This window comes from Malania oleifera, chromosome 9 (assembly GCF_029873635.1).
Source record: "Malania oleifera isolate guangnan ecotype guangnan chromosome 9, ASM2987363v1, whole genome shotgun sequence".
In the NCBI taxonomy this organism is placed as follows: domain Eukaryota; kingdom Viridiplantae; phylum Streptophyta; class Magnoliopsida; order Santalales; family Ximeniaceae; genus Malania; species Malania oleifera.
Window position 1 is genome coordinate 2,127,877 of NC_080425.1, and position 144,179 is coordinate 2,272,055.

The 144,179-nt window shown below is 36.0% G+C and overlaps 1 protein-coding gene and 2 long non-coding RNA genes across 7 annotated transcripts; 1 reads left to right on the plus strand and 2 right to left on the minus strand.

Annotated features, from left to right (window-relative positions):
* Window positions 1–7,290: 7,290 nt before the first annotated feature.
* Window positions 7,291–100,625, plus strand: LOC131163740 (tRNA nucleotidyltransferase cca2). Of its 5 annotated transcripts, XR_009139103.1 has the most exons (17): window positions 7,335–7,675; window positions 8,534–8,664; window positions 32,654–32,771; window positions 43,409–43,461; window positions 43,757–43,806; window positions 43,915–44,013; window positions 44,282–44,391; window positions 44,577–44,704; window positions 53,548–53,614; window positions 68,768–68,851; window positions 75,021–75,083; window positions 75,194–75,338; window positions 84,851–85,018; window positions 96,421–96,518; window positions 96,589–96,758; window positions 97,347–97,418; window positions 100,197–100,625. XR_009139103.1 is itself a non-coding variant. In XM_058120445.1 (15 exons), the coding sequence occupies exons 1-15, from the start codon at window positions 7,367–7,369 to the stop codon at window positions 96,691–96,693; spliced, it is 1,728 nt and encodes a 575-aa protein (XP_057976428.1). In that variant the 5' UTR covers window positions 7,335–7,366; the 3' UTR covers window positions 96,694–97,484. The 5 variants fall into 5 exon arrangements, 1 of the variants encoding a protein (XP_057976428.1); XR_009139105.1 differs by lacking the exon at window positions 100,197–100,625 and having other exon boundaries at window positions 7,291–7,675; window positions 97,134–97,484; XR_009139102.1 differs by lacking the exon at window positions 100,197–100,625 and having other exon boundaries at window positions 7,291–7,675; window positions 97,347–97,484.
* A 29,706-nt stretch (window positions 100,626–130,331) lies between these two features.
* Window positions 130,332–131,080, minus strand: LOC131163741 (uncharacterized). Its single transcript, XR_009139106.1, has 3 exons — window positions 130,955–131,080; window positions 130,553–130,690; window positions 130,332–130,430 (listed from the first exon to the last, which is right to left on the minus strand). It is a non-coding gene; the product is annotated as an uncharacterized LOC131163741 (long non-coding RNA).
* Window positions 131,081–131,978: 898 nt separating this feature from the next.
* LOC131163742 (uncharacterized) lies at window positions 131,979–134,052 on the minus strand. The gene is made up of 4 exons (XR_009139107.1): window positions 133,755–134,052; window positions 133,617–133,662; window positions 133,455–133,517; window positions 131,979–132,327 (listed from the first exon to the last, which is right to left on the minus strand). It is a non-coding gene; the product is annotated as an uncharacterized LOC131163742 (long non-coding RNA).
* Between the last annotated feature and the right edge of the window lie 10,127 nt (window positions 134,053–144,179).

The following is a 144,179-nucleotide window of genomic DNA, read 5'->3' on the forward strand; positions in this document are numbered from 1 at the left end:
TCCCTAAACTTTTACTACATCTTGGCTTTTGCTGATTCAAGTCATAAAAATCATATTGAGCCCTAAGCTTATCCCATCACCGAGTCATTGTATGGATTGAATGTTGTTTGGATCCTAAACCTATAACAAGCCCTAAACTCATATTGCCCTTTATGACAATTTAAGTCATGCACCTGTACAAAGGTCTTAAGGCCATCTTAGTCCTTAGCTATTCTTTTTCCTTCAACCAATTCAACGTAACTTAAACCCATTCCCAAACCCTAAACTCATCCTAACTAGCCCTTAGCCGTCCTTTTGCTTTAAGCGAAGTCGAATCTTAAGACTAGAGCTAATCCTCGCTTCGAGCCATTTTTTTATCATCAACAAAATTTATGAGCTCTGATCTCGTATCAACCTTGACCTTCCTCCAACTGATCTCGTATCAACCTTGACCTTCCTCCAACTCCCAGTTAATTTGGGTCATAAACCTATGTCAAACATTGATACCAAAGTCGAGTTGATTTTGGTTTTGAACCTAGTTCAAAGCCTTAATCTCCTTATAGCATTTGACACCGAGCAAACGTAGCTCCTAGGCTCATTGTGAATCTTTCTATCGACCCACCTTAAGACATCCTTCAAGCTTTATTCAATTTGAATTTTGGAGCCATTCACAAGTCTTTAGCTCATGTTGGGTTCAAGGTTTCTCCTTACTCAATTCAATTTGAGTAAGTCATCTATGAGCCCTGAGCATGTGTTCGTTTTAAGCCATCCTGAAACCCTTAATTGACATAGGTTCCCACCACAAACTTTAAAATCATCCTAACTTTAAGCTTATATATGCCTTTAACATATCCCTGATCCTTGATCTCGTACCATCCACTAGCCTTAGATGATTTGGGTCCAACCTCATTTTGAGGCTTAAGGTAATTTTGGTCATGACCTATGCTCAAACCTTAAGTCGACATAGGTATTGAGCCCATTGTCAAATCTTTTACTCATCTTAATCATAGGTCGTACTCGTTTCTAAACACTTATAAGTCATAAAAACCCATTATTGATCTTCAAGCTTATCCTAGCCTTTACCTATACATTGAACCCGAGCTAATTCAATGCCCAATCCATTCTCAAACATCGAGCCTGTCCTAATATGATGTCAAAATCAAATATTAAATTGAACCACTATTGCCAAGAACATTTTAACTTACAAGTTATGTTATGACCACGACTTGCACCACTCACATCCATTAAAGGCACTTTAGATTTGCACGAGGGAATGTTTGGCAGGAACTTATGGAACATAAAACTAAAGCTACAATAAAATGGATTAAGTAAGCAATCAGTGAGCCAACTCATCTTTTTTCAATGTAGCTACGAGAAAAATAACATGCAATTTAGAGACTACAAACACTATACTTGTGACGCCTCGATTTTCTTCCCAAATTTTTTTCCCCGCATAACCAACACCACATATCGGTCACGTCAACTACTGATACCATATTACATAACCTGACCCGAAAGTGGGTACTAGGTATACACAATCATATACATGTACACAATCCTTACAACAAAAGTCAATTCATATATATATACATACCACAGCGAATGCACATACCAGAGTGCCAACCATCAATAAATACAAGTCAAACACAAAACCTCTAGGGGAATCAAACCTCCCTAGCACAAAATACTCACCCTGACTACTCAGGGTATCTGCTCCCCTTTATCTCGAAGTTCTATCATAGGTCTATCTTTATTTTCATAAATATTTAAATGATTGGGCGAGACACATCTCAGTAAGACGGAATAAATTATCTATATTGTGTGGTAGTATGAGATTCATTATATCATAACATATATTCGTTTTAATAATAATAATAATATTTTATGAGAAAATATACAATTTTCACAATCATAATCTTATAAATGTACAATACAAGCTTTCATAAGCTTTCACTCCCAATTCCAAAATCATTCGTTCATAACCCAAATTTACCGGCAAAGTTCCTGAGAATAGAGAAGCTTACCCGCCTATACAAGTAACTTCCCTCCACCCTTATATCGTTTGCATCTTAGCTCGATTAACTCGGGTTCAACTACAACTGATATTTATCATAGCACTCATCTTACTTAGTAAGCCCCTAGACAGTGTGTTTTACTTCGCTTTAATTATTTATTAACTCACGCTATTTTATTTCTCACATTCTTTCTCGTTTCCATTCACATTTCGTATCATTTTTCATTTCATTTCCATTTCCTTTTCATTTCCATTTCCATTTCCATATAAAGCTCACGAGTGCCACTTGTTACCAATACATCCATGTTTGTACTCATGGTTGCCCTGAGGATATCTTTCCACGTCATGCTTCCCCCCATGAATAGGGTTGTGCGGCTTGAAAGCTGGACCCAACCGCGGTTGGCCGACCCAATTAGGTAAAAAATCATCATATATCTAATGTCTATAGTATAACTGACCGGCCAAAAGCCCTGATCCATACTCATGGGGCATAACAACTCTACTATATAACTCAGTCTACTGTCACGCCACATGCTCCACGAGTCCGTGTGGTTACATTGACACCTCTAGCAATTGTACCATGCTTTCAATATCACAACCCATCATTAGAGTTTCCATATCCATCAATCAGGGTTATCACTGCCACATACTAGCAATCATTATGTGGTATTGACATTTCATCAATCACATGTCTGTATCCACCTTTCGGAATTCCACATTTCATTTTTCACAATTTGATATTCATTTTGCAGAATTAACGGTGCAATATTCACATTTCATATATTCACATTTCCATAATCATATTTCTCATTTTCATATTGCATAATTAACATTGCAATATTTTTATTTCCCATATTCACATTTCCCATTATCATATTTCTCATATTCACATTTATGATTTTCATATTGCATAATTAACATTGCAATATTTTCATTTCATCATTTCAATGATATTTTCTCAATTCATAATTCATCTCATCTCATACTATCATATACATATCTTATTTCACAATTACTCAATATTTCTCAAACACATTATCATATCTCAGAAGAGATATATATATATATATATACATATATATATATATCTTCTGAGATATGATAATGTGTTCCAGTACATTTCACCTCCATCATTTTTCTCACATTTCAAATCCCATATATCAATACACATTTCATCAACTCATATTTCTCAGGGTAATTCATTTAACCCAGTTTAAACATTTCTCAATATAAATCACATGCCACACAAATTTCATATGATATTTATATCACAAATAAATTTCAGGTAAAATATCTTACACCATTTTCACATATTTATCAACCCATAATTTCCATAAAAATACTGTAATTTATTCATTTTACCTAACTTACTGAGATTTCGCTAAAACACCAAATTTCCTACACCCTTTGGTGTTCATAGCCCAAAAACCTACAATACACTTTTTTTTCCAAATTATTCAACACAACTCCCAAAATAATCTCCATTTAACATTTCCTACATTCACATATTCCAAATTAATTTAAAAACCCTAAAATATACCACTTACCCTGGTTTTGGGATGGTGCAATGGAACCCCAAACTGAAAATCTGCTCCGCGTACGTTGTAGATAATCTTCCCAGGATCCTTGTGGTGGTTATTGATCATCAATCTGGACTAAAATGAAGCCGGAATTGAAGTGAGAAGGAAGAGACAATGGTATGTCTTTTAGAGAGAGAGAGGGAGAGAGAGAGAGAAATTTTTTGTTTACTTAAAGAAAATGATCCACGGGATTCCTTATAGAACTCACTGCTGAGAAAATCGTCTCCGGCTCTTAGAAAACCGTCGCCGATTTTCTATTTAACCGACCTAGAAATTACAGTTTACCCTTTACTGACCATCGATAAAACCCTGAAACCGTTGCCGGTTTTCTTCCTCCTTCAAAAAATCGTCGCCGGTTTTCTCCTTCCTTAACCAAAAATCCCCTTTTCCGAATGTCATTTATTATTTTATTTTCCGGGTCTCTACAATGCTAATTGCTAGATAATTGCTAAAAAAGCACCTGTATGTAACAATAGGTGTCATTTCAAAGGCAAATATTGTTTTAGAAGACACCTGGTATAATCTATTAATTGACAATTTTATTAGGTGTTGAATGTTTTTGGAGCATTATTAGACTACAAGCCCAACTCAACTCTATATTTTGATTTTACACATTTTAATGTTAGCAAGTGTTTGTCAACAATTTTCTAGTACTTAAAGTGCACATGCCTCCAGCTAATTATTGGTTTAGGGATCATTTTTTTGCCCTTAATGGTCTCTAAAAAGTGGTTGGGTTCTTAATGGTCTAAAATTCAACAAACCAGTGTTGTCTGGTGCCTTCGAAATAGCTTTATATTGCCTCTATGAGAATCAACAATCTCCCTGGTGCTAATTTGGCAAAAGCACAAATTATAAGTTTTAATTTTTTTATCTTTTTTAATCCTAAAAAATAACACAAATTATGTAACCTCGACTATCTTCCCATGATAACTCAAATAACTCATGGCTTATCTCTCCAAACTCTTACATCTCCAGTTCTCCTTTGCTAGACAAGCATCTTTAGTGTTGTCTAGTTTCTTTTGACATTTTTCTTGCTCCTCCAACACCGATGTGTTCTTTACCCTCTTTTTCCGCTTCCCTCTTCTTTTTTCATTTACATTATGTTTTTTTTTTTTCTTTTTGCTAGTTATGCTTTGGTTTTTTAAGTACTACATAAGATCTCAAAATATGATTTGAGAAGGCTCATCTTGCTTGAATTATCTCTGGATAGTGTGAATTTCAATTTTGAAAAGACTCAACTATTCTTTTGCATATTAAAATGAACTATACTCTCAAGTGAATCCAAGTCCACGACAGAAAGAGGCCATGAATGTAATACATTTTTAACTCTCCCACTTCCTTTGCGGGGATTTACGAAAATTTTTCTTTGTATATAGAAATAATGAAAATGTTAGATTGACGGAAATTATAAAACTTAGATTTTTCCAAAAGAAAGGCGAAAAAAATTGGAGAAAAGGCAAGTATTTAGTTGAAATGTTAATTAGAAAAAAAAAAGTTGCTATGTTTCACAACAAAAATGTTATGTTTTAAAGTATTTACATTAGAAAATATTTTCATTGTCGGATCACTATGATACGAATTTTTACTGAATATTTGTTAGGGTGTCCCCTACAAGCAACGCATTGCACTTGTAGCACCCACGTGTAGCGAAAAGTGGGCGAGGGCGGGCTATGTCGTTGCCTTAAAGCAACGCACCGTGTCAGCAGCCAGGTACGGTGTCAAATATGTGAGGGTTCTCGCATAATTTTGGACGTGGGCAGGTAAAGACATTAATTCAGGAAACTAGGATTAGATTAGCAACTTGAAATATAGGAACACTTCTGGGTAAAAGCAAGGAAATTGTGGATACAATGATTAAAATAATAATTAATATAATTTGCCTTCAAAAACTAAGTGGGTGGGGAGAAAGCTGGACAAATTGATAAATCATGATTTAAACTTTGGTACACTGGAAAATAAAAACATAAGAATGGAGTAGGAATTATTATAGACAAAAACTTAAAAGATGGTGTTGTTGATGTAAATAAAGTAGGGGATAGAATTATAAAAATTAAGATGGTATTAGGACAAAAGATAATAAATATCATTAGTGGTTATGCTCCTCAAGTCGGTTTGACAGAAAATCTTAAGAGACAATTTTGGGAAGATATGGATAGCATTATACAAGGCATACGAAGGACTAAGAAAATATTTATAGGAGGAGATCTGAATGGACATGTTAGAAGAGATAATAAAAATTATGAGAGGATATGGTTATGGATACAAAAATGAGCATGGGAAGATGATCTTAGATTTCGCTATGTCATATGGTTTTAGTATAATGAATACTTGTTTTAAGAAGAGAGAAATTAATAACCTTTAAAAGTGGTCAAAATATAAGTCAAATATATATATATATATATATATATTTAATTAGGAGGATAGATCGTTTATCATGCAAGGTTTGTAAAGTTATTTTAACGCCCCGACCCCCTATGTGGGTCCGGAGTGTTACTAATCTATTCATTTACCTGATAATCTATATTCTAATATCATCTATGTAGCGAAAAATATAATTATAATCTTTCAACAAATATAATACCAGAATTTTCTAAATCTATCTACACACCATAATAAACTATGCATCCACTTGTATTCCCATATATACACATCTCTCCAAAAAATATTCAGTATTCACAATGCCAGCATGTTTCACAACCATTCATAATATCTAGAAGACTTAAAATATAAAATATAAAATATTTGCATTTCCAAAAACATCCCAATACATAGTTGATGCGAGACTGTGATATATTCACTAAGGCACAACTAAATTCAATCTCATAGCCTAAAAAAGATGTTTTCCTAAAATATGACTTTATATCTGCCAACACATTTATTACAAATTATTTGATTGTAAGAATTATCTATAAATACCTGAATATGTCTAAATAAATTTCCATGATTGTGCTCTCATAGGACTCAACTTTTACATCCAAAGAAAAAAAACATCTCTCTTTTTGAGTTTTCAAAACCGTGAACTAAAACTAAAAGCACTATCTCCCCGCTATTCTTTTTACATTCATCTTTTAAATGATATTGTTATATGTTTTTAAAATTTAAAACTCAATCACAAGCACAAGTTGGGGTAGTGACCAATACCATTCGACCCTTGGACTTCTATGCTAAATCTTGTGTTTACCCCTACACAGTGAGAGAGATCTTGTTGTTTGAGAATAGTTTGAATACACTGTGTCGTCATCAGAGTGTGGCAAAATGTGTCCAGTCAATAGGAGTGTCAGTTGGAGTGTTAACTGTGGGAAAGTCAGGACACCCGACGTAGTTATATATCCTGACTTTCCCACAATTAACACTCCAACTGACACTACTATTGATTGGACATATATATATATATATATATATATAATTACGTCGGGTGTCCTGACTTTCCCACAGTTAACACTCCAACTGACACTCCTATTGACTGGACACATTTTGCCACACTCTGATGACATATATATATAATTACGTCGGGCGTCTTGACTTTCCTACAATTAATACTCCAACTGACACTCCTATTAACTGAACACATTTTGCCACACTCTAGGACGACGCAATGTATTCAAACTATTCACACACAACAAGATCCCTCACTGTGTAGGGGTAAATACAAGATTTTTGCTCTGGACGGAATCGAATTTGGGGCTTAAACTAGCAAATGACCAATCCCAAGCACGCCCTGAGCCATTGCCCGGGGGCTTCTATGCTTATATTTAGTTAAAGGAGGACGTGTGTTAAATTTTAAAACCAAGATATGAAAATTGCTTTGAAAGCTCACCGCCTTTTCCCTGTCTGCATTCTTCCCACTCAGCCCCTCCCACTGCCATTTCTTCTTCCTACTGCTCCCAGAAGCATCAAAATTAAAAGCTCAAACCCTCCTAAAACCCCGTCAGCGTCCATTTGCTTCAGAGCCATGGCGTCGTCTCCTCCTCTTGTTGCGGTGAAGGACAAGATTGATCTGACGGACACGGAGAAGCGGATATTCGATCGACTTGTCGGAACGCTCTCCCATTTCAATCTCCAAACTCAGCTCCGTGTTGCCGGCGGATGGGTCCGTGACAAGGTAAGTCACGCGTTTCAGTCGTCCACGAATTATGCTTCTGTTTTGGTTATTGTTTTTGTTTGTGTGTGTGTTTTTGTTTTGTTATGTTTTGTTTTTCGTTTTTCGTTTTTTTTCGGTCTTTTGTTTGGAGGAGGTAACTGTTTTGGTTTTCCGGGAATCAACAGAGTGTGTCAATTAGGTGAATTAGGAGGAAGGCCCTTTTGCGTCGAATAAAAAAATTCCTGGCGTTTTCTTGCTTCATTGTTGTTGTTGTTGTTGTTGCTCTTCTTCTTTAGCCCCCCTCTCAGGTGCACCGTGCACAAGTATGCGTGTAAAATACATGGCAAGGTTAGACCAAATCAGGCGGTAACAGGAGTCTAATAGGCGGTAGGTAGAAGTTCAGGCCTTTACTTGTAGAAAATACTCTAATTTTTTCATTTCTAAATTTTTAATATATTAAAAAATATGACATTGTTTGCTAATTTTTTTTTCCCTGTTTTGCAACTGTTATATGGATAACTTGGAAAACAATAGAAGGATGTTTTTTCAGGTTTCTTATACCAATGTTGGAAAATTGGAAATGAAGGTAGCATTTTTGGGATTTGTTAAAAAGCTGGAAATGAGAAAATATAAACTATTTTCTACACAGACCCTTAAGGTTTTTGGACAACTGGAGTCATTTTTTGCTTTGGCTGTTTTGGATTACTGTATTAAAATGCATTCCTATCCTACAAGAAAAAGAACTGCACCCTACGTCAGGTTGAGCTTTGATGAAGGACGCACATCTACAAATTCCATTGTTTTAGTTTTTTAATAGTTCTTATTTTTGGAATCATCCATTGATTCTATTTTTTTTTTTTTAATAAACTCTGCTTGCAGCTTCTAGGCAAAGAATGTTATGATATTGATATTGCTATTGACAACATGTTGGGCAGAGAGTTTTGTGAGAAGGTTGCCGACTACCTGTCATGTATAGGGGAAGAAAAGAGGGGAGCTGGTGTTGTCCCGCGGTATGTATCTCTTTTGCTGTTCGATTTAAAAGATATGGAAAATTTCTCTTTGTTTCACACAAAGTTGTTGCCTTATTTCTTCCATTTCTTGAAGTTTTCTTTATTGGGATTTCAACTTGGGACAATATCAGATGGCTTTTTGTGTTAATTTTATGGAATGGAGAATTAAAATTTCTCAATTGGGGTAGTTGCACTCTTTTGTGAAGCTTTTTGAGATGGTGAGAGGTAAATGTGGAACATCAAAGAGAGAAATCCAATTTTTCCAAAGCATGAATTGGCTGCTTTCACAAGAAATGGTTGGAACATATGAGGATTTATTTTGTGATGGGAATACATTTTTTCAATTATTAAGTGACGTAGTAGCATATGAGTCAAAAAGGAAGCCAAATAAGTTTGAATTATTATTGCTCCGTTATTTTAGAAATTACTGTTTAAAATGTTGCACTGTTGTTTTGTGGCAGTTCATTGTTTTTAGCGGCCTTTGCATATTTTGGATCTATTGTTTGGGTTATGATGTCCTAGTTTTCACCCCCAACTAGAGAGGGATGAGATTTAAAAAGCTTTCAAGAGGAGATTTAGGGCTTGGATTTTTGATTTTTTTTGTGACATTGCATAAAACGCTCCCTTGGATGCTATGATTTTAATTTTTACTCAGAGTTATTTCTGTAAAATTTCAGATTGAGTTTGCTATTTGGGCTGCAAATATCCTTGTTCCCTCTTCACGTTCTTTTGCTGCTTCCTGTTGCTATTGCTGTTGGAGCTCTGCATTCAGCTGTTGGACAGCAGATTCTGCTGCCTAATGCTGCATCAAGTGGTATCGGAGCTAATGATCTTGAATCCCATGAAGTTGGGTCTGCAGGAGTTGTAGTGAATTGGAAGTCCAGAACAGCAAGCCAAGATGGCTTAGATGCAGCACATAATTGAAGATTTACTGTGGGCGATGCAGTCACTCCAGGATGGATCATGGGAGCGAGTGGAAGCCTCTATGGAGATCCTGGGGGGTTGATAATCAGCCCGTTGATCCATGAAGGAGAGGCTATCTGTTGTGGGTTCTAGACTATTCGTGGAAGTACCCTTGCAGATCTATTTTTGAGTTTTTGATCCTTGAAAATTTGTCTTTCGTGCATCATTGTGTGAAAGACTAAACCTTTAGTTATTCTTGATAGAGTTAAAACTAACAATATGTTTGCAGAGTCCTTTTAAGGCTCAACCTCCAGATGTTAGTTCACTGTGTTTTGTGAGTTCATAAGCTGATTCTTACTTGTTCCTTCATTGTTCGTTTTTTCGGAGATTTGGATCAATCTGTTGGGTTATTTGAGAGACTTTGGGTTGGTCTGCAGTCGGTGAAGGACTTGTTAACTATCTCTGTGGTGTGGATCTTAGCTGTCTAATGGGGTATTCGGTTGGAGAGGAGTGCTCGTATTTGGCTAAAAAATGTCTTGCTCTATGCTATGGGATAGGGTACAATATATGGCATCGTTGTGGGTTTTGCAGCTAGTTGTTTTGAAAGGCTGTTTTTTTTATCTTAAATGTGATTGGATGGTAGTTTTGTTTTGATTTTTTGTGTTCTTTTTTTTTTTTTTTTGGTTCTCTTCTCTTATAAGGAGGATTTCTTATAATCCTTTCTGTATATTCTCTCTTTTGCAGTTATTTTTATTTTTTATTTTTTTTTCTATAGAAGAATCGTGAGCTCTTGGAGACTCAGACACACGTAGAGGTAGTCTTAGGATTAGATTTTGAAAAAAAGTGAAGAGCTAATCCCTTCCACAATCTTGTTTGTTGAGAAACTAGTAGGTGGTTTGGAAGAGAGGTTAGTCCATGACCTGATCTAAATAGTGGCAATCAAGATTGAAGTTTCTAGTTTCTTTGAAAAATGCATGCTCGAGATCATTTGGATTAAGAAGCGACTATGGAACTATTTTGAATGGAAGCCTACAGCATAGGAGACAAAGGTGCTGTTTGTAAAGCTTAATTTGCATCCCAATTGTGGAAGAGAGTGGCAGAAACGAAGTAGCATGAGAAATTTCATAACTTGAAGCAAAGTGGGTTATTAGTGAAAGAGCAAATGGTTGAGTTTTATAATCTCTATTCGGGTTGGTTTGAGAGTAATGAGCCCCTAACAACTTGTTACTTTGAATACTTGAATCATCTATTAGAGATGAGACAATAGTCATTTTGTTGAATCCATAATGCTCAATAAAATGACTTAATGGAGGAAAAACAGGTAATTGTGCTAGTTGGGAAGCTAATGAGATTGAGAAGGGAAAGAAACAGCCATATTTGGGCCACGAAATAGCAATAATGCAAGCCATTCCAAGGTTGGGAGTGGTGTTCAAAGTGGGTGTTTTCCTTGCAAGTTGGGGGGAAAAACATCTTATGTTTGCCCAGAATGAATAGTTAGAAATTGAGGGTCAATATGAGGAGCTATTGGAATGTTGAAGAGGATGTTATTAACGTTTATCTTGTGCAAGAAAAGTCTTTGGTGGTCCAGCACATAATGACAACAGCCAAAGTGGAAGTAAAAGAGGATTGGAGGCATTGCTATATTTTCCACATGCGATGGTTTTTTTTTTTTGGTGGCAATATATGTACCATGTAATGTTATTCTTAGATGAAGGTAGCTGCAAGAACATTATCTCAAAGGAAGTTGGGTAATTGGGAACTAGAGCAATTAAAGTTGCAAATGAAGTAGCATTCTCGTAGATACATAATACAAGGTGTGATGTCAATAAGGAAACTAGGTACCAGTGACTTATCATTGCCTAGTGAAATTTTCTTACGGTGATAAAATTGAAGATGAGAATGGCGTGGTGGTGGCCCGTATGGATGGGAAGGCCTTAAAAAAGGATTTTCTTATTTAGTTATTTGTTAGGTTTTCTTTGTTATTTTGTTTACCTATTTGTTCCACCACCCTGGGGGGTCTTAAAGACCTCTTGTCCTCTCTTGGTCTGTAATTCCTTTTTCTTCTATCTTAATGCATTTATTTTGTTATACAAAAAACAATTATTTCTTTAGATTGGTCAATTTGCATTCTAGTTAGCATAATCAAGATTTAGTTGTGTTTTTTGAAAAATTATTTCTTTGGGTTCACTTGTTAATCTACTCAAGCTTCTATGTGTGTCATTACTTATTAGTCTAACTTTTGAGTTATAGTGCATCAAGATGTACTCAAGTCACCTTTTACTTAAAATAAAAAAGTAGTATTTCCTTTGTAGGATTTAACATTAGACTTTGCTTATAATGATTGATGTTAGATTACCACTTTACCTAAAAGCTTTAGCTGTTAGCCTATTAGGTTGTTAGCCAACAATGTATATCAAGCCTTAACAATCCCCCGCATGAGTAGCTCAATTGCACGTGGAAATATAAAGAATTGATAATTAACACCCATTATCATGGTTGTTAAAATAGTGATCTAGATCCTAGGATCACATGGTCTTGCTTTACTAAAACATCCTGATCCTACATAGAATTGCAAATTAGCAGGATTATAGAAGAATCATAGTAGGATAGGTAGGAATTGATGATGGAAAATAAAACTACATCATCTTAATAAAGCACTCCAAACATGGTGGAGACTACACGAACATGGAAACTCTTCCTTCCAAGCTTCTTTGTAATAATGCGAACATGGCGACCTTCTTATCTCCCTCTCTTTTAAACCTCGATCACTCTCTGAAAACGAATTGTTCAGTCTCGCAGTTACTTTCTTCACCAACATGAAATTGGATTGAACAATTGCGAAACCTAGAAACTTGTCGATGACTTCATCTTGCTTTGTCTGCTGAGCACCTTCGGAACCTTCGAAGAGCACAAGAAGAATTGTGCCTTCAAATTATGAACCTTGAATCCAAAGGCGATCATTGTGTAATATCGAGCACTTAGGTAACCCTTGACTGTCATCAGAACCTCATCACCCACCATATCTTTGACTTCAAACCTTAATGACACCCTTGATTACCATTAGAGCAACCTTGCTCACCTAGTTATGAATCTTGAACTTCGTTCTTTTCACCTTTGTCCTTTCAAAGGCCCTCACAACACTCGTAACCTATATCACAAGCCTCTTCCTATCCAGATCACCTTTATCCTTTTAAAATCACGTCCTGATATTCTCTTAGTGCATGAACCCTGGTTGCCTAACTCGTTATGGCAGCAAAAATAGGAGGTTATGCAACATTCGAAATTGAAAGAAAGGTAGTCTCTTTTGTTATTTTGGCTTCCCCAATGTACCGTATCATGAAATTTGCATGGAAACGTGTATCCTTTGTTGAGATGGAGAAAGAGGAGCTTGTATGGGCTACAAATCTAACAGAGGTGATCTATGAAGCTAGCAAAGGGACCAAAGGAGGTCGAAGGAGACTTATCTTCAGTAAAGAGGGTAGCAAAGTTAGTCTCTAGATTTTAGAAAATGGTGGAGGCAAATATTTTTTGTTTGAGGAAGGAGAATAAAGGAAAAATCAATGTAGTGCGTATCCTTGACAAAGTCTAGAAAAGCGGGTGGAGGGCCTTTCTCGCTGTTTTGCTGGAACTCTCGTTGCCCATGAATGAACCATATGAAATTAACCTTGGCAGTTGGAGATGTGATGATTGTGGCTCATCGAATGTTAGGCCAGAGGGGAGTGTAGAGAGAAAAAGTGTTCTCTAGAGAATTATATCAAATTTAGCCTTTGTTGATGTAACTAGAGGAGTTTAGGTGATGGGGAATGAATCAGGAAAGGCTGTTATTCGAAGTCTTAGGAATTGGGGAGGTTTTTTTCCTTATAGGAATTCCAAATTCATACAAGAAGGTGGCAGGAAAGTAAGGAAACATTCTCATGTGGACAAGGTTGGGATGGCCGTAAAGAGGCCCTATTCAATTGGGCTTAAATAACAAAAGGCAATATGGGTTATCAAAAAATGAAGCACCGGCCCAATTGGGGATGCTGATAAGACTTCTAATTGAGAAATTCAACATTTTGGCCCACGGCTGTGGCTGAGGTCGGAAGAGCCAGTACAGAATCTGCAAGTGGATAATTTGGTTGGGCAGAGGTTAGGGAATCAAGGAAGCTCTGTGGCTAGCGATGACCAAAAGGGCGCTTGCAATGATGTTGAGTTCCTTATAACCAGCAGGGAGCATATTGAAAGCAGCGGGGATTAAACTGAAAATAGCAATCGTTTCTCTCCTTTATTCTCAGTGCCAAGAGAGGAGATGATGATGGGACAATAGAGGGAAGTTGAAATGATTTGTCTTATGACTGGGAAGAAGATTTGGGCAGTGTTGCTGAATCTGAAATGGAATTATTAGTTGATCAGATGAGAGCTGATTTTGAATATGCAGATGAGGAGGGTTTAAAACAACTCTTCAAAGGTAATAACAGAGAGTTTGAGGGGCAAGGGCAGTGTGAAAGCAGTAATTCGGAAACAATTTGATAGGAATCAAAGAGAGATTGCCTTTAGTCGGGTCTTGGGCATGCTCAAGCAGGTATAAAGTTTACTAATCATAATCTTGATCATGTGTTAGCTCTAAATAATGAGGGGCTTTTGCCTTCCGCTTTGGGTTGAATATCTCTTCTACTAGTAATCTAGTTATTCCTTCATTTGATGTTGGGGGGGGGGGGGGATGAGTCTGGGAAGGGTGATTTTCTCATAGAGGATCCTGGTTTATCTTTTGTTAGTAAAGGAGTTCATTCTTTTCCTAATCAACACATTCTTTCTTTTCTTGCATCATTCTGGACGTGGGTAGGTAAAAAAGTTAGTTTAGGTGACTCATATTAGATTAGCAACTTGTAATATAGGGGCACTGATTGGTAAATGTATGGAAATTGTGGACATAATGATTAGAAGAAAAATTAATATAATCTGCCTTCAAGAAACTAAGCAGGTGGGGGGGAAGCTAGAGAAATTGATAAATTGGGATTTAGAAAGCTGGAGAAATTGATAAATTAGGATTTAAACTTTGGTACATTGGAAAAGAAAAACATAAGAATGGTGTAGGAATTATTGTAGACAAAAATTTAAAAGATAGCATTGTAGATGTAAATAGAGTAAGAGATAGAATTATAAAAATCAAGATGGTCTTTGGGCAAGAGATAATAAATATCATTAGTGCTTATGCTCCTCAAGTAGGCTCACCAGGAATTTTAAGAGACAATTTTGGGAAGATATGGGTAGTATTATACAAGGCATATTAGAGATTGAGAAAATATTCTTAGGAGGAGACCAAAATGGACACGTTGGAAGGGATAATAAAGGTTATGAGAGTATACATGGAGGATATGGATATGGAGACAAAAATGAGCTTGGGGAGATGATCTTAGATTTTGCTATGTCATGTGATTTTATTACAATGAATACTTGGAGAGAAGAACACTTAATTAACCTTTAAAATGGACAAAATAAAAGTCAAATAGATTTTTTCTTAACTAGGAGGGTAGCTCGTTTATCATGCAAGGATTGTAAAGCTATTCCAGGCGAAAGCTTAACCATACAACATAGGGTCTTAGTGTTAGATATGTGTATTAAAAAATGGAAGAGAAAGGATCAAATGGAAGAGAAAGGGTAAAATAAACTAGTGTAAGAGAACTAGGTGGTGGAACCAAAACGAGAAAATATAATAAAATTTAAAGGTAAAATGATCCAAGATGGTGATTGGACTATAGAGGATGAGATAGATACAAATTCTCTTCGGAGTAGGATAGCTAGCTTTATTAAAATTAGGTGAATCAAGGGGAAGATTTTTAAATAGTAAAGAAAGTTGGTGGTGGGATGAAGATGTCCAAAAATCTTAAAGATAGAGAATTTGGTATAAAACGTGGCAAAAATGTAGAAACATTGATAACTTTGAAAAGTATAAAAAGTGAGGATGATATTGTCTTGGTTGAAGAAGAAGACATAAAAAAAAAGATGACAAAGTTACTTTAGAAAGCTATTTAATGAAAACCAAATAGAAAGCTTAAACTTAGAATTGAAAAATGAGGAAAAGACTAAAAATATGAGATTTATTCACAAAATTAGTATTAACAGAGTTAAGTTTGCACTAAAAAAGATGAAAAATGAAAAATATATAGGATCGGATAACATCCCCATTGAAGTTTGGAAATGTTTATGTGATAACAGAATTATATGGTTGATTAATTTATTTAACACAATTATTAAAACTAAGAAAATGCCATATGAATGGAGGAAAAGCACTTTAATACCTATATACAAAATAAAGGAGATATTCAAAATTGTAATAGCTATCGTGGAATTAAACTTATGAGTCATATGATGGAACATTGGGAAAGGGTAATTAAACAAAGATTAAGGCTAGAAACGAAGGTTTCAGAAAATCAATTTGGTTTTATGCATGGGAGATCTACTATAGAAGCTATATATCTTTTAAGAAGATTAATGAAAAAGTTTGGGGAAAAGAAGAGGGACTTGCATATGGTATTTGTTGACTTAGAGAAAGCATATGATGGGGTACTTTGGGAAGTTTTATGGTGGGTTTTAGAAAAAAGGGTGTATGTAGTAGGTATACTGATATTATTAAGGATGTGTTAGATGGAGTAGTGACTAGTGTAAGGATTATTGATGGAGTGACTAGAAAATTTCCAATCACAATAGGTGTACATCAAGGATTTGCTTTGAGCCCTTATCTTTTTGCTTTAGTGATGGATCAGTTGACTAAGAGTATACAAAATGAGATTCCATGGCGTATGTTGTTTGCAAATGATATTGTATTGATTGATGAAACTAGGGGCGGACTAGACGTTAAGTTAGAATTATGAAGAGAAGCTTTGGAATCTAGAGGCTTTAAAATAGGTAGAAATAATACAGAATATATGAAATGTAATTTCAGTAATAGTAGGAGGAGTATTGGAGACAAAGTTAAACTTGATGATGAACCAATAAATAACACTCATAGTGTTCGATACCTTGGATTTATTATGCAAGCTGAAGGAGAAATTGAAGAGGATGTAATGCATAGAGTTAAAGTAGGTTGGGTAAAATGGAGAGTGCTTTAAGTGTGCTTTGTGATCGTAAAATACCCTTAAAATTAAAAGGAAAATTTTATAGGACGGTTATAAGGCCAGCTATGCTATATGGATCAGAATGTTGGGCGACGAAAAAACAAATTATCCAAAAAGTAAAAATGGCAGAGATGAGAATGCTTAGATGGATGAGTGGTATGATACTGAAAGATAAATTAAGAAATGAATATATTTGTGGTAAGTTAGGTGTAGCTCCTATACAAGATAAGATAAGTGAGGGACGACCCAGATGGTTTGGGCACTTGCAATGTAGGCCGCATGGTGTGGTAGTGAAGAAGAGTGAGTTAGTTACTCCGAGGGGCAATAGAAGGGGTAGGGGTAGACCTAAAATAATTTGGAATGAGAAAGTAAGGATTTAATAACTTTGAATTTGTCAAAAGAAATAGTCCATGATTGTATAAATTGGCAAAAAAGGATTCATATAGCTTACCCCACCTAGTGGGACTTGAGACTTGGTTTTGTTGCTGTTGTAGATGGAGCTTAAAAACTTGGTCTTCAAAAATTACAAGGGTGGAAAATGGGTAAGGAAATGGGGAAACGTGTTAAATTTATGAAGAGGTTTAGGGGGGATTAGGAAGGGGAACTTGATTAAGGAAGTTTTGGTAAAGTGTACCCCGAACATAATCTTTGTCAAGGAAACTAAGCTAGAATTGGTACACCGGGGGTTTATTAGTAGTATTGGGAGGGGGGGTTTGGCCTCTTGTGGTGCCTCTGGTTGCATCCTTGTCATGTGGGACTCTGGGAATGTATCCAAAGTGGACACATTGGTAGGTTTTGTCCCCTTTCCATGCTTTTCAAAATAAGAGAGGGGGCAGTGGTGGGTTTCCCCTAGATGGATTGCTGGAGGCAATTTTAATGTTGTAAGATTTCCTAGAGAGAAGAAAAGAGGGGTGGAGTTTTTGCTAGTATGCAAAACTTTGACTCTTTGATTAGGAGTTGTGTTTTGAGGGATAACATCCCCTTGGAGAATACCTCTTTAACTTGGTCTGTCGGGGGGGGGGCGGGGGTGGTGGGGCAAAAGTAGCTGGTAGATTGGATAGGTTTCTATTTTGCAGGGAGTGGGAGGAGTTTTGACCCTCAACTTTGTTAGAATCTAATAAGGTGGTGTGAACCTACTCCTTTTAGGTTTGAAAATATGTGGTTGGATCATGTGACTTTCAAATCTATGATTAGGGAGTCGAGGGGAGAGGAAATGGATGAGGGTGGGAAGGTTTCAGATACATGAGAAAAGTTGAAACGTTTGATGGAGAAGCTAAAAGTTTGGAATAAGGAGGAGTTTGGGGATTTTAGAATTAAAAAGTCAAGACTTATGGGTGAGTTGGAATTCTTGGATAGGAAGGAGGAGGAGGTTAGTCTTTTAATTAGCAAGAAGAGTAGGAGTGTTTCCTTGAAGAATGAGTTCGAAGAGGTTACATTCCAGGAATTGAAGAGTTAGAGACAAAAGACCAAATTTAAATGGTAAAAATGGTATTGTAACTTTTTTTTCACAAGTTAGCCAATGGTAAGAGGAGTATGAATTTGATTAGGGAGTTAGACATTAGTGATTAGAGAGTATCTAATGACCTTCATGAATTGCTTCTGTTATTACTAATTTCTTTTATAATTTGTATTTAGAGGACGATAATTGTAGACCAATGTTAGAGGGTCTGGATTGGCACCCTATTACCAGTGATCAGAAGAGTTGGTTAAAGAGATTGTTTATGGGCGAGGAAGTGAGGGGTGACTTTTGGGATGGAAAGGGATAAGGCTCCATGTCTGGATGGCTTCAGTATTGTTTTTCTCCAAGATTGTTGGGAGGTTGTTAAGAGTGATTTATTGAAAGTTTTTATTGAATTCTTTGGGAATGGGACTTTGACCAAAAAGTATTAACTCTTCCTTTATAGCCTTGATGCCTAAAAAATCTAAATCTATTAAGGTTGAGGACTACAGACCTATTGATCTTTTTCTAGTGTGTACAAGATTATTACTAAGGCTTTAGCTAATAGGTTGAGTGTGGTGCTTGCTAACAGAGTAATAGTATATCTAGTGCCTAAAGTGCATTTGTGGGTGGGAAGTACACAACAAGAGAGCAAGGGAGTGGACCACTGAAGCGGGGTGTGGCATTTTGGACTGGCCTTTGACTTATTTAGGGGTTCCTTTAGGGGGCAGTCTTAGTGGAGTTTTGGAATCCAGTGGTGCAGAGAGTGACGAAGTGGTTAGATGGATGGATGGGGGCTCTCTTCTCTTTAGGGATTTGAATTACTCTGATTTAGGCTTGTCTTTCAAGCATCACCCTTTATTTTTTGTCTATTTTTAAGATTTGTGCGAGGGATTGCAGTAAACTTGAGAAAATCATGAGACTTTCTGCGGTATGGTGCGGGGGGTTATAGGGTTTACTTAAATGGGATGAGGTTCGTAAGCCTAAATAGGATGGAGGCTGGGTCTAGGCAAGTTGGTGTCTAAAAACACTGACCTTTAAGCTAAATGGTTATAATCTTCCCTTTGTCATAGAGTTATTAGAAGTAAGTTTGGGTTGGATGAGAACGGGTGGGATACCAACAGTAATTTAAGATGTTCTTTTGGGCATTTGTGTAGGTCCATTTCTCAAATTTATCCTTCCTTTGCCCCTCACACTAAACTTATGGTGGGGAGGGGGTCATGTATCTGCTTATGGAAAGACCCTTGGTTGGGTAATGTAGTTTTGTCCACTTCTTTCCCCCATCTCTTTTGCTTGGGTGCTGAGCAAAATAGAACCATATCTTTTTTTTTTGTTTGGGATTTAAGTAGTCCTTAGGTTTCTTGGAATCTTCTTTGGGAGACCTCTTAATGATATGGAGATGGAGTTGTCTTCTTTGCTATGTTTATTGAACGGAAGAATCTTTCATTGAGGAGGGATGTTCGCACTTGATCCTTTGATCAGTCCGGAGTGTATTCTTGCAAATCTTTTTTTGAATTCTTGATTCGTTCTAATTCTTCATTTCCGCACTTTCCTATAACATGGAAGGCCAAGGCTCCCTCTAAAATTAAGGCTTTCACTTGGTTGGTTGTGCTTAATAAAATAAATACTAACAACTTGTTTCAAACCAGAAGACTTTTGAAGGCTCTTTCTCCTTATGTTTGTGTGCTCTGTTTCGAGGACTCTGAGACAGCTTCTCATCTCCTTTTACACTACGACTTTTGCTTGGAGGATTTGGAATAAGCTGTTTGGTATTATTGGGGAGAGTTGGGTTTGCCTTGTATCAGCGGAAGACTTACTAGCCATTTCTTTTACAAGTTTTGGCAGAAGGAAGGATAGGGCAGCATTATGTAGGTGTGGTTTATTTGCAATTTTATGGGGGTGTGAATGAATGTACTGCATGGATATTCTCAGGGAAAATATTAGTTTTGGAGCTGGTCTAGGATGAGATCTAGTTTTTAGCATCACTGTGGTGTGTTGAGTTTGGTCTTTTCTGAGGAAACAGTTTCTAGGAGATTCAAAGAGATAGGAGGAATGAGCTGGCTTGTTGAGTTTCTCCGCCACTTGACCACAAGAAATCCCTCATTAACTTCTCAAGCTTGCCCGCCTTTCTCACAAGGATTCTAAAAAAAGGGAGTAATACGACCGAATGGAAGATAGACACACATGGATAAGAGTAATCCGACCCCTTAAGGTGAATAGTGCTCCTTTCCATCCATCTAGTCTCCTAGCCATTCTTTCAAAAACAGGATCCCGAAGGAATCAACATTAGGATTACCACTTAAGGGAACACCAATTGATAATCAGGCAATTCAAAACTGCACAAACCATAAACCTAAAAAAAGGGTCAACATACCAAACCACTCTTGGAGAAGTTAACCTTCAAACAAGAAGATCTCTCAAAAACCTGAAAGATAGATAGCAAATTGGAAAAGCAACCCATGTTATCAGTGAGGAAGAGAATAGTATCATCTGCGAATTGGAGATGTGAAATGACACTCCTCATTTCCTACCTTAATCCTTTCCACCAGCCCTCTATCAACTCCTTTCTCAATCATCGCTCAAACCATAAACTGCAATAGTAAAAAGAAATGGGGAGAGGGGTTCCCCTTGTCTAAGACCTTTGGACGCATGAAACCAAGACCTAGCCTCACCATTACCTAAAACAGAAAAAACCATAGAAGATAAGCGTCCTCTAATCCATTTCCTCCACCTCGGACTGAAATCTTTTCTATCCATAACCTTGTCCAAGAAACTCCTGTTCACCCTATCATAGGTTTTTTCAAAATCCAGTTTCAGTACTAGACCCCTCTTTTTCCTATAGGCAGCATCTTCAACTACCTCATTAGCTATCTTCAACTACCTCATTAGCTATCAATGCAGCATTAAGGGTCTGCTATCACCTATAAAAGCGCTTTGGCTAAGAGATAGTATCCTCTGGAACAGTAGCCTATCTCTTAGATAACACCTTAGTCAAAATTTTGTAGACACTTGTTACTAAGCTAATTGGTCTAAAATCTTTGACTTTAGCTACACAATCCTTTTTAGGAACTAGGTTAATAAAAGTAGAATTTATGCTCCTTCCTACTACCCCATTATAAAAAATTCATGAAAAACTTCGAGGTCTCCCTTCAAATTTTCCAACAATCTTGAAAGAAAGCTATATTAAAACCATCTAGCCCAGGGGCATTATCTTCATCCATTTCAAAAACTTAAATTTTAATATCATCTTGCTTAAAAGGGCCTATCTAGCTAGGTTGTTTTATCAGCTGATGTAGGGCACCAGTCCAACCCCTCGACCATAACTCTCTCATATCCTCCCCTAAAAAGAGATTCCTATTAAAATAAGTAATCTGCCCTGCAATTCTGAATCCCTAATAACCTCTCCTTTATCATCCTTAGCTCTTTAATAAAATCCTTTCTTCTTCTGCCATTAGCCACCTCATGGAAGAGTCTAGAATTACAATCCACATTTTTGAACCAATTCATCCTAAATTTTTGTCTCCAGCTCATCTCTTCCCTTAAAACAGCCTTCTCAAACTCATTAGACAACTAGATACGTCTTCTAGCAATGTTCTTAGAAATGAGACCCTTAGTTAGTCAATCAATTGCCCCCAATTTCTCAAGAATATTCTTTTTTCTAGATCAAACATTACCGAATGTCTCAATATTCCAAGCTTTCAACTTCTCTTTCAAATACTTCAATTTTTTCATAAAGCAAAAACCTTCCCACCTTTCTAGAGTGTACCTAACCCACCAATTCCTAATCAAACTTCGAAACTTGGTATAGGTAAGCGGCATGTTTTCAAATTGAAATGGAGTTGGGCCCCATTTAATAGTGTTAGATTCAAGAGCCAAGGGGCAATGGTCAGAAACAATTCTAGGGTGTTCTTCTTGGGTAAGAGTAGGAAAAGCATCTTCCCACTCAATAGTAAATAGGAACCTACCAATCCTGGCAGCTATAGATCTAGAGCCATTAGCGAATGAAGTAAAATGAGCATTAGAAAGAACATTATCCCTCAATTCACAATTCCTAATAAATATATCAAAATCCCTTATCCTTGAAGTAATTTTGGAGCCTCCCAAATTTTCATTTGCAAATCGAATGACATTAAAATTGCTTGCCAAACCCCAACTAGGGGAACACATGCCATTAACCTCAACTAACCCATGCCAAAAAATACCTCTCAACTGAGGATCATAGGGACCATAAATTTAGGTAAACCACCATTGATCGTTACCTATGACCAAGGTCTTATATATCAATTTTAACTGAAATCTTGAAGTTACAGAAGTACTGAAAATTTGATTTTGATGTCAATTTTGATTTTGATTTGAAAAAAGTAACATAAAATTGTAGTAAAGCATAGAATTCTTTTATGAAACTTTAGAAATGGTTAATAGACATGATAATGTAAGTTTTAGGGCTAATATATTACAACTTAAATATATCTATGTCATGTATGAGGTGAAAAAGTTGTAATATGATATTTGTATCAAACATATTTGTAAGATAATGTGCATTAAACATATTTAGTTAATACAAGTGAAATTTAGAAATCATTTAAATATTATTTATTATACAAATAATGATAATTTAGACAAAAATGGTTAAATAAAATGTTGTTGTAAGTTTATTTTTTCATATAAATTCAAAAGCCCTCATAATAATCTTTTAGTTTGATAAAAAAAATGAATTAAATTAGGAGAAATATTTCATTGCACTCATAAATCTCTCATTTGAATTTTGAGGAATTTCATTCTATGGGTAAAATTTTGACAAGTTTCACTAAAATTTTGAGATTTCGATAACTTTGGGATAATTCGTTGAAATTTGATAGAAATTATGCAAGATGGAAATTAACTACTATTTCAATTTCGATGGTGATAGAAACTAGAAATTTTAGTTGAAATTTCGACAATTTCATGGAAATTTCAACAATTTCATGGAAATTTAAGACTATGCCTATAACTTCTAAGTGAACTGACACTGAAAAAGAACCAATGATAACGTCCAATTTGATAGCAAATTTGGTATCCGAAATAATAATTATGCCCCTGAGGAAACAATAGATGCTAAACACACCAAGTCGTTTAATCTAGAATCCCATATGCTCCTAACAAGAAACCATTTGCCCATCTCTAATTTAGATTCTTGGATCATAAGAATGTCAGGAGCAGCCTTGACTATAATATCTTTAATATGATGATGTTTATCATGACAGCCCAAACCTTTAATATTCTAGCTCAGAATCTTCATGTACCAACTTGCTGCCCTCAATCCTCTTTCCCTTCCCCCCTTCATAATTTATACAAGAAGCTAAACTTTGCAATTCTTTTTCCACTCCCCCCTTTTTTGTAGGTTCTAGGGGACACAACCACTTTGAAAAATTGGCCTTATGGGTTAACTGCGGAGCTCCCAATTTATCTAAAAGGTCCTGTGGGTTATGACTATCCCTCTCCCCAGTGGGTCAAGGATTAAAATTCTTCCTACAAAATCTAAAACTCTTTGGCAAGAAATATAATTTGTTTTAATTAAATCAACCAAGGCGTAGATAAGATGCCTTTTTCAAAATTAAATGATTCATATTTTGAACATTAGAAGTTACAAACTTATAATTATGATTAAGAGGAGAAGAAATACAAAGATTTCCTCGAGAGATTATTGTTGAGATTTTGATTGAATGAATGACCTAACCAGAAGATAGGTCTGTCCCTCTATTTATAATACAATCAAATACATTCTAATGACCATAATATCCTTACTAACTCTCACTAACTAACATATTAAATAACAATACTGAAAGACTAAAATAACCTCCTTAAGCCGGAGCATAAATATCATATGCTCCTAGCTTGTTAGAAATCAATTTAACACGAGCACCCCCCAAAGCTTTGGTAAATGAGAACAAGCTACATATCAGACTCACATAAGTGTTAGTAATGAGCTTCTGCACAAGTTTCTCCTCAACAAAATGACAATCAACTTCAATGTGTTTTGTTCGCACATGGAAGATCGGGTTGGAGGCAATATGGAGAGTAGCTTGATTATCACACATCAACTCCGTAGACTGAGAATGTAGAAAATCCAATTCTTTGAAGATGTTCTTCAACCAAACAGGTGCACAAGTAGTGTGAGCCAAAGTGCTATACTTTGATTCAGCATATGACCTGACCACCACGATTTGTTACTTTTTTTCTTACTCTTCCAAGAAACCAAATTACCACCAACCGAGGTATGGTACCCATTTGTAGATCTTTTGTTTGAAGGTGATTCGGCCCATCTGCATCCGTATATCCTTGAATATAAGTGTGATCCTGGTCTTGATATAAAAGACCTCTTGCAGGTGCACTTTTGAGACATCTCAAGATGTGAATTACTGCTTCCCAATGACTTATGCTTGGAGAATCCAGAAATTGACTCACAACACTTGTAGAAAAAGATATGTCTGATCGAGTGATTGTGAGTTAATTCAACTTTCCAACAAGTCTTTGGTATTGTCGAGCATTAGGCATCAAATCACCCATATCCAACACTAACTTCTTGTTAGGATCCATGGGTATATCAATTGGTTTGGATCCCAACAATTTAGTCTCATCCAGCAAATCAAGAACATACTTCCTTTTTGACAAAATAGTTCCCATACTAGATCTAGATACTTTTATGCCCATGAACTATTTTAATGGTCCCAGATCTTTGGTTTGAAACTTAGTCTGTAGAAAATATTTAAGACTTTGAATATCCTTATCATCATCACTTTTAATAACAATATCATCCACATATACAATAAGAAGGATCCTACCTGATGAATTATGACAATAAAAAATATAGAGTGATCCACTACACACCGTCGAAGGCCAAACTCAAGTACCACAATATTGAATCAACCAAACCATGCTCTTAGAGATTGTTTTAAACCATATATTGCCTTCTTGAGCTGACACACTGCGTTTGACTCCTTGTGAGCAACTAGCCCAAGTGGTTGCTTTATATAAACCTCCTCCTCAAGACCACCATGCAAAAAGGCATTCTTCACATTTAACTGATGTAGAGGCTAGTGACAAGTGGTAGCCAAGGAGATGAATGAAAGTACTGATGTAAATTTGGCAATTGGTGAAAAAGTGTCGAAATAATCCAATCCATACACCTGAGTATGTCCCTTAGCAACAAGACGTGCCTTTAGACGAGCCACAAAACCATTAGGGCTGACTTTCACAGTGTATACCCCGTGACAACCAACCACAAATTTGTCAAGAGGAAGAGATACCACGTCCCAAGTATCAATGTCCTATAAAGCATTCATCCCTTCAACCATGGAATTCCTCCACTTGGAGTGGGCTGAGGCTTCCGAAATAGATTTGGGAAGGGCAGCAGATGATAGAGTAGTAGGAAAACAATAGTAGGAGGGTGATAACAAGTCGTAGCAAACATAATTGAAAATGGGATGTTGTGTACATGTGCATTTACCTTTCCGGACAGCAATGGGAGGATCAACATCATGGGAAATATGATCATTGGACGAGGAAACCAAAGCCATGGTAGTAGAAGCTATAGGGGATTAGACTCTCTTCCTTGGAGCCACCGTCATGAATACACCTGCAAATTAGGATGATCGAGACGATGAGAAGGACTCAAACTACATGGAGACACAGGTGGTTGATTGGGTTAGGATGCAAACTAGAATGTGAAAGATTAGGTAGAGGAAGAGACTCATTGAAATCAAAAGCACTTAGGGATTGAGTGTAGTAAGGTGTAGACTCAAAGAAGGCAACATCTATAGAAACAAAGAAGCGATGCAATGTATGACTATAACAACGATATCCCTTTTGAGTATATGAGGCCTAGAAAGACGCATTTTATAGCACGAGGATCCAACTTATATTCACCTTGGGAGTTAGTTGATGAACAAAGGAGACACACTTGAATATACAAAGAGGTAGTGAGAATAGAGGTGAATTAGGATAGAGAATGGAGTAGGGAATTTTACCACTAAGAATAGAGGATGACATCCTGTTGATAACATAGCAAGCAGCAAGTACAACATTACTTCAAAACACTTTAGGTGCATGCATTTGATAAATTAAGGTGCGATTGATTTCAAGTATATGTCTATTTTCCTCTTCGCAACCCCATTGTGTTGAGGAGTGTGGGCATAGGATGATTGATGAACAATACCAAACTGAGTGATCTAAGTAGTGAATTGAGTACTAAAATACTCTTTAGCATTATCAGTTTGAAGTATTCAAATTGGAAAACCAAATTGAGTCTTTATTTCCAAACAAAAGGCACAAAATATATGAAATAACTTAGAATGATTATTTACTAAATGTAGCCAAGTCATCCTTGAATAATCATCCACGAAGGTTATAAAGTATTGGAAACCCAAAACATCATAATAGAACATCATAATAGACTAACATGAAAGGGCTTGCAGCTTGTTTATTGACTTGAGAAGCAAAAGGGAAATGATGATGCTTTCCTAATTGACAAGACTCACAATCGAGACTAGATACAAAACATAAATCAAGAACTAGACATTTCAATTTTTCCATGAATGATGACTGAGGTGACAACGAATTTGGAGAGGTGTGGTAGCAACAGTGCAGGTGGTAGAAGGAGATAGCAGCTCAAAGTGATAAAGTTTACCAGCTTCATGCCCATCACCAATTGTCTTCCTTGTCTTCAAATCCTGAATAACCACAAAATCGGGGATGAATGTTATTGAACAATTCATGTATTTCGTAATATTGCTAACGGATATAAGATTGAAAGGAAACTTGGGAATATACAAAACTGAAGGAAGAGAAATAGAAGAAATGGTATTTATAGTCCTAACTCTCTTAATGTCAGTGGTGGATCCATCAACTAGAGCAACCAAGGTAAAATTTTAGGATATTGAATAGTAGAGAATAAATTAGGTTTACTTGTGATATGATTAGTTGCAGCAGAGTCTATTACCCGAGGACTAGGATGAGAAGTACTGGATGATAGGCATGCTGTGGGATTACCTATTTGGGTAAGAGATACAATGGGATGATAAGCTTGTTGTGACGCTTGATTTTGCTGGAACTTTGGGATATTCCTACTTTGACATAGATACAGTATGTTGCCTTGTACCCCAAAGGTTTGGAGTCGATGATGGCTGCATTGGTAACAGGTGAAGGCCTATTGTGGAGATCCAACATTGCTCAATAGTTTGATTACCTCCTCCACAATGAGCGCACTTGTGAGGAATGCCTCTACTTTGTCCATCTTTACCACCATAACCGCTTAAACCACCTCGATAACTTCTAAGGTTGTTTGGTAGAGAACTAGAATCACCATGTGTGGCAAATGCTGTACTCTCAGAGCTAGATGCAAGAGTAGGAGAATGTGTGCTAGAGGAAGCACAAAGGACATGAGAATAAGCATTGGCAAATGATGGCAACTTTGCACTACTAAGTATTTGGGATCGGATTGCCTCAAACTTGGGTTTCAAGCTCGCTAGAACTGCAAGAACTATCATCTTCTCCCTTTGCTTTTGCATCTCACCGACATCGGCAGTTATAGATTGCACAATGTTAAGCTCCTCATGAATGCATATCATCTCCACAAAAAAATTTGTAGAGCTCATATCTCCGTTTTGTTATTGAAAGTACTTCTAGGATATATCATATATATGTGTAATGTTACTAGAGTACAGAAGCTTGGCATAATCCCAAATATCCTTGGATGTATCTAGATGCATGTACATCCGTGCAATCTGGGGATCCATCGAATTTGATAAGAGTGAAACAACCAGGGCATCTTCTTGAACCCACATTACTTTTCTCTTTTCATTAGAAGGATCATATTAGAGCAAGTGGTCAGATTTTTGTTATCTTGCTAAATAAACCCAAACGGCCTTTGACCGCTAAACATAGAGGAAATATGTTTTTGTGATTCATTGACTCTATCTCAACACTCACAAACTGGCAGCCATACCAATGTCAAACAAGAAGAACAATCAAAACTAATCGGGACAACCATAAACAAGGTGAAGCATTTAAACAACCATGGGCGTGGTGAACCACTTACAAACTGATATAACACTGCCACAACCTCAGAAATCAACTTATGAACCCTGCCACATCTTTAAGAAACTTACAAAAAAGCCTTTTTGAACATCACACAACTGACGTATTACCACAAATGCATGATCGAGAGAGGTTGAATCTTTGAACAAGAAACATCCCCAACAGCTTGATAATTTGGTCTTGAGAAGGAATCTGAACATGTTGGGGGAAAAAATCAGAAAAAAGTGGTTGAAATCTCTCTCACATGCCGGTGCGTGGCGTTGGGACTGCCAGCAGTCGGCCAACCCATGGCAGCGCATGGGGAGGTTTCTGGAAATGGAATTTTTTAGGGTTATGTTCCAGAGAGTTCTATTTTGGGTATTTGGTTGGTTTTGTGAAATAGTGAAGGATTGAGGTGGTTTTGAGAAGGGCGACGATGGGAGTGTGTTTTTCGGTGACGACTAAGTGTGATAGGGTTTAGGTTGGATCATGCTCTGATACCGTGTTGTGATTTTAATAAATGAAAGACCTAACTCAAAGATAGGTTTGTTCTTCTATTTATAATACAATTCAAATACACTCTAATGACCATAATGCCCTTATTCACTAATTAACATCCTAACACACATAATAATAATACTAAAAGACTAGCATAACCATTAATAATTATCAACATAACACTTCCTCATCAACAAGAATTTTTGAACCTATGGAAAAACTTGAAACTTACCAGATTGATCAGGATAAGACGACTTGGCAAGAGTCCCTAGCTCCTTCAAGAGTGCCTTTTGTGTTGAGTTAGCAGTTCAACCCTTGCTCAAGTAGTTCTTTGAATTTTCAGCATCCTCCAAATCAACTATATTTTTCAGCTGAGACAAAGGAAAGCCCACATCCTCATATTCCCGAATTTGTTCCAATAACAGCTATTACCGTCTTCATACTAGTCTTCCACTTCATTATCCCAATAAGATATATGATCTAGCTGTTGGTTATTTCACATCACCCCTTGGCTGTTTCCTTGCTTAAAAGAATCTGTATTATCCATACCCGAAGCCCTGCCCCAATTCCTACTTGTTATTACTTCAGTTTCCATGACATTTTCTGCATATCCAGCCTTCCGTATAATCGTCACGTCAATTTTCATTGTTTTTTGATCCACAGTTTTTGCAAGATGCCTTGATTCTGCTGTGGCTGTTTATCTATTCTACCATCCCCTTCTAACAATGTTTTGCCAAAAGACCAACAACCGACTTAGCCTCTGGAATTCTCAGTGAGAATTTTCCCTTGGAAAAAAATAATCTCTATGCCAATTAGGCATCGAAATTTATTGGTATTAGCCGCCTCTTGGGCTTCTCATTGTTTTTACCCAAGGGTAATGAGAATTTTGTGTCCAGAATTTGCTGAATTGATGTTGAGTGCACTCCTCGTCATTTGCCAACAATGTGCATCTAAAAACTCTAGCAACCCCAACCTTCATCCTATTCTTAGCACATGCAAATTGGATCCTATTCAAAGGAGAGCACTTTCCTATCAATAATGATAGAAAAAACAATGATAGAGGAGACCTCTTATGTCAAAGAAAGCTGAAATGTCAGAGGTTCTTGCGATATGACTTGAGTGTAGTTTGAAGACCAGAGAAACTAGAGTTAATCAAAAGTCTTCCCAAATGCGAAAGGAGGACAAAATCTATAGAAGGTCGACTAGACTTTGATAGACAAGGAAAATTTGCCGAAAGGGGTGTGGGTCCTAAAGAGAAGCAATAATAGAGAAGTGTTACTTTAAGTTTGTAGGATTTTGGTGTGACTACTGACATAGATTATTAGAATGATAGGATTTGGGTTTTAGAGAAAAGGAAAGTCAGAGTCCTGCCATGCTTGCTCCAGTTTTAGATTTTATCTCTTCATTTTGAGGCATTGTATGTCCTATAATAGGTTCCATTCTTCTACCAATTTTAGTCCAGGAAAATATCCCATGTCCATGTTCTCAGTGTTATAACCGAAACTCCGTGTATTGTTTATGTCGTTTGGTATATCTCCCACTAGTCCTTGGGTTATTGGCTCTGTTGCTACTCCCATATGACAATTGCCACCAACTTCTTTTCTATCCTCTAGTTCTCTAAAAATCTACCAAAAATTACCCTTGCTGTTGGGTCCACTACTACAATTAAGGGGATAGAAACAATAAACCCTACTCCCTCCATATCGCTTACTTTTGGTTTTTGCATTTCTAAATCTTCCTTCAACCTCATGTCGCTTAGTAAGATTATGAAGTCATTGAATTGTTCCGTGACCTTATTTTTTGTTGTTATTCAGGTTCTGAACACAAAGGAAAATGATTGGCACGGGACGTGAGGTTCATGGACTTAACTAATGTGAGTTCCTCTCTCCTCCTATAGCCTGCAATGTCATTGCTAAACCACATTAAATCCATTGTCGCCTTTGTCATCCGTCATTGTGCAAGTTAAAACAACTAGTTCCTACTTTGAGTTGAGTGTGAGTCTTGTCAATTAGTAAAGCATCATTGTGTTCCCTTTGCTTCTCCAAGTTAATAAATGGGTGTTAGGCCTCTCAACGATGGGGAGATGGTGGAATTGTCATCTTTGTTATCTTTATTGAGTGGGAGTAACCTTTCTTTGGGAGGGATGCTTGCTCTTGGTCTTTGGACCAGCTAGGAGTGTTTTCTTGCAAATGTTTTTTTGAATTTTTGAATTGTTCCAACTCTTCTTTCTAGTTATACTCTACTACTGGAAGGCTAAGGTTCCCCCTAAAATAAAGGCTTTCACTTGGTTGATTGTGCTTAATAAGATAAATACTATTACCTTTTTGCAAATTAGGAGACCTATGCAGGCTCTCTCTTTTGATGTATCTGCGCTTTGTCACGAGAACTTTGAGATAGCTTCTCATCTTCTTCTGCAATGTGAATTTGCTTGGAGAATATGGAATATGCTTTTTGGTGTTACGAGAGAAGCTGGCTTTGTCCTCCCTTGGAAGTTTTTTAGAAATATCCTTCGCAAGCTTTGGTAGAAGGAAGGATAGGGCAACTTTATGGAAGTGTGGCTTTTTCGCAGTATTATGAGGATCATGGATGGAATGTGATACTCAAATATTTTCAATGAAAAAACTTAACTAGATGCTAGTTTGGGGAAAAAATAAGTACTTGGCCTCTTTGTGGTGTGTTAGTTTTAGATTTTTAAAAGAAGCTTATAGGAGTTTCAAAGAGATTTGAGGAACACACTAATTTGATTATCTTTTTTTCTTGGGTCTTTTTATTTGTTTAATCTTGGAGTGTCTTAGTTTGTCTCGAGAGATATCTCATTCTTCCTCCTGTAAATTCGTTATCTATTAATGATATCTTCTTTTGCTATCAAAAAAATAAATGTTTGTCCATTCTGATGTTTGGGGTTCTAGTCGTATCACATCAAAATGGGGTTTCGGTACTTTGTTGCATTTGTTGATGACTACTCTAGAATGACTTGGCTGTACTCAATGAAATATTGTTTTGAGGCCTTCTATTCTCAAATAGGGGCTTTGTTTGATATGCTAGTCAGGATACTTCATAGTGATGGTGCTATGGGGTTCTTCAGCACTCAATACAGTACCTATATGACTAACTCTGTTATGATCCATGCACCATCTTGTGCTCACACTCAATAAAGTGGAGTTATAGAGTGGACAAACATACATATTCTTGAAGTCACTCAAGCCCTATTATATCAAATGAATGTCCTCAAAGTTTTTTGGAGTGATGCCATGCTCACTTCTTGCTCTCTAATTAATAAAATGCCATCCTTTCTTCTTGGTTTTAAAGTCCTATATTCAGTTATCTTTCCTAAGGTTCCTTTTTCCTCACTTCCTCCTTGTATATTCAGCTGTGTTCTTTGTCAATTAGTTAAGTCCAAGAATGAAAAAAATCTGAATTCTCTATTTGAATTGTTCTTCGTATCTACTTGTTTTAGAATATGCCAGTATACAAATGATTTAATTTGAAATTTTTTGAGAAGCAAAGTTTTCCTATAAATGGGCTTTTGTTCAACAGCGAAAAAATTCTTCTTTACTTTGCAAATAGGGGGGCATTTACCTTCTTATTCTTCTTTTTCCCCTAATGAAGTATTCCTATAATATTCCTGCTCTGTCATTTTGTTTGAGACTATATTATTGGAAATTTGTACCCAAGGCTTTTCTCAGATGGTAAAGGGTTGAGGGTGGGGATGTGGGAAATTCAGGTTCCAATATCACCAACCAAAAAAAATAAAAATAAAAAAGGAACTTTGCATTTCTTGGATGCTTTAATATTTTTCTTTGAGCATGGGCTTTAAATTTGGTGTATGACTCCATGTTTTTATTGGCATTGCAAGCTTGTTAACTCTTAAATTCTGCATACTTATTACTCATTCTAGTTCGACTCTTAATCCTGTGCTGTACACTGCATATTTTAGACATTGACAATTATATCATTGTTGCTTTTTTATTTTTTTATTTTATTTTATTTTATTTTTTTCCAGCAATCCTGAGCAGTCCAAACATTTGGAGACAGCAACAATGCGCATTTGTGATGTATGCATTGATTTTGTGAATTTAAGGTCTGAAGATTACAGTGAGAATAGTCGCATTCCCTCAATGGTATAGAGTTATTTCAGCAGTTATTTATAAAATATACATATATATTCCTGCTAGAGTTATGTAAAGAATATATATTCCTTTTAGAGTTGTGTGCATTAGGAGGGTTATTTATTTATTTATTTTTTATTTTTTTATAAGTAAGATGAAATTGATAAAGAGAAAGATTCATGTACCTGACTATAAATAGTTTTATAAAGGCCAAGTTGCTGTTGACTTGTTTATTGGAATTTGAGCCAATTAAAAGACTCGTGTGTTTGAAAATGATTTAGATGGAGTGTCCCTAGGGCTTTTAAGGAAATTCTATTTTTGTCTTGCTGTCCTGGACTTGGTCCCATTAGCATCTTCGCTCATCTAGTGGAGTGTCATAAGACTTCTCTCTTATTATTTTAGTTAAAATTTTTCTCTGATTGTTTCTTTTTGTGCCCTCGTTGATCACCTGCACAGTGATGGCCCTTTCATGTGGTCAAAATCAAGGGAGGCTCCCCTATATTTAAGGATCAATAGGTTCTCAATGGGAAGAGCATTTTCCTAAGGTTACTCAAATTTTCCTCCCAAGGCCTATCCTGGACTACTTTCATATCCTTCTTCACATAGGAGGAGTTAAGTTAGGGGCCAACTCCTTTCCGGTTTGAGAACATGTGGCTTCTGTATGACAGTTTAAATGAAATGGTTAAACAATGCTGGTCTACTCTTCATTTCAAGGGGAAAGCAAGCTCTGTGGTTGCCTCAAGATTGAAAGGGTTGAATAAAAAATTGAGATGGTGGAACAAGAATATCTTCGGCAATATACACATGATGAAAAATGTGATACTGGCATTTAGGAGCTGGATGCTAAAGAGCTTGGACAAGGCCTCAATGTTGATAGGAAGGCTAGTAGACTTATACTCAGGAAGAGCTTGCTGATGTCATCAACATGGAAGAAATCACTTGGAGACACAAATCCAGGCTCTATGCCATAAGGAGGGGGACTAGAACACTAGTTTCTTCCATCAAAGTGCAAATGCTCGCCATAGGTTCAACATGTTGACAGGAAATGAAGTTGATGGGGATATTCTAGTTGAAGAAGTGGATATCAAAAAGGGCATTTATGGTTTTTACGAGAACTTTTTCACTGAAGCAGAAACATGGAGACCAACAGCTGATGGCATTAATTTTAGCACCCTTGGCCCTCCTACAGCACAAAGGCTTGAAAGGCCCTTTGATGAGGAGGAAATTTATCAAAGCTCTTAAGACAGCAAAGGAGAAAGCGCCCAATATGTATTTCTGATGATTTTTACAGAACAGGCAGATTCCTTACTACTATCAACTCAACCTCTGTCATCCTCATTCCCAAGAAAATCAGAGGGCTTGCAAAACTGCTCAATCAGCTTGGTGGGCGGCATTTATAAGCTTCTTCCCAAAGTCCTCTCGGCGAGGCTTAAAAAAGCAATTTTGGAAGTTTTTAAAAATGCAATTTTGGAAGTTATCATAGGTACCAACACGCCTTTGTGGCTGGCAGGCAGGCAGATCATGAACCCAGCCCTAATTGCAAACAAATTTGTTGATGCCTATAATGAGAAGAGGATTAGAGGAGTGGTTTGTGAGCTGGACATGGAGAAAGCATTTGATCATGTAAATTGTAACTTTATCCTTATTGTTCATCATGATTATGGAAGTTTTGAGCCTTGTGATTAATGAAGCTATTGAAGGAGGCCTTCTCAAAGGTGTTTGTATAATAAAAAGTAGTAGAATCTGAAAGTTTCACTTCTTTTTATGGAGGACACCATCATTTTTTGTGAAGACTACCCTGAGCAAATCCTCAACCTCAGGTGCATTCACCTCTAGTTTGAAGCAGTTCCAAGCTTGAAAGTGGGGATGGTAGTGTGATTTGTAGTATTTGGGAGGGTAGGTTTAAGAGTTGGGGGGGGGGGGCGGGGCTTCTTCCTTCTCGGGGTGTGGCTGGGGGAATCCTCATTTCGTGGGATACTCATTTAGTTGTTAGAGTAGATAGTCCTGTATGGTTTTTTTCTTTGTGTTTTGTTGGAAGTGAAAGGTAGGGTTAGTGCTGGTTCTCGTCAGTTTATGGCCCTCACAAACATGCTTTTTGGCCTTATTTTTTGGGATGAGTTATTCGGTAATTATGGTTTTTGTTATCCTGGATGGGTTTTAGGGGCGTGATTTTAATATGGTGAGATTCCTTAAGGAAATGAAAAGGGGTGGGAGGTTTACTTCTAGTTTGAAAAATTTCATATTTTTATTAGAGAGTGTGGTTTGAGGAATCTTCTTTTGTGGAGGGGGAGTTGGTAGTTGTTTAGATAGGTTCTTGTTTCTAGTGAGTGGAAGGATTAGTTTCGTAATCTTTCTTAGAAAGTCGTATCTAGGCCAGTGTTGGATTGTTTCCTTGTTCTTTTAGAGCCTAGTAAGTTTAAGTGGTGGCTAACTCCATTTAGATTTGAAAATATAACTCGGTCATAAGTCTTTTCAATCTTTGGTTAGGAATGTTTGGAGTGAGAATGTTAAGAAGGGTTGGGAAGGTTTTGGGTTTATGAATAAATTAAACCACCTTAAAGAAGAGTTGAAAATCTAGAATATTGAAGGTTTTGAGGATTTTAGGGTGAAGAAAGACAACATTTTAGGTGAGATTAATTTGTTGAATTCAAAAGAAGAGGAGAGTCTTTTGGAACGTGATAAGGTGAAGAAGGTAAAGCTGATTAATGATTTAGAGGATAGGAAATTGAGGAGTTGGAGGCAAAAGACGTAAGTGGGTTAGGGAAGGTAACTAGAATTCTTTCGTAGTTTGGCTACTGGTAGGAGGAGGAATATGATTACAAAATTGGAATTGAAGGAAGGGGTGCTTACTGCTGACTCTTCTTTGACTACTAAGGAGATTATAGATTTTTTTGCTAATTTGTTTATTGAGGAGGAGGTTTGTTGGCCTATGTGTGAGGGTTTGGATTGGAGTACTATTTGTAGTGATTAGATAGGTGATTGGGGTGGCCTTTTAAGGAAAGTGAGGCTAGAGCAGTTATGTTTAAGAAGGAGAGGGATAAAGCTCTGGGTCTTGATGACTTTAGTATGTATTTTTTCAAAGATTGTTGGGATATTTTTAGAGGGGATTTAATGAAGATCTTCAATGAAATCTTTTTCGTGGAATTTTCGTAAAAGCATTAATTCTACTTTTTTCACTGGAAAAGAAAAAACATAAGAATGGTGTAGGAATTATTATAGACAAAAACTTAAAAAGATAGCGTTGTTGATGTAAACAGAGTAGGAGATAGAATTATAAAAATCAATATGGTATTAGGTCAAGAGATAACAAATATCATTTGTGCTTATGCTCTTCAAGTAGGCTTAGCTGAAATTTTTAAGAGACAATTTTGGGAAGATATGGATGGTATTATACAAGGCATACCAGGGATTGAGAAAATATTTATAGGAGGAGATCTGAATGACGTGTTGGAAGGGATAATAAAAGTTATGAGAGGATACATAGAGGATATGGATATGGAGACAAAAATGAGCCCAGGGAGATGATCTTAGACTTCACTATGTCATATGATTTTAGAATAATGAATACTTGCTTTAAGAAGAGAGAAGGTTACGTAGTAGCCTTTAAAAGTGGACAGAATAGAAGTCAAATAGATTTCTTTTTAACTAGTAGGGTAGATCGTTTATCATGCAAGGATTGTAAAGTTATTCCTGGTGATAGCCTAACCACATAACATAAAGTCTTAGTGTTAGATATATGTATTAAAAAATGGAAGAAAAAGGATAAAATAAACCAGTGTAGAAGAACTAGGTGGTAGAACCTAGAGGAAGAAAATATAATAAAATTTAAAGATAAAATGATCAAAGATGGGGATTGGACTGTAGAGGATGGGATGGATACAAATACTCTTTGGACTAGTGTAGCTAGCTTTATTAAAAAGATAGCAAAAGAGATTTCAGGATAAAATGTAGAAACATGGATAATTTTGAAAAGTATATAGTGGCGAGAAAAGTTGCAAAAAGGGCCGTTAGTGAAGCTAAATACAGATCATTTAATAGTTTGTATGATAGATTAGATACAAAATAAGGGGAAAGAGATATATTTAAACTTGCTAAAGTTAGAGAAAGGAAGAATAAAGACTTAGGAAATGTAAAATGTATAAAAAGTGAGGATGATATTGTCTTGGTCAAGGATGAAGACATAAAAGAAAGATGACGAAATTACTTTAGTAAGTTGTTTAATGAAAACCAAATAGAAGGTTTAAACTTGGATTTGGAAAATGCGGAAAAGACTAAAAATATGAGATTCATTCGCAAAATTAGAGTTAACAAAGTTACGTTTGCACTAAAAAAGATGAAAAATGGGAAAGCTATAGGACCGGATAACATCCCAATTGGAGTTTGGAAATGCTTAGGTGATAACGGAATTAGATGGTTAACTAATTTATTTAATGCAATTATAAAAAACTAAGAAAATGTCAGATGAATGGAGGAAAAATATTTTAATACCTATATATAAAAATAAAGGAAATATTCAAAATTGTAATAACTGTCGTGGGATTAAACTTATGAGTCATACGATGAAACTATGGGAAAGGGTAGTTGAACAAAGATTAAGGCTAGAAATGAAGGTCTCAGAAAATCAATTTGACTTTATGCTTGGGAGATCTACCACAAAAGCTATATATCTTTTAAGAAGATTAATGGAAAAGTTTAGGGAAAAGAAGAGGGACTTGCATATGGTATTTATTGACCTATAGAAAACATATGATAGGGTACCTAGGGAAGTTCTATGGTGGGTTTTAGAAAAAATAGTATATGCAGTAGGTATACTGATGTCATTAAAGATATGTATGATGGAGTAATGACTAGATAATGACCAATGTTTTAAAAGGCGAAGGTGTAAGGCGAGGCGTTTTACCCTCCGCGAGGCGAGGTGTAAGCCTCAAGGCCAGGCGTAAGCATTTTGGGACTGTATTTTTTTAAAATAATTTGTAAATAAAATCAATTTATATATAGTAAAAAATGAGAAAAATTTTAGAATAATGGAGAAAAAAATAAAAGCATAATTTTTAAATATCATATAGACCAATTTTAGCTAACAAACACAAACAATACATGTTAAAAAATAAGCATGAGCCATAACATTACAAAAAGAAGAGAAAAAGCCAAATTAAAGCATCACAATGTCTCATCATCTAAGATTCTTAGCTAATTTCTAAGAATCTAAATCTAAATCAACAAAGTTCAGAGGGAACTATCAAGATCTTCATCAAAGTCCTCATCTTCATCAAACTCATCTATAGTAGGAGTTCTTCCACTTATAAATTCCCCCTCTCCCACTTCAACATCATTGTCTTCCTCAATTGTGACCAATTGTGAATCTACAATTGAGTTTAAGCCATTTAAATTTTTAGATATTAGAAGAAATTTTCAAATTTGAGTGAAACGATAATAACGTGACATTTTAAAGAACTAAGAACCTGCTCAAATGTGCTCCAATTCCTTTGACATCCACTAGCACTACATGTCAGGTTAAGAACATGAATAGCAAACTTCGTCAATTCTAGGGTCTTTGTCCCAAAATGATTCCACCAATCAGCTACAAAAAAAAAAAAACATGTTTAAGTTTCAAGTTATAGGAAGAAACAAGGATAGAGTACTACTAATTAACTAATTTTTATTGAAGTATTATTTTTACTCGGGCTTCTCAACATTCTAGAGTCAATAGCCACTCGAGTCCCAAAATCCCCTCGTGCATTATCAAACAAATTCAATTGGATGTCTGCAGTTAGCCTCGCTTCATATCTCAACATTCTATCCATGCATTCAAATGGTCCTTTCTTCACTTCTTCACAATCTAAGAAGTTCTCCTTATAACGCAATTAGGGATTTAGTTAATATCCATCAGCATGTAAAGGGTGATGAAGTTGTGGAGTCCATCTATTATCTATTTTTCTCCAAATGGGTCCATACTTCTTGGCATTTCTAGAAAAAATTGTAGCAATTTTTTCCTTCGCCGAATCCATCAACTCATAGAGAAACCCCATGGCTTGTCTTTCCTCAGAATCAACTTCCCTTAGAACACGCACAAGAGGGACAACAATCTTGATTACATAAGCCACGTGAGGCCAAAAATGCCGGTCAAATAAAACTATTGAGCGAGTCCTTTTTCCTTCATGCATTTTTGCATATGTAGAGGTGCACCACATCTCCGAGAAGAACATAGATTGAAGGGCTTGATTTTTTTTGTAAATACTTTGAAGTGTAAAAAATGCAATTGCAAAGTGCGTCATTGCAGGGCGGATGAGTTCTTTGTTGTTGGTGAAATTCTTCCTCATCATTGCAAGTACATAGGAATGATTATAAATAAATTTCACAACTTGCTTAGCCTTTATGATTGTGGTTGCATGGATCTTCAATTTTGCAATATCCTCCAACATGAGATCCAAACAATGTGCAGCACATGGAGTCCAATAGAGCTTCTCCCTCTTTTCCATAAGCTTCTTTCCACCATTTATCATGTTCTTCGCATTATTAGTTATGACCTGCACAACATTCTCCTCACCAACTTCCTCAACCACCTCATCCATATACTTGAACATCAAGTCCCCATTTTTTATAGAATTAGAAGCATCAATGGATTTTAAAAATCATGTACCAGCAGGAATAATCACAAGGAAATTAAGCCAGACCCTTGAACACCCATCAGTCCATCCATCAACCATGTTGGAACATCCATATTCCTTCCAAGTTTTTTTGTGCTCTTTCAACATGCCATCGATGTCTTTCACTTCATCTTTAAGGATCCATGTCCTCATAGCTTGCACAGATGGAGGCTTGAAACCTGGCCCGTAATTGGCAATACCATCCGCCATAACACGCCAATATATATCATCCATAAAATTAAATGGTAGAGCATTGTTGAACACACAACGACCAACTTTCCTACACATTTCATTTCTTTCTTCCTTCTTCCATTTTGAGTTTAGAGTGGATTGTTTGGATAGTGAAGATGAAAACTTATCCATTGGACCTCTAACCCTAGGGTTAAGGTTAGTCTCACTGTGCTGTTGCTCAATATCTCCAACTAATCGAGACATAGCACTCTGAGTCCCTCCTCCTGGACCCATGCGAATCTCTTCAAGAAAATCATTTCTTTAACACTTTTCTTCTTGGAATTTTTCAAGAGCAATCTTGCACTCAACTCTCACGTTTTGAGGAGCTTTTGGGCAAGGTTTCATTCCTTTCCTTGTACCTGCCAAATGATGTTTAAATCTTGTGGCAGTCCCACTACAAGTTTGATCACAAAATTTGCATCTAAAATATTTTTCTCCATCAACTTCATTTATGTATTTCCAAACAAAATCTTTTTTTTGCCCCTCTGACTCACCTTTAGACATGTTTTTGTTTATTGAACAGGAGCAGTCAGCAGCTGCAGCAGGAAATTAAATCTGAAAGTTGAAAACTGAAATAAACCAAAAGCCAATTGCAACTACCTTCAGTTTTAGAGACAGTGGCAGAGAGTCTCGTGGAGTCTGCTACGAACAACATTGGAGAGAGTGAGAGTTGAATACTCAAATTAGTTCGAGCAAAGACCTCAGATTGGGAAGTGAGAAGAAATCTCGAAGTAGAGAGGTTGTAGGGGGCTGCGGAGAGAGACGAGAAGTTGTAGAGGGTTGCTGAAGAGAGATGAGAGGTTTGAATGGGTCGTCGGAGGCAAATAAGAGGTTGGAAGGATCATCGACTCGTCGGAGAGAGACGGGAAGCTGGAGGAGTCTTCGAAGCCAGACACAAGCTTCGAAAGGGACTAGAGCTTCGAAGGGGTTGTCGAAGAGAGACGATACGTCGGAAGGAGTCGTCGGAGGCATATCAGAGGTTGGAAGGGATGGTTGAATCGTTGGAGTGAGACGAGAAGCTTGGAGGAATTGTCAGAAGCAGTCGTCGAGTTGTTAGAGAGGGAGGAGGATCTGGAGGAATCGTCGGAGAGATACGGAAGCTTGGAGGAAAGAAGCTCTGTCGAGAGAGGGGGGTTTTGAGGAAACAAGTAGTTGTTTTTTTTTTTTAAAATTTTATTTTATATTTTAATCAGGTGTTCCCGAAAGGCGTACGCCTTCCCAAATGAGGCATAAAAGGTGTGATTTTTTGCCTGAGGTGTACGCCTTCTCCCTTGAGGTGTACGCATTTGAGGCTTTATGCCTTTCTAGTTATGCCTTAGGGCTTTTTATGCTCAAAATGCCTGAAGGCACTCTTTACGAACACCTTTTATAACTTTGGTTAGGACTATAGATGGAGAAACTAGAGAATTTCCAATCACCATAGGTGTACATCAAGGATCTACTTTGAGCCCTTATCTTTTTACTTTAGTGATGGACCAATTGACTAAGAGTATTCAAAATGAGGTTCTATGTTGTATGTTGTTTACAGATGATATTGTATTGATTGATGAAACTAGGGGTGGGGTAGAGGCTAAGTTAGAATTATGGAGAGAAGCTATGAAATCTAGAGGCTTTAGGATAAGTGGAAATGAGACAGAGTATATGAAATGCAATTTTAGTAATGGTAGGAGGAATATTGGAGACAAAGTTAAACTTGATGATGAAGAAATAAATAGAACTTGTAGATTTCGATATCTTGGATCTATTATGCAAGCTGAAAGAGAAATTGAGGATGATGTAATGCATAGAGTTAAAGCAAGTTGGGTAAAATGGAGAAGTGCTTCAAGTGTGCTTTGTGATCATAGAATACCCTTAAAATTAAAAGGGAAAGTTATATATGACGACTATAAGACTAGGTATGCTATACGGATATGAATGTTGGGCGACAAAGAAATAGAATATCCAAAAAGTAAAAGTTTCCTAGATGAGAATGCTTAGATGGATTAGTGGTACAACAACAACAGCAACAAAACCTAGCCTTAAGTCCCACTAGGTGGGGTTGGCTATATGAATCCTTTTCTGCCAATTTATGCAATCATGGACTATTTCTTTTGAGAAATTCAGGGATATTAAATCCTTACTCACTATCTCCTCTCAAGTTATTTTAGGTCTACCCCTACCCCTTCTGCTGCCTCCCATCGTAACTAAATCACTCTTTCTCATTGGTGTACTATGTGGCCTATGTTGCAAGTTTTTATACTGAGTCGTCCCTCCCTTATCTTATCTTCTATAGGAGCTACACCTAGCTTACTGCAAATATGTTCATTCCTTAATTTATCTTTCAATGTGATACCACTCATCCATCTAAGCATTCTCATCTCGACAACTTTTACTTTTTGGATATTATGTTTCTTCATCGTCCAACATTCCGATCCATATAGCATAGCTGGTCTTATAGCTGTCCTATAACACTTCTCTTTCAATTTTAAGGGTATTCTACGATCACAAAGACGACTCAGATGGTATGGAGACTTGCAAAGTAGGCCACATAGTGCGCCAATGAGGAAGAGTGAGTTAGTAACTATGGGGGGGTAGTACAGGGAGTAGGGGTAGACCTAAAATGACTTGGAATGAGATAGTAAGGATTTAATAGTCCTGAATCTGTCAAAAGAAATGGTCCATGATCGCATAAATTGACGGAAAAAGATTCATATAGCCGACCCCACCTAGTGGGACTTAAGGCTTGGTTTTGTTGTTGTTGCTGTTGGTGCCAAGAAGAGTAGGTCTGTTAAAGTTGCAAATTTTTCAGCCTATCAATTTAGTGACTAACATGTATATGATCATTTTTAAGTTTTTGGCTGAGAGGCTGAGTTTTGTGATAGGAGATAACTTTTTAGAGGCTCAAGGTGCTTTTGTGAGGAATAGGCTGATCTTGGATGCTATTTTAGTTGCAAATGAGATTGTTGAGGATGTTCGTAGAAGGAGAAATAAAAGGGTTGTTTTTAAGGTAGATGTTGAAAATGCTTATGATTGGGTTAGTTGGAACTTTCCTGATAAATTCTTTGAAAGGAAGGGATTTTTGTCAAAGATGGCAATCTTGGACAAGGGGGTGTTTATCTTATGTTTCTTCCGCTGTTATTATTAATGGAGGGCCTAGATCTTGGTTTAGGGCTTCAAGGGGTGGGGGTTAGGAAAGGAGATGCTCTTTCACTTTTGTTTGTTCTTGTGGTAGATGTTTTGAGTAGATTGGTTTCTAAAGCTGCAGGTAGAGGTTTTGTGAGAGGGATTGGGGTGGGGAATGAGGGGGTTGTGACTTCTCATTTTCAATTTGCAGATGATACTTCTTTCTTTTTAGAAGATCATAGGGAGTCTACTGTGTATGTGCTTTCTATTTCGCAACTGTTTGTGAGGGTCTCTGTTTTAAATATAAATTTTCTTTTCCTGAAGTGGATACTACTTAATATCTGATCTGTAGGATTGCTCAGTAATGGAAGGAATCAAAGAGCATATAATTAAGTGAGATTTAGTTCTCTTATGTAAGAAGAATAGGAACAGGGCATAGCACACTGGCATAGAGATTCATAGATACGTATAACATAACTACTTTTTGGAGTGGATGGATTTTGCTTGTTCTAGAACACATGGTTATTGGTACTTGATACTTATCTGAGCTGATTCTCGCTACACTGCACCTAGATACATGGGTGGGTCACATACATGCATGATCTATGGCATTTAATTTATTTAAGATATTTGAATCTGTCACTATTTGTGGTTATACATGTCATACAGAGGTTTGGCACTGCAGAAGAGGATGCATATCGAAGGGATTTGACCATTAACAGGTGATATATATCTAGCATTGTAGTTTTCTACTATTTTCTTGGGTTTATTATTCAACTGCTGGTTTTAGATATTCTTATATAATTCACATTACTTTTTTTTTTCCCCATCCTACTTTTTGGAGGTGGGTTAATGGGTGTTCAACCATGGTTATTTGTTGCTTGAGTGTTTGTCAATGAAATTTGACATAGCTGATAATTTTCAATTGCCCCTTGTGGCTCCAGCACATGTTTTTTTCATTTATGAATAGCTCGGCTTCACTTGTAATTTTCTGACAGTATCCTTTTATATCTACAGCATGTTTTACAACATAAACACTGGTTCAGTTGAAGACTTGACTGGACGTGGTTAGTCTAAGTTTGCCCATGTTTATGAATTTTTCTTTCCCAGAATTACTTGATCAGAACATCTAAACATCTCTACTGTTTTGCTCACCTTTCTCTTTGTTAGCGCAGGCATTGCAGACTTGAAGGCTGGAAAAATTGTGACACCTTTACCTCCAAAAGATACATTTTTGGATGATCCCCTAAGAGTTCTTCGTGCTATCCGATTTGGTACTTCGATTTATTTGTTATATATGTTCTTTGTTTCTTAAGGAGGATTATTTTGTTCTCTTTCTTTTTTCTGTGAGAGTCGATTAATATTGGCAATATTTTACATAATTTTTTTTAAGGTAATTATTTTACATAATTATTTTTGATCTTCAGTCAATTGAAAAAATCCCGTCTTAAAACTGGTGTGGGTTGATGGTAACATTTGACCATTGCTACCTCCTAATTTTCCCCATGTTGTACCATGTTTGGCTAATTTCTGGTCATATAGGTGCAAGATTTGAATTCGTACTAGATGAAGATTTAAAGGAAGCGGCTGCAAGTGATGAGGTGATAGCTGCTCTTGCTCAGAAGATTAGCAGAGAGCGTATAGGTCATGAAGTATGTTCAGTCTCTTGCATATGTATCGAGTGACAGGCGCTGTATTATATTCGCTTGTGCAGCACAAATCAAGTTTTTTTTTTTTTTGTTTTTCTGTTTTCCTTTGCAAATAGTCTTTAGTATTTTTGTATAGAACATGAAACTAAGCATTACTCCTTTTCCCCTTGTATTTATGTTCTATGCAGATTGATCTCATGATCTCTGGTAACCAGCCAGTTAAAGCAATGACTTACATTTGTGATTTGAAGTTATTTTGGGCTGTCTTCAACCTTCCGCCTGATTTTGAGCCTTCAGCATCCGAAGGATGTGATAGGTATGTTTAGTTCATGTATTGTTAGTGTAGTTTTATACACCAAGATACTTATACAGGGGTCCATGTCATTGGCTAGAACAATTTGGAGGTCCATGTTGCTAGTCCAAAGGCTTTGGGTAATGGCTAGTTTTGTTCACATGAGGGTTTGAATTGTGGCAAGGCTCATGTAATGGAAAAGGAGTTATAATTGGGCAGGGTTCTGTGGATGTGCAGGTGGAGAGGAAGTGGATTTGTGCTGATGGGTCAAGGGGGTTATGTGGGTTTAATGAAGCCTTTTTTGATGGGTCAAGTGGTGCAAGAAAGAGAAGCTGGCTGATGACGTGTCAGGAGAAATTCCTTTTGGAGGCTGTTGGTTTTAGAAACTCTTGGCTGGTGAGGGAAAATTAGTTTTCTATTGATTTAAAAGTTTGAAGTTGCAAGGGCTAGCCTATATAGGCTGCGTATGTCATGCCCCTATTTTTGATACATGACCGGCCATGACTCCATCCAAAATCCGATGGAGATACCAGGCCTAGAGAAGAAATTGCTTGCAAAAATCATCATTTGGCTACAAGTAATAAGTGAGTCGAGAAAGAGTACTTGTTAGGACACAAGATTCATGCTTATATTTCATATTGCAATAAAAAGGGTTTCTATTTCATTGACAAGTTATTCACATTGGGCTGTACTTTATATGCAACATTTTCCACACTTCCTAGACTAAATGTATATTTTCCAATAAAACACATGCTTAGTATCATCTTGCCAACTTGTAGTACATGTCAAAAGTGGGAGTCTCTCAGAAAACTTAACAAGTGGGGCTTTTCTTGAGTCCGAACCTGAAATTGTTATAAATTTTTTTTTTTTTTTGGGGGGGTGGGGGGGGAGGGAACTGGTTGTAGCTTCTCTTTTCAATCTAATATACCTTCTTTTTTCATCCAAAAAAAAAAAAGGAAAAAGGAAATAGGGTTAGCAACCACGAGCTTAGTAGACATTCTTAATTTTGCCTGATTCATACAAGGATTTCACTATTTCAAATTGTGATTTCTTTATATGTTTGCATAATCATACTTCATGAACACATTTCTTATTCTGAGCAGTCTCCTGAATCTAGAGTTACCATCACAAGATATTCAAATTAACTCACGTTTCAACATCATTTCAACATAGTAGTGCTATCTCAAACAAGTGCCATATTCTAGCTTGGCCAAACCATAGCTTTTGGGTTTAGGGCCTTTCACCCATGGGAGAAACAATCCCTACTTTCTCAAATTTCACAATATTACAGCCACAAACAACATACACAGTGCTAGCTATTTCACATAATAACAATTCAATAGATGCACACACGAGCTATACCATTGCAAGTAAAACTATCATCCTTACAAGATCAATATTGATCACATGCAAATTTCCCAACTGAAATAAAACATGCAGCTATGAAAACCCAGGAGAACATATGTGTAGCCATCTAGTAGTTAGAAATTGCAAGCTTAAAATCCATCCTTCTTAAGATTCAATTCCATACAAGTTTCTATTCTTTTTCCCTTGAATACCCAAAATCCTAGATGAATTAAATGAAAATTAAGAACACCTACCTTGAATATCAGCTTCTCCAATTTGGTTTCTCTGAATTTTACTTTGTTTTTCCTGATTTCCCTGAATTTCCTGATTTTCTGTAGTGTTTTTGCGCTTCCGTCCCCCCGTCTCTTCCTAGAGCTTGGGTTTACAGCAAAACTTAATTGTATATTCATTTGTTGCTGGTATGCATCTCTAGAAGTGGATTAGGACAGCCGTAACTCAGTGGCAGCTGTCTGCCAAGCATTTCCTTTGGGCTGGAAACGGGGTAGGAAAGCAGCAGCTGGAAACAAGGGCTCCTTGGTGCTGCCACCTGTACACTAAGTGTCCCCTCTTGGTTTTAGCATGCCTCTATTTATTTACTCTTCCCCAACTCCTATGTTATTATGTTTTGAGACACTGTTTCTTAATTTTCTTTCATCTACACCCCGTCTACTGCTAATAAACTAAATGAAATTCCTAATGTCAATTAACATATTTAATGCACAACATGCTTAGTATGGACCCATTCAATACAAAAAGCAAAAGCAACAACCATGCAATTTATGCAAGTAATTTAAATTTTCCGTGGCTTGAAGGGTGTGGTTATCACAACATAGATTTGGAGGTATTAATGTGGGAGTTAATGTTGGTAAGATATGCAATAAGGTTGATCTTCCAAGGTGCATACTCATCAAAGAGTGCGGCAGTGCCCTGTTTTAGGCACCTTTTTATGTAATTATACTCTCGCGATGGTTTTCTCTCGTGCGAAAAGTCCTCATCTCACATCTCTCTTTCGCTCGATATCATGTTGCTTGTAAGATTTGATGGTGGGGGTTTGTTCAATACAGATCAAAGGCAAGTCCTTCGATTGAGATTGGATATGGTAGGGAAAGTTGGAGCTTTGTTTGTTCTTTAAAAAATTGTAAGTGCAATCGTTGGGTATGACTCTTTCAGCTGAGACTTCATGGTTTACTCAAGGGTTCTCGTCTCTTGTTGGTAAGTTGAGCAAGTATTTTTGAAGATTCTGAGTGGGTTATGTCGACTATTGGGTGGGAATCATGCGACTAGGGCAGGGAGGTTCAAGGAAATAGGGCATGGATGGAGGGTCTAAAGGTATTCGATTTTTGTTCCTAAAGGGCTGAAAAGGGGTGGATGGTCTCGATTTGGGGATGCTTTTGGTTTTTTTGAGAGCTTTTGTCGATTAGGCTCTAATGCAGCAAATGATAAGAAGAATGAAAATTGCTCATGGAGTTAGATCGTTTCTGGAAGTGTAGGTGATGGTGGAGGTTGATCGATCTCTAACTGTGTTGGAGGTTGTTTGTGCTTCTTGTGGGGGAAGCATGCAAGAGAAGTTCATTCAGTAGGCTACGCACGATGAATTGATAGTGGTTAGGTTATCTCTTCTGGTTGAGCTATTGAGTGGGTTGAGTGGGTTGGGCCTCGTTTTTCGATTAATATAGTCTTGGGTCAACTGTTCAAAAATAGCAAAACTAAAAACCCTTTGCTGGGTTCGCTGGTTAAGGAGGCCCAATAGCAATTTTATGAATTATGACAAGGCTTGGGTGACAAAAAAGTGCATACACGTCAATTAAATGGGCAGGCCTAGAAGTCTTTATAGGTCCCTGAGCATAAGGAAGCCCATCTACCTAAGGTTTGTGAGGTTATGAGAGTTCAGAGTTCTTCATAGCAGAAGCGAGGTGAACTGCGTTCATCTTGAACGAGGTACAAGGTGTTTTGGTTGGCCGTAAGTTATGCTCCTCTTTGAACAACATCCTCGGCAATCATCATGATGTTCGATAGCAGTAAAAGCAGGCGACAAGAGTAGGAAGCCGTGTTGCTTCTCCTCAATTGGAGAAGAATGATAATTGGGGAAGTTTTAGGGATGAAAGGGGGGTTCCCCCCCAAGAATCTTAATTCTTGGGAGTTGAAAACCATGACTTCGTTTATGGGTTAGTTGGAAATCTAGTTGGTAAGGGAGTCAATTTGGATGACTCGAAAAGTGGAAAGGTTTATGCCTGCTGTACGGAAGTGCAAACGGGTTTTGAAGGGTGGAAACTTAATGGAGATATGTGAGATTATCAGGTGAGAAAACATATAAAACTATTAAGAGAGATTCCAAAGGTGTTCTAAGTATAGTGGAGGAGCCAATCAGTGAGAGGGCCAAATTGTGCAAGGATAGTAAGAGATGGGGAGATGTTTCGGATGAGGATAGTGTAGAGGCTAGTGATTTTGAATGTGAAAGAGGTTTTACTTTTGGATCATATTCAGGATCAGTATGAATTTTCCTTTAATTCTTCATTGATTGCCTTAGAGATTTATCTTATGTGCCACATCCTCCTTTATAAGGCTTAGAGGGAGTTGATATGTTTGATGATATGAGGTTACTAAAGGTGAACATAAGGTTAAGGATGAAATTTTACCTACTGTAGTCCAAGAAATTTCTAGGAAAGACATTGAAATTCAAAGTTTGTTGGATGACTTGGGCCCTATGTTGTATGATCAAGGAGGAAATGAAATTAGGCTTGCTGGGGGCAAATCTAAGGTGAAGTAGGGTTAGAGGGAACTAACTAATTTGAAGTGTTTGGTGAACTATGATGGGAAGAGATTAAAAGGGGATTTCTTGACTGATACAACAACAACAACAACAACAACGACAACAACGACAACAAGAAGCAGCCTTAAGACCCCACTAGCCAAGAAATCCCCTCTATAATCCCTTCCCATCTTAGTTCACTGAACACTTCAAATTAGCTAGTTCCCTTTGACCCTTCTTCATCTTAGATTTCTTGGCTGATAATAGCAGATATGTTGTTTCGATTTTATTTTTTCTTCTCTTTTTTGAGTTTTTGCTTTTGTTTTTTTGTCTTCTTTTTGAGGATTTGGTACCTTCATTATGATTGGACATTCTCTTAATATATTTTCTTCTATTATAATAAAAAATTTTCTTTAGACAATGAAGCAAGAGAGGCTTGATAAGAGGAACTCCTTCTCATGTGTGGGTTGGTAAATTTTTTTAAAAAAATATAGATAGGGAGCTTTTTTGTTAAAGAAGAAGTTAAGAATTGTTGAAAGGTAAGATTTAGGTGAGAAGGATAGTGAAGGAAATCATGCTAAGAAAAAGAAAGCGATTGCTGTATCAAAAAATAAGGTTGGGTTTGGTAGTGCTTTTATATGTGGTTGGTGATTATTTTTGAATAAGGTTCGTGAACAGTGTACATATGTTTTTGACTTATTTCCTTGGGGATATTTCACATGTATCATTTCTCGAGGAGGATGAATTGGGTAAAGAGTGGTATGTACAGTGTAGGGATTGGATTGTGCACACATAAGTGGAGGGGGTTAGTGGAAAGGATATTGAAGCTCAACAACTTATGGACAATATAGGATTGTGGCTATATGATCCTGAAGGAAAAGAAATTCACTTGGATGGTGGTTAAAGTAAGGTGAAGAAAGGTCTGCTTGAATTAGTAAAATAAGCATTAGTTGGGAGTTCTAAGGGAGTTAGGTGAGTGGATCTGTTATTCCCATTTCTAGGGGGTTTCTAATCTAATGCTTATTTTGAGACACTAGAACCTCCTCCTTACTAAAACTAGAAGTGGGGATAATCCCCTTGTCTTACTCCCCTAGTAGAAGTAAACCAATCTTTAGGCTGCCCGTTAATAATACTGATGGGAGAAGTCTTTGTCTTTTTCTGGATCTTTCCAGAATTTTGACGGGAAAAGTCTTTTTCTTCTTTTTGTAAATTCTCCTCTTGTCAATGAAATATATTCTTTTGTTATCAAAAAGGAAAAAAATAATTACTGAAAAATAAGCATTACATAAACATGTCCTAATCAAATTCCTCCACTCAACTCCAAAGTCTTTCCTCTTAAGCACCCTAACCTAGAACTCCCAACTAATGCTTATTTTGGGTAGAATGATAAATAGGGGGGTTGTGAGCGGTATTAAAGTGGGTAAGGAGGAGGTTCTAGTGTCTCATTTGCAATTTGCTGACGACATCATTATTTCCTTAGATGAACATGTTGACTCTTTTTGTTAACACACTATTTTTCAAAATTTTTAGAGAGTCTGTGTTCTTAGCATTAATTTGGGTAAAAGTGGTGTTGAGCTTGTTAGTCTTAGTCCTGAGATGGTTTTGGAGCTGACCTTCCCAGCTGGCTGTGGTGTATTAGAGTGGTCTTTGATCTTTTTTTGATAAAAAAAATAAGCTCTATTAGATAGAAAGAAGGGAAGATACAATGTGCTGGGACCCAAAAAAAAGGTGAAAAACAAAATAAGAAACACTATTCAACCCCTTAACAAATAACAACTATGCAATGTTAACCAAGGAAACCCCTTTTCAATCCCTTTCCATATTTCGATGATTCCCTTTGTCCTTCAACTTTCAACTTTTGCCACCATCCATGTGCACTTAATTTCCTCCAAAGATCAGTCAACTTTAAGCCTATTTTACCCAAAAGATCTTGTGCTTCTAAGTCCTTAGGAACCACCTCCACGAGTGTAGGCAATATTCCATCCCTTCGCTGTAAACTGTTAACCAGATCATTATCAAAGATAGAAACTCCCTCAAGTCCTTCCAACGGGGTGGATGGACATAAGATTCCCAATCTCTTCACAAGAATACAAAATATATCCACGTTGTTCTCAAATCTCATCCAACAACAGCCCTCTCACCCTCCCCCCCCCCCCCCCAAAAAAAAAAAAACCACAATCAAACTCACTAATATCATCACTTTCTGAATTTGAGAAGTCCCTTTCATTTGTTCCCTATTTTTCTTACCCTAAACTACATCCAGCCTTCGCCTTAGCATGCAAATCTTCCACTATACTAAGCTCTCCTTTAGAATATTTCTTTAATAACTTTGCCACCGACTCACCGGATTTTTCTCTCTTATCTTCAAACACCTTCCTCATTTCAGCACCAATATGAACTCCCGTTTGACGAGCATAAACCTTGCTACGCTCAAATTACAAGGGCCATCAACTTCCTCTCCCCAAAGAAACTTCTAATTTTTTACTCTTTTCCACATCACTTTCTAATCCCGCTTCAAAACTTGTTGCATTTTTATCACCGCAATCTTGTTTCGAATCTTCTTTACTGCTAATCTTTTGTTCCAATACTCTATGAAGTCAACTCATATGCTAGAAATTTGTAGACTAGGAATGTATGGTGCTATTAGAAGGTACAGTGTCCTCCTTCCCAGTTCTCGGCTTCCGGGTTCTAAGAACAAAATTTTGGGCAAACCTATTTTTGGTTCCAGCAAGGAAGTACCACCTTTGCCCATCTCCATGAAGCCCAAGGGATCATATCCTTCCTTCGAGCCCACTTCAGACAAAAAACATTGCTCGACTAATTCCTACTTGAAATCTCCTAATGCAGGCCTATTTGCGTCTGAGAAGATTGTTGATCCTGCCAAAACCCTAGCTTCGTTGCCTTTCTAATTGAATGATTCCGGTAATTTTGTGATGGTTCTTGACTTTGAAAACCCAAGTTTCTTCAATTGCATCACAACTCCATGTTGACAACACCGATTTTCTCTCTCACCCGTCATACTTTGATTTCTAAAGCAAGATTGACTACCACGACCCACACTTTCACCCTTTTACCTTCCAATACCAGTTGACTCCGTGATCAGGGATGTGCTGAGTCATCTGTAACTACGTCTTCAAATTCCTTCACAATCCCGTAGAAATCGCTTGCAAAGGTTTGCAAACCTTTGCCCTTTGTGCCATTAGGAATGAACCATACAAATTTCCTTCTTTTCCGCCGAACCCTAACTCCATAAACTTTCCCACCTTAGTCCACCTAATTGACATCCTTTATTGTGTGATTGCCTTACGGAAACTCTGGTAGCCCCTTTTTGTCTAGCCAAACACTAACAACCCACCCTTTAGTAAACCAAGAAATTGCCTCTTTCGAAAACCTAATCTGTATCTGCTGCACACCATGTTTTTCTTGACCACAAGCAGAGAAGATAACTCTTTACCTTATCCAAACATAGATTGAAGGATTTTTCTTCGATTTGGATCAACCGATTCAACATGACCTATTGCATAAGACTCCATATCATGTATGCTTCAGAGGGAGAGAGAATAAGACTCCATATCATGTATGCTTCAAAGGGAGAGAGAATCGTTTCGTGGGAGGGGAGAAGAGACAAAAGGGGGTGAGAGAGAAAGTGAGACATCTTGAGTGGCCTTTGATCTATTTAGGAGTTCTTTTGGGAGGCAAGACCTCCTTTGACCTTTTGGGATCTAGTGGTGTCTAAGAATGCTAAGCGGTTGGATGGTTGGAAAGGAGCTTTCTTTTTGTTTTGTTTTTTGTTTTGTTTTTTGTTTTTAAGGTGGTAGAAATTCTTCCATTTGTACTAGCCTTTCTACCATTGTGCTGTATTTTTATCTCTGCTTAGGATTTTCGGAGGGCTAGTTCAAAATACTTGGGAGGACTATGAGGGATTTTCTTTGGTTAGGTGTAAGGGAGAGGAGAGACCATTTGGTAAGGTGGGAGGTTGTGCGTACGTTGAAGGAAGATGTTGGGTTGGGTGTTGGTAATTTGTTGTCTAAACACTTGCCTTGTGGGCTATATGGTTGTGAAGGTATCCCTTGGAGGTGAATTCTCTTTGATTTTATAGTAAAAAGTTGATATGGGATGAAACACCCTTCCACCATCCAACTGCCTTGACACCTTCTTCACCATAGGGTTCTAGAAACCAATCGACTGAGGATTATGATGACCCAATGGTGCTCCTAGATAAGTCAAATGCCATTATACAGTACCACACCCAGCTAAGGAGAACAACTAAAAAGAAATTTCTATGCCGAATTAGAATTTGCAGTTGACATGGATGATATCCATGCATCATTAAATTCCTTACATGAAAATTTTCATTTAGAAAACTACGGTTTCTAGAGTTGGAGATTCCCCAGGTTCCTACATTTCTTTGAGTTGACTTCTAAAGTTTTTTTGATTAGTTACTCTAGGAAAATTCTTCTTAGGGTGAGATGAACTTAAAGCATTTGGGTGCTTGCCTATGTGCTACATTTTGTGAGTGTTAACTATATAGTCAATCAAGGCTTCAACTCAATATAAAAAAACTATGCTTCAAGCAATGTATCAAATGTGCTGTATGTTTTTTTTGCATACATTATGTCAACATGCTTCTTAATATCTTTGCTTTTCTTCATACATTTTCTCAACATTCTTCTTATTGTCATTGTAATGCTCTAATATCTCCTATTCTTGTACCAAATCTTTTCTCCCTTGGTATTAAGCTCACAATCTCTTCCTACTGTCTCTTAAATAGGATTTGTCTTGCTTACATGGATGCTTTGTGGAACCTTATTCAACTGATCGGATGCTCCACCTTCAATGTAAGTATTTTTATTACATATCATTTTTAAATTGAAGTTTCCAACTTTATCAAAGGTTTATTGTCATGGGAAATGGTTTTGTTTGTGGTTGTGTGCGCGAAAAAGAGGGGGAGAACACTTTTTGGCCGTGACTATGAACTTGAGTGACCAACAGTTTCTTAAATGAATGGTTGTATAGGGTGCATCATCCCATAAAAGTATGGTGACTTGCTGTGGAACAAGTGGAAAGGTGAATCTTGGTTGTGTGGCATTGTTTTCTTACTATTATTTTGGAAGGATATCTTTATGACCTGATGCTTAATCTATTTAAAATTAAAAAATTTGTCTATGGCCTTCATTTTTTATCCTAAAAGAGATAAGAAAACAAACAACATTGGGGATAAGACTTTTGAAGGCAGTGTGAGACTTCCATTAGATGTCCTAATCATTGTCCTAATCTTTTCACACACAGCCGGTCCCAAGCTCGGGTAAAGGAGGAGGGTTGCGTTAGGTAGATGACGGTGAGCATACAACTTGTTAGATCTCTATGATATGAATTCTTACCGGCTATTCGTTGGGGCATCCCCTATGAGTGATGTGTTGCATTTATACCACTCATGTGTAGCGAAAAATCGGCGACAATGGTCTAGGTTGTTACCTTAAAGCAACATGCCATGTTAGCTCCTTGGTACAATGTTATATATGCAAAGGTTCTCGCATCATTATAGATGTGGGCAAATAAAGAAGTTAGTTCAGGAGATCAGGATTAGGTTAGCGACTTTGAATATGGGGACGCCTAGTTGCTTACGGAGCTATGGGTAAGAGCATGAAGATAGTGGACATAATGATTAGAGGAAAAATTAATGTAATCTGCATTCAAGAAACTATGTGGGTTCAAGGGAAAGCTAGAAAAATTAAAAAATCATGATTCAAACTCTGATTTTAATGTAAGAAAAAGAAAGAAATTGGGGTAGGAATCATTGTAAATAGAGACTTAAAAGATAGCATTAGATTATGGAATAGAGTCGTAAAAATGGTCTTAGGCCGAGAGATAATAAATATCATTAATGCTTATGCTCCTCAAATAAGCTTAGCAGAAAACTTAAGGAGACAATATTGGGAAGATGTGGATAGTGTTATACAAGGGATATTGGGGAGTGAGAAAAATTTCATAGTTGTTAATTGAATGGACACACAAGTTTATGAGAGGATACATGGAGGACATAGATATGGAGATAAAAAAGAGGTTGGGGATGTGATCTTAAACTTTTTCCATGTCATATGATCTTAAATGACTGTTTGCTTCAAGAAAGAGAATAAAACTTAAGAACCTTCTAAAGTGGACAAAATAAAAGTCAAATAGATTTTTTATAAACTAGGAGGGTAGAATCTTTATAATATAAGGATTGCAAAGTGATTCTAAGTGAAAGCTTAATTGCACAACATAGAGTTTTATTATGAGATATATGTTTTAAAAAATCGAAGAAAAAGGGTAATATAAAAATAAGTGCAAGAGATCTAGGTGGTGGAACTTAAAGGGAGAAAATATAATAAAATTTAATGATAAAATGATCAAAGATGGTGATTGGCAATAGGCGATGGTTTGGACACAAACACTCTTTGGAGTAGGATAGCTAGCTCCATTAAAAAGATAACAAAAGAAATTTTAGGTAAATTAGGAGAAAGATTCTCATATAGTACAAATAGTTGGTGGCGGGATCAAGACGTTCAAAAAGCCATAGAGACAAAAGGAATTTAGTATAAAATATTTCATAAACGTAAAAAAACCATGGAAAACTTTGAATGAAGATGGACCATCTTTCATGACATTGCCACCCTTTGCCACAACCAGAATGCCGAACTACTTTTGGCAACCTTCCCCCTTTATCTTCTAGTTTGAATCTTAGTTTCTTGACCATCCTGACCTTGAATCGAATCGTTGATTCTATACCTTCAGAAGATAAAAGGAGAAGTATTTCCAAAGTAGTTATGCAAACCTAATAGCCAACAATGAGACTTGTCATCTTCTTGTATAGTCCCTACTATGCATTCGACAAGTCATCCTTGGCCACAGGGTTCGCGCTGTTCCATTAACGATAGAGAGTGATCGTTTAACTTTATCATAGTTGATCATTTATCCAGCTAATCGAGTGTCCTTCTGCGAAGATCTATTGAGTCCCATTTTCCTTCCTTTTTCCATCCTTTTTTTAGAAAATCCTTTTGAATTTCTTCAGAAGATCCCAACAGATCTTCAACTCCCTTCACGAAAAAATTATCCTTGGCTTTCGGAGATTACCCAACTGCGAATCATAGTCTTAGGTTCGGAGAGGTTGGCTTTTGGCTTTTTCATGGCTCGGGTCGATTGGAGGTGCTATTTTAGAATGGGTGAGATTAGCTGCTTATCAGGTAAGGAGCTGTTTGAGTGGGGGAGGAGATTCCTTAGTTTGGGTCGATCACAAAATATTCTTTGCTAATCGCCTCAGGCCTTTAGGCTTCAAAATTTTGGAGTTTGTAAGGAGAAAGTTCTCTCACATTTTTTCAAAGAAAGAGGAACTTATATGTTTCGTTGAGTTATTGGGGATGATTTGTGAAGGAAATCGAGGAGTTGACGAGCTTTCTCGAGGAGGCTTATACGGTTATACCAACAAGGAGAAGGATCCTGGGTCTCGATCAATCTGATGCCCAATCGTAAAGGAAGTTTCCTACGAGTTGAAAAGGGGATCGCAGGAGTAAAACGAAGCTTTATTTGTGCCCCTGAGGGTAAGAACAATGAAGGTTGGAGGGATTTCTTCGAAGCTCTATTGCAACTCTTAGCTGAACAAGGCAAGGAGATTGTATTTAGATGCTTAAATTGTGGTGTCTTGAACATAATTAACCACAAGATGTTAAAAAGGAGCAGAGTGGGGGTTCGAGGCAGCTAGAGAGATGATGCTTCGCAGAAGTCACTGGCCATGTGCTGACGAGGGGAAGGAGGGATTCAGAAAGGAAAGTTGGAGAATATTGATATATCAGGAAAGCTTTTCCAACTTTCCTACCCAAACGAAATTTTAAATTTGCTTCTAAATATTAGGGAGGAAGGGAATAGGGAAAGGGGTAAGCGTGTTAGACTATGAAGACTATTAGTTGTAATGTTATGGGTCTAGGGGATACTAGGAAGAGAAGTCTGATTAGGGAGGTTTTTTTAAGGAATTTCCCCGATATTGTCCTAATCCAGGAGGCTAAGCTTGAGTTAATAGACGAGGATTAGGGGTGGCAAAATGGGCCTGAATTCAGCGGGTGACTTGTGACCCACTTGTTGAAATCGGGTTCAGGTTTAGCAGAAGGCGGCCCGTTTATAAACGGTTCAACCCGAATCCGACCCGTTTAATAAATGGGTTAGGTGGGTTTGGGTTGGGTACCCGCTGGGTAACCCGTTTAATTTGATATATATATATATGTATGTATGTATGTATGTATGTATATTACATTAAAAAATATTAATTAAAGAGATGTACTATTTTTGACATTTTATGTTTTTTTGTTAAAATATTAATAGATGAACAAAAAGTGCTGTTTTTTTTTTTTAAATATGTCAACTTTCTATGAAAAACGGATTCTTAACGGGTACTCGTTTATGACTCGTTTATTAAACGGACGGGTTTGACTTTATATATTAGTCACCCATTAGTAAATGGGTCAACCTTAGCCCAAACCAGTTGAACCCCTACCCATTTACGACCCGTCCAAATCCGACCCGCTAACCTGTTTTGCCACCCCTAACGGGGCGGAAGTTAAGAGGTATTTGGGAAGAGTGGTGTAAGGATTGGGATTTTATTCCTTCTTGGGGCCGCGGCGGGTGGCATTCTAGTGTTGTAGGACACTAGGAGTAGGTCTATTACTAGAGTGTACAATTTAGTGGCTTTTTCTCTCTTTCTGCCTTGCTTGATATTAGAGAGAGGGATCGATGGTGGATTTCCTCGTGTATGGTCCTTCTAGACCTACTCTTAGGGTAAATTTTTGGGATGAGTTATTTTTTGTTATGGTCCTTCTAGACCTACTCTTAGGGTAAATTTTTGGGATGAGTTATTTTTTGTTTCTCGGTTATGCTTGCCTAGGTGGTTAGTGGGAGGTGACTTTAATGCTGTTAGGTTCCCTTAGGGAAAAAAGGGGGTGGCAGAGTTAACGTCTCTATGTATAAGTTTGATTTGGTTATTAGGGAGTGTGGGTTGAGGGATCTTCCTTTGGGCACATGCTAATTTTACGTGGTTGGTGGGTGGGGCTAGGGTGGCCTCTAGTAGAATCAGTAGGTTCTTGTTTTCCATTGACTGGGAGGAGTTTCCGAATCTTTCTCAAGTGGGGCTACCTAGACCCACTTTTGATCATTTTCCTATCTTGTTGGAATCTAGGAAAGTGGCTTAGGGTCCCACCTGGTTCAAGTTCGAGAATATGTCGTTGGAGTATGGCTCCTTTCAAACCTTGGTTAGGGACTCGTGGAGTGAGGAAGAGGAAGGGCGATGGGAGGGTTTAGATTTACGAAGAAGTTGAAGAGGTTGAAATAAAATTTGGAAGTGTGGAATAGGGAGGTGTTTGGAGACATTAGAATTAAAAAGTCTATTATTCTAGGAGAGTTTGAAGAGTACGGAAGGAAGGAGTGATCTTTTCTAGGGAGGAAGAGGTTAAAAAGGTTTCTCGAAAGAATGAATTGGAAGAGCTAATTTTTAAGGATATGAGAAGTTGGAGACAGAAGACAAAGCTTGAATGGGTTAGATATGGTGACTATAATTCTAAAATTTTTCATGGGATAGCCAATAGAAAATGCGTAAGAATTTGATTACGGAATTTGATGTGGTAGGAGGGTTATTATCTCGAATCCTAATGTAATTGCCTCAGAGATCACTGTTTTTTATTATAATCTGTATATTGAATAGTATGAGAATAGAGTGATGGTGGAAGGATTAGAATGGGATCCTTTGCCTATTGATAAAATAGCTTGGTTAGAGAAACCTTTTGAGGAAGAGGAAGTTAAGGTTACAGTTTTTGGGATGGAGGGGGATAAAGCTCTTGGGCCAGACGGTTTTAATGTAGTTTTTTATCAAGATTGTTGGGTGGTGGTGAAAAATGACCTAATAAAGGTTTTCAATGAATTTTATTGGAATGGGGTTTTAAGTAAGAGTATTAATTCTATGTTTATAACTTTGGTGCCTAATAAAAGTAGGTCTCTTAAGACCTCTGACTATAGACCGATTAGTCTACTTTTTGAGTGTTTATAAAATAATCACCAAAGTGCTAGTTAAGAAGTTAAGTGTGGTGCTTGATAAGACTATTTCTAAGGCCTAGAGGTAGACAATTTGTGGATGCAATCCTGATTGCGAATGAAACCATTAAGGATGTGAGGACGAGGAAAAAAAAAGGGCTTGTTTTTAAGTTGGACTTCAAAAAAGCCTACAATAGAGTGAGTTGGAATTTTATGAATAAGATTTTTATGAGGAAGGGGTTTGGAGAGAGATGGCATTGATGGATGAAAGGTTGTCTGTCTAGTGTGAATTTTATGGTCGTAGTGAATGGTATGCCCAAATCTTGGTTCAAGGCCATGAGGGCGATTAGACAAGGAGATCCTCTTTCTCCATTCTTGTTTGAGCTAGTGGCTGATGTTTTGAGTAGAATGGTTGAAAGGGTTGTGGATAGAGGTTTAGTGATAGGCCTTAAAGTGGGCAGGAAGGAGATCACGGTGTCGCACCTTTAGTTTGTGGATGGTACTAACTTTTTCATGGAGGATCATAAGCCTTCTTCCATTAATATTTTGGGGCACTTTAAAATCTTTAAAAGGTTTTGGGGCTAAAGATTAACATGGGTAAGAGTGGTATTGTAGCTAGTAACATGCCTACAAAGCGTGTTAGGGATTTAGCCATAGAAGGTTGGTTTGCTGAGCTGGGTTGATCATTGTCCTATCTAGGGGCTCCTTTTGGAGATAATCCTAGATCATCTAGTTTTTGGGATCTTGTGGTGGAGAGAGCGTTTAAGCGTTTAGATGGGTGGAAGGGAGCCCTTTTTCTTTGGGAGGGAGGATTACTCTAATTCAGACTTTAGTATTCTGTTGTATTTTCTTTCTATTTTTAAAATTCCAATGGGAGTCGCTAGTAGGATTGAGAGAATTATGAGAGATTTTTTTTTGGTTTGATGTAGCTTGTTCTAGGGATCATTTGGTGAGTTGGGAGGTGGTTTGTAGGACTAAGAAGGAGGGTGGTTTGGGTCTTGGAAATTTGGTGTCTAGAAACACGAGACGGGATACTAATTTGGGTTTTAGATGCTTTTCATAGAGTCCGTGGAAAGCTGTATCTCAGATTTACCCTCACTTTATTCCTCATACTAAATTTGTTTTGGGGAAGGGTTGTAATATCCGTTTTTGGAAAGATCCATGGATGGGGAATATTGTATTCTCCACCTCCTTTCCTCACTTTTTGCGATTTAGCTTAGGGGAAAATGATCCCATTTCTTCATTAGAGTAGAGTTGGACGGTCCTTTACCTTTTTGAGATTTCCATTTTAGGAGAGCCTTGAATGATAGGGAAACTATTGAGTTATCTTCTTTATTGATTATATTGAATAATTGTAGTGTATCCTCCAAAAATGATATAGCCGATATTGGTAATTGGATTCTTCGGGAGTCTATACTTGTAAATTTTTCTTTGAATTCTTGGTTAAGACAAATTCCTCTTTTCCTATTTGCAACGTTATATGGAATGTTGTTCTTAATAGGATGAATACTAATGACTTGTTGCAGATGAGGAGGCCTTTAATGGATCTCCTTCTTGATATTGCTGTGCTTTAATTGTTCAGTGTGTTTTACACCTTTCCCTGTGTTTGGAACAGGTTATTCAATTACTTTGAAGAAAGCTGGGTTTGTCCTAGAACAATGGAGTAGTTCTTGGCAATTTCTTTTGTGGGGTTTTTGAGGAAGAAGGAAGGAATTGCATTGTGGAATTGTGCTATATTTGTAGTGTTTTGGGGCTTGTGGAAGGAACGTAATGCGCGTATATTTGCAGAGAAAAAGTTACTGTATTGGTTGGTGTGGGAAAATATTCTGTTTATGGTTTCTTTATGACTTATGGGCTATGGAAATTTTGAGGTAATGTGTGCTTCAAGAGCTTAACGCGATGGAAAGTCTCTTCTAAGGGCGTCTAGAGTTTTTTGTCATTGTTTATTTTTGCAATTTTCTTTTTGGTTTTCCCGAGGATTATTAGACTTTGTTAAGATGTTCTCCTTCCTGCTTGTAAATTTTATCTTTATCTAATGAATTTCTTCTTCTATAAAAAAAAAATGAAGAGTCAAGAAAGGATGCAAGAAAGATAGTCAACCTAAACATACATTTTATTATAATTTATGTGCTAGATTAGACACAAAAGAAGGGGAAAGAGATATTTAAACTTTCTAGAGCTAAAGAAAAAAAGAGCGAGGACTCAGGTAATGTAAAACGTATAAAGAGTGAGGATGATACTTGATAGTGTATTGGTTAAGAAAGAAGACAGAAAAGAAAGATGGTGATGTCACTTTAATAGGCTATTTAATGAAAATCAAGTAGAAGGTTTACACTTAGAATTGACAAATGAGGAAATGTTAAAAATTTGAGATTTATTCACAAAATTAGAGTTAATGAAGTTTGCGTTTAAAAGTTGTAAACGAGAAAAGCTATAGGACCAGATTACATCCTAATTGAAGTTTGGAAATGCCTAGGTGATAGTGGAATCATATGGTTTATAATTTATTTAATACAATTGTTAAAACTAAGAAAATGCAAGTGAATGAATACCTATATACAAAAACAAAGGAGATATTCAAAATTGTAATAATACTATGGAATTAAACTTATGAGTCATTAAGGATGTGTATGATGGAGTGATGACTAGTGTTAGGACTATTGGTGGAGAGATTAGGGAATTTCCAAAATCAATAGGTGTACATAAGGATTTGCTTTGACCCCTTATCATTTTGTCCTAGTGATGGCTGAACTTACAAGGGGTATCCAAAATAAGGTTTTATGGTGTATGGTATTTGTAGATGATACTGTCTTGAATCTTGATTGATGAACTAGGGGTAGAGTAGAATCTAAGTTAGAATTTTGGAGAGAAGCTTTAGAATCTAGAGCTTTTAGGATAAGTAGAAATAAGTTAGGATATATGAAATGTAATTTTGGTCATAGTAGGAGGAATATTGGAGAAAATATGAAATTTTATGTTCAGGAAATCAATAACACTAGTAAATTTTGTATCTTGGATCTATTATTCAAGTTGATTGAGAAATTGAAGAAGATGTACTACATAGAGTTAAACAGGTTGGATAAAATGGAGAAGTGCTTCTAATGTGCTGTGTGATTGTCGAATACTCTTAAAAAAATTAAAAGGAAAGTCATTACATTGTTGGGCAATTAAGAAACAACATGCCCAAAAAGTAAAAATTTCCAAGAAGAAAATGCTGAGGTGGATGAATGGGATAACATTAAAAGATAAAATAAGGAATGAACATATTTGCGGTAAGTTAGGGGTAGTTCTTGTAAAAGATAAGGGAGGGGCAGTTTGAATGGTTTGGGCACGTGTAATGTTGGCCAAATATGTTCCGAAGAGGAGGAATGAATTAATTACAGTAAGAGGCAATGGAAGGGGTAGGGATAAACCTAAAATAATTTGGAATGAGATAGTGAATAAAAATTTAATAGTCTTGAATTTAAAACAGCAGCAACAACAACAATAACAACAAGCCTTAAGTCCTACTAGGTGAGGTTGGCTATATGAATCCTTTTCCTCCAATTCACTCGATCAAGAGCATTTACCTTTGCTAGATTAAGAGATATTAAAACATTTCTCACTACTTCATTCCAAGTTATTTTAGGCCTAACCTTACTCCTTTTGATGCCAGAAACAATAATTCACTCACTCCTCCTCACAGGTGCATTATTAGGCTTGCATTTCAAATGCGCAAACCATCTAAGCCGCCTTTTGCTTATCTTGTCTTTGATTGGTGCTATGCCTTGTTTATTGCATATATGTTCGCTAGCTTTTACTTTTTGTACATGTTGCTTAGTTGCCCAACATTTTGAACCATAAAGCACAACTAGCCTTATAGTCATCTTATAACACTTTCCTTTTTAAATTTTAAGGGTATTCTACAATCACACATGCTTGACACACTCCTCCATTTTACTGGACTTGCTATAACTCTATGTGTTACATCCTTTTCAGTTTACTCTTTTGCTTGCATAATAGATCCAAGATATCAAAATCTATTAATGCTATTAATTTCTTGTTTATTAAGTTTAATCTTCTCTTCAATACTCTTGCTTACGTTAACTGAAATTACATGTTATATATTTTGTCTTATTCCTAATACTCCTAAAACCTTTAGACTCTAAAGTGGTTCTCCATGTTCTAACTTAGATTCCACCTCCACTCCAACTTTAATAAATCAAGGCAATGTCATTTGCAAGCAACATACGTTGAGGAATCTCGTTTTGTATATTTCTAGTGAGTTCGTCAATCACTAAAGTAAAAAGCTATGGACTCAAAATAGAACCTTGATGTACACCTATTGTGATTGGAAAGTCTCTAGATTCCTCTCCTATAGTCTTAATGCTAGTCGTTATTCTATCATACATATCCTTAATAACCTCAATATATCTAGGCGTACTCCGTTCTTTTCTAAAAGCCACCAAAAGAACTTCCCTAGGTACTCTATCATAGGCTTTCTCTAGGTAAATAAAAAATATAAGCAAGTCCCTTTTCTTGTTCCTAAACTTTTCCATTCATTTTCTTAAAAGATAAGCAACTTCTATTGTCAATCTCCCTAGCATAAAACCAAATTGGTTCTCTGAAACCCTCATTTGTAGTCTTATTCTTAGTTTAATTACTCTTTTTCATAGTTTCATTGTACGACTCATATTCATAATTTTGCAATAGTTATTACAATTTTGAATATAGCGTTTGTTTTTGTATAAAAGTATGAATGTGATTTTCCTCCATTTCTCCGACATTTTCTTGGTTTTTATAATAGTGTTGAATAGATTAGTTAACCATATACTTCCTTTATTCTCTAAACATTTCCAAACTTCAATTGTTATATTATCTAGTCCGATAAATTTCCCACTTTTCATTTGTTTTAAAGCCATCTTAACTTCGAGGATGTTAGATTACCACTTTACTTAAAAGCTTAAGCTATTAGGTTGTGGGCCAATGACTCATTCTGAGTTGTGCTTCCAAGTGCAGAAGTGTCAAGTTGTATCAAGGATGAGTCTAGGATTGTATTCCACAGGGACCACTGAGTATCAAAGTATTTATGTAAGTTTAGTGAACTCCTGTTGCTGTCAAATAGGGTTTGAAAATCTTTTTGGTCTTTTACGATTTTGAAAACAATAAATTAAGTGAGAGAAGCTTGAGTAAACTATCAAAATGAAACTGAAATTTTATCAATTCTCCAAAAATGTAAACCTACTAACGCGATCAAATTAAACGGATTAACTGAAACAATTTACCAAATACTCGGATTACGGGTCAATGTCTGCTTGCTTCCATCATCTACTAATTCCCTAGGCCTTACTCCTCTTCTTGTTAATCCAATCAAGGCATTAATAAGATGAAATTTTATTACTAAGCTCGAGTAAATTTGCTACATCCAAACGGAAGAAAATACAAACTCTCATTAAGCATCAACCGAATGTCGTGTAAATTAGTTGACGAAAATCCTAGATTAAATCAAGGTTTTGATGTGCCCAACGTCAACAACAAAACAAGAAATAAGAGCCAGCGATTTATCAACGATGCCTTAAATTTTCGGTTTCAACCAAATAAAAGGTTAGCAATAATATTTTAGGGAAACTAATAAACCATGGAACGCAAACGACATCGACCCACAATCCAAGTTACCGAACTTAGCCACTCATGCTTGCAATCCACAATTTTCGAGTCAAATCAATTCCACGGTAGCTCATTGCATCAATAAAACGAAAGATAACAAATTAAAACAACCCTAACACTTGAACGATAATGAAACACAAGAAAAATACGAACTTTGATAAAACCGGTCCTGACTAAACCGAACATCGAAACAAAAATTAAATCTTGGAAAGAAAAAAATAACTAATTTAAATATGAATCCAAGCGTAATTAAATATGAACTTCCAACTAAATCTACTAATAAAATAAAATACCAAAGACAAAAATAATCAAACAATCAACTATTGCAAAGATAAAACATTCAAAATCCAAGCTTTTTAAATACCTTCAGTAAATAAAAAAACAATACTATCCTATATCAATATTAAAAGAGAAAAGATAAAAGAAAGAGAGAGAGCAGGGGCCTGTTGTGGATGTGTTCTGTTCTGCAGTAGGAGGCTGCGGAGTTGGCTGGCCGAGAGGGTTTTGCTGGCTGCTGGAAAATTTCAGCAAGTTGCAGAGGACCTGCTGCTACCGCTGGAGTGGAACAGGGACTCGGGTGGAGTTGCTGAGGGCTGCTGCTGCTTGCTGGTGTTCTGCTTGTGCTCTCGGGTCTGCGCTGGTGTTGGCGTGACAGCAGGCTGCTGGTAGCTGCTGGAGTGGCCGTGGGCTGGTGCGCGGACTCGGGACCTGCTTGATTCCTACTGTGTAAGGCCGAAGGGGCCGCTGGAGTGTCTTACTCTGGTGGTTGCAGTAGGCTGGAGTGAAGGCTGAGATGTTGCCGGAGTTGGTGCAGCAGAGGAGGGCCTTGGCTGGCTTAGTTTTGTTCACGGCAACTGCAGGTGCTCGGCTGGATGTCTGCTGGTGTTTGGTTGGCTAGCAGGGGCTGCGGGTAGGAGTTGCAGCGGGGAATCCAAGGGAGGCTGTGGAAGAGAAGAGAGGGTGAGGGAACGAGAGGGAGTGCAGAGGGTGCGCGGAGGCATACTGAACAAGGGAAGAAAAGAAGGTATAAATAGGATAGGGGAAAAAAAACCCTATGACCCGCTGGTAGCTAACCCGACCCGGCCATGCATGGCCGGGTCACATCAAAACATGGTTTTATTATATTTTTTTTCTTTTTTTTTTTCTTCATCTTTGCTCTCTGCGTTCTCAGCCAAATATGACCCTCTTGGAGCCCATTTCTTGTAAAACTCGAAACACGAAAGTTGTAGATAGTCCTTTCCTCGTTCTCCAGAAATTTAAATCGTCTCGATTGGAGTTCGAACGGAAAAGTTATGCATGAAATACGAACAGGTGTCGATTTTGATTCCCAGAAATTTTCCTGCGATAAAATATTACCAAAAATTCATAAATTGCACAATAAAACTCAAGAATGATAATTTTGGCACTTTATTAAAATATTGAATAATTTTGGACATTTAATTAAAAATATAAACCGTAAAGCCCGGGTTAAGATGCCCAATTACGCAGTTTTGACGCGTAATCAGCCAACATTCTTAATCAATATTTAATACTCCCCCGCATGTGCAGCCTAACAGCACGTGGAGAAATAAAAACACGACAAATAACACCCATGAATGGGAACATAATAATTTTTTAAACACCACACAATAATTGTGAGCAACAAGACTAGAACGTAGTACCTCCATGTAACTAGCTTTGATACCATGTTAGATTGCTAAATTTTAGCTAAAAGCTTAAACTTTTAGGCTGTGGGCCAATAATGTATATCAAGCTTTAACAAAGGACTTCAATTTTGCAAATAAATCTCCTATTTTTAGTCTTTTCTTCATTTGTCACTTCCAAGTTCAAGCTTTCAGTTTCATTTTTATTATGCAACTTATCAAAGTATCTCCCCCACCTTTCTTTTATGTCTTCTTCTTTAGTTAATACATTATCATTCTCGCCCTTTATACATTTTACATTACCTAAATCTTTGCCTTTTATTTTTCTAGCTTTAGCAAGTTTATAAACTTCTCTTTGTTCTTTTGTCTCTAGTCTAGTATATAAAGTATCATAAGCTCTATGTTTAGCTTCACTAGTGACCTTTTTGTAATTTTTTTCTTGCTTCTTTATACTTTTCAAGGTTTTCTATATTTTTACAACTTTGCCAAATTTTTTACCATTTTCTTTTTGTCTTAAAGGTTTTTTGAACTTCTCGATCGCATCACCAACTTTCTTTATTACCTAAGTGTCTTGCTTTGGACTCACCTAAATTCTGTTTTGCTACCTTTATGATAGAGTTAGCCATTCTATTCCAAACAGTATTCACATCTACCTTAACCCCTGTTGTCCAATCACACTCTGTGATCATTTTATCTTTGAATTTTACTATATTTTCTCCCTTCAAGCTCCACCACCTAGGCATCTTGTGTTGATTTACGTTACTTCTTCTCTTCCATTTTTTAGTATGTATATGTAATACTAGGACTCTAGGTTGTGTAGCTAGGATAACTTTACAATCTTTACAAGATAGACGATTCCCCTTCCTTGTTAAGAAAAAATCTATTTGGATTTTATTTCGCCTACTATTGAAAATTATTAAGTGTTTTCTCTTTTTTTAAAGCAAGTATTCAATATAACCAAATCATAAGAAATGGAAAAATCTAAAATTGTATGACATGCCTCATTTTTATCTCCATATCCATGGTCTCCATGCATCCTCTCATAACCTATATTATCCTTTCCAATGTGTCTATTTTAGATTAACTCTTGTGAATGTCTTTTTAGACATTCGTATCCCTTGTAAAATGCTATCCATATCTCCCCAAAATTGTCTTTGAAGATTTTTTGCTAAGCCTATTTGGGGAACATGTGCATTATTGACATCTACTATCCCTAGGCCTAGTGCTATCTTGATTTTAATGATCCTAGCCCTTATTTTTTTAACATCTATTTCATTATCTTTAGGCCTTTGTCTATAATGATTCCCACTCAAACCCCATTTTTATGTTTCTCTTTTCCAGTGTACCAAAGTTTAAATCCTGAATTTTAATTTCTTTAGCTTTCTCCCCTACCTGTTTTATCTCTTGGAGGTAGAGTAAGAATTTTCCTTTTAAATATGGTTTCCACTATTCCATGCTTTTGCTTGTAAGTGTCTCTATATTCCAAGTCACTAATGTAAACCTAATTTCTTGTGCTAACTAGCCCTTTCCTGTCTACGATGTTGTCTATTCCCTTTTGTCAGCTAGGTTTGTTAAGATTCATGATATGGGAATCTGAAAAATTTTATGCTGGTTGTCAGCTACCTAACGCAACCCTGCTCGTTTATTTGGGCTTAGAACTGACTCTGTGTAAAAAGATAATTTGTGATATACGGGAAGTTTTTATATGAAGAATTCTGCTAAAATTTTACCCTGCACCCAGTTCACAATTTTCTTAAGCATACCTACACCCAGTAGAAACCACACAAACATCATGATGCACTTAAAAATCTGAAGCGTGCAATTTTGGCTTGTATCAAAGCTCGACTAAAAACAATAACTCGTGCAATAATACTAATGAAATATTTTATATAATCCAAGATTTGCAAATGGTTTTTGTCTTGAGATACAAAAAACAAAAGGGGAAGTCAAATGCATATGTTAAGCCTACAAATCGGAAACACAAAATCTACTCTACTAACCAGCGATTGTGAAAAATGGTTTTTTTTTTTCCTTAATAGCCCTGAATTTGTTGGAGGAAATTCCCCATGATCGTGTGTAGAAAAGAATTCATGTAGCCAATCCTACCACTTAAGGCTTGTTTTGTTGTTGTTTGAAGTGAGGGTTCCACTAGAAGAAATATAGAAAAGAAGAGATAGGGGCCAAAGGAAGGGAAGGAAACTACTACAGGAAGCACAAATGTGTCTTGAATTTGTACTACTTTGCCTTTTTTTTTCTCACCTTTTGGTGTGGGGGAGGATGGTTATGTTTACGGATCTATTTTCTATCATATGTAGTTTGGTTACTTGGTTTTGAAAATTTAATCTTAAGATTGAAGTTCTTACATTAAAGGTCACCTCATCTGTTTCAGTTTATATGCATTGTAGATGATAATAGAAATTAATTATAGGGTAGACAATTCCAATTTATAAAAAATTACATTTATTTTTTTGAGAAATTTAGTTTCTTGAATTAATGAATTGTTACTTTTATTTATTTTGTAGTTATGTGCTGGTAATTGTTACATTTAGTATTCATGTATTGGTAGTTGTTACTTTCTGGTGCTTTTTCTTGTACTTACTTTTCTCCTTTCTTTGATTTTTCTACTGTGGTTTTATTTCATGTGGATTCTAGGACGAACAAAGGAGGCTTGCGTTATATGCGGCAGTGTTTCTCCCATTTAGAGAGACTGTGTACAAAGATAACAAAGCCAAAAGGGTAATGTCCCTATTTTGGTATGTGATCTTTATATGTGCTTTTTTGTGTGCATTTATGCTTGGATGGGTGTGCTTTTTCCTGTTTTGGAAGTCTTTTGGGGCATGCTACTAGAAAGGTCTTCGCACAATCGCACCGTAACAGATTAAAGATGCCAGTAAATTTGGATGATATACTCTTAAAGGTTTAGTTGTGTTGATGGTTCAGCTTTCTTTGTTGCTCAACTTGCTGGATGCTTTTTGGTCAACATTCAGGTGGGATAGTAGAGTTTGGGCTCGATGGTTCTGGGATATTTTCCTATATATTTTTTGTAATCATTTTATTTGTTCTTCCGTGTCCCTCTTGCTTATTATATTTGGACAGTGAAGGTTCTTTCCGAAGTTGACATATTTATTTGGTTGGGGACCTTTAATAGAGTTTACTCCAACCATCTACTGTAGAGTAGGTGCCTTTGCGAGGCTTTGTCACCAGACCTTTCTGTTTTGCTCGTGCTTAACCGCACTTGTATCTTTTTTTTGCACTGGCTTGGAGTTTGCTTTATTTAGAATTCTATGTGCCTGGATTGAGTGGATGGTTTTTGACTTTCTTCATTCTCATGGTTTGGTAAGAAAAGTATTCTAGAAGATTGTGGTTTGTTTGTTTGTTTGTTTTCTTTTTTGGTTGAGAATAAATGGCCATGTTTTCAATGGACAGTCACTGACTTTACCGTTGTTTGGGATAAGTTTCTTGCATCACTTGGGGCTTTTGGAGAGTCAGTCTTCTCTGATTGCTTTATAGGAATTTGATTTTCAGATTTTCGGGGAGATTTGATGGCTTGTTGATATGAAGTTACCTGTTTTGTTATCTTCTTCTTTTCTTCTCTTTTTTCTTGGAGTAGGATATCTTATTCTCCCATAATGAAATTTCCTTTTTCTGCTTCAAAATAATCTTGTATACTTTAAGTTTGAACATTAAGAAATGGGAATTGTTAGTGTAAGATGGGTGGCTCAATTATTTGAGCGGGAAAATATATTTATGAGAAAAAAAGTGCAAAATGGGTTATTATGTTAGATAGTTCTATGTGTTGGTTGGGGGGTGGGGGTGAGGGTATTCGGGGTAAATTAATTAAGTTATGAGAATAATTAGTTGGAATGTGAGAAGACTAAGGATTGTGAGAAAGAGAGGGCTCATCAAGCATGTTTTGAGTAGAAGTGCACATGATATTGTTTATTCTTTGGGAAACTAAATTTGAGGAGGTGGCTGGGGGGGGGGGGGGTTGGTTTGATTAGGATATTTGGGAGGAGTGGAAGGGATTTTGATTTCATGGGACAGTCGTTCCATTTGCAAGATTGATGCCTTGGTGGGTTTCTCTTCCTTACCAAATCATTTTTTTTAATTTTTTTTTTTCTTTTGGGGGGGGGGGGGGGGTGGGTGCTGGTGTGGAAGAAAAGACAGAATTGCAATCTAGGAGTGGACAAGAAATCCTTGAAGCAGGAGAAACTGGGAAAAAAGAAAGGAAGAAAAAAAAAATTACAGCTCATAATTAATTGTGAGCTTTGTGGCTGCAACATTGAGACTAGAAACCATTTGTTTTTATTATGTGAGAGTACAAAACAAATATGTCAAGGGATCTTTGCTGCCTTGGAAATTCATTACTCTACTAGAAGCTGGGAGGAAGACATGGCTCTCTGATTTCAATAAGTCTCGTTCTAATGGCATAGCCAGGCTGGCTTGGGCTTCTGCTGTCTACAGTTCGTGGAAGTGGAGGAACTATATAATTTTGGCTGGAACCCACAAAACTTGGAATCAGTTATAGAGCAAGCAGTGCTAGATGTTAAAATCAAATCTTGTATGGTAATTTAATTTGATTTTTTCCTTCTTTAAGAAGGTTTTGTCTGTTCGTATAAGGCTTTTAGCCTTTTTTCCCCCTGTTGATAATATATGGTGTTTACATGTTTCCCAAAAAAAAAAATATCGGTTTTGTTACATAGTAGAGGTAGGGCTTGTGGTGGTTCATGTTTATATATGGTTCTACCAGGCCAGCCCTTAGATCATCTTTTAGGGATGATCTTTCCGCGGTTTATGGGTTTTCTTTGCCTAGATGATTTTAGGGGGTGATTTTAATGTTGTTAGGTTTCTTGGGGAGAAGAAAGGAGGAGGGAGGTTCTCTTCTAGCACGAGTAAGTTTGGTAGGTTTATTTGGAGTGTGGGTTAATAGACTTTCAAACAGGGTAGTGCTCTATTTTCTTGGTCTGTGGGTGGGGGAGAGTGGTTGCCAGTTGCTTAGATAGAATCTAATTTTTGTGGAGAGTGGGAACATGAATTTCCAAATCCTTCTCAACTGGTTTTTTCTAGATCAGTGTCTGATCATTTCCTATTTTGAGCCTAGGAAGGTTAGGTGGGGTCCTACTTCTAGGTTTGAAAATATTTGGCTTGATCATAACTCTTTTCTCTCGTTGGTGACATGGTCTAAGGAGTTCGATAGGGATTTTAGGGTGGTGGTGGTGGTTAGGTTTATAAGAAAGCTCAAAAAGCTTAAGGGGGTATAAAACAGGATTTTGGAAGAGACTATATTTAAGTGAGTTAGAGAGGGTGATTATAATTATAAATTCTTTTTTAGTTTGACTAATGGCAAGTGGAGAAAGATTGTAATTAGGTAGTTGCAGTTGAGGGAGGGAGAGGTTATTTCTGACATTGTTGTGGTTGCAAGTGAAGTTGCTGACTTTGCAAATGAAGATGGAAGGTGGACCAATGATTGAGGGGTTGGAGTGGAATCCCATGTCTTTGTATCAGCAGTGTTGGTTGGAGAGGCCTTTTGTGGAAAGTGAGGTTATGAGCGCAGTGTTTGGTAAGGGAAGGAACAAGGCTCCGAGTCCATAGGGTTTGAATATGGAATTATGGATTTTTTCCAGGACTGTTGGGATGCAGTTGAAGTGGATCAATTGAAGATTTTTAAGCTCCTTTAACCAGTGTGGTGCCTAAGAAGAGGAGATCTGTTAGCGTTGCTGATTTTTGGCCTATTATTCTGGTTTCTAGTGTGTATACGATTATTGTGAAGGTGCTGCAAATTGGCTGAGTTTATTAACAGGAGATGCTATTTTTCAGGCACAAAGTGGAATTCCTTCTTCTTCTTCTTCGTTTCATCTTCATCCATCCTTTTCCAATTGGAATTCCTTCTTCCTCTACCAAAGAAGACTAAATAATGATAGTATCTTCTGAAAGTTGATAGGAAAGTGCTATCAAATCCTCACTCATCATCTTGGTCCAAGTTATATTCTAGGTCCATCCTTCCCCTTCATATTGCTAGAGCTTCTGAAAGTTGAAGTGCTATGAAATCCTCACTCATCATCATGAATCCTCTTCCACCATTCTGCATGATCTAGAGCAATATCTTCTGAAAATTGAAGTGCTCTCAGATCCTAACTCATCATCTTGGTCTAAGTTATTGCAGGTCTATCCTTCCCCCATAAAATAGATACATTTATAAGGGTGTATATAATAAATGGGCTTTTGAGAGGGCCAGCTTCAAGATGATCAGCCAGGCCCAACCACAAAGTTTTTTTGACTTGTTTTTAGCTTTATTTATGGCTATGAGTTCATGGAAGTTGTTGGAAGGGGGGAATGGATATTTATGAAGGGAGGAAGGGTATTTCTTTCTTCGTTTAGTCAATGTGGATCAAAAGCCAACACTCTTTCAGCCAAAAAACACACATTGCAGTATGTTCAGTGGTGGTGGAGACCTTGTTCAGTAGCGAACGGCAGGGAGAGCAAACTAGCTTGACTCAATATTTTCATCTAGGAATGGACGATTTGTCTCATTAAAGGTTGAAAAGGCAAAGATTGGATTAATCACTGTGGAAAAGTAAAGCAAGAAATTAAGAAAAACCACTGCAAAATGAGCAAAGGGCATTGTGGTATTGTGGTGTCATGAAGGCGTGGGAGGTGATGGTCTGGAAGATGCAGGCGGTGATGAAGAAGCACGCCAACAATTTGTCTGGGTTGATGTCCATAGCCCATGTTGAGGATGAAGTAGGCAGGTGACGGTGGCCAAAACCCTGTGATTCCAAACAAATCCAAAATTGGAAAAACTTGAAGCAGATAAGATGAAGGGGAGGAGTGCTCATCAAAATGAAGGGGGAGGTTATAAGGGCTCTTAAGAGAAGAGGGAATCATTTTAGATTGTGGGATGGATGTATGTATGTAGGAGAGTGGTTTAGGGCCAAAACTATGGGCAAGGGAAGATTCTGTTGGTTGGGGCTACCTATGAAGGGGAATTCAAGGGTGGGTACATGGATGGGAAGACCACCTATACCGGGAATAAATTATTGTCTAACAAATTAATAATTATATATGAAGAAAATATATAGTACTAAAAATAAATATATACAATTGGTGTTTGTTCCTAATCTGAGCTTATTATCGAGCCCAATGTTTTAAAAGGTGAAGGTGTAAGGCAAGGCATTTTAACCCTTAAGAGGCGGCGTAAGCCTTTTGAGAATTTTTATTTATTTATTTATTTATTTTTTTTAAGGTAAAAATATGGTAAATAAGCTATATATATATATATATATATATATATTTAAAATAAGGAAAAAACTAAGAAATGAAAAATATAATGTTTAAAAGAAAAATTAGATATACTATGCAAATTACTTGTTGGCCATTCAAAAATTGCTAACTTGAGTAGATGACATAAATCATGACGAGGTAACTATACTATTACAAAGTTCAAACTATTTTCATGATCGAAGATTAAACTCTCAGTTATTTTGGAATAGTTGAGGCTCAAGAGTTTTAAAAATCAACTCATATTATGACATTCCTTTTATACAAAAATGTAGATAAAATTTTCTAACCAATTCTAACTTGAGCATCACACACCATACGTAGAATGCATAAGCCTCAAATGAAAAGGCGCAAAAGCTGTGTAAGCCTCAACATGTAATGCGTTAGCCTTTTTGGAATTTGATATTTTAGGTTGAGCCTTAAGGTGTTTTAGGCATGCCTTGCCTTGAGGCGAGCCTCAATTGAGTTCTTAAAACATTGATTGAGCCTAGCCGAGCTTTTAACTGAGTAGCTCACAAGCTGTAACTAGCCGAAGCCACTTGTGTTCAAGCTCGGCTCATTTATAAAATGAATCTGGAAGTTGGGCATGGGAATTGCTCATTTATGTAATAAACAAGCCTAAATGAGCTCTTATTGAGGTGAGCTCCCGAGCCACTCACGAGCGGCTTGGTTCATTTGCAGCCCTATCTACTGCCACTATAACTAGCTCAAGCCTCCTCAGTCATGTATTATTTGGCGTACATTGCAGACCAACCATCTTAATCGGCTTTCCTTATCTTGTGTAAGTGCTTCACTAGTTTCCCATGGATTCACTTATTCCATAATTTTTCTTCTAGAGTTATACCACTTATCCACCTTAACATTCTCAATTTCTCATTTTAGAACTTCTACTTATTTCAATATGTTGTTTCTTAGTTGCGTAACATTCTTATTCGTATAGCTTATCTGGTCTTATAACTATCCTATTGAACTTTCCTTTTAATTCTAATGTTATTCAATCGCTAGCAGGTATCTAGCGTTTGCTTAGTTTCACTTGGTGTATCGTATACATGGATTTAGTACACAAACTCTTATTGCACGTTGGAGTTCCTTGTATATTTACAGCGTGCTTGGCAAATAGTAACTTAAATTGAATGTTATGTTTAAGGGGGGAGTATTTTATTGTTGCGATGGACTCTGTTATTTTGATTGGGATTGTGGGCTGATTTGTTGATTACTTTTGTAGTTAAGGGCCATTATATTTTTTTGCTTTTATTCTATGTTATATTTTACTGCTATGTTCCAAGAATTTCTTTCCTCCTGTTCAAAACTAAGGTTGTGTTACTTATTAAGGAAAGATATATATTGTTAGCCAACAATTTGAAAAGTTAAGCTTCAAGTGAAGTGGTAATCTAACATGATATCATAGCAATAAGGTATTCAGCTCTATTCTTGTTGCTGCATTTATTATCAGTTTGTTACAAATTATCCTATTCCCCATAATGTGTGTTATTTGTCATTTGTTTCTATCATGTGCAATTGAGCTGCACAAGTGGGGGAATGCTAAGGCTTGATATAAATTTTAGTCTACAATCTAACATGTTAAGCTTTTAGGTAAAGTGGTAATTTAATATTACTTATGTCACAGATTCCCATTGTTAACTACATCTTTCGGAGCTCTCTCAAGCTAAAATCCAGCTATGCTGAAACAGTCAGTTCAGATTTACTCTTTGCTAATTTCTTAGAAGATTCAATAATTTTTTTTATATGTCCAGATAAATTTTTAAGGTGCAGTTATCAGTTGCGATGTCCTCTGTACAGGTTATAGCCATACATCATGCATCAGAGAAATTCATATCCTTGATTCCTTGTGTTGAATCTAATGAGGGCATCAAAGGTGCTGATGTTTTTTGGGGAAGAGAAATTTTTGATGTTCCTGATGCTTCTAAATTGCGAATTCTGGCAGGTATGAAGCTCTTTAATGAATTTATGTGCACATCTAAAATGGCGAAGAAAATTTCCCAAGGTTTCTGATTTGTTATCAATCTTCCTGTTGTTTCTTATATAACTACTCTTGATTTTCTTACTCTGGGCAATATATATTGCAGCCTTCAGTTAAAAGATGGTCATGCAGATGCAAATTAAATATGTTGATTCTCTGATTTAAGCATCAACATGTGGGAGACATGTTCTGATTTATACTTGATTTATGAAAGCAACCTTGACTGGGAACTGGGGAATCCATGATATCTTAGTGGTATTAGCATTAGGGATGTTAGTAATAATTTGAATGTCTATTTGTAAGGTTATTGACCATTTTTTAATTTTGCATATTTTCATATGAAAATCCATGGATTAGTCTTTCTGAGGAATTACATGTTCTTACCAAGCAAAGGTAAAAAAGGTTATATGTTTGTCCATTGGATTTCGTGAATTCTAACTATACGGCAATGTCTGAGAGGAATTCCACATTTGGTTTGATCCACAAACTTGAAACAACACTATGAACAAATTACTTGCCACAACCAACGAGGAAGAAGCAAAATTTAAAAAAAAAAAAAAAAAATTGTGTACTTACAGATGTACATAGACAAATTTAGGGCCAGCCATTGCAAAAACAGTTGGGCATGTACATTGCTATGAGGTGTCTAACATGGCAACTCTAATAAAAATCGTAGTTGAAAGAGGAAGATTGAAATGCAAGGTGGCTGCCAAATTGATCATCTTGGGGGTCTTGCCCAACGGAGCTGGTAAATGAACTTGTTATGCAGATTCTAACTGTTAATGGCTTTTGGTTGACATGAGATAATTAATTTGAAACTATAGTAAGCCAAGAATACAACACAAACAATAGGAACAAACCTGAAACCCCACTAGGTGGGGTTGACTACATGAATCATTTTTCTCCAAATCACTCGATTTAGAGCATTTATTTCTATAGATTAAAAAGATATTAAATCCTTCCTCACTATCTCATTCCAAGTTATTTTAGGTCTACCCCTATCCCTTTTTATGCCAGAAACAATAACTCACTCCTCACTAGTGTGCTACTAGGCTTATGTTTCAAATGCCCAAACCATCTAAGCTGCCCCTTCCTTATCTTTTCTTCGACGAGCTATGCCTAGTTTATTGCGTATATGCTTATGCCTTAATTTATTTTTCAATGTTATACCATTCATTGACCTTAACATTCACGTTTCGACTACTTTAACTTTTTGTACACGTTTCTTAGTTGCCCAACACTCTGAACCATAAATTATAGCTGACCTTATAATTGTCTTATAGAACTTTTCTTTTAATTTTAAGGGTATTCTATGGTCACACAAACGCTTGATGCACTCCTCCATTTTACCTAACTTGTTTTAATTCTATGCACTACATCCAGTTCAATTTCTCCTTTTGCTTGCATAATAGATCTAAGAATCGAAATTTATAAGTGCTATTAATTTCTTAATTATAAAGTTTAGTCTTTCCTCTACTACTACTCCTTAAGTTACTGAATTTACATTTCATATATTTTGTCTTATTTCTATTAATCCTAAAACCTTTAGACTCTAAAATGGTTCTCTAAAGTTCTAAATTAGATTCCACTCCACTCCTACTTTCATCAATCAAGGCAATGCCATCTGCAAACAACACACACCAAGGGATCTCATTTTGGATATTCCTTGTGAGTTCATCAATCAATAAAGTAAAAAGAGGAGGACTCAAAGTAGAACCTTGATGTACACCTATTGTGATTGGAAAATCTCTCGATTCCCTTTCTGTAGTTCTAACACTAGTCATTACTCTATTATACATATCCTTAATGACCTCAACATATCTACAACTTACCCTCTTCTTTTCTAAGACCCACTAAAGAATTTCCCTAGGTACTCTATTATATGCTTTCTCTAGATCAATAAAAACTATATGCAAGTCCCTTTTCTTTTCCTTAAACTTTTTGTATTAATCTTCTTAAAAGATAAATAACTTCTCTTGTTGATCTCCTAGACATAAAACTAAATTGATTCTCTAAAACCCTCGTTTTTAGTCTTATTCTTTGTTCAATTACCCTTTCATATAGTTTCATTGTATGACTCAATATCTTAATTCCGCGATAGTTATTACAATTTTGAATATCAGCTTTGCTTTTGTATAATGGTATTAACATGCTTTTCCTCCATTCCACTAGCATTTTCTTGGTTTTTAAAATAATGTTAAATATATCAGTTAACCATGTACTTCCTTTGTCCCCTAAACATTTCCAAACTTCAATTGATATGTGATCTAGTCTTATTGATTTCCCACTTTTCATTTTCTTAAAAGCCATCTTAACTTCAAAGATTCTAATTTTGTGAATAAATCTCCTATTTTTAGTCTTATCCTCATTTGTTATTTCTGAGTTCAATATTTCATGTTGGTTTTCAATAAACAATTTATCAAAGTATCTTTGCCACCTCTCTTTTATGTTTTCTTCTCTGGTTAAGATATTATTCTCGTCCTTAGTACATTTTACATGACCTAAATCTTTGCATTTTCTTTCTTTAGCTTTGGAAAGTTTATAAATCTCTCTTTCTCCTTCTTTCGTATCTAGTCTATTATATGAAGTATCATAAGACCTATGATTAGCTTCACTAATAGTCTTTTTTGCATTTTTTTCTTGCCTCTTTATACATTTTAAGGTTTTCTTTGTTTCTACAGCTTTGCCAAATTCTATACTGGTTTCGTTTTGTCTTAATGACATTTTGGACTTCTTGATCCCACCTCCAAATTTCTTTACTGAGTGAGTAACTCCCTTTGAACTCACATAAAATCTGTTTTGCTATCTTTATGATAGAATTAGCCATCTTATTCGAAATAGTATTTGCATCTACCTTACCCCTATTGCCCAATCAAACTTTTGGATAATTTTATCTATAAATTTTACTATATTTTCTCCCTTCATGCTCCACCACATAATATTCTTGTGTTGATTTATGTTACTCTTTCTCATCCATTTTTTAGCATATATATATCTAATACTAGGACTTTATGTTGTGTAGCCAAACTTTCACCTGGAACAACTTTATGGTCTTTACAAGATATCCCACTTCCTAGTTAAGAAGAAATCTATTTGACTTTTATTATGCCCACTATTGTAATTAATTAAGTGTTCTTGTCCTTTTATAAAGCAAGTAGTTAATATAACCAAATCGTAAGACATGGAAAAATCTAAATTTTTATCACTGACTGCATTTTTATCTCCATATTTATGTTCTTCATGTATCCTCTTATAACCTGCATTATCTTTTCCTATGTGTGTCTATTCAAATCAGCTCCTATGAATGCCTTTTTAGATGTTGGTATAACCAAAATTGTCTTTTAAGATTTCTTGCTAGACTTATTTAGGGAGCATATGCAGTAATGACGTTTACTATCTCTTGGCCTAAAGCTATCTTCATTTTAATGATCCTATCCCTACTCTTTTAACATTTGCTACATTATCTTTTAAGTCATTGTCTACAATGATTCCCATTCCATTTTTATGTTTCTCTTTTTTAGTGTACCAAAGTTTAAATTTTCATTTTTTCAATCTCTCTCACTTTCTTCCTTACCCATTTTGTCTCTTGAAGGCAAATTAAGTTAATTTTCCTTCTGAACATTATTTAAATTATTTCCATGCTTTTGCCCGTAAGTGCCCCTATATTTCAAGTTGCTAATCTTATCTTAGTTTCTTGTGCTAACTTCTTAGCCCTCTCCCTTCTATATTGACCTAGTCTATTCCCTTGAGCTGGGTAGATTTGGTAAGAATTCATGATATAAGGATTTGACAAGTTTTACGCTGGCTGTCAGCTGCTTAACACAACCCTTCTCTTTATCCAGGCTTGGGACTGGGTGTGTGTATAAAATTGTGTTAGACAGGTGAAGTGTAAGCAAGAGTTTGTTTGTTTGTTTGTTTTTTTGGCTAATTTGTTTCATATAGATGAAAAAGCAAAATTTAAAACCCACACAACCTACTTTGAGCATTCTAAACAAAAAACAAAAGTAAAGTACACTAAAAAGTCTACTAAAAATCTACCTTGAATCCAGTTCACAAAATTTCTAAAGCAAACCCTACAGCTAGCAGAAACCAGCACACTTAAAAATTAAAAACATGCAATTTTGGTGTCTGAGCTATACTAAAATCCAAAAACTCGTGCAATAGTACTTTTGAAATTTTTTTTTATAAAACACGGTTTGCAAATGGAAAACACAAAAATGCATATGTTAAGCTTACCAATCAAAAACACAAAGTCTAAATGCATATGTTAAGCCTACAAATTGAAAACAGAAAAATCTACTCTACTAACCACCAATTGGAATAAAAAAATACACAATATCAAGAGAGGAAAAGATCTTACCGGTGGCCAAAAATGGCAAGGTTGAACTTCAGGAAAAGTTGGGTGCCCCAATAAAATGGGCAATGACAGCCGACTGAAAAATACCGCGATAAGTACCCTTTGATGCTGGAAATTAAATGCCGATAACTAAAACTAATTGAAGAGTATGGAAAGCAACTAGGGATTGCAAGAATTCTTCAATCCAAATTCAAGATTCAAGATTGTTGTGCCGTAAACAAAAGATTAATGGACAGCTTAACTGAGGACTGTCCTGGGGTTTCTTGGTGTTGATTTTACCTGAAAATGGAGGTCTGCGAAGAGCGTGATCTAGAATGACGAACCTGCTGGTACCAATTGCTGGAATTAGATGACAAAATTGTTGCAACTCAGCTTGGAACATTGGTTTTTGCTATTGCTTGTTGGAAGGTTTAAAAACCTAGTTGAATGCCTCTTGAAAACCCAGTTCTCTACTCCTATCCCCGCAAAGCAGTTCAAGAAATCATAGCAGAAGTCGAATCTTTCAACTCAGTTCTATTGGGAAACAAAAGGGAAAGATCTAGAATTTTCAAATGCATAAGACGCCTAAATATATAACTAAAATATGACCATGTGTGTTGAAGTTGAAATTTTTCTTTTTCTCCAGCATGATTTCTTAAGAATCAAATATAGTGATAGTGGCAGTATATCAAAATGAATGCTACTCTGTTTAATTAGTTTCCTGGTGGTTAGAATTTGGAAATAATTTGTGGATTAGGTCTTTTCAGTAGGGAAGATGCAGATATGCGGATAAAATTGGGTTAGAATCAGGTAGGGTTGTAAGTAATAAATTCCTGAAATCTGTAAATTAACTGCTAGAAAATTTGGCAGTAATTACATCTAGTGTTTTAACTTTGAGGGTAAATCGTTAAAAATTTAAAGGGGGATATAAGGGCTTTCTGTTTTAAGATAAGTACATCCAAAGGACTGAAATATCTTGGGGACCTAGGATCAGGGTTGCATCTCCGAATCCTTCAGAAACAAAATTATTGGGAGGGATATTCTGCCAAGTGTTGATTGATATCCTCAAGGACATTTATGCATTTTGCTGAAAATTGTTTTAAGTTTGATACCATAGCATAAGATTTCCTGCAGTATTTTCGGACTCATTGGTATCACATACCTTCAGATTGACTCAAAAATGGTGAGATGAGATTCTATTTGGGCGTACTCTGGACCTTGATGTCATATAATCATTTGTGTGATGGTGTCAAGGGTTTTGTACTTGTTAGGTCAATTCTAGGGCACAGGATCCACCATAATTTTTATTAATAATTAAAATGAGACGCACAAAAGAAAAGATTCCTTGGTGCGTGATTAATTGAGAGAATTCAAGAGATTGATGTTAAGGGCCTGAAGAAATTGGGGAACTAACTAAGCTTCTCATTCCAAATCTATCCATTTTTATACTTCCTGCACACGTTATAATTCATGTTTATACAATCTAGAATATCATGAAAAGCAATAGGCTTATTTTTTGAAAATTTGAAGAACTTGACAACAGGGTGCCAAGGTGAAAAAACTTAAAAATGAGACTAATTACAAATTTAGTAAGATACCCTGAGAGGCTCGCATCTAACTTAGCTGTTTCGACTTTAAACTTGCTCCTAAATCCCTTGTGGTCTTTGTTGCAACAAAAATTTTGTATCATTCTTTCTCATTTTGAACTTTCATAGTCATTTGTTGGGGAGGCTCATAAACATAGTTGTCAAGTAGAGATTTGAATAGTGAATTGAAGTTCTAATATTGGGAATTCAGAATTGAGAATTGAAATTCGAATCATAAAATTCAGTGCATATTTCCAAAATTCCAAAAGACATGCTTATTGTTAAAGCTTGATATATATTGTTGATCCACAACCTAACAACTTAAGATTTTAGCTTTAGGTAAAGTGGGTAACTAACATGGTATCAAAGCTAGTTACCAGGAGGTTCTGAGCTCTAGTCTCATTGCCTGCGTTTGTTATGTGGTGTTTAAAAAAAATTATTATATTCCTTGTAATGGGTATTATCTATCGTCTGTGTATCCCTCCATGTGTTGTCGGGCTGCACGTGTGGGGTAGTATTAAAGCTTGATATACATTGTTGGCCCATAACCTAATAGCTTAAGTTTTTATGTAAAATGGTAATCTAACGCATATATTGATATACAAACAAATAGCAAAGTACTTTTAATTTTTTGCAATAAAAAAACATATTTCATGTGTATTTTTTCCCCAAACAATAAAAAGTAAGGGAATGAAAAATATGTATTAAAAAAGATGAACATTATGTTGTTTAAGGGAAGGAATCAAGAAAAAAATGATGAAAAACTGAACTCTTGGTGTCTATTAACCATTTAAAGAAAATCATCTTTCATGCATATTCTTTCTCTAATTAAAAGACAAAAACAGTTAACTTTAAAAAAATTAATTGTGAATTCTGGTGTTATCTCAAGAGGGGGGGGGGGGGGTGAATTGGGTATTTAAAAATATGTCCCTTTAAGTTCTAATTTTGAAAACCTTCAATTTCAAACTTGCAAGCTACTTACAATTAGCTCAATGTTTTACAATTAATCAAGTTAATGTGTGTTTTTTTCATCAATCAATTTTACCCAATTACTTTGTAGACCTACTATATATTCAAAACATTCACAATATTCACATAAATAAGTTTACGCTGAAATTAAATAGAGTTAAGGGCAAGAGAGATGCAAACTCGATTTTTACGAGGTTCAGCCTATCCCGGCCTACGTCCTCGCCTTGAGCAACCCACTCAAGGATTCCACTAATACCCGCTCCTTTAACTAGGACAGAGTTTCTCTTACAGTCCGCTACTTACAAGAGGTGTAGCTTCCTCCTCAACCTCGGTTCACAACCCGAACCGTGAATACAATATAAAGATTACAATTTCTATAAAACTCAAAATGCTTTTAATAAAGCTAGTGAGAACAATAAAAGTCCTAGTACATAATCATATGATAAAACGTGAAGCTCAATGAGTAAGTATGATGTTTTCAATGATTCTTGTGTATCAACAAATATATGATCTTTTTTTTTAAGAATAATAAGTATGTCTTAAGGATCTCAATCAGATTTATGATCTTTATACAAAAATATTCAAACAATAATTTTTCAGCAAAGATCTAAATCTAAGGTATAGTGTTTGTAAAAAATATTTAATCAATGAGTTTTCTTGAAAATCTTAAATCAGATATTTTTAACAAAGCTGAGTTGAACTCTTTGGGTAAATAATCAAAGTAATAGTTTTCAAAGATTCAACACTTTAGCAGAACGTCTCTCAAAGATTGATCTTTATAATATATATATAATAACTCAAGATCAATCTCTCAAATAATATTCAATAATTAGTTTTTGAGAGAATAAAACTTTGAGAATAAAAATCAAAATATCAAAAACTATATTTTTGTTTACCAAACCTCAATACCCAAATTGATTGCCGAGAATATGAGTTAACGCTCTATGATCTTGATAATCAACGGACAAAATGCCCAAACTTGATGTGAATGAATTGGAGTACAAACAAGAATGTTGCAATATGTTCAAATCTCTCAAGAGGTAGGCAAAAAGTGCTGCCCTAGGGTTTAGAGGTTATTTTTATAAGTATTCTCGGCCCTAGATTAAATTCTGGCCGTTGGATCAATTAGATTAAGTAATTTCCGTGCGTATCCTTGTTGAGGCGTCGTTCTGCGCGGTGACCTTCGTCGACGAGAGGACGCATTCGTCAACGAGTGTACAACACCCGTTGGTCGACGGGAACGTGAGTTCGTCGACGAGAGACTTGTCTGAACTTTTTGGGCTCTCGGTATTTTCTCGTTGACGGGAACACATCGTTCATTGCCGAGTGGCCTTATGAGTTCATCGACGAGGCCAAGGGGTTCGTCGACGAGGCCTCTAAAATTTGCCTTTAAAAAATTCATTCAACCTAGAACTAATATAAATGAATCTTTCATGAAGTGCATGAGTCTTAAGGTCAGTCTAGGGTATATTTGAGCTTCGAATTATATCATATGACGTGTAAATACATTCAATTCTAAATACCCATTCCAATTGAAGATCTTGAACTTGAAGCTTGCTTCTTCATCTTTTTACTCTTCTAGTTCCATGGATTGAGTCAAGTGATATGTACTTTAGGTTCCTCGTGGCTTCTATATCATGCTTACCATTCGTGCATTCTAAATCATGATCCTATTCACAAACTCAATTGCACAAGTCAAATACCAAGTGATTTGTCATTATCAAAGATTGGACTCATAGAGTCAACATTAATAATAATTGAACAAAACACTGAATAAAATTTTATTTTCTCCTCTTTTTTAGCCTAGAACTGACATAGACATGGAATGGAAGGGTACTAGTGTAAAAATAAAAGCAATAAAAAAAACAGAAATGTTGTTTTGGGGGTTTTTAAACCATTTGGGTCGGTGAGGATGTGATAGGCCTAGAATAGTGTGAATTGATGAATTTAGATCAATTTTTTAGATTCACTGGGTGAATCAATAGATTTGGCAATGATTTGGTTGCTTCTTGATTTGCTAGAAAGATTTGAGTCGATTTGGTGTGAACTTGATACAAATTGTATGAATCAAATTGTGGATTGTAAGATTTTGACAACTATGCTCATAAATTTGTTATTACCTTAGTGTACAGCTTTTGGGGATGATGTGGGTGGATCTTATGTAGCCAATTATCTGTGCTTTCCTTTGGTGTTACCTATCTCAATTATCAGTAGGGGCATAATAAAATCACTTTTCCAATACGTGTGAAGCCTGAGGGGCTTGATGAGATTGAATCAATCGAAAGTCAAAACATCATTTTTTTTTCTATAATTGTATGAATGCATAAATGTAATACCAAGCCTTCAAGACTCCCATTACATTGGAGTTCTCAGGAAGGCATTATGCTGCAGTATTTACCACCACATGTGGAGACTGTTTCTATGAGTTGAATCATTGACTTTCAGGTCTGGATGTAACTTTTATGTGCTGTTACATTCTCATTTTATTCTATCAGTTTTATGCTGCCATCAGCTTGATTGATGATTATGAATTTCTTGAGCTCAAGTACTGTTTTAAGGCTGACCTGAAGTTCTTACTTGTTCAGGCTTGCTTCTCCATGAAATTAAAGGATTTTGGCGAGTTGCCTTGCTGGTGTCTACATTGTTATACCCCATTGGTACTGATAGCAGCAAAGATTTTTCAGATAGCCACTTTCAATTGGACAGGAGAAGAGAAATATTTATGAATCTTGAAAATGCCATTATTAAATTAGGTATGATTTGTTGTATTTTAGGAAACATTCTAGTTTTCGTTTGTTATATTTTTAAGAAACATTCTTCCTTATATTTGGATCTTTTTGATTATATCTTGTCAATTCTGCGAACTGAATCCATTTCTTATACTAGATATTTTGAGATTGAGATTGGTATGACCAGTAGGGACTCAAGTGACGCTTATGCCCTGGCCTATGTAAAGTTCCTGTAGTGAATGCTTACCCAATTTGAGATAGAAATAGTTGCAGAAGTAGATGGTAATAGACAGGAATGGGGAGAGCAAAATCTCCCATCTAATCTGTATATTTATATTATACTATACATTCAATGACTGAACCATCCTCACACACTTATAGCTTACGCATAATGCTCCCCCCCAGAGCTGGTCTGCTGGACTAAATCTTAACTGGTCGTAGCCAGCTTGTTAATAAGATGAACATGGCTCTGCTTTACTCCCTTGGTAAACTATTTAGCTAGGTGCATTTGAGAATGCATATGGAGTGCAAAGATTTCCATTCAAGAGTCTTTCTTGCTCAAAATGACAATCAACCTCAACATGTTTAGCGCATTCATGAAACACTAGTTTCGAAAGCTATGTAAATGGCATCATGATAGCTTGATATAATTTCATTGGTAGGGCAAGAATAAAGTGAAATTCTTGCATGAGATGCTTCAACCACATCGATTAATGGGCAGTATGATACATTACCCTATACTCTGCTTGCACAAAAACTTTCTTTCTTACTTCCTCATGAAACTAAATTTCTTTCAAGAAATGTACGATATTCAAGGGTGGTTCTCTCATCATAGGAAGAACCTATCAAACTAGAATCTGAAAAGTTAAGAGTTTACTCATGATTGTGAGATTAATATAGTAAACAAGGCCCTGGGGCTTTCTTCTAATGGAATAAAATGCAAATTACTGCATTCTAGTGAGTCACCCCAGGCTATCCATTAGTTGGCTCACAATATTAATAATGAAGGAGATGTTTGGCTGTCCATTGAATAATTCAACTTCCTGGGTTAGTAGCATTGAGAATTTGTCATCAAATCCCCTTGATTAGTATCTACATGATAATCAACTAGTTTACCCTCTGGAAACAACCCAGAATAATATTTCACTAAAAACACCTATGTTTTAAATAATCATCAGGTTACTATATATTCACTAGAGAAGTAACTTGAGATGGATGCCATGTATCTGAATGCACTAATAAAAAAGGATTACTGATTCTATTGACAACTCTAGGGGGATAAGATACCCTATGCTGTTTACTCAATTGAAAAGCTTAACACTTAATGACCAGCACATATTTCAATGACGGAATTAAGAACTTTAACTTCTCCAATGGCGAATGACCAAAGCAACAGGGCCACTTGAATGGTGTAGGTTGTGTGGATGTTTGACAAGCAAAACCATCAGGATCATCATTGAAGTAATATAAACCATCGGATTCAGGTCCTCCGTCAAGAAACTTCTTTGTCTTGAGGTTCTGAATAACGTAAAACGAAGTGTAAATTGTATCTGTGAAGTTGCGAGATTGGCATAATGGAAATGATGGCACAACAAAAATTTAGGTTGAAGTAACATTGGGACAAGGAAGAGCAACTCCAATAACAAAAGTGGGGATACTTGGCATAAGTCCCACCAGAAAGGACAATGGTTGAACCTTTGATAGTAAATAGTAATATAGAGGTACCGGCCATATAATCTGAGGCTCCACTACCCATAATCTATAGTGTGGAAGAGAATAAAGGACATGCAGAACCACTATTAACTGAGGCGAGAGCTGCAGTGGAATGATGAATTCTGAGAGAGCAATTTGGTGTACTTTTCTTTGCAAGGACAGAATTGTTTATGATTTGAGTGGCTAAATACTTTAGGGATATAAATGGGGTTGCACTCTTGCCTCTTTATAACTAAAAATAGTTAAATTGTGGTCTGTGCAGCCATGGTTAATGTACATTCCTACATTTACCCTCCACATCTACCCCCTCATCAACCAAACACTAGACACCAAAACCTTGACAAGTATAACAGCCATCACAAAGTGTGTAAACCCTGTATTAGAACAATCTTCTCTACTGGCCCTACTGCACTTCCTCCTACCACTCCAACCACCACCATTTGTAACAGAAAATCCAGTTCTCTTCGGCGAATTGCAGACGGGCATTCTATATGTGCAGTCAAAGTTGCCCTACACAGATGAGAAAACCTTTTTCAAAGTTGGAAGCTCTCGACTCCCAATAATATGGGCATGAGCAGGCTCATTTCAGTAAACAACCCCAATAAAAAGGTAGTTTGAAATGTAGATTAAAACATATTCAGCCTGTCAAAGATCCGACATATCTCTAAGTACATTCTTTCTAAATTCTTATCCTCTTGGTCCATCTTAAGAGAGGACTTCATGCCTGATAATACTGTTTTTAAAGCCCGAATCATGGTTTTAAATAAAGGCCGTTACCTTTATGTAACGGTTTTTTGGGTTACTGATACAGTTACACACCGTGAAATCGGTGGGAAGAAAAATCACAGCTGTAGCGGCCGTTACAGATGACGACCATTACGTAAAGGCTGTTACGTAACTGCTATAGGACTGTTACACCAAAAAATTATTTTATTTTTTACTTTTTCTTCTCACTTTTTCTCTCTCTTTCATATATCATTCTCAATATACCAAGTGGCAAGAGGGGGAAAAGATTATAATGAGGAGGACAATGATACAAAATTTATTATTTCTTTAAATACTCACAATAGATGCATTAATTAACAATTTGAAAATACTAACTTGTTAGGAAAATATTTTATTTTGATAATATTAGTAATGTGATATTTATGTTCTATATATTTCAACTTCAACCTTCTTTATTTTCTAGCTATTTTTATATTTGTATTTTTCGTATGTCTCATGTGTCTAATAGATTAAAGGAGTGTATGATGTATTTTGTTTCATTAATTAATTTAGCACACATAAGAATTTATCACAAATAAGAACAATGAGAAGTATAAATACACACACACACACACACACACACACACGTAATTTTTCTATCAATGGTGGTTTAAAACAAATGTAAACTTGTGCCCTTAAAGGATCCAAAATACACTAAAACTCTTTCTTAGAAGGGCTAATAGCTTAAAACATGCAAGTACGCTAATATGCACAAGGTTGTGCATGTTTCAAAAAAATTCACGGCCGTTACACCTGCTCCCCGTTATGTAACATCTGCTACTCCCGCTTCCCATTACACTTGTTACCGTTACGTTACGCTACCCGCTACCGCGATTTAAAACCATGGCCTGAATACAACTTCTTAAGATGTTCCTTAACCAATTTTGTAGACTTCATCAACATAATGCAACAGCTGATATTTCAATAGCTGCCCATAACATGGAATTCCTTCATTCAATTTACTAGAGGTCATGACTCATGAGATGGATTATATTCCAGAGAGGATGTGGCAAAACCTTTAGAACTAGTTACCCCAGATTCAGTCGATGAACTTATTGTTTAACACTTGAAAGCAGCTGTACACCAACAAATATACCAACCACACTACACAACCAGCAACCAGTAATCCACTAATCAAGAAATTAAAAAAAAAAAAGTAAAAACAGAAAAAGAAAAACTACAAGAAGAACTGAACAATCTTCTCCAATAGAAACTAACCCCTGCAGACATCCGAAGTGTCTCAGAATCACACAAATAGCAGCCAACTGATCTCAGTAAATCATATCAAATTGACAACTATTTTTCATATTTTGGTGCGCAGTCTTGGATTATTGACTATTTTTTGTTTATGGCATAGCTGTTTCCAACCTCCATTAACTCCCCCATCTCACCACAGACAGACAGTCAGACTCACAAAGAACTTTGATTTACGATTTTCATAAATTAACTTTATTTGTAAAACAGTATTTTCTTGTTATATTCCTGAATTCTGCTGTGTTCTAAACTGCATGCCATTACAGAACTGGCATTTAGAACTCTCATCCTCTTTGTACTTACTGTTGGACAAAATGTTTTTCTTCTCTTCCTTTATCTAATATGTGTCATCTACCATGCTCTTTTCAGGACTGAAGTTAACATTTCCTCCAAATTCTTTATCATCATCATCATCTTCCATCATAATCACTTCTTTAAAAAGCTGAACCTGCATGATGGTGGTTGTCATCATTGTGATCGTCGTCATCATTATCATTATTCTAACCATTCTCACCAATGTCACTATAAGACCCTAATTCTTGTGTCCATTCATGTGATACTCCTAATATGACAGCTTTTACCACTATTTTCAACTACTGTGCTGCGTAATTTGCCATCATGCAGAACATCCAAAATGTTCGCTTCATGTGCCTAGTGACATCGTTGTCATTTTTTACTGTTTCAATCTACTTCTCAAATCCCTCCATGACATTGTACAATAATAGTTGATAAAGCCGTGTTGACACCTAGGCCCTCAACAATTTCATCAATATCAAGAAATGACCTTTGTTCAGGTTCATAATGTCTTAATAGTTTATCTTCCATCTCAGGTAAATCTTTGGAATATGAATGAAATGGCCAACATGATGGAACTGAATTGAAAAAAAAAATAGTTGATAGTTGATCTTGAAATCAGAATGGCTTGATAGCTGAGTAAAACTTTTGTAAAAAATGATCAAGTTAAAGTGAGGGGATCCTTACGATCATTAGAATCTCACAGGATAACACTTCTAGTGACTAAGATACATAGAAACACTGCGTCATACAAAGAGAAATTTAATGATCAAAGAATAATCCAGTGAAATATGTACTTATGAAGCCATATACCCCCAAAACCCAAGCAATAATCTAGATAACAACACAAGGAAAAGGGAAAATTCTCATATTTTTATCCACTCGTCTATATTTTTTCAAAAGTAACAAGCAGTCCAACATAAATATCAGGATCCATTGCAAAATCAAAAATGAAGGAACCAAAAAAAAAAAAAAAAAAAAATGAGAAGCACATATGCGCACACATGAACACCACACTATATAATACGCAAGGACTTAAAATTCAATTTCAATGGTCTCAATTTATGGAAATTTTGATTTAACGAAAAGACAGAATTTATAGTAAATGATGGAAATTTACAATGAAGCTTTGAGAATCATTAAAATAGATGATTATGCCTAATTTGAAATTAGAAATAAATTAAGAAAATGCATAATGAAAAGATTTTAGTAGGTAGGGCATATTGTGAAGCAAACAGTGTTGTCAAGAACATTTATAATAATAATAATCATAATATGGCCATACTTAAACGATGGGGTAATTGGAATGAGGTAGTTAGGAAGGATTTAAAAGCCCTTAATCTAGTAGAGGAAAATGCTCTCGATCGGGTGAATTGGAGGAAAAGAATTCTTGTAACTGACCGCACCTAGTAAGACTTGAGGCTTCTTGTTGTTTAAATAGTGGGTAAGTGTTGTAATTAGGAATGGGTTAATTGGTAATTGGGAGGCACAAAATAGTAAAACAATGGTGAAAGGGCATTTTAGTTACATAATAATAATTTATTAATAATAATAATAAGGGGGTATGCTCAGTTTATGGCTTTGAAAGAAGGCAAAGTGATGAGGTATGCTTAGTGTAGGGCTTCAAAATTCATTTTTCTTTTCCTATTCTTTCCATCAAAATTTGAGTTATAATGCTGAATTTAGGGGTGCGCAAGAAAAATTGAAAAATCAAACCAAACCACAAAACCGAGCCAAATCAAACCGGAAAATCAGTTAACCATTTTTTTGGTTTGGCTTCAGTTAACAATTTTTTATTTATTCAGTTTTTGGTTCAGTTTTAGTTCGGCCATACAATAATCACAACTAACCAAACCTAACTGATATACTATAAATATATATACAAAATACATATTATATATAATATTATATAAAGTTCTTATATTTTAAAAGCATGCGATTGCCATGTTTCAACATGACAATCGTTCCATCCATGACTATTATTTGGGGTTTCTGACTCTTTGGAATGAATATTCTGATCTGGTTATTGTGGATGTTCATGTGGCTTCTCTTCTCATTATTCAATGTCTTCACGGGACTAGTCATCGTGATCAGTTTCTTATGAAACTCCGCCCCAAGTATGAATCTGTTCGCTTATCTCTGCTAAATTGCTCTCCTGTTCTTTCTCTGGATGTTTGCTTTGGCGAGTTACTTCGTAAATAACGACTTAGTACTCAAGTTACTTTGGCACCATCTCATGGTAGTTCCGGTTCTATCCCTGTGGCTTATGCTGCTCAAGGACGAGGACCGCTTGCGCATTCTAGCACTTTGTAGTGTTTTTGCTGCAAAGAATTTGGACATTTCGTTGCTAATTGTTCCAAGAAATTCTGCTCTTATTGCAAGAAGAAGGGTCACATTATCAAAGAATGTCGTATCCGCCTGCAGAATTGTCAGACCTAGGCATTCCAAACTTCTGTTAGTGGTACCCCCCAGAGTGACTTTTGCGCCCCCTGGCTTTCTTCAAGTGACTTCTTTGTTCTTGCACCTCCTCTAGCGAATTACTGCACACCCTAAATGGTGCAACATATGCTAATTTTGGCATTATTAGCAATGGGACTCCAAGATAACAATTCTACTAATCTTTGGTATGTGGACTCGAGTGCCTCTAATCACATGATGAATCTTGTGTAATGTTCGGCTCTACACTAGTCAATCTGCTATTCAGACTGCCAATGGCAGTTCTTTGCCAATAGCTGCTGTCAGAGATGCCTTTTCTAAGTTTACTAATGTGTTTCTTGCTCCTTAGCTTTCCACGAATCTTATTTCTATTGGTCAAATAGTTGATAACAATTATGCTGTTAATTTTTCTACTAATAGTTGTGTTGTGCAGGACCAGGTAACAGGGGAGTCGATCGCGAAGGGACCTAAAGTGGGGTGCTTGTTTCCACTACTCTTGCTTGTTCCAGCACGTTCTCCAGTTTCTTTTGTTAAGTCTTTTGATTGTAATAATGTTTCAAATCTTAGTATGGTGTGGCATCGTCGTTTAGGCCGTCTCAATACTCAAATCTTATCTCATGGTTTACTTGGTGGTAAAGAACGTTCTTTATCTCTTGAGTGTGCCTCTTGCAAACTTGGTAAAAGCAAAACTCTTCCCTTCCCTTTGCATGCTAGTAGTGCTTCTCAGTGTTTTGATATTATCCATAGTGATGTTTGGGGACCTTCTCCAGTTACTTCACATCTAAAGTTTAAATACTATGTGACTTTCATTGATGATCATAGCAGATTTACTTGGGTCTACTTTCTTCGCTCTAAATATGAGGTTTTTCGTACTTTCATTTAGTTTTTAGCGTATGTTGGCAATCAATTTTTTGCTTCTATTAAGACATTACGTACAGATTCTGGGGGTGAATATGTGTTTATTGAGTTTCAGGCATTTTTGGTTTTTAATGGGATTATTTATCAACGTTTATGTCCCGTTACTCCCCAACATAATGGAGTAGCTGAATGGAAAAATCATCATCTCCTAGATGTGGTACGTACTCTCTTGATGGAATCCTCTGTTCCGTCCTTGTTTTGGGTTAAGTCTCTAAAAACTGCTACTTGATTAATTGTTTACCTTCTCAAGTCCTACTTATGGAGTCTCCCTATTTCCGTTTATTTGCTAAGCAACCTAGTTGTGATAACCTCTGTACCTTTGGTTGTGTATGTTTTGTTCATTTACCTCCTCATGAGCGACATAAATTTTTTGCTCAATTTGTTCGATGTGCATTCTTGGATACAATGTGTGTCAAAATGGATTTGCTTGCTATGATCCTACATTACGTCTTACACGCATTTCTAGAAATGTTATTTTCTTTGAAAATAAACATTTCTTTCTTGTGCCCTTTGTACCCTCCTCTCCTACTGTGATTCTCCCCTCCTTTGAGGAGCAGTTCTCGGATCCTCATCTAGTCAGTTCTCGTTTTAAACCAGGGATTCTGTATATGTGGCGCACTGCCCATAGTCTCTTTTGGTCGCTCATCTGGTATCTGATCCTACCACGCTCCATATTCAGTCAGTTGTAGCACCTCTAGAGCCTTTGGTACGTCGCTCTTCTCGAGTGTTTGTACCCCCGGACAGGTATGGGTTTCCCCTCTTCAAGTTCTGGTAACTTTGTTTCATCTCTTACTGCTGCATTGTCTAATTTAGATATTCCCACTTCCTATTCACACGTTGCCAAGCATGATTGCTAGCGACAAGCTATGCACGAAGAAATTGTCGCTTTAGAGGCCCATCACACCTGGGACATTAAGCCTTCGCCTCCCACCATTGTTCCTCTAGGTTGTAAATGGGTTTACTCAGTCAAGGTCCAATCTGATAAAAGTTTGGATTGTTACAAAGCTCGCCTCGTTGCACTTGGGAATGGTCAGGAATATGGTGTCAATTATGAAGGGACCTTTGCTCCTGTGGCTAAGATGACTATTGTTTGTACGATTCTGGCTATCGCTGCTTTTAGTGACTGACCACTACATCAGATGGATGTCAAGAATGCTTTTCTTCACGGGGATCTTAAAGAGTATATTTATATGAAGCCACCCCGAGCTTGTTTCCCTCTCCGATTTCACATGTGTGTAAGCTTCGTCATTCTCTTAATGGTCTCAAGCAAGCTCCGAGGGCCTTGTTTGATAAATTCCGCACCACTTTATTGCAATTTTCATTCCAGCAGAGCAAGTATGACACTTCATTGTTTCTTCGGAAATCAAACATAGGTATTGTTGTTCTTTTGGTTTATGTTGATGATTTTGTGATTACTGGTTTGATTCTGCTTTACTTGCTCAGCTCAAGACTCATCTCTTAGAGTCCTTTCATATGAAAGATCTTGGGTCTCACACATATTTTCTTAGTCTTGAGGTACATTGTAGTCCATCAGGTATTTCACTCAATCAACATAAGTATGCTAGTGACTTGGTGGTCACAACTGGTCTTTAGAAGGCTACTTCTGTTGACATTCCCATGGAATTAAATGTCAAGCTTCGCAAAGAGGAGGGTGATTTACTTGTTGATCCCAGTTTATACCGGATGTTGGTGGGTAGTCTTGTCTATCTCACCATTATTAGACCAGACATTTCTTTTGTTGTACAGCAAGTCAGCCAATTTCTTTAGACTCCTCGTCATCTTCATTTGGCTTTTGTCCATAGGATTATACGCTATGTTCAGGGCACTTCTGCCCGTAATTTATTCTTCCTTGTAGGCAATTCTACTCGCCTTGCTGCTTATAGTGATGTTGATTGGGCTGGTTGTGTGGATACACGTCGCTCCATCACTGGTTGGTGTGTTTTCTTAGGAGATGCATTGATCTCTTGGAAGAGTAAGAAGCAAGATAGAGTTTCTAAGTTATTGACGGAATCTGAATACTGGGTGATCTCTATTGCTTGTTCTGAAATTATTTGGCTTCGAGGCCTGTTTGCTGAGCTAAATTTTTCTGAGACCGATCCTACATCTCTACATGGCCGATAATACGAGTGCTATCTAGATCACGATCAATCCTGTCTATCATGAGCGTACGAAGCTTATTGAAGTCGATTGTCACTCTATCTGTGAAGCATTTGAAGCTCATGTTATCACTCTTCCACACATTTCCACTGAATTACAAATTGCGGAGATCTTCACACCAAGACTCTCACTCGTCATCAACATTGCTTCCTAAGTAGCAAATTGATGCTTGTTGATCAACCCGCATCAATTTGAGGGGGGCTGTCAATGGAACAGCAAACTGCAAAGCAAAAGATTTCTTTCCTTACTTCAGTCCACGTATTTTTCCTTATATTTCAATTCATTATTTTGTACAATTAGCATATATATTTAGTTTACATGTATAGGGCTTGACAAATTATAGTTTACTTGTGTAGGGCTAGAATCATGCTAGACCTTATTTACTTTCCATGTATAGCATTCTTGTAAATTCTATATATAATATACAGAACTCAAGGCCAATTCATTCGGCCATTCACAAAATATTTGACAGTAAGGAGCCACGATTCAACCACAATTTTCTAGCCCAAAAGGAGTTGGACCCCAAGTCACCTTCCTAGATTCTAATAAGATGGGAACTTGATCGGAGGTGGGTCTAGATAGCACAAATTGGGAAGAGATTTGGAAGAAAAGTTGACATTTGTGGACATCTTTAAATGTCATATTGTCTGCTTTTTTTCCCCCCCTTCCCATGTCTGTCCTAATTCTTGACCAAAAGTACATTGAAATGGTTTCAATTCTCAGCCCGTTATGCATTTGAAGAACTAAACCATCATGGGAAGAAAATTTATATGCCCATGATTCCCCTTGTGTAAAATTTCTGAAACCTTAGTTTTAAATTAGTTCATTCATGTGCATTGACTTTAATGCTAGATCAACATCAACATCAACTTTTAACTTAACAGGTCCCCCATGACAACAATAATATCAGTGCACGAGTGAACTGATTTATCTAAGATCTACCCCATTTGGAACGTCTTAAAAAATAAACACTTATCATGAAAAGAACTTAAATTAAGTACTTATGTCAATGAGTAGTTTTTTGGTTTACACTTAAATTTAGTATTTATTTTAAAAAGTACTTTTCTAAACTAATTTTTTTGAGGAAAAATAAGTATTTTCTGAAGAAGAATTTTTTTTCTGAAAAAAGTACTTGTCTGAAAAAGTACTTATAATAAATAATTGCATAATACTTTTTGATAAGTAATTTTTTAGATACACTGTTAAGAATCAGTTTTGTTGACCAATGTGGTCTGTGCTTATATACATCTTTCCTTGCTTCTAACATGTCACGTCCTACATCCTCTGCCTTTGTCCATACTTTATAGGTTTTCATATCTTCTAAATCTTAAAAATTAAATAGCTAATATGAATATGTATTAGTTCTGTAAAAATTTTTTTATAGAAAAAAAAGAAGGGAAAAAAGTGTTTTGTGTAATTGCTAGGTTGATTATTATTTTTATGTAAGGAACTCAGCCAACGCTTCTGAAAAAGTTGCAGCTGAGGTATTTTAAAAGTAAGAAAGGCAAGTCCAAAACCTGAATGAAACTGAACTGAACAAAATCACTTTGGGGGTGGGGGGAAATATGATTATTTGAATTCTATTGAAGAGGTTATCCTTATAATCTCTTTATTCTTCTTCCTTAATAATTTTTCCTTCATTATTTTAAAAAAATGTCTTTGAAGAGACATACATGTGAAACTGTCTAATGCAATATATATCCAAACTAAATCATATTTGATTCACAAAAATAATTGGATGCTTTGTGGCACATGAAGCAGCATGCCAAGCAAAAAAGATACAAAACAATGTTGAAGAAAGTAAAATATGAGGATGATGGAGAGAGGGCAATGAAACTGGAATACTATTCTTACTAAATCCTTTTTGGTTTATAAAATTGTGTACACAGGTCTTGAAAAGGTCTGGGAAGTAAAACCACTTGTCAATGGGAAGGATATCATGAGTATTTTGCAGCTTAAAACTGGAGGACCCCTTGTTAGGGAATGGGTAAGGCTTTCCTTTCTGTACGAGGTGATTTGTACAAAACTTTGAGACTCTAATTCCTTTACGTTGCCAGCAAAAAAAACTGCTGAACTGGCAACTTGCCCATCCATCTGGCACCGCAGAGGAATGTCTCAATTGGATGAGAGAGACATATTCAAAGCGTGCAAAGCTGGAGTAGCTGTTGTACTGCCTGGTAAATTAAATTGCTGTCAACGTATTTTGATGATGGTGACCTCACTTAAGGTAATCACTGCCTTTTCTGAATTTTGTTCATGGTTTTGTCTTTGAGCTGGAGTATGAGTAGCTTAATCAGAAATTCATCAAGCTTCATGATGTCAATTTTTTTATCAATGGGAAGCTTAAAGAAGTTTTTGGATAGCTGAACAAGTAAAAATTAATTAATTCAACAGCAACTCTCAACTACTCCCTGTCAATTTTTTTTTTAATCAATAAAAGGATGTTTTCTAGGTTGGAATACAAATTTTTGTAATGGGAAATTAAAGAGGCATTTTCGTATATATTTAGAAAATTGGATAGGAAAATTAGAAATTATTTACCATTAGCAAACAGACCATTGTGGTTTCTGAGTACTGGAGTAAAATTTTGCTTTCACTGCAGGTTATTGCTTTGAAATACTTCCTCTCTTTCAATAAAAAAATTGCATCCCTAGGTATTGTTAAGCTTAGACAAAAAGCTTGTATTTACTTGTTCTTATTTTTGGGATCATCCATTGCTTTTTTTTTTTTTTTTCTTTTTTCTAAAAACTCTGCTTGCAGCTTCTAGGCAAGCAATGTTATGATACTGATATTCCAATATACAATATTTTGGCAGTGTGTTTTGTGAGACAGTTGTTGAGTACATATCTTGTATGGGAGGAATGAGAGGAGCTGGTGTTATCCCATGGTACATCTCTTTTGTGTCGACATTTTGACTCATAATACAGAAACTTTCACTTTATTTTTGCTAAAATTGATACTTTATTTTTTCCATTTTCTTTAATCTTTTCTTTGGCTGGAATTGCAATTTGATGCAGGATTAGATAGTTTTTTCTGTTGATTTTTTGGAATAGATAATTAAATTATTTTAATTGATGTAGTTGTGCCCTCTGTGAACCTTTGATATGGTGAGAAGTAAATGTGGGATAAAGAAGATAGATGTTCAATTTTTTTTTCCTGATATAAAAAAACAAAGAGATTTAAAAACATGCTTCCAAAGAAATGGTTGAGAGTGTTGAGACAGACAGATTTCTTTGGCAATGGAATACCTTTTGTAATGGTAATGATCAGGAGAAACCAAGTCCAAAAGGAAGGCTAGTTAGGTCAAAATTATTGATGCTGTAGCAGTATTGTTCACTCTACTGTGGCAATTCATTCTTTTTAGGGGTTTTTGTATATTTTTTGAGTATTTTATTTAGGTTAATAACTTAATTAGGGTGCAGTGCAGCAAAGTTCAGCTGCAGTTTGAGGACCTAAGCAGGCTGTAAATGTGATTGAGGAACTATTACTGATGCTCCAGTTGAGCTAGTTGCGGAGCTGACGAGACGAAAAGGGGAAGAAACAGCCAGATTTGGGACTCAAAATAGCAATAATACAATTCACTCCAAGGTTGGCAGTGGGTTTCCAATTAGGTGTTTACTCGTGGAGAGGGATACACATTTTAGGTTTGCCTGCAAGGAATATTAAACATTATAGAAATTAAGGGTCAAAATGATGGAATACCATTTTGACCTCGAGCCAAAGCCATTGAAGTTTGGACTAAAAAGATGCTGAAGAAAATCTCTGCTCAAATGCTTAGTTGAGCTGCTGCTGTAGTTACAAATTGTTCCATTATCAATGGTTCCAAATGCATTCATTCAAGGGGTTTTTGATGGGGTAGGAGTTGCAGTTGAGTGACAAAAAAGGACGAAGAACTCTCCAAAAAGTCTGCGGATGTGACTAGACATCAACTTACTATTGTTATGCTTTTGTAATATTTATTGAGTTATTCACTAAAAAAAAAAAAGGATATTACAACATTCCGTTGTCATAAATTCTAGCAAATGGACTACCACTAATGATTCACTACAGAATACAATAGAAGGAAATAGTGGAATATGATAAAGCTTGATATACATTGTTGGCTCTCAACAACTAAAAATTTTAGGTGAAGTGGTAATTTAACATGGTATTAGAGCTGGTTACCAGGAGGGCCCGGGTTCTAGCCTTGTTGCCTGTGTTTATTATCATGTGGTGTTTCAAAGAAAAGGTATTGCATTTCCTATAATGGATGTTACCTATCGTGTGTTTCTTGCTCCACATGTTGTTGGACTGTATGTGCGGGTTGTTGGCCCACAACCTAGCAGCCTAAGCTTTTAGTTAAAGGGTAACTAGCAAAATAAAAATTTGACCATACAGCTATTCTTGAGTAGTATGGATAATTCAGAGAACATAATTTGGACTATGCCCTAAATTTTGGCTTGAGATTATATGTTTCATTCTCAGAGGCTTGTGTGAGGTATTGTTAGTTAGTTCAACAATTGATCTTGAGAAGGTAATTTAGTTGTATAATCTGCCCCTCATGGTTTTGGATGAAAATGACGATTAAATTCGTTCTAGTTTGCAAAGCATTTGTATTGAGGTGGCTGAGTAAAGGCATGTTTCTGTGTGTAAGATGATGCTTGAGAATGAGATTCATGTTGCTGAATTCAAATGGTTTTGAGAAAGGCTTTGAGAATCCCCCATTTCATTTTTTTTTTCCATCCTGATCAATTTCTATATGCTTTTTATTTTTTTCGTACAATATGCTTATTATTATTTTTTGGACAAAAGAGGCTGAAGATGCAGACCTCTTTTGAGGTTTCGAAAACTATACTTCTTTAGGGTTTAACAAGCACAAAAAGAGGCTGAAGATGTAGACCTCTCTTAAGATTTCAAAAACTATACTTCTTTTAGGGTTTAGTGAAAAAATATGGAGCTATTGACTTCAAAAAAACATAATGGGAAGTCTGTTGTTTACCAAATCCAGGGAGGCCAGCAGAGGTTTACGTCTTTTTTCCAAATTTTAGGGAAGGTCTGTGTCTTATTGCCAAGTTTTAAGGGAAGTTAGCATTTTTTGCTTATTTTTTATAATCAAGTAGTTTTTATTGTTAATTCATATAATTTCTCCCACAAAATCTTGAATATATTGCAAATTGAAAAAAATTGCAGTGAATTTTGTTTGTTTGTTTTTTTCATTATTTTTCCATTTCATTGCAGTAATTTGTATTTCTTTGATATGGATTTTACTTGGCATCTGCTTGTTTTTGCATATTCATTTTCACATGCTGGTGTAGGATTTAGTTGGAAATTTTTGGGGAGCAAATTTCTTATAAATGGGCTTTTGTTCAAAAACAAAATTTATTGTATGCCTTGCACGTACATAGGCTTTTAATTCCCCCCCCCCCCTCCCTCCTTTTTCATAATTAATTATTTCTATAAAAACAAATTCTTTCCCTGGGTTTGACATTATTACTAGAACTTGGTTCCCCAGGCTTGGCTGAGGTAGTAAGGAATAGGAGGTGGGCATGTGGGAAATCTATGTTTAGATTTTATAAGCAATGATGGTGACAATCACCCCAAGTCTTTATTTTCATTAGATGAGGTCGATTATATAAATTTTTGGCTATTACACATGATCTGAGACGATTTAGCTGTAATTTCACAGACGTCTTATCACAAAACAATACTGTGTGCAACTAAGAATCCTGAGTTTCTAAGAATTGTGGCTGATGCTCCGGTGGCACAAAAGATTTTCTACATATGCTTTGGGATTGCCCAAACGCAATAGAGATTTGACAATTACATCCATTTATTTCGGAAGCTCAAGATTTCTTTATACAACATCCGAGTTTTTGGATTAAGGATAATCTCTCATGTTACCAATGTATTCCTTATGTTTCACAATTTGAGGGCCTTTAGACTATTCGGAGGAATCGAAATGCACGTCAGTGATGATAATCATTCATTAGAACATTACCAAAATTTTGAAATATTGAGTTTGATGATGGATTATTGTGCTTTTGGGTCATGCAATGACCAGAGACTTATAGAGCTGCAAACTTGAGTAGTGAAATGGCAATTGTGATTGGATGAAGATAAATGTTGATGGTTGTTTGAGGGGTAATCTAGGGTAGGTAGCCTCATTTTAGCTCGTCATTTGTTTTTTATTTATTTTTAAACCATTGCTTATTTGCAAGAATCCATATGCTTGACAATAGTGACACTTCTCTTTTTTTTTTTTTTTTAGATGAATGAATTGATTTTTTTTCACTCGGTAGAGTTTGGAAGCATGAATTTTAATAATTGTTTTTTGATTTAAATGGATATGATCTAATATTAAGTTGCGTTCAAATTTTAAATTAAAGATTTGAATATCATGCTCCCAAATACAGAATTACGTCCAAAGATTACAATGAGAGAATATGCTGAATCCCTTGGGAGAGCTTTTTAGAAGTAATTTGATAGGGTTATTTGTAAGTAAGAAAAATATTGCAGGAGCTTTAACGTAGATTCATGTAACTGACCTTTTTGCCTAGAGGCTTAGTTATTCTTCTAGCTTCTTGCTTTTATGTGGGTTCTATTGAGGACTTTCAAAGTCGCTTGTCTCTTTTGCCTCTTCATTTCTTGTTTACATATTTGTTCACATTAAAAATTTTTAGGAGTTAAATGTTCGGTGTAAAATCAATTTTTTGTTTAGTGGTTCACTGTAACATTTTGTTTCAGTTTTGTGATAATCAAATACAATTAATTGATTTTTTTATGTTTTTAATTTTTTAATATTTTTCAAGTTCTGATTGCGATTTTAGTAAACGTCGTCCTATGATTTTTTATAAATCTTTTGAGTTAAAATTCTCTAAGTTAACATGTTTGGGAAAATAGTTTTGGATTTTGAATTTACAATGCATGAATATTAAAAAAAAAAAAAAAAAAAAAACTTGATGAAGCTTTGTTTGAATTTGGGAATTGCTTATGTACTTCCTCACAAATCTTTTTGAGTTATATTCAAACTTGTAGTGACAACGATGCTCGTGCAGTTCTCAATCTTTTTTTTTTTTTTTTAATCTCCTAAATTGTTTGTAGTAAAAATGTATATTACTGTTAAACTAGAAATTCAAAAGATTGTACACCTTATATGTACTGTATTGTTAGGTATTCTTGTATTTAGATATATATTGGATTATGGATGCAATATAAAATTATATTGAAATTTCTTTAAAATCAGTCAAATCCAAATTCAATGTTAGAAATTCATGCTTCCAAATGTAACATTGTATTTGATTTAGATTTGAGTGGATTTGAACAATATCTAATACAATTTTGCATTACATCCTTTTAAATTCGCCCAAATTTTAATTTAAGGGATCTAAAAATAAGGTCGAAGTGTCGAGGGTTTTTATATTTTTGACTTACATCAAGTTTAGTTTTATGCATTAATGAGGTAGAATATCATTTTAATACCTTTCGCTATTTGGGTCCTAGGAGTTAGCACATTATTATTAGTTGAAAGGATTTTAGATTATTACACTATAATGTAGTTTCTAATCTAAGTCTAATATTTTTTAATATAATTTAAAAAATCATCGTACTAGCCTTATTTTTAATAAAAAAGATAAATTAATTTTACTCGATTAAATCTCACGAATTTCGTGGATATTCATTCTATTCAATAGAGTTTTAGTAAAATTTTAAGATTTTAATAAATTTCGAATGATTTTTTGAATTTACAAAAAAAATATAAAATTGCAATTGATTGTCACTTTGATTTCCATAGCGATGGAAAGTAAAAATGTTGATAGAAATTTTGTCAATTTTGTGGAAATTTGAGATCATACATATCGTATCACTATTTTAGTCATTAGGGACTTCTCATTATGGTTCCAAGTTTTAAAGTGATGCATAGTGAGCATGAAATAATTTTAAATTGTTTTAAATAAGAACTTTAATTGAATTAAATCAATAAGTAAGTTTTGTAATTATGCTAATTAAAAATACTAACTAACTAACTATTCTGGTTAAAATGAAATTGTTGAAAATTTTTGTATTTCCTTTCTGCATTACATGATTTTTCAAATAGTCCTTAGTACAAAAATTACAAATCATAGAGGGTGTACGTGTCTGAGACTTTGATATAATTATGAATTTCAATTAAGGCATTCACAAAATGTTAAGATGGCATTTTTTGTACATGTGATTGTGGTCTTAAATGTTGATTTAGATTAAAATTTTTGAGATAATGTAATAAAATTTTGATTTTGATTTTAAGCAAGGAGGACAATTAATTTGTCCATATATTCATGATCCAATTAGATAAAATAGGAGAAAGTTTTATAAGAAACGATTTCTAGAGATAAAATTTGGAATAAACCATTCATAAAATGTCACATTTGAGAATTAGATCCATTTAAATATTGTAGGATCCGCATAATTGATATCTACCCCAATTCATATCTCACTTTTATTAGACGCACATCTTATGATTCATGGATTTCAAATTTTATATGAAAATATAATTAGTCTTACATGAAGTATGAAACTTTTTCAAATTGGCCATCCTCACCACTTTCTCCTGAAAAAACCCTTCCAAGCACTAGACTCTATCCAAAGAAATTTCTTCAAATTAAAGCATATATATTGAAAAACTATATCAATCCTAGGGAACAACTAGACCCTAATCACCTCCACCAACTCATCCTTTAATTCTTTAATGTATTAATTCTTTAATGTATCTCTGAGCCCATTTCAACCTACATCTTTCGACTCAACTACAAAAACCTCCACTTCGAATGACTCCTTTCTTTTGGGTTTACACCATTATGGTTTCTCTCCTTCTGCTTGACCCTTAGCTCCTTTCGGAGTTGAATGGTGGGACTCTTCTACTATAGAAAAGAGTGGTAATACCATTCTTAGAGAAAGGTACCCTCTTTTAACAACCTATATTCTTGATAACTTAGAGAACCTAATTCTTCTTAACACAGCATCCTTGATGTCCTATCAACTAGACATTCTTCCTAAGAATCAATAACCCCTTTACTGAAATTCATAGGAGTCAACACAATTAAGCTATATTCTTTAACTCTAAAATCAAATATGATTGTGTTGGAATGCTCCCAAGTTTAATTTTCTAAGATGTGACACATGTTTAATGCATAAAATTCTATAAATAAAGTAAAATAGACTGAATCAGCATTGAATTTGTTTGACATTCAAAACGTGGTGAGAGTATGCAGAGTGTGTGTTGTGCAATAAATGATGATTGCGTGGTGCATGCAGTTATGGTGAATAATACGAAAACACACAGAGATAATAAAAGTAATAAACAACACACAAGTTTAATGTGGTTCCGCAAAATGCCTACATCCACAGGAGCAAGCGGCAGTTGAAATTCACTATTATAAAAAATAGGGTTACATCATATGTGTTTATGCTAACCTTAGACGTATATAGGTGTTAGAAAATTCCTCAAATATTTTTGTCTCATTCCGCGGAGGTTTTGCCTTGTACCTCCAACCTATTGATTGTCCCAGTTTAAACTTCACTAGAAGAAACTGTCAATAAGATGTTCCTATGTCAGCCCGTCGATAGTTTTATTCCTAATTGGCGTCCAGCTAAAACCATTGATGTAACCATTGATGTACCTATGCAAACAATCGATGATTTTTATTTAGATCAGCATCCGTATTTTTTTTAGCTTACTTTCTCTCTATACATGTGTTTCACTCAATATGAGCCACATACTATAACAATCTCCACCTTGACGAATATTCATCATTTAGGAGAATAATAAAACCTAACCCGGAGCTCCACTCGGGACAATAGGTTGGGATGTCTCCCATCTAGCATCTGGAGACGTTAATCAAATCCAAGTAGTGCTTGAACTTGATTAACTACTTGAACTTGTCCGTGGTAATATGATTTGTCAACATGATTGTTGCATTCTCAGAAGTGTAAACTTTCTCAAACAATATTTCACTAAAAGAAACCAATTCCCTGATCCTGTAAAACTTCATATTTATGTGCATGGTCCTCGTATGATACACATGATTCTTTGCCAAATAAGTGGCACTATGACTATCACAATGCAATTGAACTTCACCTTGCTGAATACCCAGCTCCTTTACCAATTCTATAAGTCACAAAGCTTCATTGGTAGTCTCAGCCACTGCCATATACTCTGATTTAGTACCATAGACCTCCAACGAATAGCCCTCCCCCCCACAAGAGTGAATACATATCCTGTGGTAGACGTCCTGTTATTCAAGTCCCTTGCATAGTCTGCATCCACATATCCCACAATTAAAGGATCACCCTGTTGTCTGCCAAATATGATGCCATAGTCTGTAGTGCCCCTCAAGTATCTAAAAATCCACTTGACTGTATCCCAATGTTGTCATCCTGGATTTGATAGAAACTTGCTCACCACACTGATAGCTTGTGCCGGATCCGGTCTTATACAAACCATAACATACATCAAACACCCCACTGTACTAACATATGGAACCTTTGACATGTCTTGAATTTCATCATCTGTCTTCGAGCATTGGGCGATAGAATATCTAAAATGATTCGCCAAAGCTGTACTCATTGGTTTTGCATTATCTATGATGAACCTCTCTAAGACCCTCTCAACATAGTTGCGTTGAGATAACCAGTCTCTTGGAAGCTCTGTCCCTATGAATCTCCATCCCAAGAATCTTCTTGAGTGCATCAAAATCCTTCATGTCAAATTCTTTGCTCAACAAAGTTTTATATTTGTGGACCTCACTCATACTCTTCGCAGCAATCAACATATCATCCACATAAAGTAATAGGAAAATAAATGAATCATCATCAAGGCTCTTCACATAAACACAGTAATCATACTTACATCTCCTGTAGCCAATTCAGATCATGTAGGAGTCAAATCGCTTGTACCACTGCTTCGGAGACTGCTTTAGCCCATAAAGGGATTTCCTCAATTTACAGACCAAGTGTTCCTGCAAGCTGACTGAACCCTTTTGGTTGTATGATTAGTTAATGTTTATTGACTTCCAGGCGCAGAAGCTGTCAAAGTAATATACAAGGGTGAGTCCTAGGATTGAATTCACGGGGACAATGGGAAATATGCAAGCATTAAGGTTTCAATTATACCACATGAAATCAAATTATTATTTATGGTGACTTGAATTCCTAAAATAAATAATTAGCTAACAGGTTAAAACAATAATAAGGAAAACAAAAGATAAAAATAATGAGGTTCACGCACAAGTGGGATTTGGAGATGATGATGAATCTAAGGATCTAAAATTACCAATAATTGAACAATTCAAAGGGAATGCGTAGAAATTAAATTGAAATTGTTAAAGACAATGAATTAGACACTTGAGACGCAAGTTTCGTCCATTTCTGATTTGGTGATAGATGTTCCTCTGATTTCCTCTTCTCTCAATTACTTTCCCATTCCCGAAGATCATGATCGAATAATATAACATTAAAGCCCGCAATTTCAGTATAATTCAAAATACTCAACATGTTGTATAACCAATCTAAATAATGTAATAACACCATCAAAATCTTGTTACCAGCTCAAGCATCAATTGTGCCTTCGCGTCTACAACTAATCAAAACTCGAAACAGAGAATTTGAAGGAAACTATTAAAATCTCGTTACTAGTTCAAGTATCAATTGTGCCTTCACATCTATAATTGATCAAAACCGAGAACAGAGAATTTTAATATTTTTCTAAATGTTAAATGAAATACAACCTAGTAAGTTTAACATTAAATCCCCAAGAAAAAGGAGGAAATCCAACCTAAAACATTCACGAGCACTCGAATTTCAAGATAAAATATAACTTATCATGTTTGCAATCCAAAATTTTTAGAACAAATCAAACCAAAAATAAATCATTGCAATAATAAAATTAAACAGCAGTAAGGATAAAGGAAAATAGGAGAGGAGGAGAGGAGAAGAATTCAGTTCTAACCGAGGCCCCCTGCAATATTGGTGTCTCTTGCGCTCAACCTTGTGCCTCACGACCCTTATTGTATTTTTATTTTGGGCCCATCAATTCCCATTTTTATTCTCCCTTTAGTTTTCATTTTATTTCCAATAATACCCTACAATAATTAAAGATAAGTGTTCATAAATTTAAGGACAAAAATTGGAATAATGGTCCTAATGTTTCACTTAAGCTTAATTACTAAAACAATGTGCATAACTAGGCTTTTAATCCAAATTGCAATAATCAATAAATACATTTAAACACCTAATTATGCAATTTTGACACTTAATCACACCCCCAATTAGCGTTTTGTTAGTCTCTAACAAATAAAGTGAATGAACTCATACAATAGGAAATATTAACTACAATTCTAATATATTTGAAAATTACATGCCATGAATTAACTTGTTAAGTTTAGGAACACTAGAAATAGATTGATATGAATTTTAGTATCAACTGAGAAATTTATATACCATTTAGTTAATCAACCAAGGTAATTGAATGTAACAAAGTTCGCGTGCATGTGAATAAGTTTAGAATTCCAAAATTGACTACCAAGAGGCATTAATATTTTCAATCACAATAACTAATCTGAGATAACCACGTGATCTTATTTTAATTTAAAACCATTGTAGTGGTGGATTTCATGTTATTACACTTTAGAAGATATCTATTTTTTTATTTAGTAAGGATCCCGATAATAGGTAGCCTTTTCCAATAACAAATATACAATGGTGGCTTTCACGTTATTACACCTTAGAAGGTACCTACTTTCTTATTTCGTTAGGACCCTAGTAATAAGTAGCTTTTTCCAATACACAAATATATATATATATATATATATATATATTTTCTCTTTCTTTATTTTCTCCTTTTTTTTTTTTCTTCTTTTTGCAATTGATCCTTGGCTTGTTTCTCATTTTAATTTACTTCAATTTTTTTTTCTAAACCATTAGGATATAGTTCATTAGAGTTCCAAATATCTAAAATGTAAAATCAACAAATAATGACCTAAGGTAGTCTTTCTAAGTATTTTGACTTGTGTTGTGTGTGTTTTAGAAAAACTTTTAACATCTTTCCCTTGTTTAAAACTAAGTGAAATTGATAGGCTTCCTTTTTGATCTAAACTTTGATCTGCACTACATTCTAAATGTTCCATGTCCTCAAAATTTTTTTTTCCAGCATGTAAAATTCAATAATAAGGAACTTAGTATGCTTTAAGCTCATTACCAGCACTTTCTTAAAGTGGATCAACATATGTCTAAGGCATGCAAATAGAAAAATAAATTCTTTTCCAACCCCCCTCCCCCCCCCCCCCCCCCAACTAGATTGCAACATTGTCCTCAATGATTAAAAGTAAAACAAGAAAGTGATAATCATAGAAGTAAAATGGTACCTGGGTAGAGAAGTAAAGGACAAAAAATGAAACTAAAAGAAAATGTACCTGCAAACTAACTAAAAAGAAGACACAATAATGCAAAATGAAATAAAGGAAAAGTAAAACATCACGACATATCTGGAGGATCGGGATCAGGTGTTGCTTTCAAAACCAAAGATGAAGGAATTTCATCTGATGGTTGTCGATTTATGGATTGAAGTGGCAGGTCTCCAAATTTGAGTCGCCACAACGAGTCTATTTTGTTACTTGCACAAGAATTTACTACATTAGTATCAGATAAGTTAATATTCTCCAAAGTTTCAGACAAAATATGCTTCAATTGACTTTCTTACTTTAACAAGAAATGATCTTTATCAAGTAGGGATTCCAAAAAGTTCACAACCTGAAATTCTTCCAAAATTTGGAGTTGTCTGCAAGTGTTAAACACATTTAGTTCTAATGACATATTCCCAAAAGTCAATTTAAGGATACTACTTTGACAATATATCAAAGCATTGGAGGTAGCCAAAAATGGCATCCCTAAAATGACAGGTGTTTGAAAGACAAAGTTAGGAGTTAACTGAACATCTAGCACCACAAAATCAATAGGATAGTAAAATTGATCTATTTGCACCAACACATCTTCCACAACTCACCTAGGTTTTTTAATTGAATGTTCAGCCAATTATAAAATGATAGAAGTTGATTTTAACTCCCCTAAACCCAGTTGCTTATAAGTGGTGTAAGGAAGCAAATTCCCACTAGAACCTAAGTCTAGTAACATGTGTCCTATTTTTAATCTTCTTATGACACAAGTTATTGTCGGAGAACTTGGATCCTTGTACTTAGGAGAATTATTGGACTGGATAATTGCGCTGCATTGTTCTGTGAGAAATACCTTCTTTTGCACATTAAGCGTCCTCTCGATTGTACACAAATCCTTCAAAAAATTTGCATATGCTAGGATTTGCTTAATGACATCAAGATGAGGAGTGTTAATGTGCACTTGTCTAAAAATATAAAAAATCTCACCAAGATGTTTATTTTTGTAGTGGGACCAATCTTTGAGAAAAAGGTACTGAAACAGTTACCTTTTGTTCTTCAGAAACATTAACATCAGAATTTTTAGCTTGTTATTTGGACATAGAACTCTCACCATTTTGGCCAGCTTCTTTATCTAGTGTACCAATCATCTTAATGCTGCAGAGTTGTTATGGCCTTGTAAGTCTCGACATTGGCTCCAGTAGAGGATGAAGGTTCCATGGTTGCAACCTACACTTGAGGATTTGGTTGAGGTTGAGATGGGAATTTGCCTTTCTCTAGTGCACTCATGGTTGTGTTCAGCCTAGTCAAACTGTTCCTTATGTCATTGATGACTTGAGAATTTTGGTTGTTGATGGAGGTTTGAGTCTACATGAACTGTTGAAGAGTAGAGATCATTTGTTGAAGTTGATCATCCATGGGTTTCCTAGGAGTTGGAGGTGGTGCATTTTGTTGAGTAGGAATTGAATATAGAGGTGCACCAGCTTCGGGATGTGCTGAATTCATGGGATGATTATTTCTCCTACCTGCATTATAAGTGTTAGAATATTATGTAGAAGAAGGCTGAGAAATCATATTAATAGGGTGAGAAGAATCTAACAAAATTTCTTTGAAAGCTAGAATAGTAGGGCATTTGGATGTCTCATGACTAATATCTTCACAAATATTACATTTTTCTTGCTTTGGAATGCCCTGAACTTCATGGACTTTCTTTAACTCAATTTCCTCTAATTTATTTGACAATAAAGCAAATTTAGCATGCAAATAATCTTCCTCATTCAAAGTATACTTACCTACCCCACTTATGGTCCTTAATGGTTCAGCTCAATTATAAGCACAAGAGGTGTCCCATAATTGAGCATTTTCAGGCAAATAATCAAAGTAAACAAATGCGTCTTCAGGTTCCTTATTAAAAAATTCTCCATTATGCATGGTTTCGACAAATTGGTGCATCTTAGGTATCAAAGCTTCATAGAAAAAACTAATAATACGCCAATCCTCGTAGCCATGGTGTGGACAAGCATTTAAAAGATCTTTGAACCTTTCCCAACTTCGATAAAAAAGTTTCAGTTTCTTTTTGGGAAAAATTCATGATTTGTCTCTTTAAAGCATTTGTTCGCTGTATTGGGAAAAACTTTTTTAAAAATTCAGTTTGCATTTCTTATCATGTGCCAACGGATCTTGGCCTCGGTGCATTTAACCATGTTTTTGCTTAATCTTTAAAAGAAAAAGGAAACAATTTCAATCTAATCATCTCCTCAGTTCAATTTTGATCTAAAAATGTAGAGCATACTTCCTTAAATTTCTTAAGATGCATATAAGGATTTTTAGACTCCATCCCATGAAAATGTGGTAACAATGGTATAATGCCAGGTTTAAAATTAAAATTGTGAGCATTCAAAGGTGTAATGATGCATGATGGAGTGGTGGTCCTAATAGGATACAAATATTCTTCAAGTGCTCTATTCGGATTACCCCCCTGCATGTTTCCATTCCCAACCATGATGCTATAAGTTTCAGATGAATGTTTAAATGTTGAATCCAGTGATATCAATGCTAAATCAACTGATAAATTGCAACTATCAAAATCAAAATCCCCAATGTATTGATTTCGAACCAAACGATTGGAATTATTCTGAAACCATACGGATATAAACAATAGAAATAATCATATGAAATGGAAAGAACCAACAAGTAAAAATGGGGGGAAAAAATGCTAAAAACAAAAGGGTTAGATGTCACCAAATCTGTGAAGAGGTTCACAGTATTAACATTCTGACTCCTTTATCAAACAAATAATGCTTCAAAAAATGCCAATTGTCTCCGACAATGGTGGCAAAAACTTGATCAACTAATGTTATTAATTTCTAATTGCAGAAGCTGTCAAAGTAATGTACAAGAGTGAGTCCTAGGATTGAATTCATAGGGACAATGGGAAATATGCAAGCATTAAGGTTTCAATTATACCACACGAAATCAAATTATTATTTATGGTGACAGGAATTCCTAAAACAAATAATTAGCTAACGGGATAAAATAATAATTAGGAAAATGAAAGATAAAAATAATGAGGTTCACGCATAAGTAGGATTTGGAGATGATGATGAATCTAAGGATCTAAAATTACCAATAACTGAATAATTCAAAAGGAATGCGTAGAAATTAAATTGCAATTGTGAAAAACAATTAATTAAACACTTGAAACGCAAGTTTCGCTCATTTTTGATTTGGTAATAGATGTTCCTCTAATTTCCTCTTCTCTCAATCACTTTCCCATTCCTGGAGATCATGATCAGATAATATAACATTCAAGCCTGCAATTTCAGTATAATCCAAAATATTCAATAGATTGTATAACAAATATAAATAATATCAAAATATTGTTACTAGCTTAAACATCAATTGTGCTTTCACGTCTACAACTGATCAAAACATAGAACAAAGAATTTGAAGGAAACTATTAAAATCACGTTACTAGTTCAAGCATCAATTGTGCCTTCACATCTACAATTGATCAAAACCTAAAACAAAGAATTTTAATATTTTCTAAATATAAAGTAATACAACCTAGCAAATTTAATATTAAAGACCCAAGAAAAAGGAGGAAATCCAACCCAAAACATCCATGGGTTACTCCTTGAACCTCAAGATAAAATCTAACCTATCATGTTTGTAATCCGAAATTTTTGGAACAAATTAGACCAAAAATAAATCATTGCAACAATAAAATTAAACAGAAGTAAGGATAAAGGAAAATAGGAGAGGAGGAGGAGAGGATAAGAATTCAGTTCTGGCTGAGGCCCCCTGCAATATTGCTCTCTCCTGCGCTCTGCCTTGTGCCTCATGACCCTTATTGTATTTTTGTTTTGGGCCCATCAATTCCCACTTTTATTCGCCCTTCAATTCTCCTTTTATTTCCAATAATACCCTGCAATAATTAAATATAAGTGTTCATAAATTTAAGGGAAAAAAATTGGAGTCCTAATGTTTCAATTAAGCTTAATTGCTAAAACAATGTGCATGAATAGACTTTTAATCCAAATTGCAATAATCAATAAATACATTTAAACACCTAATTATGCAATTTTGACACTTAATCATTGTACCATGTAAATCAGCTCCTCTAAATCTCCATAAAGAAAAGTTGTCTTTACATCCATCTGCTCAAAATGCATATCAAAATATGTTACCAAACCCAACACTGCCCTGATGGAAGTGTGTGTGACCACAGGGGAGAAGATCTTATCATAGTCCACCCTTTTCCTCTGTAAGTAACCCTTTGCTACTAGACGAACCTTGGATTTTTCTTTTTCTTTTTCTAATACTACTTCTTTCTTTTTATACACCCATTTGCATCCTATCGCTCTCTTCCCCTCTGGAACCTCCACCAACTCCTATGTTTGGTTCTTATGCAGAAACTCCATCTTCTCCACCATAACATCCATTCATCTACTCTTCTCTTTGTTATGCACCGCCTCTTGAAAAGTAGTAGGATCCCTGCTACTAGTAATGAGTGCATAAGAAACCAAATCATCAAAACTATACATGGTGGGTGGTCTGATATAGCTATATTGTAATGCTACTGATATCTTGAGCTTGGACTCCTTGCATTTTGAACATTGTCATCTCTACCATGAGTCTAGCTCCATTTGCACCATATGCTTATTGCTGCTGCAATTTTCTGGCACCTGTTTCTCTTCTTCCTGAGAACGCTACAATATGACTTTCTCATAAAAAAAACCACATCTCTACTAATCACCACCTTGTTTGCCTTCAGATTCCAGAGCTTGAAACCTTTCATCTGTTTTTGAAACTTTAGAAAGATACACTGTCTAGAATTTGCATCAAGCTTCAATCTCTCCTTGGTAGAAACATGCATGTAGGTTGGACATCAAACACTCTTAAACCAGATTAGTCTACTGCACTGCTTGTCCACACCTCCTCGGCTACTTTCCCATCTAGTGCTGCCCTTGGTGACTTGTTAATTAAGAAACATGCCATATTCGCTGATTCTACCCAGAAGTTCTGTTATAGCCCTGCATTCAACTTGAGATATCGAGCCCTTTCAACTATTGTTCTGTTCATCCTTTCCCCTTCACCATTCTGTTGTGGTGTCTTGCGTACTGTGAAATGTCTCTTAATCCCATGCTGCTTACAAAACTTCGTGAACTTTGAATATGTGTACTCAGTACCATTGTCGGACCTGAGGAATTTGATCTTCCTCCATATCTGGTTTTCTACTTCAGTTTTCCACAACTTGAACTTGGAAAATGTTTTTGACTTGTGCTGCAATAATTACACCTAGACCTTTCTTGAGTTGTCATAAATAAAACTCATGAAATATGTATGTCCTCCCCGTGATGCTACCCTTACTTGCCCCCAAACATCTGTATGAACATAGTCAAGAATTCCTTTCATCTCGTGTGTGGCTATCTTGAACTGCACTCTATTCTGTTTCCTAATAACACAATACCTGCAAAAATTAAGCTTGCATATTTTGACACCCTTCAATAGATTTCTCTTATGAAACTCCATCATCCTATGCTCACCCATATGACCTTACCACATATGCCACAATACTGTACTATTTGACTCAGACTCTGTAGCTACAACACAACCTACAATTGTGGTACCTAGCAATGTATAAATATTTCCTGCTAATTTCTGCCCCTTCATTACTGTTAAGACACATTTACTCACTTTCATTACTCCACTTGCAGAATTGTAATTAAACCTAGTACAATCTAAAATACCCAATGAAATTAGATTCTTCCTTAAATCCGGTATGTGTCTAATATCACACAATATTCTAACAACACCATCAAACATTTTAACTGTGATATTCCCTATTCCAACAACTTTGCATGATGCATCATTACGCATCAGAACAAAATCGAAATTCACTAACTTGTAGGTGTCAAACCAATCTTTATTGGTGTCATGTGATAGGAGCATGCCGAATCTAGAATCCAAGAATCTGTGAGATGATCTGAACCGGATGAAACAGAAAGCATATCTCCGTCATCGTTCTCTGAGTCTACTTCTTCCAGTACATTTGCAAACTTTAATGGACCCTCTTTATTCTTTGTACTCCCCTTCTTTTTATCTGGACAATCTTGTTTTATGCGCCCATTTTTCCCACACTTAAAAAACTGTATATCCTTCCTTTTCTTGGAATTGGTTCGAGATTTATTGTTACTCGAACTACTCTAGAACTTGCTTCTCCCATGTTCTTGGTTACCCTTTGCCACAAGCCCTTCACCTTATAAATTGTTATCACTGGCTTTCTTTTTCTCATGAAAACCTAAGAGAGTAGTTGTGATCTCCTCCAATTCGAGAGTTTATTTTCCCCACATCAGAGGAATAACCAAATTTTCATAAGTAGGTAGGAAATTTAGTAACATGAATGCCTTGTCTTTGTCTTCGAACTTCATATCAACTCGTTTCAAATCACTTATGATCTGGTTGGACACATTGATTTGCTGGTTCAGATTCGAACCATTTGACATCTTAAGACCATACAGTTTTTGCGTAGGATAAAGCTTGTTCGTCAACGACTTGGACATATATTGACATTCCAGTTTCAGCCAAACTACCGCCACTGATTCCAAATCCATGACGTGATATACCACGTCATCAGCTATACAAAGCCTGATAGCTGCCACAACTTTCACTTCCAGTTCCTTCTAACTCATGTCATCCATGCATTCCAGTTGTTTTCTGTATAAAGCCTTCACCATGCCCTGCTGCACTAAAAAATCCTTGACCCTTTTCTTTCATAATTCGAAATTTCCAGATCAATCGAACTTGACCATGTCGAACTTCGCAAAAGAAATCCTAGCCATCGTAACCTATGACTCTGATACCAATTGTTGTGTAATAAACGACGATCGTGTGGTGCATGTAGTTATAATGAATAATACAGAAATACACAGAGATAATAGAAGCAATAAACAACACACATGTTTAACGTGGTTCAACAAAATGCCTACGTCCACGGGAGTAAGCGGTGGTTGAAATTCATTATTATAAAAAATAGGGTTATATCATATGTATTTATACTAACCCTAGACGTACATAGGTGTTAGAAAATTCCTCAAATACCCCTGTACCATTCCACGGAGGATTTGCCCCCGCACCCCAACTTATTGATCGTCCTAATTTAAATTTCAAAAACGATGCCAAACAAAACCATCAATGATTTCGTCAAACTGTCGATGATTTTTCTTCACCGGAAGAAACTATGGATGTAGCTATGTCAAACCGTCTACGGTTTTCTTCCTAATTGACTTTTGGCTGAAACCGTCGATGTACCTATGCAAACCGTCAACAGTTTTTCTTCAAATCAGCTTCCTTATTTTCTTCCGTTTACTTTCTTTGTACATGTGTTCCACTAAATATGAAACACATACTACAACAGTGTGTTAATTCTAGACATGCAATATCATTGTAAACAAACTTTGGTTCAAATTTAGAGTATGACATAAAATTATGTATTTTAAAAAATTGAACTTTAATAGTAAGAGTAATCGTATTGTGACGAGCATGTGACCATCAGTAGCTATGTGAGGAGTGGTGGATATATGGGGTCCACCTTTCCGTCCTCCCACTCACCTATTGCTATGTAAGCTCATGATTTCATGGGTCCATGATAAAGCATTTTTCATAATAAAACGATGTGACAAAACTAGGTCCAGTGGGCCTAGCTGGAAGAGTTGAGTGAGTGGACTCCATTAGTCGAAAGACTAAGGACAAAGGGCCCACTTGTGGGCCTTGTGGGCAGCCACATCCCTTCCTTCCTCCTTGCTCAAATGCCACAAAATAGGTTGAAAATAATCTGTAATTTTATTATTTATTTTTGGGGTAAAATATATTGACTTCGCCTGAGATTTGATGAAAATACACAAAAAACTCTTAAGATCTAAAAAATTTTAGTAGCCTCCTTTAAAGCTTATGAAAAAGACATGGACCTCCCCTAATTGAGGTTTCAAAAATTTTATTGAACTCTTTGGAGGTTTGTTGAAAATACGCAGACTTCCCATTATATTTGGGGGAAAAAAAAAACAAACCAAGGGAGAGCTATAAATGTTTCAAAAGTCAAATACTAGGCGAAAGTCTATGGGATTTTTGAATCTTAGGAATGTTCGTGTCTTTTTACCAAACCTTAAAGATGGTGCGTAAGATTTTTGATAAATTAGCGAGATCCAGGTTTTCGCCATACCTTGGGGGAGGTTCATGTCTTTTGCATTTTTTTTTTCTTATGCTGATTTCTTTGATCATTTGTTCCCCCAACTTAACACACAAAGCAACCATGATGAATATGAAAATTTTGGCTAATAATTTAAAGTAGCACAACACCCAAATAAAAAGAGGAAAAATATAGTCCACTTCCATGGATAAAACCTCAAAATGCACCTTGTAATCTATTTATTTTTATGATGATTACAAATTGGATGGCGTAAAAAACAAACATTAGTGTTTAGCCCATACGAAAAAAAAAAAAGAAGAAAAAAGAAAAAAGAAAAAAGAAAAAAAACAAACAAACAAACCTTAAGTTCCATGGAGTACATGTTATTCTCTTTAAAACTGTGGCACATATACTTGTGAGGATTATAAAGCTTATATAACACAATTTTAGTGGAAGGGGCATATATTGCTAAAAACAATTTATGCTTATCATTTTAAATAATCATAAATTTAGGGGAAAAAAAATGCTTGAGAACTCTGAGGATGGTTGTCACTTTTACTATGCTTGATGTATGATATATGAAATCAAATATGGTCATATCATGATATGCAATTTATATGATATAATTTTGGTTTATATATATATATATATATATATATATATATATGTAGACACACACACACACACATGGTGAAGGTACACCTTCTATGTACTGTATTTACATTATTTTATTTCAGTTGACTTCATGTTGGCTCGAGTGTAGAGTCAAAAGGGGGGGTGAATGGACTCCTTCACGTATTTTCTCTTTTCTCCAAAAAATAATAATCTTGATAAGATGCAAACAATTATATCACAATATATATAAAATAAAATCATGCACAAGATATAAACAATGGAGTATAGGGAGGGAAAGCTCAACATTGGTATTTTAACATGGTTCGACACCAAGCCTACATCTACACCTTGAGACTAACTCAAGGATTTCACAATCCACTATCAAACTCCTTCATCGGCTGAGAAGCGTTACAATGAGAGAAAAAATCCCTTAATGCTCACCAAGAGCCGCAAGGCTCACTAAGAAGCCTTGCAATTTGGTTCACCAAGAACCTTCAACAAGGATTCACAAAGAACCTTCAACTGGGATCAAATCCCTTTACAACAAGAAGATGGGATACAAAGAAATGCTCCTTGATTGAGCTAATATCAATTAAAATACAAACCTCACACTGTTCTCTCAGGTAGTGAATCAAACAAGATTAGAGAGCAAGAGAGAAACTGAGCACTTGTGAATATGAACTAAAATGCAAAGTGCCTAGGTTTTGTGTTTAAAATTATTTCTCACTAGGAACTTTTAAAATCACCAAAACCATTGCTAAACAAGTGTAAGAACTTGTATTTATAGCCAAAGAGCCAAGCTAGCCATTATCTGACCTTTGGAAGAGAATCTTATTTGATTGGCTCGAGAACTAGCCGTTGGTGTTTAGGTCTCGATGTTAATTGTTAATGAATTGCGCCTAATTGTCGACGAGTGTCCTTGAGTCGTCGAAAAATTACCCCTTTTTGGTCGACGAGTTACCTAGGCTGAAAACTCATTTAGCTACTGGAAAAATTCGTCGATGATTCAAACCAATTCGTTGATGAGTCCTTCCAATTCGTCGACGATTCACCCCTATTCGACGATTGGCCTGAGCAGAAACTCAATTAGGTTACCAGTCTAATTAGTCAATGAATACACCTAATTAGTCGACTAATTGCCTTGTTTTTCAAACTGATAAGCCTTTTAATGATTTAGACCATACTTGGACAAAAGTATATGAAGGATATTAAGTCCAATGAAGATTTATACTTGTTCTTATGAGCTTCCCTTTGAATATAAGATATCTTGTTTATGAAAGCACATTTGAAAGCTCATTTTGATATCTTATATGCTAGTATGTACTTTATAAAAATATGCTTGATCTTCTTGAGGCTTAAGGACATGAAACATGTTTTGACAAAACCGGGACTAAGTATGTAAATGTTCATAATACCAAGATGTCGAAAACTTGTCCCTTATGATAACATACTTTGAATATAGGATTCTTTTGTCAAAATCTTTGTTTTATCTTTAAAATTTATGAATGTTGAGTTTGTGACTTTAGTGAAATCCTATAACCTCATGTGTCCTAGTATCCATGTGCATTTTGTTCAAATCTTGCTCAGAAATCATGCTTGAAACAAAACGGTAAGAGTTACAAAATGTTCCTTCCTCACACAATCCCCATTACATATAATTCAACATAATCTTCCTTGGATGTGCTTGAGTTCTTTTGAGTGAGTGTCCTTCTGATCTTTCCTACTTGATGCCTACTCGGTCTCATCTTTGCCTTTGATCCAATATTTCATGTATTTGTCACTTGTACCTGTACTAAACATGATCTGCAAACATTATCTCCCTTGTTTTTATGATGTCTAACCTATTAAGATTTTACTTAATCTTTGCATTTGTGTTTGTACTTACCATAGCTTAATATACAAATATTAGTTCACCTAGAACCACTAATGGGTTGTTGTGATCAAAACATGATAATTAAGCTCATGTAGCTACCAAGGCTAACAATCTTTCCCTTTTTGATGATGGAAAACCATTAGTTTTCTTATAGGGTATAATTTCAACCTCCTCCTTAATTTATGCATATTATTAAATAAGGTATAAATTTTGTTCTCCCTTACTATATGTATATAAGGCATAATCACATTCAACTAGATATTTCATATCAATTAGAGCTATATCACGTAATACATAAAATAGAAAGTTCATATAGGATAAAAAAACAAGCAAGTTGAACTTTCATAACACCACATGCATTTCTCCCCCACATACATTTCTCCCCCACATAACACCACAAAACTTCTCCCCTTTTGATCATCATAAAAAAGAGAGGTACTATTCATTTATCTTAAAATTGCTCTAAAGGCCTATTAAGACTTGTTTCCAAGTTGGTGAGGTGAGTATGTATTCATTTATCTTAAAATTGCTCTAAAGACCTATTAAGACTAGTTTCCAAGTTGGTGAGGTGAGTATGTGCAAAATTCATATACCTATTTTCGATGCTAAATCATAATATCTGAAAAGTCTAGATTGGCTTTCTTACTTATGAATGATGATCTTGAAGTTTATTAGAATGATACCACTTGTCGTTTGGATCAATCATTCAATGATAATTCAAATATGGACATTTTCCATAAAGAATTCATGCTTGTGATTTAAGCATGGTAGGTATGTCCTCACTATTTGGCAATGAGCATTTAGGGGTATACTAAGCTTTATTTAATAATGCTCTTGGTTAATAGGAGACATGTTCCCCTAATTTGCTACTGAAAGGAAGGTATTCTTCTAAACAAAACATATGCTCATAATGATATTACAAATAGATGCTTCATTTGAATACAAATGATTATCTCCACTAAAATTCAACTTCATGAATGTTATGTTTTAGATATTCTAACTATGTATCCAAACAAGAGCATATATCATCAAAAAAAATTCTATGACTAAGGAATATATTTCTTTTCCATAAGAGATGGACTTACCTATCATAGCATGCTTTTGAACCTTTATTTAATACTTAAGTTATTCATTGCAAGGTTTTTCCATTTGCCGCTCAAAAATTTATTCCTAAGGAGCAAGCTTTAAGTGCATGCTTTTTCATCCCATAAACAATAATCAATACTTCAAAGAGAAATTAACCAATTGACAAGATATATACAATTAAAAAAAAATCATATTGGTTTTAACATTTTCATTCATCATTATTGGCTTGATCTTCAAAAGTTCCCATCAAAATAATCAAACAATTTAAAATGCAAAATTTATGATTTTTATACTTTGAGTACAATCTTAGTCAACACATTCCCTTTCCATTTTTACCTAGGTGTGATTAAATCTACCTAAATCTTTTTTTCTAATCCTAAGTTCTAAGGATGCAATAGTCTAACTTACAGGAATGATGTGATCCCAAGAGGGGAGTGAGTTGGGTTTTAAAACATTTTTCTAAATTAAATTTTCCATTCACCACAAATCTTATCCCATTCAAAGTACATGCGTATATGTAAAATGATTTAAGCAATGAAAATAAACATACACATGTGGAGTATATCTCATTTAAATTAAATGAGTGTATGCAACATAGTTATAACAATAAATGAACAAGCATACACGTACAAAATTAAAGTGCGGAAAATTTAAACAAGATAAAGAGAGAAACACATAAGATTTGTTATCGAGATTCTGTCAAACCAGCCTACGCCCCCGCCTCGGACCAACAACCCAAGGATTCTACTAACTTGCTCACTTAAACGGGTGGAGCAGAAGCCATTTACACTTTTCCTTATGGGGCAGAGTCTCAACAGTTCAATTATAGGTCTGAGCCACAACCAGTTCTCCTTATAAGGAGGAGTCACCTCAGCTTAATTACCAGGCTGAGCCAAACTGGTTCCTCTTTACGGGGTGGAGTCTCCCTAGCTCAATCACAAGGCTGAGCCACAACCACCAGTTCTCCTTATGAGGAAGAGTCACCTCAGTTCACTTTCTAGGTGGAACCAAACCGTACACACTTTATAAGATGGTGTACCTCTTAGCTCACCTAACCGGGCTAGAGCCAAATCGGTACACGTTATTGGACAGTGTATTCCTCTTCAGGCCATGCCTGGAATACAAAGATATAAAATATTTGTAAAAATGAATGCTTCTGAAAAATAAGTAGAGATGTACATATTGAAGCTCTAATATGTATTCTCTAATGATATGAAATAAGGTTAGTAGAGTAAGAGGCTATTTTCTCAAAAAATAATTTTTGCAATCTTTGAATGAGATGTATATGATAAAAGTTTCAAAGATTCAACCCTAATAAATATTTGTCCAAAGAATATTTTTCAATAAAAATGTAGGAGAACCTAGGGTTTGCTTTCAAATGACTTTTGCAAACAAAAGATTTATATATGAAGGCTCAAATGCAATAAGGCTTTTCACCATATATATGAGTATAAATATGTGCTTAAACCTTTTAAAATCAATCCAAAAATATTTTGTAAAACAAAATATGAAGAGTAGAAGAGTGTAAATATGCTATTGTTTTTAAAAGGATGAGTGAAAACAAGATATGCAATAAAAAGACTCCTTTAAAATTCTAAGCTCAAAAGAAAGAGTTTTCTCCAACAAATATTTTCAAAAAAAAGTGTAGGAGAAAAGCTATATTATATACACTCAAAAAAAAAAAAAAATTTGCAATGAAAGGATGGAGTCGAGCTTTTGATTTTGATTTAAAATGCCCAAAATATTTAGGAGGATTTTTGGCTTATCAAAACCTGTTAATTAAAGTTATGAATGAGCTATTTGTAGATTTTTTTTTTGAAAATCTAACCGTTAAGGGACACGCTCATCATTTTAAAATTATTTAATCAAAAAATTAAGTATGTTTAGCACTTGAATTTTGAGCAACTCGAGAGGGTATGTAGACTGAGGCATGCGTTAGTCGACTGACCTCTTGATACTCGGTCGGTTGACGCTATGCTTTGTTCGGTTGAGCATCGAAGGTCGGTCGACTAAGCACTTTTTGTGCTTCTATGGCTGGTTGACTGAGCCTTTGAATATGGCCAAATAATGAGGTTCGTTCGACTAGTCAATGTACCAGTCAGCTGGCCTTAAAGCATTTTTCAAATTTTCAAAAGGGTCGGTCGATTGAGGAAGGTTACTTGAAAAATGGTTGGTCGACCGAGCTTTAATAAAATTTGAATTCTGGCCTAAGGCATGGTCGGTTAACTGATCTAGTTTGAACATGGAGGGTTCGGACGACCGAGGTCAGTCAAAGCCTAAGATTTTGCCCATAATTTGACCTTAAAACTTTCAACCTTATATGTATGAGTATGACATTTTGAGTGAAGGGTTTTTCATGAAGATTGAGGTTCCCTAAGGTTAATCTATGGTCAATTGAGATTAGCATCATATCACGTGGAGCATGCATTATTGCAAGCCAAATATAAACTAAATGCAGTTACAAATCAAATTATATATATATCTTCTTCTTTTTTGCTTTTCTGATTCTTCATGGAATACGTCGGACAATATGTTCTTAAAGTCCTTCGGGCTTCCATTTCTCCTTTACCTCATGTATGTACTGATTCATAAACCTATTCAAACACTAAATGCACACATCAGATATGAGTGGTTTGTCATAATCAAAACGGGATCAGAGTCAAAAAGTCAATACTAGCAAGACTAGGTAGTTTTTTTTAGGTACCCATTTTTCCTTGGGTCCTAATGGGTTGGTCTTCTTAACTACCCATTCCAACTTCCTTTTTTTGCCTCTAGCTTTTCTGTAAGGGTAAGAGTACCAGATGTGACCCTTTCTTTCATAATATAAACAAATTTTATTTGTGCATAATGGTTTTGACTTATTTGCACTATTTTTTCTTGATGAGGCATAATCATGTGATTTAAAAGAGGATTTAAAATTCTTTTTGGAAAAGTTATTTCTTTTAACTCTCAAGAATTTATTTGAGTTTTCTTTTCCTCTTATGGTTTTATCATCATTTTCAACTTTATTTTTCAATAGAGTATTTTCCTTTGAAATATTTTCAATTTGATTTTTCAGATTTCCTACTTCTACTTGAAAAGATTCAGTCTTTTTGAGCTTTTTCAATAAGTTCATCATTTTCCTTTTTAAGGGAAATATTTAAGATGGAACAAAGACAAGGTTCATTTCCTTTGCATTTTGACAATTTATTTTCCAAATTTTCTATTTTTACTTGCTTTTTTTTTTTTTTTTTTTTGAGAATTTTAAAAAGTTCCTCATTTTTCTTGTTAAAAGAATCATTTTCTTATTTCAACGAGGATTCCCTTTGTTTAACCATAGCAAGCTCTTTCTCAAAATTTTTGTTCCTCCTTTTTACTAAAGCTAATTCATCAAACAATTTAGCACAATTATTTACTACATCATAAGAAAGTTCATAATCATCATCATTTGAACTTACTTCCTCTTGTTTGTTAGCCATGAAGCACAAGTGTGCTTCTTCCTCTACTTCATCATTGGTGGAAGGTCCATCAATTTTATTCCAAATAGTAGCATTCATGGCATTATAATCTTCTTTTTGAAATTTTCCTTTGTTTTGGATCAAGGGACAACCTGTTATAATATGCCCAACCTTTTTGCAATTGTAACACCTAATGCTATCATTTTTGCTTGTTTCCTCTTTACTGATTTGTTGTCTTTTTACTAAGAATTTCCTAAAGTCTCTTATGAGTGATTCTATATCATTCTCACTATCCTCATCATCTTCTAGCATTTCTTTGTATTTCAAGTTAGATGATTTTAATGCAATACCCATATCCTTCCTAGGTTTTTTAGGATCCAAATTCGTGTTTTTCTTAATTTCATATGTCATAAGTGACCCAATTAACTCATCGAGTGCGACTTTGGTTAGATCCTTTGCTTCCTCAATGACAGTTGATTTAGAAAGCCATGACTTGGGTAAAGATCGGAGAACTTTTTGAACATTATCCTCCATAGAATAAGTTCTACTGAGTGCTTTTAAACCATTTGTGATGTGTGTGAACCGAGTGAACATGGATGTGATTGATTCTCGCTCATCCTTTTTAAACATTTCATGCTCATTAACTAGCATGTATATTTTGGACTTCTTAACTTGGGTTGTACCTTCATATGCGATTTCAAGCTTATGCCATGTTTCTTTACCGGTTTCACATCCGCAAATACGATTGTAATTATTGTCACTTAAAGCACAATAAAGAAAATTCTTGGTTTTAAAATTAAGTTCTACTAACCTTATTTCGGTGTCCAACATCTCCTCAAGTTGTTTTGGCTCACCTTTGTCATTTTTGAAGTCATAATGTCCCTTTGTGATGACTCGCCACATTTTAAGATCGTGTGCTTGGATGAAGATGGTCATTTGATTTTTCCAAGCCAGGTAGTTGGAACCGTTGAACATTGGTGGTTTGGTCATGGATTGTCCTTGAGAAGAGGTGTCCATCAAATACACCCATTGATCTTTACGCTTTGGATTTTACTCTGAAAAATGCAAGTGCCTTGCTATGAAACCACTTGTTGGCCCGGGTGTAGAATCAAGAAAGGAGTGAATGGACTCTTTTGCATATTTTTGCTTTTCTCTACAAAATAATAATCTTGGCAAGATGCAAACAATTATATCACAATTTAAAAAATAAAATCATGCACTAGATATAAACAATGGAGTATATGGAGAGAAAGCTCAACACCGGTATGTTAACGTGGCTCAGTACCAAGCTTACATCCAGCCTTGAGACCAACTCAAGGATTCTACAATCCACTATCAAACTCCTTCACCAACAGAGAAACCTTACAATGAGAGAACAAATACCTCAATGCTCACCAAGAGCCGCAAGGTTCAATAAGAAGCTTTGCAATTTGGTTCACCAAGAACCTTCAACAACGGTTCACAAATAACCTTCAATCGGGATCAAATCCCTTTACAACAAGAAGATGGGATACAAAGAAATGCTCCTTCACTGAGCTAATATCAATTACAATACAAACCTCACACTATTCTCTCAGGTAGTGAATAAAAAAAAATTAAAGAGCAAGAGAGAAATTGAGCACTTGTGAATATGAACTAAAATACAAAATGCCTAGATTTTGTATTTAAAAATATTTCTCACTAATAACTTTTAAAATCACCAAAACCATTGCTAAACAAGTCTAAGTACTTGTATTTATAGACAAAGATCCAAGCTAGCCATTATCTGACCATTGGGAGTGAATCCCATTTGATTGGCTCGAGAACTAGCCGTTGGTGTTTAGGTCTCGATGTTAGTCGTCGACAAATTGCACCTGATTATCGATGAGTGTCCCTGAGTCGTCAACGAATTACCCCTTTTCATCGACGAGTCAACTGGACTGAAAACTTGTTTAGCTACTAGAAAATTTCGTTGAGAATTCAAACCAATTTGTCAATGTGCTCCTCCAATTCGTCGATGATTCACCCCTATTCATCAACGATTGGCCTGGGCAAAAACTCAATTAGGCTACCAGTCTAATTAGTCATGGAATACACCTAATTAGTCGACTAATTGCCCTGTTTTTCAAACTGATAAGCCTTTTAATGATTTAGACCATACTTGGACAAAAGTATATGAATGATATTAAGTCCAATGAAGATTTATACTTGTCCTTATGAGTTTCTCTTTGAATATAAGATATTTTGTCTATGAAAACACATTTGAAAGCTCATTTTGATATCTTATATGCTAATATGTCCTTTATAAAATTATGCTTGACTTTCTTGAGGCTTTAGGACATAAAACATATTTTAACAAAATCGGGACTAAGTATGTAAATGTTCATAATACCAAGATGTTGAAAACTTATCCCTTATGAGAACATATTTTGAGTATAAGATTTTTTTTTGTTAAACTCTTTGTTTTATCTTTAAAAACTATGAATGTTGAGTTTGTGACTTTAGTGATATCTTATAATCTCATGTGTCCTAGTATGCATGTGTATTTTGCTCAACTCTTACTCAGAATTCATGCTTGGAACAAAACGGCAAGAGTTACAAAATGTTTCTACCTCACACAATCCCCATTACATATAATTCAACATAATCTTCCTTGGATGTGCTTGAGTTCTTCCAAGTGAGTATCCTTTTGATCTTTCCTACTTGACGTCTACTCGATTTGATCTTTGCATTTGATCTAGTGTTTCATGTATTTGCCACTTGTACATGTACTAAACATGATCTATAAAGATGGAATACACTAGGAACAACAAATAGGTTAATGTTAGAATCGGTGTATTCCCAAGAGGGGGAGGGGGGTGAATTGGAATTTTCAAGTTTATCACCTAGGTTAAATAAAATGCTCGTATAAAACAACCTAGGGTTGGTCTATATAATTCCAAATGCGCAGATATAAAAGATATGTGGAAATTTAAGTTAAGCGCATCATTCACATAATAACATACGCGTGCGGTAAATGTAAAGTGCAGAAATGTAAATAAACACACGATATGTTATCGAGGTTCGGCCAACAGTGCCTACGTCCCCGCCTCAAGCTCGCAAGCTAGAGGATTCCACTAATAGCTCACTTAAGGGTGGAGCGGCACCGTTTACAACTAGGTCAAATTAACACAGGGCTGACCTCAACCTTAACCAGGTCAATTAGCAGGGCTAACCTCAACCTACACGCCTTAACAGGACGACGCACCTAGCTTTCCTAACCGGGTCTAAGCCAATCTGGGACTATTCCAGGGCTAGTCTCCCTCTTCAGGCCCGTGCCTGGAAATACAACCAAAGTGTATTACAATGAAATGGTACAGTGATTGTGCTTTCAAGTAAAGCAGATATGTACCCAAATTCGCGCAATAATATACACCACAGTATGATTCAATATGTAAGCTCAATGTGGTCTAAAATGTCAACTCTCAAATAAATTTACTATCGTTGTAATGAGTGCGTGAGAGTGCAAACCTAAACGATCTTTGTATCACAGGATATTCAATCTAAGTGCTCAAACAAAGATATTAATCAAACTTCATATATTTCAATCAACGAGTTTTCTCAATACATATATGTATATGAAGCTCTAGCAACGTATAGGTTTGGTTTGCAAAAAGGATATTCAATCTTTGTATTCAGCAAGGGATATATGAGTTAACTAACATTGCAACAAAGATTTTATCACACTAGCAAATATCTCATCAAATATTTTCAAGATAAAAACACAGTAGATATTTGAAAATGTTTTTGCAACCAAAATGCAAATACTAACTTCTTAAGAAATTGCAATGACTATGCAATACTCAGAAGTTTTATATAAGTCTTCTTAGGAGAGACTTACTAACAAAGTCCCCTAAGAATACTTAAGGTTTGGCTCTCAAAAATAAATCCGACAATCTAGAGATGGGAGAACAAACCAATTACAACAAGCACTCAAAATCAACTTACAAATGATGTAGGCAATATGAGAAGGTAAGATTGAGTGTGTGGAGCTTGGAAATGAGTATTATAGGGTTTTGGATTTTCAAAGAATTTTCCCTAATCAAAGTGGCTAATCCCTTTCTAATTTTCTCAAATGAACTTGTATATATAGGCAAGGGAGAAAATATGACCGTTGGGGACCTATAGGGTATTTTTAGAAAAGTTTAATGATGTTTAAGGCATTTTAACCCTGTTTAGAAAAATATTAACCACGGTAAAAATGGGAACAACCCGAGAGGTCCGGTCGACCAAAAGTGGTTCGGTCGACCAGGACTCAAGTGGCTCGGTCGACCAGGGGAATTTTGAATTGAGTGGTCGGTCGACCGGGCAAGGGCGATTTTCAAAAACTCCGAGGTTCGGTCTACCGGGGCCTTTTTGAACTGTATGGCTCGGTCGACCATATCGCTGGGAATTCTCCCAAGACCCCTCGGTCGACCAGGTAGTTGGAGTACAAATCTGGTCGGTCGACCGGGAGGTCAAACTGTTGACTCCCAGGTGGTTCGGTCGACCGAGCTCAAATGACCTATAAGGGCTCGGTCGACCAGGCGTGGGTCAAATAGTTGACCCGGACCGGTTTCGGTCGACCGGGCCAAATTGAACTGAATTGGCCAGTCGACCAAAAGTGCACCAAGTGTGCATTTCGGTCCCGTATCTACCCAAACAATTCCTATTCAAGTGCCTAACAAATATATGTGAATATGTGTGTGTCCTAAGGTCACTTTGGGGTCCAATTTGAGATCACCGAAAAAGTCCGGTGTCGGTCGACCGAAGGTTCACCCTAAGGTCTTTCTACGGTTCAGTTTGAGCTTGCAAATTAAATCATGTTTGTGATGTGTGTGCTTATTACAAACCGAAGAACCCTAATTACTATTACAGACAATTTTACTAAAAATTGTTACAATTAAGGGTTATGAAATTGTCTTCAAGCCTTTCTTGCTTTTGTGCACATCTTGATCTTATCATTCTTGATTCCTGCACAAAAACTCAAACGCTCATTAGATACAATGAGTATTTGTCATAATCAAAACCGGGCGTGACCAATAAGGTCAACAGTTAATATCATCAAAACACAATAAATATAATTATGTTGCCATCAAGGCTAACACTTCACATAACTCAAAATCATTCTACAATAATTATTTAACCCCATGTTTGAAGAGGTCTTGAATTTAGATTTGTATGAGATTTGGATGTAATATAAAATTATATTGAAATTTCTCCGAATCCAAATCCAAGATTCAAAATTCATGCTCCCAATTGTTTTTTATTTAGATTTGAGTGAATTTGAACAATATTTAATATAATTCTGCATTACATTTTTTAAACTCACACAAAATTTAATTTAAACCATCTCCCAAACATAAGGTAGAAGTGTTGAGGGTTTTTATATTTTTTGACTTGCATCAAGTCTAATTTTTTGCATTAATGAGGTAGAATATCATTTTAATACCTTTCACTTTTTGGGTCCTTGGGGTTAGCACAAAATGTCACATTTGAGAATTAGATCCACTAAAATATTGTAGGATCCATATAATTGATATCTATCGCGTAGACTAAATGTTAATATAACATCTTATGATTTATAGATTCCAAATTTTATATGAAGAAAATATAATTAATCTTACAATAAATATGGATATTTTTCAAAATTGTCATCTTCACCACTTCTTGAAAAATACCTTTCCAACCACTCGATTCTATCCAAAGAAATTTCCTCAAATTAAAGCATATATATTGAAGAGCTATATCAATCTTGGGGAACAATTAAACCCTAAACACCTCCATAAAAAACATCCTTTAATTCTTTAATAAATTTGTAAGCCCATTTCAACCTATATATATACCTATGATTAATCTTTTTCCTTTAAATATCATATGTAAATTATTCAATAATTGTCCCACCAAAAAGCTTCTATATATATATACATATATATACCTATGATTAATCTTTTTCCTTTAAATATCATATGTAAATTATTCAATAATTGTCCCAACAAAAAGCTTCTTAGATAAAGGCACCCCTCTTCTAACAACCTATAACCTTGATAACTTAGAAAACCTAAATATTCATAAGACCAACAACCTTGAAGACCTATCCACCGGACATTCTTCCTAAGAATCAATAACCCCCTTAGTGAAATTCATAGGAGTCAATGTTAAATAGCTATAGTCTTTAACTCCAAAATCAAATTCAATTGTGCTGGAATGCTCCCAAGTTTAATTTTCTAAGATGCAACACATGTTTAATGCATAAAATTCCATAAATAAAGTAAAATAGACAGAATCACGATTGAATTTGTTCAACATTCAAAACATGGTGAGAGCATGTAGAGTGTGTTAATTCTGGACATTTAATGTCATTGTAAACAAAAATTTGGCTCAAATTTAGAGTATGACATAAAATTATGTATTTAAAAAAATTGGATTTTAATTGTAAGAGTAACCATATTGTGACGAGCATGTGACCATCACTAGCCATGTGAGGAGTGGTGGATACACGGGGTCCACCTTTTTGTCCTCCCACTCACCTATTGCTATGTAAGCTCATAATTTCATGGGTCCATGAGAAAGCATTTTTCATAATAAAACGATGTGACAAAACTAGGGCCAGTGGGCCTAAAAGACTTGAGTGAGTGGACTCCATTAGTCCAAAGCCTGGGACAAGGGGTCCACATGTGGGCCTTGTTGGGAGCCACACCCCTTCCTTCCTCCTTGCTCAAATGCCACAAAATAGGTTGAAAATAATCTATAATTTTCTTATACATGGGGTCTACCTTTCTGTCCTCTCACCCACCTATTGCTAAGTAAGCTTATAATTTCATGGGTCTATGAGAAAGCGTTTTTTATAATAAAACGATGTGACAAAACTAGGTCCAGTGGGCCTAGAAGAGTTGAGTGAGTGGACTACATTAGTCCAAAGCCTAGGACAAGGGGCCCACATGTGGACCTTGTTGGGTGCCACACCCTTTCCTTCCTCCTTGCTCAATTGCCACAAAATAGGTTGAAAATAATCTATAATTTTCTTATTTCTTTTTAGGGTAAAATATATGGACTTCGCCTGAGATTTGATGAAAAAATTAAATAGGAGAAAAATTTATAACGGTTTCTACACATAAAATTTGGAACAAACCATTCAAAAAATGTCACATTTGAGAATTAGATCCACTTAAATATTGTAGGATCCACATAATTTGTAACGACCTGCTTATTTTACCATAAAATTTTTTTTCCATAATAATATCCAATATAATAATTTTGGCAAATCATAATCAACCTAGACCCATGGATACCAGGGATACACCTGAAATACAGCACGGATACTTAAGCAGCAGGAAACGTAAAATCATATACATATCAAATTACTAATCAACACATTAACAGAGTTTTACTACAACTGTCATATATATATATATATACACGTACCCCAAAATATCCAAAAGTGGCCTAGGGTCACCATCCAAAAATCTGTCAAACCCTAGCAAAATGACTTACCCTTCAAACAGGGTAGAATAGTTGAACTCTAATGCTGTGGAGCTCTATCCGCTCTTCTATCTGGGGCTCCTAAAATATTTATATAGCTGGAGTGAGACACCTTTCCGGAAGGAAAATAAACTAATATTAGTGTGTGACAACATGAGTATTTTCATGTTATACATATAATAGTACAAAAATCATACTTGATAAGACTATTTGTATCATATCTAGGAAAAATATATTTTACCATAACATGGTATAATATACTAAATTTCTATACATATAAATCATCTCATATAACCATACATGGAAAACACGCTAGATGGATAGCTGGCTGGTGTTATGTCTTACCCTCGCATGATTGGGTCGCACAGCTCGAAGGCGGGACCTAGCAATGGCTAGCCAACCACACTAGATCAACATAAGTCTGTAAGTATGATGGGTCTACCCCTCCTGGTCCGGACACTAGAGGGACACCTGTGCTACAATAAATCACATTGACTGTCGATCTCCTACTGCCCCTTATGGCAAGCAGTAGCACTAAAATAAACATAATCATGATCATATAGCTAGGGTACCGTGCTTCGTGAAAGCCTAAACCAAGCCAATCAGGTTCTGATAACATATAATATTTTTCCAAATAATGATACATGACTATTTCATAATATTATCTTTCATATTAATATCTTCATAAAACTTTGCATAACATATCATATAAAATTTACGGCCCTTACGCTGGCATTTTGTATCTTGTAAATCACGACCCTTACGCCGGTATAGCATATCATAAAAACCTTCGGCCCTTACATTGGTATTTCATATAAAACCTTGGCCCTTACGCCGACATATCATATAAAATCCTCGACCCTTACTCCGACATATCATATAAAATCTTCGGCCTTTACTTCGAAATATCATATAAATTCTTTAGTTTGAAAGATCCCTGTGTCATTTTAATAATTCCTCGAAAGCAGTAATAACATACTTGTTTTGTAAACATAATATTTCATCATCATAATTTCCATGATAAATAATACCCATGCCACACAAAGGGATAATACTTAGGTCATAAAACTCGTTCTAACATCATATTTATGATATATACGTGAAAACCACATTTCTGATCAACAACATAATTTCTAACATAATTTTACAATATACATATTTATCTGAAATTAAACGTTGTAAAATAATAAATACATTTTCATGAAATCCTGACTTAATTTGTCCCTTTACCTGACTTCTAGAAAGCCCCTAAAATGACCAGTCCTGCACTCGTAGGGTTCCCCATTCAACACCCTGTAAATAACATCGCCCCGAACAAAACTTCAATATTTCTTCGAGTACTACCTATTATACTGTAACGACCCGCTCCTTTTTCGCATATTATATTTTTTTTATATAAATAAATTATCATCACATCATACATTCCAGCTCAGCAGGTCACAATCCACCTGGACCCGTGGGCACCAGGGATATAACAAAACATACAGCAGAAGCCTACGCAGCAGAAAGTACAAAACTATATACATCTCATCACAATGTGCATAACACATACCAGAGTCACTACAATTACTATCTCACAGTATATACATCCCAAAAATGAAATCTAGGGACAATCCCCACAAAAACCTAACTGTCCCTACCAAAAACTTACCCTTCCAAAGAGGGCAACCAACTGATCTAGATCAGCGGGGCTTTTCCCGCTCTCCTATCAGGGGCTCCTGAAAAATGTATAAGATTTAGGGGTGAGACACCTCTCAGTAAGGGAAATAAACTAATACCAGTGTGTGGCAACATGAGTATTCTGTGTTCTACATATACCATACATAACATATTCAATACTGTTTATCAAATCTGGGAAAACATATGCATATCAACACATAGCAGAATATACTGCATTTTCATAAACATATCTCATCTCATACACTAATAATAACATAAAACAATCCTGGTAGGTTAGCTGGCTGTTGTCATGTATTACCCCCACATGACTGGGTTGTGTGGCCCGAAGGCGGGACTTGACAATAGTTGGCCGACCACTGCCAAGTCAAACAGTAGTCTGTAGGTCCGATGGGTCTACCCAGACTGGTCCGTACACCAGGGGCGATAACAGCACACTTCTTGAAAATAACCACATCGACCATCCAATCTCACACCACTCCGTACAGCGGCGTTAACACAGATATCATGATCACGAAGACCATGGACACATAACAACGGTACCGTGCAAGTGCTAGCCTAGACCAAGCCAACCAGGTTCTGATATCATATACATATACTAAAATCGTGATACATAAATATCTCATATCATTTATTTTCGCATCAATCATATCATTTCACATATATACGTGTATCATAAAAATCATTGGCCCGTACGCCGGTATTACACATTTTAATATAGCACGGCCCGTACGCCGGCAAATCACATAGCACAGCCCGTACGCTGGCAATCCACATAGCACGGCCCATACGCCGGCAATCACATAGCACAGCCCATATGCTGGCAAATCACATAGCACAGCTCATACGCTGGCAAATCTCATCCACATAGCACGGCCCATACGCCGGCAAATCACATATACATATAAAAATATTTCGGCCCGTACGCCGGTTTTCCATCATAGAAATCCATATCATCCCCATTCCAAAAAAAACAGTACAAAACATTTTTATACTCATGCCACACTAAACAAATTTTCCTCGTATTCAATATATCATCATTTAAACAGTATTTTCCAAATATAAATCATATATATAAATATATTTATTTTTTTTTCCTAAAACCAGATGCTACATATATGTATACATGCATTTTCTTAAACAAAACTAGCTTAGTTTATCCCCTTACCTGATTCCTGAAAAGCCCCTAAGAAAATCTCCCTCGTACCCACAAGGTTCTCAACTCAACACCCTGAAAATGAAAACTCGCAGAATTAAAGTTCAGTATTTTCGTACGTACAACATTTTCTATAACTACCACTAAGTCAAATTCGACTTTAAAAAGTCTTACCTCAACTTAGGGATGATTTCCCACGTTCCCAATCAACACCCTGGAACTGAAAATTTTCAGTATTAAAGTTCAGTATTTTTACGCGTATATCACTTTCTTCAACTGTCAAAAATCCAAATATTGAATATAAAGCCTTACCTTGGATTTGGGATGAAATTCAATTTCGTTTTCCTGACGATCCGTTCCGGCAAACTTGTAGAGAATTTCGCCAGGAGCGTCGTGGTGGTTTCGGTTTGTCGATCCGGCGTAAAACTAACCCGAAATCGAAGAGAGAGAGAGAGTTGTAGGAGAGAGAGAGAGAGAGAGAAAGTGAGAGAGAAGAGAGACACGGCCAACAAATCCAAAAATTGGATTTCCTTCCAAAGCTTCTTAAAGAAGCTTGCTAATTTAATAATATATATATATATATAATAAACCTAAAGTAAAGTAAAGCAGCTTTCATACCTTTTTTTTATATATATATATATACACACACACACACACAAGTATATATATATATATATATATATATTTGTTCCTTATCATACTGTTTATTTTATTTATTAATTTAATTAATTAATTTTATTTTATTATTTTATTATTATTATTATTATTATATATATTTTTTTTTTCGGGTTACTACATATACAACTATAGGAAAGCCATATATTCAACATAAAGCCTTACCCTAAACTTGGGATGAAGTCCAAGTTAGCCCCACCAATGATCTACTCCAGTAGACTTGTAGAGAACTTCCCCAGGAGTAGCGTGGCGGCTTCAAATCGTCGATCCGATGAAGAACAGACCCAAAATCTTAGAGAGAAAGAGTGGAGGATGAAAATGTAGTGAGAGAAAATGATGCTTGCAAGTTTCTACGCTGAAATTCGGATTTAGGGCTATTTATACACCTGCTCTCATCAACGAGCCACGTAACTTTGTCGACGAGGACATGAAGGGAGTTTGTCGACGAATGCTTATTCCTCGTCAACGAAATTCAAAACTGAAAATAGCCCCTTGGTATCTACTTGTCGATGAGACGCGTGTCCCCATCGACGATCCCATCAAGCGTGCTCATCGACGAACCCCTGTTGAATTCCAATTACAATTTCTTTTCTCTCATCCTTCTATTGTTTAATTAATATAGTTCACTGGGTCTCTACATAATTGATATCTTTCCCAATTCATATCTGTCACTTTTATTAGACTTAATGTTAAAATAACATCTTATGATTGATGGATTCCAAAATTTATATGAAGAAAATATAATTAATCTTACAAGAAAGGTGGATTTTTTTTCAAAATTGCCATCCTCACCACTTCTTCTTGAAAAAGACCTTTCCGACGACTTGACTCGACTCTATCCAAAGAAATTTCCGCAAATTAAAGCATATATATTGAACAACTAAATCAATATGAGGGAACAACTAAACCCTAATCACCTCCATCAACTCATCGTTGAATTCTTTAATAAATCTCTAAGACCATTTCAACCTATATTTTTTTACCTACAATTAATCTTTTTCCTTTAGATATTGTAGCACCTCGACCTGCTACGTGGGCCCGGAGTGCTAGTAAAATATATAAATACTCTAACATCAATCACATAACGGAAATAATAACAACTCCTCAATTATATACCAGAGTTTCTACATATATATATAACCTTAAAAGGTATTCTCCAACATCTAGTATTCACAGATTTACAACTCCAAAAACATAAATGTAATACAACCCCAAAAATAATATACATCAAAAGTCTATATCTTCTCTCTCTCTCTCTCTCTCTCTCTCTCTCTCTCTCACACACACACACACACACACACACACACACACACACACACACACAAACGCTACGCTAGCCCCGAGCTTACTAAGCTCGATCACGCAGAGGTCTTGAAAAAGATAAAATTTCATATCGGGCGAGACACATCTCAATAAGTCGGAATAGATTAACACTAGTGTGTGGCTATGATAAGGTTTGTGTACAAAATATATAATCATCATTTACAAATTAATCCACAACTATGAAATCATTCTCTATCCCTACTCACACACATGTAGCATATTTTACTAATAAGAATTCTTAAGAATTGGGGTGATTACCCGCCCATACAAGTAGCACCCCTTTGCTCTGATATCTTATGCAACCTGTGGTTACAACTGAAGAATATCAGGGCACTTACCTTACTTGGTAAGCCTTCAGGTGGATAGTTTATCTCATATTCACACAAATGTTTACCAGCGACGGATCCCGAGAATAGGGAAGATTACCCGCCCATACTAGTAGCTTCCCTCTGCCCTAATACGTTATGTAACCTGGTATGGCTACATCTAATACCTATTAGAACACTCGCCTTTCTCAGCAAGCCCTCGGGCGAGGAGTTTACCTTGCCTCAAATAAGTATAATACTACAATATATAATAAATTTAATACTATAATTCACATTCGTTGAGATTGAGGCGTTACGTATCATCGTCCCTCAATCTAGCCATACACAATCATCGTCATCGGGGCGTTGCGTATTGTCGTGCCCCGAGACCTTTCACAAAAATCGTCATCACATAAATCCCACTTCCACATTTCACATTCACTGTTCTCATATTATACATTTGGTTAAATTAAACAATTATGCATTTAGAACTCACTGCCAGATGGATAATCACTGTCATGCTTCCCCCCATGACGGGTTGTGCTGCCCGAAGGATGGACTTAACTCTGGTCGGCCCACCAGAGTTAAATCAGTATAACCTCTTCATTCTGTAAGTCAGATTGATTGTTCCCATACTAGTTTAGACTCCAGGAGGGACTCTACCCTTTTCAGCCCAATCGACCATCCCGTCTCCACACTCTTCCTAAGACGTGTGGGTGCACTAAGCTCTGCAGAAATCATGTGCAACTATACTGTTGACTTATTTTTTAGAGATATTTCGAATACTCTTGGTAGAAATCTTTGAAACCCTAAACTATGATTGAGATTTACATCAATACATAGTTTCAAAGATTAGCTTGTTGATACACTCTTGTGCTTAATTGGATATAATCATTACTATTGAGTATTAATTGCACACATATAGCACTAAACTTATTGTTCTTACATTGTTGGCGTGCATTGATTAATACTGGTACATATTTTCTTATTGGAGAAGCATTTGAATTGTACACAAAATTTTGTATTACATTATCTGCTGTATTTCAAGCGCGGCCTGAGGGGGTTTGATCTAGCTCAGAAGGATCAGTTGTTAAGGCCTTCTCCGCCCCGTAAGGAGAGTGTAAAGGTTGAGGTCAACCTTGAGAATTTGACTTGGTTGTAACTGGTGTCGCTCCACTCATTAAGTGAGTAATAGTGATAATCCTCGGGCTTGCGAGCTGAGGTAGGGATGTAGGCACAGTTGGCCGAACCCCGATAACATATCGTGTGTGCACTTTACATTTCCGCAATTTATTTATTGCACGTGTATGTTATATTATGAATGTTGCGCATGATTTAATTTCTACATCTTACATTTATCTGCGTATTTGGGTTTATGAGTATATAGACAGACCCTAGGTTGAGTATTACTACTGCTGATTTGGACATACCTAGGAATAAATTTCAAATACCCAATTCACCGCCCTTTTGGGAATACACCAATTCCAACAAGTATTGTGCCTCACTATGGTCCATCGGAGTTCTTAAATCATACATTACAATTTAACATTCACATCCTGCTTTGATTAAACAATTCACATGCAGTATATATTTTCATCAAATTTCAGTATTTCCAACATCTCATAAATATATCATAATTCAACACAGTCATTTCATTTTACTCATGCCACACAATTTTAAATAATACTCATAATTATATCATCAGAAATAACAAAAGCCAACCCATGTTCATCATCAGTTTTACTGAAAATACACATCAAATTATCTCCACCATTTCAGAATACCCATTACTTTAATTATTCCATTTTCGAAAATAATAACTATAGCCCTAGGCTCAAAATCATAGTTCAAGCGGTTGGCTTTCAATACTCGTAGGATAATCATATAAATACACAAATAATTTCCATTTTAACCGGTGAAATTTCAAATCAATTGGCTTAATTTATTCCTTTTACCCGATTTCCTGAACTACTTCGACAGGGACCTCAAAACGATGCTTGTGGCGCTCACCCGAACCCTGATTCAAAACCCTAGTTTATCAACTCAAACCCTAGATCAAAAACTATTAAACATCCCCAAGCCTAGACACACCTTTTAAATAATCATATACCAGCCAAACAATTCATTTCTACCCTTACCTCAACTTTGGGGTAAAGCTTGGAAAGACCCCATTCGAGAATCTACTCCACTAGTCTTGTAGAGAATTTCCCCTATATCCTCGTAGCGGCTTTCAATCGTTGAATTAGGCGACAAACGATGAGAAAATTAAAGAGAAAAAGAGAGAGAATCGTTGTCTTGGAGAGAGAAATAGAGGAAAATAAGATTTCTTAATGAGTAAGCAGTGAAAAATTCCTTTTATAAGATGTTGACTCGGCCAACCTCGTTGATAAGATGACGTCTTCGTCAACGAGTTACTGAGGAACGTTTTTCAACGAAAGAAGGACTTCGTTGACAAACCCAAATCCTGAAATTTTTGTCGTTCGGGATCTCTACGTCGACGATGCTTGAACTTTGTCTACGAACCACTGAAGGACCTTCATCGACGAAAATAGGGATTCGTTGACAAAACCTACTGTTTCCTTTTTAAAATTTTCTCTTTCTTCATTCCTTTATTAATTTCATAAATAAATTTTTCCGAGTCTCTACATATATCATATGTAAATTATTCAACAACTATCCCACCAACAAGCTTCTTAGACAAAGGCACCCCTCTTTTAACAACCTATATCCTTGATAACTTAGAAAACCTAAATATTCATAAGACCAACAACCTTGACGACCTATCCACTAGACATTCTTCCTAAGAATCAATAACCCCCTTAGTGAAATTCATAGGAGTCAATGATAATTAGCTATAGTCTTTAGCTCCAACATCAAATTCATTTGTACTGGAACGCTTCCAAGTTTAATTTTCTAAGATGCAACACATGTTTAATGCATAAAATTCCATAAATAAAGTAAAATAGATAGAATCACGATTGAATTTGTTCAACATTCAAAACATGGTGAGAGCATGTAGAGTGTTAATTCTGGACATGTAATATCATTGTAAACAAAAATTTGGTTCAAATTTAGAGTATGACATAACATTAAATATTTTTTAAAAATTGGATTTTAATTGCAACAGTAACCATATTGTGATGAGCATGTGACCATCACTACCCATGTGAGGAGCGATGGATACATGGGGTCCATCTTTTTGTCCTCCCACTCACCTATTGCTATGTAAGGTTATAATGTCATGGGTCCATGAGAAAGCATTTTTCTTAATAAAATGATGGGACAAAATTAGGCCCAGTGGGCTTAATTGGAAGAGTTGAGTGACTAGATTCCATTAGTCCAAAGCGATAGGACAAGGGGCCCACCTGTGGGCCTTGTTGGGGGCCACACCCCTTCCTTTCTCCTTGCTCAAATGCCACAAAATAGGCTGAAAATAATCTATAATTTTCTTATTTCTTTTTAGGGTAAAGTATATTGACTTCGCTTGAGATTTGATGAAAAGATACAAACAACTCTTAAGATCTCAAAAATTCTAGTAGCCTCCTATAAAGTTTACAAGAAAGATATGGACCTCCCCTGATTGAGGTTTCAAAAATTTTATTGAACTCCTTGGAGGTTTGTTGAAAATACGCAGACTTCCCATTATATTTGGAAAAAAAAAAAAAAAGCAAACCAAGGGAGAGTTAGAAGTGTCCCAAAAGTCAAATATTAGAAGAAGTATATGGGATTTTTGGAACCTTGAGGGATGTTTATGTGTGTTTACCAAACTTCAAATGTAACGACCTCAAAATCTTGACATGAACGTAATATAATAAATAGAAAAGTCGACCCGAACCCGTGGGTAATGGGGACACCTGTCAATCACTGCGGAAACCTAAGCAGCAGCAAGTATAAAATCTCAATCATCCAACCATAAAACATAATACCAGAGTTTACTACATAATTAAAATACTGTATTTATGTATAACCTTCAAAATATCAAAATAAACCTAGGATCGTATAACAAAAATCTCCTGATCCAAGGTCAAAATCTTACCCTCCTAGTGGGGTAACTCAATAAGATCAACGGCAGCCACGACCCACCGGTCTCTTAGGGTCTCCTGAAAATCATTTAATATTCGAGGGTGAGACACTTCTCAGTAAGGGAAAATAAACTAAATACAACTGTGTGGTAACATGAATATATATATATATATATATGTATAAAACAATTATACATATACAGTACATTTCATATTTCTGTAAACGTTCATCATATCGTACTAAATAATTACATACTTTCATATTTGCTAATAAATCATATCATACATAAAACATCTGTTATAACGTTCATCGTATCGTACTGAATAATCATATATTTTCATAGTTTCTAATAAATCTCATTGTACATAAAACATTTGTTATAACTGATAATACTGAAAACATACTCAGGATGAATAGCTAGCTAATGTCATGTATTACCCCCCCATGACAGGTTGTGCAGCCCGAAGGCGGAACCCAACAATGACTGGTCGACCTCTGCCGAGTCAAATATGTCTGTAAGTACGATGGGCCCGCCATACCCTGGTCCTGACTGCCAGGTGGACGCCCACACTTTACTGAGAGCCACATCGTCTATCCATCTCCCACCCCCTCGTGGAGTGGTTAGCACTAATCTGAACATAGATATCTGCTCTATATAACTACGGTACCAAACTCCTGAACTGAACTAAACTAACATTCGGGTTCTGATAACATATAATACATGATAATATAGCATCTTTCATAATTTCATACAAATATTTCATAAATACGGCCTCGTGCCGATCATACATAAATACAACCTCGCGTCGAAATCATACATAAATACGACCTCATGCTAAAATCATACATAAATACGGCCTCGCGCCGAAATCATACATAAACACGGTCTCACGCTGAAATCATACGTAAATACGTCATTCTGAAAATAATCATTTTATCATGCATTTATCAAAATCATAATGTATTGTATACTTCCATAACTTCTTAAATCATACTGCATTCATATCATTATCATATCATAATATCTCTCCACGTAAAATAATATTCATGCCACACATTTGCTGTATAAAACTATACATTGTATTTTGAAAATCATGATTCCTGACATCTCATACATATATACACGTTTCAACATAATAGCAGTATTTTTTTTCAAACGTGCATTTATTCCATAATATTCAAATATCGTACATATTTTTAGGAAATCTATTTACTCTTAAATAATAATAATTTGCGTGAAAAATATCTACTTTAGTTTATTCCCTTACCTGGCTATTGAGAAAGCCCCTAAAATATCCTGGTCTAAACCCTGTAGGATTTCCTGATCAATACCCTGAAACTGAAAATTCTCAGTATTAAACCTCAGTATTTTCGCATGTATATCATTTCTTATAACTGCCGTAAGATCAAATTTGGCTTAAAAATCCTTACCTCAACTCAAGGATGATTTCCAACTTGCTTTCACCAACAATCCGCTCCTGCAGATTTGGAGAGAACTTCCCCAGGAGCGTCATGGTGACTTCAGATTGTTGAACCGGCATAAATCCGGCCCAAAATCGAAGAGAGTGAGAGTGAGAACCGAAGGGAGGAGAGAGAGGATGAAAGATGGCTTAACTGTGAAGTAAAAATCCGGATTTTTAGTATTTATAGAACTGGATTTGACGACGAGCCACATCATTCGTCGATGAGTCCTTTAATAATTTTGTCGACGAAATCCACTCCTCGTTGACGAAATTTAGTTTGCTCAAAAACCTCTCTCGGTATTTCCTCGTTGACGAATCCTGTCTTCGTCGATGAATTCTCTTATACCCTCATCAATGAATCCCCTGTATTCGCCGATGAAGCCCTGATGATTCCTTCAGTTATTCCTTTCAAAGTGCAATGTCGTCGATGAATGCTTTCCTCGTCGACGAAGTCGACCTCCTCCTTCTGTTACTATTTTCCATTTGCCTTCCTCGTTATTATTTAAATTCCATTTTTATTTGAGTTTTCACATTCTCCCCTCCTTATAAAATTTCGTCCTCGAAATTTACTATTCACGTAATTTATCATCCCTTAGTAGGCAAAATGGTTTACTTATTTTATTACTTACCCTCACTTATGGCGGAGGAATACCGTGGTTACAATTCAAGTTCTGGGAGAGTACATATACCAAAAGAAATTCCCCCAGAAACTAAAAGACCACATACTAACTAAAGTATTACATGTACCTGCAAAAGAAATATTACATATTTACTCACATTTCTAATTACATTTAAACTTCTTGGAACAGTTGCGGATATTTCTGTTTGATTTGTTCCTCGAGCTCCCAAGAAGCCTCTTCTACTGCATGATTCCTCTATAGAACTTTTACCAGAGGAATCTTCTTATTAAGTAATTCCTATTCCTTTATATCTAGAATTTGCACTGGTACCTCCTCATAAACTAGCGAATCACTGAATTCTAAGTCACCATAACTGATGATATGAGAAGGATCTAGGACATATTCCCTCAACATGGATATGTGGAATGCATCGTGCATCCTGGATAGTGTAGGTGGCAAAGCTAGCCTGTAAGCCACCGGCCCCACTTTCTCTGAAATCTCAAATGGACTGATAAACTTAGGGCTAAGTTTACCCTTCCTACCAAATCTCATAACTCCTTTTAATGGAGCTATCTTCAAAAATACGTGATTACCCACATCAAACTTCAAATTCCTGCGGCGATTGTCGGCATAACTCTTCTGTTGGCTCTGAGCTACACTGATTCTTTCCCTGATGAGCCAAACCTTATCGTACACCTGCTGTACCAACTCTGGTCCCACAACTCACCGCTCACCTATCTCATCCCAATACAAAGGAGATCGATATCTCCTACCGTACAAGGCCCAAAACGGTGCCATGCCAATATTGGACTGGTAACTGTTATTATAAGCGAACTCCACCAGTGGCATGAACTGAGTCCAGCTACCCCCAAAATTTAATACATATGCACGAAGCATATCTTCTAATATCTGTATCGTCCTCTCAGTTTGTCTGTCTGACTGAAGATGGAATGCCGTGCTAAACGATAATTGAGACCCTAGAGCCTCTTACATGCTCCTCCAAAATCGTGACGTGAATCGCGGGTCTCGATCTGAAATAATAGATATAGGAACCCCATGAGAACGAACTATCTCCTGGATGTAAATCTCTGCCAATTGGCTGAGGGAATAGTTGATCTTGATAGGGAGAAAATGGGCAGACTTAGTCAACCGGTCTACTATCACCTAAATCGCATTTTGGCCATGTGATGTCGACGGCAGCCTTGAAACGAAGTCCATGGAAATATGATCCCACTTCCACTCTAGGATAAACAACGGCTGCAACTGGCCTGCCGGCCTTTGGTGCTCAGCTTTTACCTGCTAGCATGTCAAGCACTGGGCTACATACTCGGCAATCTCCTTCTTCATACCACTCCACCAATAAAACTCTCGCAGATCCTTGTACATTTTCGTACTGCCGGGATGAACTGTATACAAAGATCTGTGAGCCTCCTCTAAAATAGTCCTCTTAATGTCAGCATCAGCAGGAACACACAGTCTAGAACGGAACCACAAAACTCCTTCATCTGAAATGCAGAATTCCTCTCCCTGACCACTCTGCATTCTATCCATTACCTCTACCAATTCTAAATCTTCCTTCTGAGCAGCTTTAATTCTTTCTTGCAGTGCTGCACCACTAAACTGGCGATACTACTGAAATATTACTCTCAATCAATTCAATGCCGAGTCTCTCTAAATCTATCATGATTGGACGCTGGATCTCCATAGCTGCCAACGCTGATTCCCTAGTTTTCCTACTCAGTGCATCAGCTACCACGTTTGCTTTCCCAGGGTGGTAACTGATGGTACAATCAAAATATTTAATTAACTCTAACCACCTTATTTGTCTCATATTCAATTCCTTTTGGGTGAAGAAATACTTTAATCTCCTGTGGTCGTAGAAAATCTCACACTGCTCGCCGTACAGGTAATGCCTCCAAATTTTCAATGCGTGTACCACAACAACCAATTCAAGATCATGGGTAGGGTAGTTCTTTTCATATTCTTTCAATTGTCTAGACGCATACGCCACTACCTTGCCATGCTGCATCAACACACAGCCAAGTCCCTTCAAGGACGCATCACTGTAGATAGTATATCCCTCACCCCAGATGGGATGATTAGTACTAGCGCTATGACTAGCCTCTACTTCAGCTCCTGAAAGCTCTACTCACAGCTGTCATCCCATTCAAATCTGGCATTCTTTCTAGTCAATCGTGTCAAAGGCCCTGATAAAGATGAGAACCCCTCAACGAAACGATGTTAATAACCAGCTAACCCCAAGAAACTCCTAATCTCCTGGACATTCCTCGGTCTAGCCCAATTCACTACTGCCTCAATCTTACTAGG

What these genes read in the sequence shown, in the direction of transcription:
- LOC131163740 (XM_058120445.1), top strand. Translation starts at nt 7,367, where the DNA reads ATGAAAATTGCTTTGAAAGCTCACCGCCTTTTCCCTGTCTGCATTCTT. An exon ending in AAGATAACAAAGCCAAAAGG is followed by an intron (nt 68,852 to 75,020) that starts GTAATGTCCCTA and finishes CTTATGTCACAG; the next exon opens with ATTCCCATTGTTAACTACAT. An exon ending in GACCCCTTGTTAGGGAATGG is followed by an intron (nt 96,519 to 96,588) that starts GTAAGGCTTTCC and finishes TTACGTTGCCAG; the next exon opens with CAAAAAAAACTGCTGAACTG.